At 46.7% G+C, this 142459-nt stretch overlaps 4 protein-coding genes, 1 non-coding gene and 1 pseudogene across 8 annotated transcripts; 2 read left to right on the forward strand and 4 right to left on the reverse strand.

Annotated features, from left to right (window-relative positions):
* Window positions 1-8197: 8197 nt before the first annotated feature.
* On the reverse strand, window positions 8198-31708 carry ENO1 (enolase 1). Of its 3 annotated transcripts, none has more exons than XM_028740755.2 (12): window positions 31571-31708; window positions 25321-25414; window positions 20474-20569; window positions 18477-18535; window positions 17659-17728; window positions 16382-16515; window positions 15095-15317; window positions 12565-12762; window positions 12150-12351; window positions 11046-11154; window positions 10054-10112; window positions 8198-8843 (listed from the first exon to the last, which is right to left on the reverse strand). In XM_028740755.2, exons 2-12 carry the CDS (start codon window positions 25403-25405, stop codon window positions 8774-8776), a joined length of 1305 nt encoding a protein of 434 aa, XP_028596588.1. In that variant the 5' UTR covers window positions 25406-25414; window positions 31571-31708; the 3' UTR covers window positions 8198-8773. The 3 variants fall into 3 exon arrangements, with proteins under 3 accessions (XP_028596588.1, XP_028596587.1, XP_028596586.1); XM_028740754.2 differs by having other exon boundaries at window positions 31496-31648; XM_028740753.2 differs by lacking the exons at window positions 18477-18535; window positions 31571-31708 and adding an exon at window positions 18824-18882.
* Window positions 31709-47216: 15508 nt separating this feature from the next.
* CA6 (carbonic anhydrase 6) lies at window positions 47217-69255 on the forward strand. The gene is made up of 10 exons (XM_028740752.2): window positions 47217-47344; window positions 47510-47652; window positions 51752-51931; window positions 58033-58181; window positions 60231-60326; window positions 61529-61595; window positions 61814-61971; window positions 64783-64906; window positions 65496-65594; window positions 67160-69255. Exons 2-10 carry the CDS (start codon window positions 47574-47576, stop codon window positions 67771-67773), a joined length of 1566 nt encoding a protein of 521 aa, XP_028596585.2. The 5' UTR covers window positions 47217-47344; window positions 47510-47573; the 3' UTR covers window positions 67774-69255.
* Window positions 69256-69505: 250 nt separating this feature from the next.
* On the reverse strand, window positions 69506-109279 carry LOC114602486 (solute carrier family 2, facilitated glucose transporter member 5-like). 2 transcript variants are annotated; one of them, XM_028740750.2, is made up of 12 exons: window positions 109092-109279; window positions 85763-85861; window positions 85163-85323; window positions 83948-84072; window positions 83642-83794; window positions 81715-81840; window positions 79392-79579; window positions 77929-78039; window positions 76765-76866; window positions 75960-76032; window positions 74344-74471; window positions 69506-73530 (listed from the first exon to the last, which is right to left on the reverse strand). In XM_028740750.2, the coding sequence occupies exons 1-12, from the start codon at window positions 109131-109133 to the stop codon at window positions 73294-73296; spliced, it is 1545 nt and encodes a 514-aa protein (XP_028596583.2). In that variant the 5' UTR covers window positions 109134-109279; the 3' UTR covers window positions 69506-73293. The 2 variants fall into 2 exon arrangements, with proteins under 2 accessions (XP_028596583.2, XP_028596582.2); XM_028740749.2 differs by lacking the exon at window positions 109092-109279 and adding an exon at window positions 90774-91229.
* On the reverse strand, window positions 75365-75434 carry TRNAA-UGC (transfer RNA alanine (anticodon UGC)). Its single transcript has one exon. It is a non-coding gene; the product is annotated as a tRNA-Ala (tRNA).
* Window positions 109280-109642: 363 nt separating the features above from the next.
* Window positions 109643-110057, forward strand: LOC114602952 (elongin-B pseudogene; annotated as a pseudogene).
* A 16065-nt stretch (window positions 110058-126122) lies between these two features.
* Window positions 126123-132744, reverse strand: LOC144328300 (solute carrier family 2, facilitated glucose transporter member 5-like). The gene is made up of 6 exons (XM_077930953.1): window positions 132363-132744; window positions 131106-131293; window positions 129954-130064; window positions 129061-129162; window positions 126494-126630; window positions 126123-126132 (listed from the first exon to the last, which is right to left on the reverse strand). Exons 2-6 carry the CDS (start codon window positions 131226-131228, stop codon window positions 126123-126125), a joined length of 483 nt encoding a protein of 160 aa, XP_077787079.1. The 5' UTR covers window positions 131229-131293; window positions 132363-132744.
* Between the last annotated feature and the right edge of the window lie 9715 nt (window positions 132745-142459).

The following is a 142459-nucleotide window of genomic DNA, read 5'->3' on the forward strand; positions in this document are numbered from 1 at the left end:
CTGGGAACGTCTGATAAGACAAAAGTGTATTCAGTTGTGGGCACTTGTCTTCTCTCAACAGGGATTTTATAAAGATAGATACATATTGCATTTCATTTTATATCGTGTATATTATAATATTTCAAAATCATAAAGCACCGTGGCAGAAAGGCGGTATATATGAGCAGCAAATAAATAAATACGATCAATGTTCCCAATAAGATACATGGGATATTTTGTCAGTGTGTTTTATTTTTTAAAAAATGCAACGTACAGGTATGAAAAATAAGTGAATGACAAAACATCTACCTCTGTTTTGTCATTCATTCATATAGATACATACTTCTTAAAGCGTCAAACAAACATTTGCCCTGGATCCCAGAAGGTTGCGATTAATCACTAAAGCAATATATTTATTACAGGGGCTAACCAAATAGATATATTAAATTTTTAAAGGCAGAAACTGAAACATTTGCCACAACCATTTGCTGTAGCTGTTTCGTTAGTCACTAGTGTGTGTGTGTGTGTGTGTGTGTGTGTGTGTGTTACTTTTAACTAGAAAAATATAGCTCCATATAGTCCAATATATGGAGGTTCTCTCTGTAAATATATGCCCATATGCACACCAATGTGAAATGCTCAATTAATAAAATACACATGGTACATGATGTAGGGGTAAATGTGTATTTTATTAATAGCATTTCTATGCCATCTTATAAATGCAAAGTATTCACATATATTAAAAAATGCATATCATAGGCATTCTTTTATTTACTAATAGAAATTTTACTTTATAAACTAAAAATGTTCACAGTTAATAAATACATATTATTCAAATTTTCTTATAAAAGGAGGATCGGATCAGGACCAGTACTATCATTAGGCAGAGTGAAGCAACCGCTTCAGGCAACAGATACTGTACCTGGGAACAGCAATGAAGGCTCTGTGGATGGCAGGAAATAGCTTGAAGCGGGTGTGATCTTTTACAAAATAAATAGAATGCATAGCTTCTCAGTCTTTTAGAATTTATTGAGGCTACAAATTAATGATCCTCAGCTTCAAATAAAATATAGGGTTAACCTTTTAGATCAAGCTCAGAGTAGACATTATTTATTATATTAATACTAATAGCATTAATTTGATGTGCTGCAAAGGTCTCCACACAATTTGCAACACATTTGAAATGTATTTTCTTAGGTTAAAGGGGCCAGGGTTCTTAGGAACCTGATAGTGGGTGATTACATCAAAAGGGACATGTGCAAAGCCTCCAGATGTCATGCCTCATCTACATAGCATGGGAAGGAGTCCATGATCACGTAGCACATTGGTACCAATGTGACCACTGCTCCATTTAGCTCAGTATTGTCTACACCTGAATAGTGGCAGCTGTCCAGGATTTCGAACAATGTTTTCTCCCAACGCTACCCAAAGATGGTGGGGAGTGAACCTGGAAACTTCAGCATGCAAAGCTGATTCTCTACCACCATGGTTAGGCAAACTAAGGCCCAGGGGCTGGATCCGGCTCAATCGCCTTCTGAATCCGGCCCGCGGACGGTCTGGGAATCAGTGTGTTTTTACATGAGTAGAATGTGTCCTTTTATTTAAAATGCATCTCTGGGTTATTTGTGGGGCATAGGAATTCCTTCTTCTTCCCCCCCCCCAAAAAATATAGTCCATCCCCCCACAAGGTCTGAGGGACAGTGGACCGGCCCCTTGCTGAAAAAGCTTGCTGACCCCTGCTCTACCACTGAGCCACAGAAGGCTAGTGTAAGCAATACTGAGCTAGATGGACCAATGTTCTGACTCAGTACAGTATAAGACAGATTTCTGTGTATATAACATTCTCCTCTGTAATCTAAACTCCTATTAACTACAGCCGTAACCTACTACGTACTTCTATATTAAGCTCACGTATATTTGAGAAGATGAACAGATAAGTAATAGCAGGTAAATTGCCGATTGCAGTTCCCCATTCAGCAGCCAAGAGGAACAATAAAGAAAACCAACTCATTCCCTTTTTCTTTCTTTTTTTTTTAAGAGCAACAAAAATTTATTCTGCAATCAGGAAATTGCAACTCAGCCTGCTATCATGATGGATGAGTCATGGCCTTTCCTCAGCTCGCTGTTAAAGCAGAATGAAAGGCTAATTAAACAGGCAAATGTCAATATGGTGATTAGCTTACCGTATAATATTCTGATTGGCTTTTACGGATGACCTTCCTCCACTCCCCTACGATTTGAATAGGTACGCCTCTCCCCCCCCCCCCTTTTATGTTGTATGTCTTAGGGACTGAAGATGACCAACATGCTACTTCCATATACATAACATATATGCAAGACTGCGAAGATGAATTCAGATTCCAGTGCAATAGCCTCCATTTTTAAATATGCCCATTTCCCCCTCCTGGCTTTGTACAAATACGCGTTAATGACCATCACACCCTAGGGACAGTTTGCAGAGTCCGTCCGACCTGTGATAACAATCCTTTTCTCCTCTGATTTATCTACACATTCAATAGGTATTTGGGTGAAGGGGGAGAAAGCAAATTGAGTCAGCAGCCAACCGGAAGATCTGTTTAGAATGGCTCCTTTTTCCGTGTGGCAGGCAGAAATGAAACACATCACTTCATCCCCGCATTTAATGGATAAAAGCACCATGGATTAATTTCCCTGTTTATCATGTAGCTATTGAAGACAGAAAAGTCCAGGAGGGGAGTGGCGGCTACATTAATATTTGTTTTGTTATGTATTTTAAAAATGTTTTTCTGCTCTGGACTTGTTGTGAAGAAAATGTCTTTACATAGCCCAGATCATTTTGGGGCATGTTTTTCAGTGATGGTGTTCCTGGCTTGGAATCTCCCTCCACACAGGTACTGCCTTCTACCTAGCCAGACCCATTGGTCCATCTAGCTCAGTATTGTTTACACTGACTGGCAGCCTCACTCCAGGGTTTCAGGCAGGGAATATTCCCAGCCATAGCTGAAGATGCCACGGATTGAAGCTGGGATTTTCTGCATGCAATGTAGATGCTCTACCATTGAGCTGTTAAGTTGTGGGTGAACATATCAGACGACACAGCGATTCTTCAGACAGCTCTTGTTTATTCACAGGCCAGAACAGAACTGAACTGAAGGGTTCCGCCAACCTGCTTATATAGAGCTCAACTATAAAGCAACAGTAACAACTTTCTGTAACTATCCAATCACTGAACGTCACTTTCAATTCCTTATTTGCATATGCGGACTTGAGTGAAAACTATCTACAGTATCCCCCTGCTGGCCCAGGGTGAGAACTTGAGTACATAACAGAGCTATGGTATTTCCTGCAAAAATAAAGTAGGCTTCTAGTCCTTTGTGTCTTTCAGTAAAGGGCTGGTTTAAATAGGAGCATACGAATCTGCCTTATACAAAGTCAGAACATTGGTCCAGACAGCTCAGTATTTTCTACACTGACTGACAGCAGCTTCTCCAATATTTCAAACAGGGAATATATTCTCAGCCTTAACAGGAGATGCTGGGGATTGAACCCAGGGCCTTCTGCAGTCAAAGCAAATGCTTTTAACTTTTTCCAGAAACAGAAAAAGACATTTTTTTTGTTCTGACAGCCTTTCCCAGCTGGGTAAAGGGCCTTTACCCAAAATGTTCACTTTTTAGTCTTGTTCTCAATGCATTTGTTGTTCTTAATTGTCATATGTAAAAATTGCCTTGAGACAGTGGTTTAGAAGGCAACTAATAAATCAATGAGAACAATAATATTGTCTGCACTGATAGGCAGCAGCTTTCCAGGGTTTCTGGAAAGGGTCTTTCTCACCTTCCATGGAAATTGAACCGGGAACATCCTCCTAGTCCTGATTAACTGCAATTGTAGACTGGGGAGTGAGCCGTGAGACTAGTTTCCCTCCTTTCTTGCAGAAGTGCCAAATGCTTTATTGCAAAAGTACCAATGAATGTTGAGAAGTAATGACCGTCCCTGGCAGTGTTTTGCCCCCAAAATGGTTGAAGTAGCAGAGCAGCTGTCCTCAACAGATGTGCCTCCTTTTTCCACAAGAGGGCAGAGTGGCTGAACATAATTGCAATGGTTCTCCCAAGTATTGAAACATCTTGCTGGAGAAAGGGATTTTTTAATACAGTATATATATAACAAAGGTAGATCTTAATTTAACCCTTGACTCATACAAAAGGGTGTGAACCCTCTCAGTTCTCACCTGGGAGCTTCCCTTTCTTCTCCCAGCACCCCCCCCCCCATACTGAGAAAGGAAGTTTTAAAGAAGGTTGATGTTCTTGCAACAAACCTTTTCCCAGGTGCAGCCATGGTTTATCTGCTACAGTCAACAAAGCAGCTAAGTTTGTTTTGGACACACTGGGGCTGCAGCCACCTAAGTCCTACTCAGAACTGACCCATTGGCAGTACTGGACCTAGGTTAATTAAACTATGGAACTCGCTTGCACAGGAGGCAGTGATGGCCACCAACTTAGATGCATTTAAAAGATAACTAGACAAATTCATAGAGGGCATAGCTATCAGTCACAATGACTATGTTCCCCCTCATTGCTGGGAATTGCAAGTGGCCCGGTCATTAGGCTTACGAGCACATTTGGGTTTTCAAGCCAGAGCCTCTCTGGTCGCTTTTCACCCCAAGACCATTCTCCTGAGCCAACGCCGAGTGCACACACTAAATTTTCCCCATGGGGTGCGGGTAAAATTCAGATCCATTAGTATTAATCTGTGCCTTGAAAAGCACATAGCTGTAAGAGGGGATATACCGTATGCATCACTCTTCCAACTTTCTATGTACTTTTCAAGGGAGAAAATTCTAACCATCCTCACCACGTCATGACCAAAAGGACATGGAGTGACCCTTCAGATGTGAAGGAAATAAGCAGCTATCTTCTCTTTAAAAGACATCTGAAGGCAGCCCTGTTTAGGGAGGTTTTTAATATTTCATGCTGTATTGTTTTTAACACTTGATTGGAAGCCGCCCAGAGTGGCTGGGGAAACTCAGCCAGATGGGCGGGGTATAAATAATAATTATTATTATTATTATTATTATTATTATTATTATTATTATTATTATTATTATTATTATTATATTATATTATATGGAGTAGGGGATCTCAACTCAAGAAGCTTCTATGGGCACCACCAGGGAGAGATCTCATGTGCCTCATTGCACCCACTGAATTTTTTCATTTGCAGGAAAACACTACTAAAAGCTGCTTGGTAAATTCACTTGGTCCTTGATCGCCAGTCCTCACCAAGGGGGTTGCAACAGCACTATGATCATGCAAATGTATCATAACACATTAAGAAATTGGTCCCCAAAGGCATATTTGGGTTAAAAGTGGGTCCTGGGTCTGTGAAGGTTTAAGATACTGTTTCAGTCACAAGTATTTCTGCACAGAGACCACCAGAGGGCACTAAGAATCCATCCAATTAACTTTTGCCTTAATTCACCGTGCCATAGTTTCATCAGCTGTGCAACTACCTATTTCTGTGTTTGCAATTTTATCTGCTGCAGCATTTAACTGACAGTATTGCTCACGGGCTGTCGTTTTAATATTTAAATGTCATTTGTGTCAAATTTATATTTAATGCACCTTGGGAGCATAATGCTGCAAGGTTGTTCAGAAACCTAAATAAAATTGTTGGGAACAGCAGCTGTGTTTTGCTAGAGATGTACAGTACCAGCATTTAGCTTTGGGGTGGATGTCTGCAAGCCAGGGCTTGGAGCTGCAGGCACACAGAAAAGGTCTGGGTCAGTGACTCTTCATAAAGCCTGTTTAACACAACCCAGTCAGTGCATAAAGTGAGGGACTGTTTTTGTTTTTTTAATGATGCTAAAACTGCAAGCCTGGCAATAAGAGCCATCAAGATGCAATTTTCCCCTCCCAGTGTGGGACTACCTAAAAAAAAGGCCTGCTATTCCTGCCCCCAACACATCTAAAGGTAAAGGTAAAGGGACCCCTGACCGTTAGGTCCAGTCACGGACTCTGGGGTTGCGGCGCTCATCTCGCTTTAGTGGCCGAGGGAGCCGGCGTACAGCTTCCGGGGCATGTGGCCAGCATGACTAAGCCGCTTCTGGCGATCCAGAGCAGTGCACGGAAACACTGTTTACCTTCCCACCGGAGCGGTACCTATTTATCTACTTGCACTTTGATGTGCTTTCGAACTGCTAGGTTGGCAGCAGGGACCGAGCAACGGGAGCTCACCCCAACGCTGGGATTGAACCGCCGACCTTCTGATCGGCAGGCCCTAGGCTCTGTGGTTTAGACCACAGCGCCACCCGCATCAAACACATCTAGTGGCTTCTAAATACTGTATTTCTCAAGACTAGGGCAGAGAGTCAAGACAATGAGATCCTGATGGCCAACTCAAACATGGTGGGACAAATCATCCATTTTTGAGAGCAGATATTAATTGCAAGTTTAAGCCATCCAACTTTCACTTAGCCTTTCATCTCAATCATCATTTAATTGGATTGTATCAAACATACTACCCAATGCATGCCAAGTGGCTGGAAGTTTTGTTGATGTATGACATGTACTATAATTTTATTGCTAAACAGCGTGACCTGGAGACAGAAGGGCAGTTACTAATGTTTTAAACTTTGAGAAAGTCAGTGCGGGAATGGGGCATTTGTGGGCTTCCAGATGATGGCCACTAGATGTGCTCGCTGGAGCCCCTACAACATACGGAAGGACAAATGGGAGCTACCTATGCCACCTTTTTGGAAGCAGGGGGGATAAAAACCAAGGATAATGAAGATCACTTCAAGTATAATCTTCTCCACTTCCTCACACACTTCGCAGATAGGGGTCAAAGCAAGTATGCCCCATAACAGCCTTGGGACCAGCTCAGCCTACAGGTTGTTAGTCAAGAAGTGGCAAATGGGCTGCTTGTTGAAGAATGAAGTGAGCTGTAGGCCACATTCACACCATACACTATGCCACTTTGAACAGTCATGGCTTCCCCCAAAGGATTCTGGGAGCTGTGGTTTGTTAGGGTGTCTCCTAATAACCCTCAGCACCCTGAACAATGACAGCTTCCAGAATTTTTGGGGGGCGAAGCCATGACTGTTTAAAGTGGTATCAATGTATTTGTTGTTGTTTAGTCGTTTAGTCGTGTCCGACTCTTCGTGACCCCATGGACCAGAGCACGCCAGGCACTTCTGTCTTCCACTGCCTCCCGCAGTCTGCTCAAACTCATGCTGGTAGCCTCGAGAACACTGTCCAACCATCTCGTCCTCTGTCGTCCCCTTCTCCTTGTGCCCTCCATCTTTCTCAACATCAGGGTCTTTTCCAGGGAGTCTTCTCTTCTCATGAGGTGGCCAAAGTATTGGAGCCTCAGCTTCACGATCAGTCCTTCCAGTGAGCACTCAGGGCTGATTTCCTTAAGAATGGAGAGGTTTCAAGAGTCTCCTCCAGCACCATAATTCAAAAGCATCAATTCTTCGGCAATCAGCCTTCTTTATGGTCCAGCTTTCACTTCCATACATCACTACTGGGAAAACCATAGCTTTTACTATACGGACCTTTGTTGGTAAGGTGATGTCTCTACTTTTTAAGAAGCTGTCTAAGTTTGTCATTGCTTTTCTCCCAAGAAGCAGGCATCTTTTAATTTCGTGGCTGCTGTCACCATCTGCAGTGATCATGGAGCCCAAGAAAGTAAAATCTCTCACTGCCTCCATTTCTTCCCCTTCCATTTGCCAGGAGATGATGGGGCCAGTTGCCAGGAGCTTCAGACCATATTTTGCGCTCTCCTCTTTCACCCTCATTAAAAGGTTCTTTAATTCCTCCTCCCTTTCTGCCATCGAGGTTGTGTCATCTGCGTATCTGAGGTTGTTGATATTTCTTCTGGCGATCTTAATTCCGGCTTGGGATTCATCCAGCCCAGCCTTTCGCATGATGAATTCTGCATATAAGTTAAATAAGCAGGGAGACAATATACAGCCTTGTCGTACTCCTTTCCCAATTTTGAACCAATCAGTTGTTCCATATCCAGTTCTAACTGTATCAATGTATGCGTGGTCCTAAACCATGTAAGAGGCCACAATTTCGCGATTGCATATAGCCACCATTTTCTCTTCTGATACTGCCAAGACTTCTCTCACACATGTAGACACAGCCATCTCTCTCTGAAGGCTGCTCTCCCCACTATCTCACACCTTAAAATTATCTGGTCCCCAGACACTTTTCCATTAAGAACACCACACCACACAGACATTTCTCTGTTTTTATTTACCTCACATGAGAACTACTATTTTCTGTTTTGCAGGTACCTCAGGCTGCACTGCAAGTTACACAGCTTCCACACACTAAGAGGGGTGGGGTGGGGGGCTTTTGGGATGGGGTGGGGAGGGAAGCGGAGGAGAAAGAAACACTTGTTACCCTCCGTCATGAATAGGGCTACCCCCAAAAAATATGGCAGCAGCTTTACAATTTTCATGCCAGCATCACCGGGACTCTTAAATCTTTCTCCTTAGTTTCATTATGATGAATGAAACACTCTCTAGGGAAGATCGGGGTGGGGTGTTGGGAGTTGTCTGTTCACAGAAAGCAGCCAAGCGCTTTAAGAAGCAACAGATCAGAGCTGGGGAGGCGAGAGAAGGAAGATGAAACACACTAGATGAATTGTAGCCTAGGATGAGAGGACCTGCAAAAAATTTGTCTTTCCCCCCTACACATCAGCTGCCCTTAGTTTCTTTATTTTGTTTCTAAATTTAGGTGACTAGTGCTTTCAACCGCAACTGGGGGGTCGGGGAAAGAGGGGAGCCTCATCGGAGCCAAAAGCGGGTTTAGTTGACGCGAGGGTTCCTGAAGTTTCTGCCGGCAAAGCGGGACTTGTTCCCCAGCTCCTCTTCAATCCTGAGGGAAAATGGCGGTGGAGGGAGTAAAAAAAAAGAAAGGAAAAAAAGACAAGCGTGAGGAGCAATAATTTCCAGGAGAAAGGATGTGTCCATAATCTGCTTTTTTAAAAGAAAAGATCTGTACTGATCAAGAGTCAAAAGTCTTGTGGCGCTTAGGCGACATTCACACCCTATTATTTCAAGAACTATGATATTACTTTAAAGCCAGGGGTGCCAACTTGAATAAAATATTGGGGGGGGGGGGGGAGGCAAGCCCCATCCTGCGTCATCGATCACAAGGTGTGGCGCACGAACATCAAATGAATGACAATATTCATCAACTTTGGGAGACCCCGAGCCCTCAAATATTTTTGGCGCCTAGGAGTTGGCTTCAGTGTGCTTTACGCTGTGATGGCTTCCCCCAAAGAATTATGGGAGCTTCAGTTTGTGGAGTTCAGAGTGCTGAGAGTAACTGGGGAAACCTCTGTCCCCCTGACAGAGCTACAATTGCCTCTGAAGAGGGATTGTGTGTTAAACCACTGGAAATTTGTAAATGTGAAGGGACATGGGGATCTCCTGACAATTCTCAGCACCCTAAACAAACTGCAACTCTAACAAGCATGTTGTTAAGATATTCCAGGTGGTGTTTTAATTTGTTTCCTTTCATAACATTTATATACTGCTTAATTGGAAACCACCACCCCAACTCTCTGTAAGTTTACAAAAGGAATAAAACACTTCAATTATCAATAAAAGTATCAATTATCAAAAATCCAGAAAAAAATCACAATTAAAACCTTCTTTAAAAACTAGCTGATTAAAAAACCTCCCAACATTCTACATGTCTGAAGAGGCTTCCCTAAGCAAAAATATTTTTAGCAGCCATCAAAAACAATATAGTAAAAAGCCCCTGCCTGGTGTCAACAGGCAGGGAGTTCTGAAGGTGTGGGTGCTGCCACACTAAAAGTTTGATTTCTTCCAAGTTAACACTCCAGTATTCGTTCCGAATTTCATTGTTTCAACCACTGTCAATATTCCTGCAATTTTTTTGTATTTTCTGTTCTGTAAAGCATTTCCGGACATGAAATTCAATTTCATGTGCACTGTATGAACACACAGTCTCCTGTGCAGCGCATGCCATAAAACAGGGCCAATAGATATGATCTACCTCCCTCAACACACATCAATATACATCTAAATAAGCCCAAATTCCTCAACTTAACCCTTACCTCAGAAGCTGGTTATATTTGGCTAGACGTTCAGACCGACAGGGAGCACCAGTCTTGATCTGTGGAGACAGAAATTAAGCAAGAAACAATAAACATGAAGCATAATAGAATTATCCCTCCCCGCTTCCAATCCTATCCTCCTGCCTACCTAATGAACATACAAGGCAGCAAATGAGGACCCCTCCTGCTCCCTTCCAACACTACAATTCCACGATTTTACAAATGGTGTGTTTTCTGTGGGTTGGGATTTTACATTAAGCTGCCTAGAGTTAACTTATCTCAATACTGTTGTGGTGGATACTGTTATGCTGGTGTAATTTTTTAAAGTACGTAAAATTTGACACAATTTTGTTGAATTTATTCAGTGTATATATTTATGGGTTTTAGCTATCCAAACCCTACCCAAAGTAGACACACTGAAATTAATGGATCTAGGTCAGCCATGCCCTTTAATGTCAATGGGTTTTCTCTGAGTATGGCCAACAAGGGTTACAACGTCCAACATTTTAAGCTGCGAGATCTTAAGAGATATTCAGCAGTCTAGAAATGGAAATGATTATACTAATACAGTCATACCTCAGGTTACAGATGCTTCAGGTTGTGTTTTTTTGGGTTACAGACCCGCCGAAACCCGGAAGTACTGGAACGGGTTACTTCTGGGTTTCGGCGGTTGCCGAAGCACTGAATCGCAACCCGTGCGTGAACAGACGCGCTGCTGCGGGTTGTGAACGTGCATCCCGCATGGATCACGTTCGCAACCCGAGTGTCCACTGTACTTAAAACAGACTTCTAAGCCTATGTAAGCCTGCCTTCTCTGCATGCCTAGACGTGTGGCTTCCCCAACTGTTGCTGAACTCCAATAATCCATGACCTTTGGCCAATGCCAGCTGGGACTTCATCCCATCATGTTCCGGAAGGGGCACAGGTTCCCCTTCCCACCTTGCCCTGCAACTGGAAAGCAAAAGCAGCCACCTCAGCAAGGAAACACTCACCTGTCCAGTGCACAGCCCAACCACCAGATCAGCAATGAAGGTGTCTTCAGTCTCCCCAGAGCGATGGCTCACCATCACGCCCCAGCCATTGGACTGGGCGAGCTTGCAGCTGCAACAGGAAGACAAGAGATGCAAGAAACTGATTCATTTTACAAGCAGGCTATTGAGACTACACACAAGAGCCAACTGAGTCGCTTCCCTCGCTTGGCACCAGCCACTTCAAGACTGCCTTATTTATGCGCATCTGCACTTCTGCCTTTAACAAGGGGTCTGAGCGAGTTCAGAGAAGACATGGAGCAGACAGGTAATAGCTTTATACCACTCCAGACTATTAGTCCATCATGTTAAGTATTGTCCACTTAGCAGCAGTTGCCCTTGACCCCCAACTGTTTGCAGATCTGCACATAGTCCCTTTCAGCTAGATCTACTATGTCTTGTGTATGCACAAGTGTTCCAATATCTTCTTTCAGAGTGACTTAAGTGGTTTTCCTGGAGGTTCCATTGTGTGTAACAGAACCAGCAAACCAAGCACCTTGTGTTTTCAGTGTTCCTTTGCTTTGGAGCATACAGATCAACTCCTCATCGGTGATCTTCCCATGTGCCTTCTCCAGAGTGACCCTAGCAGAGCCAATCCTTAGTGGATGATTCACCTTCCTTTGACTCCGATTGGCTCTAATCAGCACAAAGCGTGAGAAGACTCCCCGTTTTTTAATGCTGATGGGGAGGGCTCTGGGACAAACCACTACACCTGCTGAGCAAGCCTGTAAAGCATGGGTAGGCAACCTAAGACCCGTGGGCCAGCTGCGGCCCAATCACTTTCTCAATCCGGTCCGCAGATGGTCCGGGAATCAGCGTGTTTTTACATGAGTAGAATGTGTCCTTTTCTTTAAAATGAATCTCTGGGTTATTTGTGGGGCACAGGAATTTGTTCATATATTGTTTTCAAAATATAGTCCGGCCCACCACATGGTCTGAGGGACGGTGGACCGGCACACGGCTGAAAAAGGTTGCTGACCCCTGCTGTAAAGTATCTGTCCGCTCCTGCTCTCCACTTCCTGCTCAACCGCCATTTCCCCCCCTGCGAAAAGCAAGGGAAAGACTTACGCCTGGAGCGACTCTGTGACAGAGCCAATCTGGTTCACTTTCAGCAGCAGGCAGTTGCAGGACTTCTCTTCCACGGCTTTGGCAATGCGCTTCGGGTTGGTAACCGTCAGGTCATCACCAACAACCTGGATGCCTGCACTGGCGGTGAACTTCTTCCAAGCAGCCCAGTCGTCTTGGTCAAATGGGTCTTCAATGGAAACCACTGGCCATTGGGATGGGGGCAAGAGAAGGACAATGTTACTCAGGCGGGTGGTTTGCCAGTTACATACCCAGCAAATGTGTGGCCTTTCTCATGTGCTTGCACAGTCCTCCCTGTCACCGGTCAAGGTGACAATGGTTCTCCACCTACTTGTGCCTCCCACTCTGCCCACCAACAGCGTGTGGCCTTCAGAAGGAATATGGCCCTTGCACTCACATGGGTAATTCTTGACAAAACCCTTATAGAGGTCAGCCAGCTGGTCAGGAGTGATGTATCTGCTGGGATCATCAGGGGACTTGAAGTCCAGGTCGTATTTCCCATCGCGATAGAATTCGGAAGCCGCCACGTCCATCCCAATGACAATCTTGTCAGTGTAGCCAGCCTTGCTGATGGCAGTCTTGAGCAGTTCCAGAGCTGAGGAGGAGGACAGCAACAGAATTGGGGTTTTTTGAACAGAAAGGATCATCTGTTTGTATTCAGTTCATTTTATGACCCAAGTACTGCCTTTTTATCTCATGCATTGCTTTGAGTAAAGGGTACTAAAAACAAGACATAAGGTTACTTGTTCTGCACATACAGAAAATAAGACTTTTGAAATCATAAGCATTTGCTCTACAATGGGAAAGCTCTCATGAGTCCTTTCTCCACAAGCGTCATCAATGGCCAGAACACGACACCCAGTTTAGCACATCCAAAACAGGGCCTGATGAAAGATCCTTTGGTATTAGAGCAGGGGGTACATTGGCCCTACAGAGCATTTTGCTAGTGGCAAAGCAATCCCACACTATGGAACTCATTCCCACAGGAGGTGGTGATGGCCACCAACTTTTGATGGCTTGAAGACTGCTCTTGCAGGCTTCCGAAAGACATCTGGTTGGCCACTGTGAGGATAGGATGTTAGACTCAATGGACCAGTGGCCTGATTCAGCAGCCTCTTATGTTCTTAGGTCTCGGTGAAGTGGGGGAAAGAGAAGTGGGGAATCCTTCCAAAGCCCACTCAAGGTGGTTCCAGTTACACATCTCCCTGCTCTCCCCAGCAACAGCAAGTCTATTTCAGTCAGGGAAGACCCAGCTACTGAGGCCCTCAGCTGCCAACTTGGCTGGGAGAGGCAGGAAGTGCTACTTGTACCCCCAGAGGAGGCCCACAGCAGCCACCAGAGCCTGTCTTCCTGTACAGTAAATAGCCTGGAGTGACACAGCATGGCCGGGTGGTATTACAAATAAAACGTGGAAGCAGCCATCAGCGAGTTTTCCACATTGCTCGAAAGCAATTCTCGCCTACCTCCTGGGGGGATTCACGCTGCCTCAGCAGCTGTGTGACACCGGAGAGACAGAGAGAGAAGGGTCACAGAGTTCTGTTCCTCCTGGCTGCAGGGAGGTTCACTCAGTGCCAGCTGCCCTCACCGAGTATCAGGCCAGGAAAAGCCCACCTATTCCAGCTTCCTGCTCTCAGTGGCCAACCAGATGCCCTGCATTGCAGGGGCTGGACTAGATGACCCATAGGTGCCCTTCCAACCCTACAATTCTAGGATTCTATGCTGCAAAAGGAAGACCATAAGGAGGGCCTGAGTGTGTCAGCAACTCTCCCCACTTCCATTGGCCCCACCGGGTTCTAGTTATTATGAGGGAGAGAAAAAAATTATTTATCTAATTTCTTCGGGCTATGTGTAATTTCAACAACTCTTTCATGCCACCTATTTTGCTTGCCTTTTCTCTAAACAGAAAAGCTTCAATTCTGGAACCTTTCCTTGTCCAGAAAGATTTTATGCATCTGATCCTTCGCAAAGCAGCTATGCCCAAACGCAGAAATCCAGATGGATTTAACGCTAAAGTGCTTAACACTAGAGTGATCACTGCACATCATGCACTATGAGAAAAGCTTTTCTCTAGCCACTTTCTGAACGCTGTGCATAATTTTACAAACCACTATCATGTCTCCTCTTACTTGTCTTTTCTCCAGATTAAAGGTAAAGGGACCCCTGACCATTAGGTCCAGTCATGACCGACTCTGGGGTTGCGGCGCTCATCTCGCTCTATAGGCCGAGGGAGCCGGCTTTTGTCCGCAGACAGCTTCCGGGTCATGTGGCCAGCATGACTAAGCCGCTTCTGGTGAACCAGAGCAGCGCATGGAAACGCCGTTTACCTTCCCGCCACATTTATCTACTTGCACTTTGACGTGCTTTCGAACTGCTAGGAGCAGAAACCGAGCAACGGGAGCTTGCCCCGTCATGGGGATTCGAACCGCCGACCTTCTGATCGGCAAGTCCTAGGGTCTGTGGTTTAACCGACAGCGCCACCCGCGTTCCTCCATTTCTCCCGATTAAAAGGCCCCAAATGTTGTGGAACATTTCCTCATAGGGAAAGAAACATCTGTAGCCTGCACACTCTCCTTTTCTCTAACCAGTTGTGTGTGGGGCACCTTTGGCCCCTCCAGATGTTTCTGAACTACAGTTCTGAACTGGCCAATGGCCAGGGATGATGAGGGTTGTAGTTCAGCAATATCTGGAGGGACAAAGCTGCCCCACATCTGCTCTAAACCACAAATGCCTCCCCCCACTCAACCTCCCACCCTAAATGGGATACTGTCTTTCTTACCGCAATGACACCTGCAACCTTACCTTTTCTGTGAACTAGAAAGCCCCAGGTGTTTTAACCATCCTCCCAAGGAAGGACATAACTATAGGCTGTCAGCATGGGCTCTGCACACCAACTCAATAAGGTAGCGAAGAGCCGATCAATCCATTACCTTCTTTGTTCTCCAAGATGTTGGGTGCAAAGCCACCCTCGTCGCCCACGTTGGTAGCATCTTTCCCATACTTCTCCTTAATGACGTTCTTCAGGTTGTGGTACACCTCGGCGCCAATGCGCATGGCTTCCTTGAAGCTCTCAGCTCCAACAGGGAGGATCATGAACTCCTGCATGGCCAGCTTGTTACCAGCGTGGGAACCGCCATTGATCACATTGAAGGCCTGGAAGGTGGGCAAGACGAAAGGGGGAAAGAAAACCCAAGAGGTTAATGCTCCAGAAATGCAATCAGTCCCAACGGAAGCACCATTTACATTGCTCGTTTATTATCATCATTTTTATTTATTTATTTATATCCTGCTTTTCTCCCAAGATGGGATTCAAGGCGGCTTCCGACTTTTAAAAACATCATTATAAATTACAAAGTAAAAAAACACAAGCGAGTTAAAAAACCAATAATTAAAATACATCAAACACACATTTAGAACCAGCAATTAAAACATAGTTTGCTTTGACAGCTGCCCAGTGATCAACATCATCTGCACCTTAGTTTTTCATGGGCATGTCTGAACATGAAGGTGCCAGATGGGCAGGGTATAAATAATAAATTATTATATGATGATTATTATTATCATCATCATATATTCACACAATACGGGAGCCATCACAGAAATGGCTCCCTCTCGGGTTGCCACCAACTGTGCTTTTGATGTTTACAGTATCATACCACTCATGGCTTTCCCCTATAATTATAATAAATTGTTATTTGTACCTTGCTCTCCCTGGCCAGAGCCAGTCTCAGAGTGGCTAACATCATATAAATACAATATGCATGAAAACAATCAATCAATTAACTAAAAGAATCCAGTGGCTTGCTCAAGGTGCTGAGAGTCGTTTTCCTCCAATCCCCAGAGTGGTTCTATCCCCAACCCCTATTCCCAAGGAACTCTTGGGAATTGTAGCTGGGCAAGAGGAGTAGGGTTTTCCCGAACAATTTTCAGTACCCTTAGGAAACCAGTTCCCTGGATTATTTCAGAGGAAAGCCATCTGGGGCATCTGGTTAGCCACTGTGAGAAAAAGGATGCTGGATTAGATGGCCTGATCCAGCCGTCAGGTTCTTAACTAGATGAGAACCACTGAACTCTGAAAATCTAACATGTTTGCTGTTTTTCCACCCTTAATTCACAAAAGCCACTGCCCCTCCATATGGCTATGTAGGAGCAAGAGAGCTGTTTTGTCTGCACCAGATCTTGCCTCCTTTGCAGAATGGCAACAAAGGAAAACTTACAGGGACTGGCAGAATGACGTCCTGGTTCCCAGCCAGATCAGCAATGTGGCGGTACAAGGGGACCCCCTTCTCAGCAGCACCAGCCTTGCAGACAGCCAGGGAGACGCCCAGAATTGCATTTGCACCAAACTTGGCTAAGATAGTAAGAAAAAGAGGTTACTTGATTCTCCTGCAAGTTCCAAGATCTCAGAAGCCCACTCCACAGTGACTTGGAGCAGGGCCTTCAGTGTGGCTGCCCCATTCTGTGGAACAGCTTTTCTTTCAAGATACGCCCAGCACCCATGACAGGCACCCACTCTCTGCACTTTCTAGAAACAACTGGAAACACTTTTGTTCCAAGACGCTTTCCAAGCTGCTGTGTCTACTTGGCATAGTCTTTTATTTTAACCTGCTTTCTGGACTGTTTTTGTTGCATTGTATTTTATACATTGCCTTGAACCGCATATGTTGAGGGTGATTTAATAAATGCTATATTATTAAATAAAAATAATTAAAAAACAAAAAGTTAAACAACAACAAAACTACAACACTGCGAGAGAAAATGTATCATTTGTTTACATAATTTAAAATCAAGTCAATTTGGAACACTGTTTTATTTGAGGTATGCAATTGTGTTTGTTTTCATCCAGGTTTTAGGAAATTTTATTGAATGCTGTTCCTATTTTTTGATCATTTTAATGTAAACCTCTTGCAGATTTTCAATCATAGGAAAGTGCAAATAAACAAACACCTGGCTCAGTCCACTATGTTTTCCTTTCCTTACATTTAGTAGGAGATGGATGATTATAGTAAAACAATGCAAGAGGAATGTTTCCAAACCTAGACTCCTTTCTAGCAAAAGCACTTTCTCTCCAATAAAATGTGCATAGGAGCCCAGTGGAATCATAGGAAACAGCCTTGTGGTGCATCAGACCATTAAGTCCATCCATCTCAGCCTTGCCTACCCTGATGGGCAGCAGCTCTCCAGAGTTCCCAGAAAGGGAACATTCCTAGCCCTACCTGGAGATGTTGGCAATTGAATCTGGGGTTCTGCATCAAAGCTCCACCATTGAGCTATGGTTGTTCTCAACTCGGGTGTGGTTAGCTGCAGCATTTATGAAAGGATTGTGACTTCTTTTATTGTGCTATAAATCTTTCAGGCAGCAGAGAGGCTGAGAAGCACCTGAGGAGCACCTCTCAACCTCACTAGCACAACAGTTTACTTGCTCTTGGACCTAACCAAGAGCATTCATGGCTGCAAAATCACAAAGGTACACTTGTCCAACCATTCCACTTACACTTGTTCTCTGACCCGTCCATATCCAGCATCAGCTTGTCGATCTTCTCCTGCTCCACAACACTGATGTTCTGCAGGGAAGAGGAGAAGAGGTAAGGCAACCAAAACAATCCACTGGGGGGGGGGGACTTCATGTTTACATCCTGACTTAGTCATAACTAATCTCCCAGCGGACACTTGCCATTGGTCAGGGATAGATGAACAACACACCAAGGAGAGGCAACCCCTTCACTTCATTTTAGCACACTTCACCTCAATTAAGAATTGAAAATTGCCAACTGAATAGAAAAACATCCTAGGCAGCTCATGTGCTTTTTTAAAAAAACAGGTTGATTGGTAATGTCTGCAGATCAAGCTGCTCTTAAAGGACCCAATTAACAAACAGGGCGGCAACACTGAATTAAACCAAGTAAAACCCCTTTTGACTAAACAGATCCACACAGGACATCGGGGAAGACTGGGGTGGGGGCAGAGACGTTAAGCTGCCTTATGGGCCACCAACCTGAACACCCCCCCAAATTAGCTTGCAAGGAGGGAGAGCTGCAGAATAAATCTGGTGCACTGGGAAACATTCTTAAGGCAGGACTCTGGAACTGCAAGCAGTTTTCCATCCGTAACATTATTTCATGCCGTTTTAGAATTCCCACAGCGCTTCTCAAACATGCTTTCGTGTTCATGCATCCAAAAGGAGGCCATTCACTGATGACGGTAAGGAGCTTAGTATTATGCTGGCTTTCTCACCCATACAAAGAACGTTAAAGAGACTAGGAATGGCTACACTTGCACTAGAGGGGTTAGTGAAATAAGGAAGGCTCCTACCTTGTTAACCAGTGCAGGGGCAATTGTTTTATTGACGTGCTCAACAGCTTTTGAGACACCTGGAAGGAACAAGCAAATCAATCACTAATCCAATCCACCAAAGGCAAAAGCAGGCATTAGTAGAGGATCACTTGCCATTACAGCCCCAACCACCTAGCCCTCAAGACAAGATATATATTAAAGGGGTGCAGCACACTAGTCCTTTTTTTTAAAAAAACAGACACAATTATGTCACTGAGGGAATAGCCATCGTCTAGGAATGCCTGCCGGAAGGTTAGTCCCATAGACCATGCACAGAGGAGGAGCCTGCCTGGAGTCAGGCCAGGTTGCAAGCACACATCCTTTACCTGAGTACACAGTGCCGGCGCCAGGAATTCGTTAACATATTTAACTGCTCGGGAGACGCCTGGTGGGAACCGAGTGGACGAGGAGGGAAGAGAGAGATGGGAGAAAGGAGAAAGAAGGGAGAGAGAAAGATGAACACCCACAAGAGACCACAAAAGCAGCAGCAGCAGCAGCAGCATGCAAGGGAGGGGGGCAGGGATTCACAGCAAAAATGACCAGAGGACCCATAATCAGGAGTGGGGAGCAGGAAAGAGGAAGAGGCTTCAGGTCCATGCAAACCTGACAAAACCAGGAAGGCTTCATTTAACAGTAGCTCATGTCAGGCATCACCATCCACCTGTGGTCTGCGCCAACTATAGATTAAGCAGCTCAAACCTTAGCCAAAAGAGCAGCAGCCAAAGCATGGCTTACAGATGCTTCCCTGCTTTCTTTTCTTGTCCTTCCAGCTGAAGCTCCGGCTCCATGATGCAAACAGCCTCTGGAGACCGAGCAATGGCTGCAACCACGGGGTCTATGTGCCAGTTCAGACACTGAAATCAATGGACCCCTAAGCTACTCATGGTCATAATTTTCAATGGTTCTACTCTGAATAAAAGTTAGTTGAATGCAACCCAGTAATTTTAAATCAGTACTAGATTTATATATAATTACACCCACTGAATTATTATTATTTTTTTAATGTAACTTGCTTTTAACGTTTGCTTTTATTGGTGTATTGTTAAATAAATGTCTTGGATTATATTTTGTGAACCACTTGGAAGTGTTTGAGAAAGTGGAATATAACTTTAGTTAAATACACAATAAACAGCAATCCCTCCTGAAGCCTTATGGGCTGTTGTATCAGATGTTAGTCCTGGTCAGAACGGACATATTACGGCCATGAACTTAGGTTCATTTATTTAAATGGATCTACTTTGAGCAAAACGTAGCTGGACACAAACCCATTGCTTTTAAGTACATTTGCCAGCATTCATCCCAGAGGCACAAGACTGACCACTCTGTGGAAGCCTAGGGACACTTTCTGCATGAGCCAGCAGGTGACATGTTAACGCCCTTTTCAACTTTCTTCCATTTCTCTATTTGTGTATTTTTTAGATTACAAATTCGTTTGGGGACAGGGACCGGCTTAATTGAAGGCTGTGTTGCACATCAGCCTTGCCCAACCCAGTGCCCTCCAGATATTGCTGGATTTAAGCCACTCCCCTCCTGCACCTGCTACCTTTTCTCACCAAGGACAAGTGAGTGAATGTGTGGGGGCTCCTCCCTCAAAGCCAAGAATGACGGGAACAGCGGTCCAAATAACCTGGAGAGTTTAGGCACAGCTGGCAGCTTAAACTGTGTAAGGATTATAAACCAAGCCATTTCAGTCAGAACGTTGACACCTCTTTGCCACATCACCAAAACTATTTTTGCATGCAGGGAGGAAAGCAGCAAAGCTTGAATGGACTAATTTTGCAAGGCCACGGTAAAGGGTCCCTTATGCAATGCCCTTTGCAGAATCTCGGCCGTAGCTGGGAGACACAAACCAGGGGCGGGCGGCAAAAAGAGCAGTAGAAGGAGGATCTGTGGAACAGCACCCAGAAGCACCAAGTTGGGAGAGCAAAAGAGAAAAAACAACAACTAGTGCATTCACCACACCAGGAAAGCTTTACCTTTCCCCAGGAAACGAGTCTTGTCATTGTCGCGCAGTTCCAGGGCTTCATAGATCCCAGTCGAAGCTCCGCTTGGAACAGCAGCTCTGAAGAGACCTGGAGAAGAAGGAAAAAACAGTATTGGACATGGCAAGCTCTGGGACGACAGAGAAACATTTGCACAGAACCATCTCACAGTGGAGACTGGCAAGGCACATAGAGATGAAAGAGGAAGTGGGGGAAAGCGTCGCTCTGCCAACTTCCTCTTCGAGCTCCACTGTGACTACCTAAAACTACGATGGGGCAGGACAGCCCCTGGGGTTGGCTGCAGGCTAGTGGGCCCTTAGCTCCTGCCTGATAACTCAGCAGCAGATTAAAGGCAGGAAGACCTCAAGTCACGTGGGTGGAGGCTTTGTAGCTCAGCATTCCTCTCTGGACCTTTGCAGGCAGGTGGTGGTGTCCACCTGCCCATGGTGGGAGGGCGTGAAGCAAAGTGGGTGGGGCAAAGGATGCCAGTTTTACCTTTGTACTGTAGGCTGGCTTCCACACACCCAGTCTCCATTCTCTCTACCCCCCCAATAATTTTTATTAAATTTTATACAATTATAACACACTCTACAACAAAAAAGAGAAAAAAGAAGAAAAATGACAAAAAAGAAAAGAAAAAGATAACAGATAACAACCAACACATAAACCACAAAACCAATCTTAGTTATTTTTACATCTTTCTTGGGCAATTCCAAACCTGTTATTCCTAGAAGAAAGGCTTCTGGTTTCTTTATAAATGTATATTTCATTATTTTTTTCAATTCATTATAAATCTTTTCCCAGATGTCTTTCACCTTAGGACAGGTCCATCACATATGATAAAAAGTTCCTTCTCTTTTCTTTACATTTCCAACATAAGATTATCACAGTTATGATAATTTGATAATTATGATAATCTTTGCTAATTTAACAGGGGTCAAATACCATCTATCCATTGTTTTCATTATATTTTCCTTTAACATCGTACATGCGGTAAACTTGATCCCTTTCTTCCATAGCCTCTCCCAGTCCTCCATCATAATATTATGTCCCACATCTTTTGCCCACCCCTTCTCCATTCTCTGTTCAGGCAAGCAAGAGGCATCAAAGCTCAAGGACATATTTCAGCCATGCAAACACACTCAAGGAGTGTGAGAAGCAAAGCATGGCTTGGAGACAGTCTCGAGGGTCAGGCAGAGAGGACTGAAGGGCTGCATTTGGCCTCTGGGGCTGAGGTCCCCTGCCCCTGACATACGGTAGCTGTGCCTCAAAGGTTGATTGCCACTTTGATGAACACTCAGATATAGCTTTTTACAGATGGACAGTGTTCGTTCGTTCAGCCATTCATTCAGAGCAGGCCAGATCAGTGCACACCTTGAGTCCCTGGGAGAGGGTGGGATTCAAAGGGATTGAGCCTCTGTGTGTCTCCCGACCTGGCACCTGGCCACCTATTCTGTGCCTTCCTCTAACGCGGGCTGTGCTCACCCAATTATGCATCCTCCTTCCGTGTCCCTTTATTTACCTTCCCCCTTTATTTAGACACAGGCACACACAATGCTTTGTGGCTAGGTCTGGTGTCCCAACAGGAAGCAGCAACTATTTCTCTGTCGCCCTCCAGATGCCTCCTTCCTGTGTAGCCTAATGATAGCTCCTGTTTTGGAAGGATCTCATTTGGAATCCCTGACAGGGCTCGCTTGCAATTCTGCTATAATTGGGGTTGCCCTTTTTAAAAAGAAAAGAAAAGAAAGAAAAACTCCGCTCTGCCGCTTCTTGCGCTGAGAGGCCTCTGTCGGTTCACATCTCCCTCCCTTTCTCTCTGCTGGCCACTGTGCCTTTTGTTATTGCTGCTCCAAGGACACTTCCTTTGTGCAAAGCACAAACTGAGCACAGACAATAGCATTTGCAGGCTAGGCAGGGAGGGCGGCCTCCCTCTGGTCAAAATCAAGAGAGGGTCGCCCTAATGAGCCTCCGTTGGGCAGGGAGAGTTGGCATCTCAAGGCTGGAGAGCTCTGGCTTGTAAAAGAGAAAAATGGGCACAGCCAACATGGGGGCTTTATTCCCAAGCAACCACTAAGAAATGACATCTGCACTATAAATTTAAAGCAGTCATGGCATCTCCCATAGAATCCTGGAAAGTGATGTTTGGCGAGGGTGCTGAGAGTTGTTAGGAGGCCCCTATTCCCATCATGAGGGACGCGGGTGGCGCTGTGGGTTAAACCACAGAACCTAGGACTTGCTGATCAGAAGGTCGGCGGTTCGAATCCCCGCGATGGGGTAAGCTCCCGTTGCTCGGTCCCTGCTCCTGCCAACCTAGCAGTTTGAAAGCACGTCAAAGTGCAAGTAGATAAATAGGTACCGCTCCAGCGGGAAGGTAAACGGCGTTTCCGTGCGCTGCTCTGGTTTGCCAGAAGTGGCTTAAGTCATGCTGGCCACATGACCTGGAAGCTGTACGCCGGCTCCCTTGGCCAATAAAGCGAGATGAGCGCCACAACCCCAGAGTCCGCCATGACTGGACCTAATGGTCAGGGGTCTCTTTACCTTTTATTCCCCTCATAGAGCTACAACTCTCAGTGTGTTTTTAAAATCTGTCCTTCTTTCCAGGGAACTCTGGGAACTGTAGCTCCGTTGTGGCTGGTAGCCTTATCCTCTATGAATTTATTTAATCCTCTTTTAAAGCCATCCAAGGAGAGTAGATTCGGGGTCACCAACCATACAACATAAATAGAAAACTGCACACACATTTTATTTTTCCAAGGGATCTGGGAAAATGTCAGATGCAGTAAAATTCATCTGAACTTTGAAAAGCACATAGGAGATGAACTGAGGAAGTTGGAAGGAGGCATTCTTCCAACTTAGTTCCATGCACTTTTCAAGGGAGAAAAAAGAAACCACCTTCACGTCCTCCTGGACCAATGGGGCAGTGAATGGGAAGGGAGGGCTCAAAGGCTTTGTGGACGCCAGGGAAAGAACTCAAGAACACCATGGCACCCAAAGCTGTCCTGGATTCACTCTGCTAGCTAACACTTGGAGAAGAAAACATTCCCCTAAATTTCAAGGCCCAATGGATGGAGGCAAAAATTCTGGGAAAGCCCCAATTCACACTGCCAACTCACTGCCTTCACTGAAAAATGGCAAAACAAAAATCTGCAAGGAGAAAAGTAGCAACTGGGCAAAGGGCTACGTCTGAACATTTCACCCTTGCTGTGCTCATTTTCTGCTTGCAGGGAGGTGTGAGAAACGGGAAACCTCAGATGCAGGCCAAAATGGTACAGCCCTCTATCACTTTGTTCCGCCGCATGCCTAGACTCAGCCAATCGGAAAAGAGAACGCAAGTTATACCGGCCCCCACCGCACTCAGCCAACCCTCCAACCTGGCTCAGGACATTTATCCTTGAGCAGTTTCGAGGGACCATTCTCCCCCCCACTTCACACACACTCAACCGCCCTGCCTTCTCGGTTATCTTCAGTGTATCGGGTTGCCACAGAGGCCACCAAAAAGCAAGGCCAGAAGCAACTGGCTGCAGTCCACCAAGGACGGCTACAGTAAGATGTCATCTTACACTCTTAGCAGCTGGAAGTTTTATTTTTATCTTCAAGCTTTAAAATGCTGTTTGCTGGGCGGTGGAGATTTTGACACATTTGACTGTCCCGCCCCTCACCCTCCCTCCACACACATCAAATTTTCCTGCATGGGTTTCAAACTACGCCACAAAACCTTGCTGTATAACAGATGGTGGGGGAGAGAATGAAGGGGAAGAATGATCAATGGCTTGACTCAGAAATAAGGCAGCTCCTTATGTTCTCCAGAGTCAAACATGAAATGGAGGCGGAGACTTCCCCCACATCCCTCTTCTATGTCCCCTGAATGAACCATGGAGGTCAACCACAAATAATGTGTTTAGAGGAAAACAAGAGGCTCATTTTTCCAGTTTGGTGGCTTCAATAATAAATAATAATAAAATATTTATATCCCGCCCTCCGCAGCCGAAGCTGGGCTCAGAGCAGCTAACAACAGTAAAAGTAACACAGCTTACATAAAATCACAATCAATTAATTGAAATACATTCTAAAATCAATTCAGAATCAAATCAATTCAGAATCAAATTAATTCAGAATCAAATTAATGGCAACCATTGGGCTAGAGTTCTATGAGGATTACCAAAGGAGGGGGTCAGACTGTGACTTGGCCAAAGGCCTGGTGGAACAGCTCTGTCTTGCAGGCCCTGCGGAAAGATGTCGAGTCCCGCAGGGCCCTAGTCTCTTGTGACAGAGTGTTCCACCAGATCGGGGCCACAGCCGAAAAAGCCCTGGCTCTGGTTGAAGCCAGCCTAACCTCCCTGTGGCCCGGGAACTCCAAGATGTTTTTGTTTGAAGACCGTAAGGTTCTCTGTGGGACATACCAATCCAACATTTGTCAAGAACAGAAAGTGTATTCTTAAATAATCATACATAAAGGTATATAGGAATCTGCTTTACAGAGTAATGCCCATCGAGCTCAGTACTGTCTACACCAGGGTTTCCGCAAACCTGGGTCTCCAGCTGTTTTTGAACTACAACTCCCATCATCCCTAGCTAGCAGGACCAGTGGTCAGGAATGATGGGAAACCCTGGTTCTACACAGACCAGCAGTGGCTCTGTGGAGTTGTATCCCAGGCCTACCTGGAGATGCAAAGGATTGAACCTGGGACCTTCTGCATGCAAAGCAGGTGTTCTTCCACTGAGCTATGATGACCCTTCCCTGTAGAGAACCCTACTAGATCAGACCTAAAGTGCCATCTAACCAAGAACCCACTGCTAGAAGAGGTCTCAAGGGGGATAACAGCCATTCAGAGTTAGCTTACCTTTGCTGGTGTGCAGGTCTACCTCAACAGTGGGGTTCCCACGGGAGTCAAAGATTTCGCGAGCATAGACCTTGAGAATGGACATTTTGTTTGTCTGTGGAGGAGGAAGAGGGAGAAAACAGCATTTTTAAACTTTTTTTAAAAAACCCAAATACACAGCACAATGGTCACCAGTGTCCTTGGTGGCCCAAAATTCCCAAGCAACATAGGAAGCTGTCTTTTAATAAATAATAATAATAATAATAATTTCTTATTTATACCCCGCCCATCTGGCTGGGCTTCCCCAGCCACTCTTACACATAGTTAGACCATTGTTCCACCCAAGGCCACACCGGCACTATTTAAAGCACTATGAGGCCGGCTTAAACAGTTACTAAACATTCTTTAAACAACAAATTTTGGGATCTGTAGCTTGTTCATGGGTGTTGAGTTGTTAGGAGGTGCCAGAGCTAGTTTCCGAAATGGTTTGAGAATCAGCCCCTCTCACCCAGGGAACTCTGGGAATTGTGGCGCTGTGAGGTGATACCTCTCAGCACCCTTAAACAAACTCCCAGAATTCCTCAGGGGAAGCAGTATCATAGTGCTTTAAATGTATGGTGTGAATATGACGTAACGCATGTCTATACAAACATTATGTACTATCTCTTAACAGGTAAATAAAAGAATTGATAGGTTTTTTAAAAAAGAATATGACCCAATGCAAAACTTTCTGCACATGAAAAACTGCGGCCTGCCCCCAAGTCAGTGTGGTGTCGCCGTTAATGCTGGACTAACATTCAACTGAGCTATATGGTTGCCTGCCTACTGCCAGTGTTATTATTCATTAGAAGGTCAATTCCTTTCAAAGAAGAATGAGAATATGGGAAGACTTGAATTTTGTGGAAACTGGGGGTTTGTTTGTTTTTAATGGAGCATGCAGGTCTGGAATCAGTTGCAGAAGCTGTTCGGGGCAATACAGTCTCTGCATCATCTACACTCCCTCTAAGGCTAATGCTCTTTGCATGAGAATTAGGTTGAGGACCATTACTGCAGCCTGTGGCAGTGAGTTCCAGAGTTTAACTATGCGCTGTTGTGAAGAAGTACTTTCTTCCATCTGCCCAGAGTCTCCCAACATTCAGCTTCATTGGACGACAACACTGGGCTCCAGTAATATGAGCGAGGAGAAAACCATCTCTGTGTTAGATTTCTTCAGGCTGTGTGAGATTTTAAACGCCTCTATCATTTCCTCTCCCACACTCACTCACCTTTTCTCTAAACTGAAAAAATCCCAAGCACTATAATAATCCTTTCATCGTATGGGAGTTGCACCAATCCCTTGATCAGACAGCCTTGATATATTTGATCTTTTGCAAACCAGCTATCCCCCGAGGCAAAAAGCCAGATAGATCCTTGCAAAGTCGGTGTTTAATACTAAGCCGATACTCTCCACTTTCTCTTTTGAAAAGTATCTGGATTTTTTTTTTTTTTGCAGGAAGCCTCTTATATGCAAAAGCTACTGCCTAATAACTTGCCTCGTTGTTTTTTTAAAAAGAAGCAGAAGCAGCTAATGCAAAAGGTTATTTAGTCTTCTGCCCAGCAGAGGATACTCACTGCATGCTGACTCAGCTGCCTAACCAGGCTACGAAGATGAGGCGGCATTAATATTGCTCAGAAGTCCTTGAACAAGTGACCTCCCTCTAAGCCCCGCCCCTTCCTGCACAGCCTGGCGTAGATCATTGCAGCACTGCAGCTATTCAGAACTGCATCCAGCTAGTTCTCTGTTTAACCCTCTGTCTGCAGTCTTCCCATTCTGCCTCTCTGGACCTGGGCTGGTGGGTATTTAAAGACTGGAACGGAGAAAGTAGATGCACCCATTATCTACCAAGAAGTCTGGACCGCTTAAATTTTTTTTAAAAAAAAAAAAGATTAAAAAGTCACAACAGTTGCAGCACTAACTCTGCAAATATCCCACAATCGCTGGGTTGCGTTCTTAGGCATAGAATGCAGTGTCCTCCAGAGGACCTCAGCTTTCATAGGGGCTGGGGGATCAAGTCGCTAGTCCTCAATAGCATAAGGACAGGTGGCAAAGCTTCTGCACTTTGGACAGGCGTGCAGAAGCTACTCCTGCTGGAATTCCCTCATCTGTACACCTATTAAAGGGGCAGGAGCCCTAGATTTCCCTTTTCCCCACCTCACTACTCTTACTGACTACAGAAACTCTGGAACCTGTGAAGAATGAAGGGGGAAGGGCCATAGCTCAGTGGTAGCGCATTTGCTTTGCATGTCAAAGAGAACCCTTATCTGAAATCCTAGAGAGGTGCTGCCAGCCCGTGTAGACAAAACTCAGCTAGGTGGACCAGTGGGTTGACTCCCTGCGTTTCTAACAGGTAGGAGGCAAGCAGGATTTGGGAAGCATCACAGCTCAAGTAACAGAACATGCAGAAGGGTCCTGGGTTCAATATCTCCAAGGGAGGCTGGAAGTGTCTGAAAACCTGGAGAGCCACTGAGCCAGTGGTCTGATTCAGTACAAGGCAGCTTCCTATGGTGTCCTTGCCACACCCAAAGGAAATACTTTTGAGACGAACATGCATCAACCTGCACAATTAATACAAGTCACACAAATCAGAGCTCCCCCACCACCACCACTGCCCCAAAGCACACACAGCTCTGCCCTTAGCAAGAGGACGAATTGACCAAACAGAGTAGATGGAAATTATTAAGCTCCAATCCATCCTAGCTAACACAGCCAATAATAGCCAGGTATGATCGACGCCAACATCACCTTGAGGGCAGCAGGTTCCCCATTCCTAACTGAGGCCCCTGATAAGTTTCATGGCACATGGTTCAAGCCACATAAAATGGACTCTTCCATTTGTGTCTGAATCTGCTGGTTTGGAACTCAGCGAGCATCATTTCCTGCCTGCCTCGAGATGTCTAATTCTGCCCTATGACTCAGCATTTCATGTAACTGAATTAAAAAAAAAAAAGAAGAGGAGGAGACTGAGCTCAGGAATGAGGATGGCTCAATGTCTGTCCTTCTCCACCCTATCCAGCCACATGTCCCTAGATTCCTCAAGGAAACCAGATTTGACCTCCACACGGTGTGCCCTTTGGAACACTATTGACCTTTTTTTGCCAAAGCTGCCGATTAGAATCCAGAAGGAAAACTAGGCTTGGGTTTAATTCGTTTTTTAAAAAACCAGATGTTTCAAGGACTTTCCACCTCTTCCTCTCCTCTAATCCCCTACTTTTCATCTGGCTTGCTTCCATGCTTCTCCCTCTACCTGGAAAAAGCCTTATTAATCCATTCAAGATGCCACCCTGAACTGAGGCCTTTCTTCATGTTCCCACTCCACAAGAGGTCTTGAGGGTGGCAACACAAGAACAGGCCTACTCTGTGGTGGCTCCGTTTGTGGAATGCTCTCCCTAGGAAGGCTTCACCTGGCACCTCCGTTACATATTTAAGAGTCTGGCTGGCAAAAAGGTTTCTCTTCAGCCAGAGCTTTGGCTGATTAACATTCTATGGCCTTTTAAATGTATTTGTGGGAGAGTGGTTATTGGTTTAAGTTTTATTATATATTTTGTGTTCCTATTTTGTATTTTTTTGTAGTGAACCGCCCTGTGATCTTCCAGTGAAGTGTGGTATACAAAACTATTATTATTATTATTATTATTATTATTATTATTATTATTATTATTATTATTGGAGTTCTCTGTGAGCTAAGCGCTTTTGGAAGCTTCTGTGCAAAGCCTGCAAAGGAGCTTTGGGCAGGGCTGTGTTACTCTTCCATGCTGTTATGAAACAGTCACCACTTAGAAGAACTAAGCAGTAAGGAACAGCATCCCCCAAACTCTGCTTTATTCACTTTAGTTTTCAAAATGCAAGAGATGCACCTTTCTGGGAGATATTTAAGAATGGGGAACACGTCATGCTTGGGTATAGGAAGATTTTAAAAACGAAGGTGCCCTAGGCAGCTGATGTAAGAATCTAACATTCAATATTTGGGAAAGGAGAGATGAAGGACTGCTGCTTTTGCAAGAGAGGGTCAAAGCAGAGATGGGACTGTGCAACATCCACTATTAATCATTACAGGTTTCGTCATTAGATAACAGAAGAGTCTTGCAGCAATCCTAGGCTGCAATGCTAACCATGTCCACTCAGAGGTAAGTGCAGTTAGGATTGCAGCCTAAGTTCAAGTCCACACAATACATTTAAAGCATATAATTTCCCCCAAAGAATCGTGGGAATTGTAGTTGGTTAAAGGAACTGTAGCTCTGGTGGCTGACCTATAGCTCCCAGGATTCTTTTGAGGGAAGCAATGCACTCCAAAGGCAGTTCTGTTAAGTTCTGCTCAGAGTAGACCCATTTAAATGAAAGGAGCCATATAGTCATGGCCACCAACTTCAGTGGGTCTACTCTGAGTAGGACTAGCACCAGATACAACCAATGGGGCCTTAGAAGGAAGTGTAATTGACTTCAGGCATGTCTTCCAGACATCACAAAGCTGTTGCACTTGCAGCAAAACCAAGACATCTCTCCCTCTGGAAATGGTTAAATAAGCTTCTTAGAAACTCAAAGGACTGCTCCCAGGAGGAAGACTGCATCAATAACCAATCCCTGCACCAAGGGAAAGTCCATCTGGTGCAATTGATCCATGACGCAGATCCTCCTACTCATTGTAGTTAAGGAGGAAGAGGAGGGGCAGTTAAGTTGGGTGTGAGTCATAAGGCTTAAAAAAAAAAGCCTTCCTTCCTTCCTTCGGTTTTTAGCACATGGCTGCAACATTCTGTGTAACCCAGCAACTGCCACCCTCATAAATCCATGCTCAGCTTTGCACGGCAGAATGTGGCATGCAAGGCATGATAGCCTAGAGACATGAAGCCTGCTGCCACACATGTCTCCTAACCCAGCTGCCTCCTCCCAGTCTTGGAATTCTACAGGATGGTATTTTAGTTACGTTCACATTTTTATGTAACCAGGGAACTTCACAGACAGGGTTACCGAATTTGAGGGCCTGTGTTATGCGGCTGGTCCCTAGGAAGGCATCAAAGTTCTAAGAGCAGGAGGAGGAGGAAGTGTTTGGTAGTGTGTTAGGTAAGGCACTCCTTTTTCCTTCCTGCTCAAGAAAGGTTAAAGAAACACACCAGTGGGCTTCTAAGTGCTCCTTGCAGTGTTTCACATAGGCCTGATTGAGTGAAAGCGAGGCCAGCAAGGTGGATAGGGAGGAGAGAGATAAGGAGCTGGTCACAGCATGGTGCACGCTGTAGAATCATGCTCTGGCCATACCTCTCTCACCCCCAGACCACGCAAAGCACTGCAGGTAACAAGTTTCCATCCTGGTTTGCCATAAAACTAGCCCCATCTTCAAGTCTCTATTACTTTTGGAGGGTGGCGGCTAGTTTTATGGGCCTCTAAAGTACTTTGAGAGGGCTTTCCTAGCTTCCTTTCCCTGGGAGGGTCAATCACGCCAGGATTAACCCTTTGTGGGAGGAAGTAGGAAGGTGAGGAAAAAGGATACCCAAGATCATCCCTTGCACAGCTACTCTGCCACTTACACTTCTAGAGGTTGCATGCACACACACACACCCCACAATAAACCCCAGCAACCTTAAACTACAGTTCCAATGTTTCTTTTCTTTTTTTAGGGAGGGGGGTGTACTTGAAATGTATGGCCTCTCTTCCACACCCCATTTCCTCTAAGAGGCTGATACCGTTTACCTGTAACCACACACTTTACAGTCAGTTACAGAATCCAGGCCCTTATGGGGCTAGTCCGCAGGAAGGAAGGCACCCACCTCACACTGGACCTATACGAGCCAGCGATTTTTATCTGATCTTGAAACTGCTTTGATTTCAAGAGAAAGATGAGGCCTATAATGGGACTTAACCGGAGGACCTTGGTAACCTTCCTAGTGAAATGATATTAACTTCGGACAATGATTTTTTTTTGGGGGGGGGGGGATGCCCGAGCTCGGTCCTTTGTTCGCCCTGCGAAAGTAAGTCCTGACTTCACAGAACCAGTTGGAACGCCCCCCCCCCCCCGTATATTTGCAATGGAGACTCCCTCCCCTCTTTCCTTTTCTGCAAAGGCTTCCCCGTTGCAACATTTTTGCAAGCGTATCCTTCTTCCCTAAAGCAACAAGCTTTCTCCCTGCTAAGGAGAGATTTTAGGTTCCCCCCACCACCACCACTTACCTGTGACTAAGCTGGAGCGCTAACAGCACCTGCAAAATAATAACAATACTAGCAGTATAGAATAATTTTCCTTACAAAAAAATAACGACAACAGACGGCTAATTGGAACCAGCACCGCTCTCAGCTCGCGCTTCCGGGCAACTGGGGAAGATCCGCCCGGCTCGCGCTGAACTATAGTCCCGTCCATGCAGATTAGGGGCACCCTTCCCGGCTTCTCATTGGCTGGCCTGGCCCCTTTGCCTCTTCCTGATTTGTCGGGAGGGGCTTCTCGCCAGCTCAGCCTCCTGGCGCGTGCGCTACGTGCCCAAGCGGGCCCTTTTGCTGAGGCTGCTCGCCTCCATAGATGGCTCTTTTTCTTTTTTTTTAAGTGATGGAAAATCCCCATTTTGCTAAGCGCAGAAAAGGGGGGTGTTCTGAAGCAGAACATCCTCGTGGTTCTCCTCCCCGCCCTCCATGCAACAGTTGCAAAGCGGCACAATTCGCCGGTAGCCCTAATAAAAGCTAGGATTTATTATTTTCTCTCTGTCTCCAAAATTTTATGCTACATAAAGCAAATTTTGTATATACATATACACACATCGAAATTTAAAACCGGATAAATCATTTTTATCATTCAAAATGTAATATACTGAAATCAAACTTTTAAAGACAAAAATGTTAGCTTTTTTTTTAATTACATAAACCACATTTTTTGATATCTGCATCAGTTAGAAAGCAAGGAATTCTTTCATTTATTTAGGTCCAAACTTTGCAACATGCATCCCAACAGTAAAGTTTTTGTCTCTCAGCCTAGCTTACCTCACAGGTTTTTTGTGAGGAGAAAAGGGGGGGAAGCAGGGAAAGAACCTTTGAAAAAAACAAAAATTATCACTAAATTAATTTTTCAGGTTTCATGCATGTGGGCACAGATGCTCAAGCCTATTAACTGGATTACAAAAGGTGGCCATTATACAAGAACGTCTCCATCAGTCTCAAGTCCTTTCATTGGTTGGTTCAAGTTTATCTGAGCATGTGCAGAGTTCCTTTGTTAAAAAAAGGAACATTCTCTGCATGTGCTCAGAGGCAAGATTTAAACTACCTTAATCATATGTCCCACAACAATAAACAAGATCTGATTAATCTAATGATATACAGTGGTACCTCAGGTTACATACGCTTCAGGTTACATACGCTTCAGGTTACAGACTCCGCTAACCCAGAAATATTACCTCGGGTTAAGAACTTTGCTTCAGGATGAGAACAGAAATCGTGCTCTGGTGGCGTGGCGGCAGTAGGAGGCACCATTAGCTAAAGTGGTGCTTCAGGTTAAGAACAGTTTAAAGTTAAGAATGGACCTCCGGAATGGATTAAGTACTTAACCCGAGGTACCACTGTACTTATCTCGGTACAATCCTTATACATGCATCATCAGAAATAAGACCATTCTAGTTAAGAAGAGCCCTGCTAGGCCAACTAGAGCCGAACAAATTAGTAGTAGTAGTAGTAGTAATAATAATAATAATAATAATAATAATAATAATAATAATAGGGTGGGGGTGGGGCAAATGGCTCTCTGGAATCTCCTCAGGCCTCACTCCCTGTCACAGGCCACAGCTTCTCTGAGTGCTTTTGTCTGGAAGGAAAGCTGGAAAGTGCCTCTTTGCTTTCCTGAAAGCAGTATGGAGAGACATAGTGTTGTGGGAACATCTGACTTTTGCATGCTGGCTGGCTGGCATAGGTAAGATATATTTTGCTGGTGGCCCCACCCTTCTGGCAACATTGCCCACAAGAGAATGCGGCCCTGGAGCTGAATATGGCTCCCCATGCCCTGAACTATGAGAACAATAATAAGAGCCCTGCTGGATGGGGTCAAAGGACCATTGAGTTCAGAATCATGTTTCCCAGGCGCTGTGGTCTAAACCACAGAGCCTAGGGCTTGCCGATCAGAAGGTCAGCGGTTCGAATCCCCATGACGGGGTGATCTCCCATTGCTTGGTCCCAGTTCCTGCCGACCTAGCAGTTTGAAAGCACGTCAAAGTGCAAGTAGATAAATAGGTACCACTCTGGTGGGAAGGTAAACGGCGTTTCCGTGCGCTGCTCTGCTTCGCCAGAAGCGGCTTAGTCATGCTGGCCACATGACCCAGAAAAACTGTCTGCGGACAAACGCTGGCTCCCTCGGCCAGTAAAGCGAGATGAGCTCCACAACCCCAGAGTCGTTTGCAACTGAACTGCCAGGGGTCCTTTACCTTTTTTTTACCTTTACCTCCAGCAGACCCTTCAAGCAGGGCATGAGAAGCAACAGATTTGATGACTGGGCCAAGGTGAGCTTCATGGCTGAGCAGGGATTTGAACTCTGGTCTCCAGTGTCACAGCCCAACACTCTAACCACTAGGCCACACAAATTGCAGATAAGATAGTGGGAGAGACTTCCTCTGTAGGCAGCAGTTGCAAACAGGTGGGTTCTGCATGTTTCACAGACATAACTCTGTAACTTATACAGCCCATTCAGAGCACATTTGCATAAATTATCCTAGGAAACCTTACAACCGTGCTGTAGGGTACGCCTCTATTATATGATATTTTATTACTCGCGCACTCGCTCCTTCCCTCCTAATATTGCGATTAAGTACAGAGATGAGGGCTAAGGGACCAGTTGCTTACTTCCTGCCATCCTAGCAGTTTGAAAGCACATCAAAGTGCAAGTAGATAAATAGGTACCACTCTGGTGGGAAGGTAAACGGGAAGCCTGATGTCCTCCAGATGTTGTTGAACTACAGCTCCCATCATCCCTGAGCCTTGCCCATGCTGTTTGGGGTCTGATTATATTGAGTATATCCAGCAACATCTGGAGGGCCACAGCTTCCCCATCCCCAAACTAGACAGTCATCTGCCTTTCCCCCCAACAGAGCTACGCTTCCCAGGGTTCCCGGATTGATCGCTAAAAGCACTTTGAGAATTGTAGCTCTATGAGGGGATTGGGGCCGCCTAACAACTCTCAGCACCCTTAACAAATTACAGATCCCAGAATTCTTTGGGGGAAGTCAAGACTGTTTAAAGTGGAATACAGTGGTGCCCCGCAAGACGAATGCCTCGCAAGACGAAAAACTCGCTAGACGAAAGGGTTTTCCGTTTTTCGAGCTGCTTCGCAAGACGAATTTCCCTATGGGCTTGCTTCGCAAGACGAAAAAAATTCTGGGTTTGAATTTCTGTGTGCTGGGTGGCTGGGGGAACAGTTGGGGAGGGGTTTGCAAGAATCTGGAAGCTTGTGTGGTTTTTTCCTGCATTTTTATGATTTTCTGTGACCATTGGGCCACTCTGCTGTTTTTTTAAAAAAATTCTGGATTTGAATTTCTGTGTGCTGGGTGGCTGGGGGAACAGTTGGGGAGGGGTTTGCAAGAATCTGGAAGCTTGTGTGGTTTTTTTCTGCATTTTTATGATTTTCTGTGACCATTGGGCCACTCTGCTGTTTTTTAAAAAAATTTCTAGGTTTGAATTTTGAAATGCTCTTTACAGTATGTGTGACTTTAAAGAGCACTTAATAAACTCTTGTACCAAATTTGGCTTTGTTTGGACTTTTTTTGATCATAGGAACGCATTAATTGATTTTCAATGCATTCCTATGGGAAACCGTGCTTCGCAAGACGAAAAATTCGCTAGACGAAAAAACTCGTGGAACGAATTAATTTCGTCTTGCGAGGCACCACTGTAGGAATGCTTTAGATGAATAGAGTGAATGAGGCCTTAGGATCATTCAAAGTGTTGGTGTTGACCTTTAAAGCCCTAAACGGCCTTGGCCCAGTATACCTGAAGGAGCGTCTCCACCTGCATTGTTCTGCCCGGACGCTGAGGTCCAGCACCGAGGGCCTTGTGGCGGTTCCCTCATTGCGAGAAGCAAAGCTACAGGGAACCAGGCAGAGGGCCTTCTCAGTAGTGGCGCCCGCCCTGTGGAACGCATTCCCATCAGATGTCAAAGAGATAAACAACTACATATTAGTGTATTTTTTGTCTTTGTGGAAGCCACCCAGTGTGGCTGGGGAGGCCCAGCCAGATGAGCAGGGTACAAATAAAAAATTATTATTATTATTATTATTATTATTATTATTATTATTATTAGGATCAGAGCTGGAATAGATTTTGGTGATCCTCTACAAGCTCTACTCAGTACAGGAATTACAATGCACATCGCAACCATCTACACAGCAAATTTTAATTTTTACATGCCTTTTCCCCTCTTCTTCTTCTTATAAGACTTAAGTATTTCTGGATTAGGGCACATTTCACTCAAGAAACCCCTTGCTTATCAAACTTTAAATAAATGCACACAGAGAGTTATTGTCTGGGATGCTGTTTTCCATTAAGGCGCACCTTTTCTGGTGGAGATGTTGACCCCAGCCCCTTCAAACACTGCGAACCCCCACCAGCTCTTCCTTCTGCAAAAGCAGATGCCCGTGCTGTCTTTCTGTTCACTTAACGCCTCCTGTTCCCACCTCGCCCCCATCGTGAGAAAGAATTCGGTTGTTTTCAAAGCGAGCGTGCAAAGCGCCCGATTCCATCGGCAGCACATCCAGATTCTCACGGAAAAGCAAACCGCATAGTTATCCCAGAGGTGGGAAGCAAAGAAATAATATTTTTTCAAATGCCTACAGAGCAGAAAATCAGTGAATGACCAGTGATATCCCCCTCTCCCTGCCGTAGAAGCCTTATCTCCCCAGTCTATGGCTCCTGCCAAACTGTACAATACTATGTTATTAATTTAAAAAAGAAAAGAAAAAGAAATAAGCTGATGCAAGGAAAAATAATACCAACACCTGAATTATGCCAGGATTTTCAGCACGGATGCCTCCCTGATAGAGGCTCCAGCTACAGTATAGTACAGTACTGTAACTTTGTCCTGGGCACACAATCTGTTGAATGTAATAATTCAGAGCGCGTGAGTCCAGGGGATTGTTTGGTTCATTGCAGGAGCCATGAAAGCTTCTGTCACTATAAATGTGTTTGTGTTTAAGATGGTACAAGATGGGGCTTGAGGAGGGGGCTGTATGGTTGACAGCTGCAGTGAACTACCTGCTGCACCTCTGGATTAATTACTTCCCTGATTGTAAGTCTTCCCTTGAAAAACTGGGACTTTCCGTAGTTATTTGGTGGGTATATAAATGCACTCTGCACATGCTCAGGAACACCTCTGGAGGCTGAATGTGAGGAGTAGGGGAAATAAACTTGTGGAACTCAGGAATGTGCCTGATTTGGAAGTAGCAATGGACAAACCTGGCAGGAATAGGTGCCTCCCAATTACTTTCATCACACTTAGCAAACTACAACTCCCAGAATTCTTTGGGGGAAGCCATAACTGTTCACCGCAGTATCATAGTGCTGTATGGCAAAAATGTGGCTTTTAGAAGGAGGAAACCGGGAGGCCTCTGTGGTCTGGTTGTAGGTAAGAGGGCAGGCAGGTGGGGCCTGACATTTGGCAGTGGTGGGGCAGTGCCCCACTTGCCCTGATGCACCACCCTCCACTGTTACTGCAACGTAATCTGGTAGTGTTGAATGAGCAAAGCTCATGGACTGGAATATAATGGTAAATAAGGGACAAAGAAAGGAGATGGGGAGGTTTAATAGTAGAACCCAACTGCCTCTTGTGATGTCACAAGCAGATCTACATATGGCGGAGAGAATTTTCACAGCGATCATGGATGGAATGGGGGCAAAGGTACCCAGATCTCTAAGGCCAGGACCGTTTTCAGATCTCATAGCAATTACATCACTGCGCATCGGTCAGGTGAGTTAAACTGCATGTATGTGAAAGACTATGAACATACCGACCCGTTTCTCAATCCGTGTGGAATTGTGCATCGTAATTAATTATTTTGCTGAATTTTCCCTTCATGCATAAGGACACAATTTTACAGATCTTTCCAATAAATGAAGCATCTAGATCAGGGTTTCCCAAAGTTTTGACCCCTTTGTGGCGCGGGAGGGTGGTGTGGATGGGGCTGTGCAGGAGGTGAATACAGACCTAGAGATTCTTTTAGAGGCGAAGCCATGTGTTTTAAAAGTCCTTTAAATGTACTGTATCGAGTCAATGTGACTTAAAATCAGGCCTCATTGTTCTTTCTTCACAGGCAGAGGTCACCCTTTCCCCACACTTCTTCATAACTCTCCTCGCTTTCTCCTTGTGAGGAACTAGGCTTGAGGGCCCATCCTATGACAGGAGCGTCATATTTGATTGTTCAGATGTGTGCCCCATTCATTTATAAAGTGGGAGGTTGAGTGGTCCAGGGTCTATTTTACACACCAAAAAGGAATGGGTGTGACCTGAGGGGAGCTAAACTCTCCCTTTCTCCATATTCCAAGCACTTTTCTTCACAGTCTGCTTCATTTCCATCCAGGGCGGGTGTGGTGCGTATACCAGCAGTGATGATGAAATGTGATGAAGTAATGTAATTGTCTCACCTAAGCTCACCTCGGAAGTTTGTGGCGGGGAGGATTTGAACTCGCAACTTCCTGGTTCATGTTAGCCATAGTGTCTCACCAACTCTAACTGTAGACTGTCTTGTTTAATAATTATATTTCGAAATCAAGTCCGATCCACAGAGTGGAGAGAATATACAGTGGTACCTCGGGTTAAGTACTTAATTCGTTCCAGAGGTCCGTTCTTAACCTGAAACTGTTCTTAACCTGAAGCACCACTTTAGCTAATGGGGCCTCCTGCTGCTGCTGCCGCGCTGCTGCTGCGCGATTTCGATTTCTGTTCTCATCCTGAAGCAAAGTTCTTAACCCGAGGTACTATTTCTGGGTTAGTGGAGTCTGTAACCTGAAGCATCTGTAACCCGAGGTACCACTGTATTTCATTCAAGAGGCATGAAGTGTCTCTTCAGTATTGTCATTCAGGGCCTGGTTTTTACAATTTTGAAGCTCCGCAGTGCAGAAAGAATCCTGACACCCTTTCCTCACACTTCCTGACACCTCTCCTTGCTTTTTTCCTTCTGAGGAACTGGGCCCAAGAGCTAAATAACGAAAGGAATGCTCGTATCTGACTGTTCAGATGTGTCCCATTTATTTACAAAGTGGGGTGTTGGGCAGGCGGGGGACGGGGGTCTATCCGTTACTCCCAAAAGGTGTAAAAAAACCCCCAAACTTCTTTGAGGGAAAGAATGGGCTTTAAAAGCATAGTGTCAAAGGGACCGATTCACACTGAGCTGTTCCTGAGGTACATCTTGATTGCACAACAATTCAATTTTTCAATGCGTTATTTTGCTGTCGTTAATAACTCTTTGGGCTTTTATAAGCTAAAGGAAGGCAGGCTATCGCAGAGAAAACCAATGCATAATACAGTAGCTGCAACGTTTTGCTTGCAAACCACACAGGTTATTGGGATCACCTGATGTCACTGATGTCAGGTGACTGAGGGGTGGGCAGCACCGCTCACCTGTAAAACTTGGCTTGTGGAAGTGGATAGATAAGGCTCCAGCAGCCGCAGCAATAGGATAAATGGACAGGGCAGTGATACTTGAGGTGAGGACTGGGGCCTGGCAGCTTTGTCCCTATGCTCCCTATGGTCAGGGATGATGGGAACTGTAGTCCCAAAACAGCTGGAGGGCCAAGTTTAGCCACCACTGGTCTACACAGACTGGCAGCAGCTCTCTGGGGGTTCAGACAGGGACATTCCCAGTCCTACTTGGAGATGCCAGGCACTGAACCTGGAACCTTCTGCATGCAAACAGATGCTTTACCGCTGAGCTATGGACCTTCCCATACCCTACTCTTCCCCCCGCCCCACACCATCACAAGTTAGCCTATCTGCAAATAGACAACTGCTAAGCCTCTACAAATTATTATTTATAATTCCTTGCTTGATTGCTGTTGGTGGCACAGAAGAACATCTGCTCTTCCACCTTCTCCTTCTCCTCACGTTGGTATTGTAAAATTGCATTCTCTCATCATCCCCCTCAGCCAGACAAAAAAAACCAAACAAACCCCAAAGTGTCTGGCTAGCATTCTAGAAGATGGAAAAATGCCCCATAAGGCCTATGTTATTGTGGGCATGCATGAAGAACTCTCTACCCAACGAAAGCAGCATTGTGTTTGACCACTGGATGTCACAACTCCTCAATGCACAACGCAGCTGAAAAGCCAGAGGAATCAAGCCGAGTGTGGGAGCGGTTCTACGCAAGCGTTTCCAGAAAGAGAAGGGGGGGAAATGTTGTTTTTTCTCCCTGCCATAGAATCGTGGAATTGGAAGGGACCCCGAGGGTCATCTAGTCCAACCCCCTGCAATGCAGGAATCTCAACTTAAGCGTCCATGACAGGTGGCCATCCAACCTTTGCTTACAAAAAAAGGAAGAAGAGTTCACCTATTGTGGGAGACAATTTCACTGTCAAACTGCTGTTACTGTCAGAATGTTCTTCCTGATGTTTAGTCGGAATCTCCTTTCTGGTAACTTGAATCCAGAGCAGAAGAAAAACAAGTTTGCTCCATCCTCTGTGTAACATTGACATCCTCCTGTCTTTCATCATCATCACTTTTAATTTGTATACCGTTTTTCTATCTTACAATACTCAAGGCGGTTTACAAGCTGAAGAAACAATACTCAAGGCGGTTTACAAGCTGAAGAAACAAAGAGTGTACACCTTATAACGAACTAATGCAATACAAAAAATGTGATGATAAAACATAGCTTTAAAATAAGCAATCTACATCAAATAAAGTAACATTCAACATTCATTAAGGTAAAGCTAAAGGTACCCCTGCCCGTACGGGCCAGTCTTGACAGACTCTAGGGTTGTGCGCTCATCTCACTCTAGAGGCCGGGAGCCAGCGCTGTCCGCAGACACTTCCGGGTAACGTGGCCAGCGTGACGAAGCTGCTCTGGAGAACTGGCACCAGAGCAGCACACGGAAACGCCGTTTACCTTCCCGCTATGAAGCGGTACCTATTTATCTACTTGCACTTAAGGGTGCTTTCGAACTGCTAGGTGGGCAGGAGCTGGGACCGAAGACGGGAGCTCACCCCGCCGCGGGGATTCGAACCGCCGACCATGCGATCAGCAAGTCCTAGGCGCTGAGGTTTTACCCACAGTGCCACCCGCGTCCCTCATTCATTAGAATAATATAGAATAACAATATCAGCATATAAAAGTTAAACAGAAATCCACTCTTAACAATTACAATAAATAATTTCTAATCAGTAAACAACAGCATGCCACTGTGCATAAAATAATACAGTACAAATTGATAAGCAGAGACTGGAGGGTGGGGCAAGGCAGGTGGAAGAAGGCCTTGCCTGATGAAGTCTCTCCCCTCACCCCTCTTTGGAGACAATGGAGCAGTGCACTTTTGGGGAGGAGGTCAAGCTGTTGGAAGGTTGCAGCGCCTGCTGTGGCTGTAGAGACCGATGCGGGAGAGACATGTTTTGTTGCAGCTGGGGCAGATGAAGGCGTCCAGTTGTGCTGCTGCAGATGCAACACGGCGTGCCTTCTCTCTGCACTCTTCCCAGTGGTCATTTCTCCTCTGGTCACTGCTATGGATACACAAATTGCCTGCCTGTCTCCAGGCACTGTGGTTGACTGCAAGGGATTCCCACGTGGCAGGGTTGGTGTTGCCAGTATTCATGTTACTTCTGCAAACATATTTGAAGCACAGAGTTGGTCTGCCCATTGGCCTGGTGCCAGAAGCCAGCTCTCTATAGAGTACATCCTTGGGGATCCTGCCACCTTCCATTCTGTGGATGTGACCAAGACATCATAGACGTTGCTGAGACAGGAGTGAGAATGTGCTGGGAATGTGGGATTGGGAGAGCACCTCTTTGTTTGGAATTGTGTCCTGCCCTGTGATACCACAAATCTTCCTGACCAACAGCACATGTGGAAGATGTTGGGGCATTGCTCCTAATGGTTGTAAGTTGCCTACGACTTACTTCCACAAAGCAGTGTGCTAAACACAGGCCTGGTAGACCTTCGCCATGGTATTGAACATTAGCATCACATTCTCCCACACCCTTTTGGAGAGGCGAGCTGTTGCCGTAGCTGCCTTGCCAATACGCTTGTGCAGCTCACCATTGATGGAGAAGTTGCTGGTTATGGTGGAACCCAGGTAGACAAAATTGTCTAGAAGAAGAAGAAGAAGAAGAAGAAGAAGAAGAAGAAGAAGAAGAAGAAGAGGAGGAGGAGTTTGGATTTGATACCCCGCCTTTCACTCCCTTTAAGGAGTCTCAAAGCGGCTCACATTCTCCTTTCCCTTCCTCCCCCACAACAAACACTCTGTGAGGTGAGTGGGGCTGAGAGACTTCAAAGAAGTGTGACTGGCCCAAGGTCACCCAGCAGCTGCATGTGGAGGAGCGGAGAAGTGAACCTGGTTCCCCAGATTACGAGACTACCACTCTTAACCACTATACCACACTGGCTCTCACGTCTACCACCTCAAGTGTGTGGTCACACTTTTTTTTTTTAAATGAAAGTAAATATTTTATTATTGGTCACAGAATACACCGTTGAGTCTAGAAGGTAAGAGCCAATCTGCATTCAGTTGAAGCAAACTCACTACGAGTCGCAGTATGGCAGCTTGTATTCTTCTGGTCCATCAAGCTTCAGTGATACTTCCTCCAGCGATCATACTTTATACGATCGAAGCTCCAGATGTAGCTGAAAACCACATAGGCAGTTAGCATCATGCCCATGCCACCGATACCTGCTTTCTTCACATAACTGCCCTACTTCTACATCCAGCACATCTTTTACTGGAACGGGTCGGTCTGCCATCTTGAAGCTGCCGCAGTGTCTCCCTGCTCCTCCGCTCGCAAAGGCTGCCAGGAGAAGCTTGCGTGTGTGGGGGCTCCGTGGTCACGCTTTTTAAAATAAGTTAAGTTGGCAAGCCCAGTCCCAGCTGACCAAGGTGCAACAACAAACTAGACCTTAGGGGGAGGGACTCCGTAGCACAATGATCTACCGTACATGCAGAAGATCCCAGTTTGAAACACTTGCATCTAAATTTAAAAGGATCTGGTAGCTAGGGATGAGGACGATATGTAACAGAGACTCTGGCAATCCACCACCAGCCAAAATAGATGCAACTTGGGCAAGATGGAGAAAGTCTTTGTTGTAAATGCCTGTGCAAGCCTGAGAGGTAAACAGAACTCTTGGCACAGTGATAAGGTACCCAGCTGCCAAAGGATTCTGTGGGACCTGGAATGCTGTACAGATTCTTACACTTCATATTGGAGTCCAGGGCCTGAGATTGGATAGGACAGCTGGGCTAAGGCTAGCTACTGAGTCAAGACTGAGACGAGATTTGAATTCAGGGTTTGAGGGCTCATCATCTTGCAGTGTTCACTGATGCATTTTGAATAGGGCATATGGAGCTCAGGGAGGAGGGAAACAGATAATGCTTTACTAGTTAAACTGAATGCAAACAGCACATCCTACAAGGATAAATAAAAAGAGAGGTTTTGCCTTTCTGTGTGACCACTCCCATTCCCACCATGGCAGCATTACACAAAACCTGATGCTCGCTTGGGAACTCACTGCCTGCAAATGCTTATTTTTTTTAAAAAAAGCTTCCCGCCATCTCATTCATTATTATTCCGCATGGTGCATGCAAGATCAGATGGTGTTATTCCTTCCCGGCTTCCCCCACCTCCCCTTCCCTGGAGGAGTCATTGGTTTTGACATCTGCATTGGTCTGTGCAACGGCAGAGCTAATCAAACATGGCCCAACGGTGCCTTGCGTAATCCTTGTATATCCAGGGCTAGGTAAATAGTCATTGAGGGAGCGGGTGGCGCTGTGGTCTAAACCACTGAGCCTCTTGGGCTTGCTGATTGGAAGGTCGGTGGTTCAAATCTGTGCGACGGGGTGAGCTCCCGTTGCTTTGTCCCAGCTTCTGCCAACCTAGCAGTTCTCATGCACACTAGTGCATGTAGATAAATAGGTACAGTGGTACCTCAGGTGAAGTACTTAATTCGTTCTGGAGGTCTGTACTTAACCTGAAACTCTTCTTAACCTGAAGCACCACTTTAGCTAATGCGGCCTCCCACTGCCGCTGCGCTGGGTGAGCCCGATTTCTGTTCTCATCCTGAAGCAAAGTTCTTAACCTGAAGCACTATTTCTGGGCTAGCGGAGTCTGTAACCTGAAGCGTATGTAATATGAGGTACCACTGTACTGCTGCGGTGGGAAGGTAAACGGCATTTCCGTGCATTCTGGCTTCCGTCATGGTGTCCCTTTGCACCAGAAGTGGTTTAGTCATGCTGGCCACATGACCCAGAAAGCTGTCTGTGGACAAACGCCGGCTCCCTCGGCCTATAGAGCGAGACGAGCGCTGCAACCCCATAGTAGCCTTTGACTGGGCTTAACCGTCCAGGGGTTCTTCACCTTACTTTTACCTTAAATAGTCATTGAAATTAGCTGAGAGAAAGCAACTCAGCCATTTATACCAGCATCACCTGCAAGGGATTCCACCGCAGAGCATCACCTCTGCACCAGTGTCTCCATTCTGCTTCTTTTGCAAGCCTGAAATGATTGTGTTCAAAAGTCTCCTTGCCCTTGCTCAGAGGTTGAGAATGTAGAGTTTAGATTCACTGGGGGGGGGGATGTGACATCAGAACCCCAAACATTCATTTAAACTGGGCTGTTGGTAGAGGGGTGTCACTAACCTTTTCGGGCCAGTGAAAATATATTGAATTTTGAGAGAGTGCCATGGGCATACACTCATGGTTGCTTCTTTCCCTCCACCTCCCCAGACCTGCATCACAATTCAACCACCCCCAAAGGACATGTATGCTTGTGTGCACATAAAGAGAAATATGCTTTGTTTTTCCATGGAGTCAGAGTAAAAAATCAGATCTAGTAGAATTAAAGCAGCTCCTCGTGAATGCTTGTGGGTGGCAACCTTCCACACCTGGCCAGCAAATCCACCATTAAATTATTATATTATTTATTTAGTGCATTTCTTACCTACAGTTAATTAAAGCAAGGCAGTCCCTGCCTGCAGGCTTACAATCTAAACCCCCACCACAACACACAAGGGAAAAGGGACACGGAGGGAAGAGGAAAGCAAACTCAGGCACCAATTCTTTAAAAAGTTGTTCCGATAATGACCAGCTGACACAGTTCAGAGCTAAGAGGTTCCTGATACAGCTGGTCTGTTGGCAAAGCTGATGGAATGAGCCCTCTAATTTGTTAAAAATCACATTGGTAGACTGTACAGTTGAAATCACAGATCTGGTGTTTGCCAGCGCTGCAAAAACATTGATCCTAGGTATGGATCCTTGTGAAAGAGACCAAAGGTTTTCTCTTTTGTTTGTTTTTAAGACAGCAACGAATTTAAGAGCAAGGTATTTCTCAGCACACGCAAAGCGTTTTCCTGTTGCAATGGGGTCCACAGCTTCTGTTTTAAATCAATAAAGGGACAGCTAGTGCAATAATTAGCACTGGGCTAAATTCAGGGAAAACTGGGTTTTGATCCCCACTCAGTTACAAAGCTTACGGAGTGACCTTCGACCAGGTGTCACCTCTCTCACCCTATCCCGCCTCGCAAGGTTGTTTTGAAGGTAAATGGTGGGAATGAGGATGCCTTGGCTCAGCCTTTCTCAACCTGTGGGTCCCCAGATGTTGTTGAACTACAACTCCCATCACCTTTAGCTAGCAAGGCCAGAGCTCAGGGATGATGGGAGTTGTAGTCCAACAACATCTGGGGACCCACAGGTTGAGAACCGCTGCTTGGTTAGTGTAGTCAACCTGGTGCCCTCCAGATGTAGAGTACAGGGTGTTATGTACTGAAGTTCTCACCCTGGGCCAGCAGGGGGATACTGTAGATAATTATGCAAATGAAGGATCGAAAGTGACGTTCAGTGATTGGATAGTTTTAGAAATTTGCTACAGTAACGTTGTACTGGAGCTCTATATAAGCAGGCTGACTGAGCCCTTCAGCTCAGTTCTGTTCTGGCCTCTGAATAAACAAGAGCTGTTTGAAGAATTGCTGTGTCGTCTGATATATTCACCCACAACTTAACACAGCTTATGAAGGACTGGGGGGAAACAAGACACAGCATCCAAACTAGACCCCTCTCCCCAAAAAGTGAGAGGAAAATCTGACCCAGGATGATCTGGAGCCAACCTGACCTGATCTGGACCTTGAACCAAACTTCCGCAGTCTCCTCCACCCTCCTTGCCACCAGATCTCCCCATCCTGCTTTGATAGGTCCAAATAACTCCAGTGCCTCAACTCATTCCAGCCAAATCCTGAGTCGACCTGAATCAGCCGGATTCATTCTGGGGTCAGGGATTCGGATGGAGCCTGGGCACAGGCCTGGGCACTGCCTCCTCAGTAGCATATTATTCTGGGATGGTGTTCTTGCACTCCCAGGTCTGGGAGCCCAAGCTGGTACTCCAAACTTGCTACATTCTGGTGCCGAGTCTGACATTTTCTCCTTGGGGCTCCATCTGTGTGCCTGAAGTCTTGTTTATGAAATTTGCATCGCGCCTGAGGCCCTGAACGGCCTCCCGCCCGGATGCTGACCAAACACAAACCGGCTTTCCTTCACTATGGTGGCGACACCACGTGCCCTTATACCAGGGGTCAGCAAGGTTTACTGGCCATGGGCTGGAGCACTCCCACGGAAATTGTCCGTGGGCCAGACTGGTGCAGCACGACGCCAGAGATCGTGTCTGCACATGTCTGCAGCGTTGGCAATCGCTTCTGCGCATGCCCAGACACCGAAAATCGCACCTGCACAGAAGCGATTTTTGGCACCTGGACATGCGCAGACACGATTTCCAGTATCTGCATGTACGCAGACGTGATTTTTGGCGAGTCCGCACACTGTGCTGCGCTGGTTTAGTGCGGCGCGCAGGGGACTCGCCAAGCGGGCAGCTCGGTTCGGGGCGGCTCGTGGGCCGGTAAAATGGTCTTTGTGGGCCGCATCCTGCCCATGGACCACACGTTGCCGACCCCTGCTTTATACTATAGACCCAGTGCATTAGTAGGGAGACTATTCCAGCTCGAGGGTCACATTCCCTTCTGTGAAAACTCCCAGGGGCCACATGCTAGGGGTGGGAGGGGCTGGATGCAAAGGTGGCCAGAGCAACAAATGTAAATGTAAACTTTATTTTTATACAGTAGACTATTTTCTACACCCACCCACCCCCACCCCCTCTGTCCTCCGTTCAGGCAAATGAGGCATAATCAGAGTTCAAGGGCACTTTGCAGCTAGGCAAAAACACTCAAGCTTGGAGTGAATTGGACAATGTTGCATTTGGGGGGCGGGGGGAGATACCTATGACTCCCTGTTTGCATGTTGATTCCGTAGTTTGGGGGTGGCGGTGCAAAACGTAGGGTTCACAGTACAAAAGGGTGCAAAAATATTGCAAAACTTTGGCACCACTTTGGAGTCAATCGGATAATGCTGGGGTTGGGGGGTGTTATACCTATGGCCCCAACTTATTCAGTTTTTTGGGGGACTGTGTATGCAAAACGTGGGGGTTTTGGTGCGAAACGGCTGCAAAGCTTTGGCACCAGTTTGGAGGGGATCCCACCCAGATTTTGGGGAATAAAGCTCAGAGCCAGGCCGGTGGAGGGTCCGCTCTGGGAAGTGGGTGTGTTTTGTGTATCCTGAGGTCCAGGCAGAGAGTCTTGGAGGGCTGCCTTTGGCCCCCAGGCTGAAGGTTCCCTACCCCCCTCCCTGCCCTAATGCATGCTGGGAAGCATTAAACATTAATGCTTCCAGGACGCTGCTGTACAGAAGGCCAATAACGCTGGCTCCCGAGAGGGGAGACCGCGAGCTTTGCAAAAGTACAGAACGTTACATTGCCTTGGTGCCATTGACCTTGTGCTCTTTGCTGTTTTGCTATCCCATTAGAGTGCCTGGCAGCTCTTCTCCCAGGTGGGTCAATAAGATATCATTAGGAGATGTAAGCTTGGGGGGAGGGAATACCCCAGCAGGTTGATGATATCTGTTCTTGTTTTGGCAGGGAGCAGGGAAAGGAGGGGCGGGAGGGGGGAAAGGCTGGCTTTAAAGTAAATTGTTATTTACCGGTACTCTTTCCAGAATAAATAAGAGAAGAAGACGGGCTGGTTCCTCGCTGGCAACTGCTTTCAGACTTGGGAGAGCCATGAGGACTAGCGGCTGGGTGTTCCCCCTGTTCCTTTTTCAGCTAAGCTCTTCTCACGTCCTGCACTGGACCTACAAAGGTAATAAGGAGACAGGATTGGGATGGGGTGCGAGGAGAAGGGGGGTAGGCGCTGTGTTTAACATTCTCCCTTCTGTTGATGGAAACCTGCAGGGTTAGATTGAAACTGAGCTCTAAGCTAGGCATATTTGCTCAGACATAAATCCAATTGGCTTCCAGCAAGATTTCCTTCCGAGCAAATAGGATCAGGATTGCAGCATCAACGGCGTAGCCCTACGCATGTAGGCTTAAAAATAATGCCAAGTCTGCGCATGTGACGGAATGATGGGGTTGAAAGGCAGTGTGGCATAGTGGCTTGTGTGTCAGGCGAGAGATTGGGGAAATGCAAGCATATATTTAAAGCACATTTCCTCTCCCCCAAGAATCCCGGGAACTGTAGTTTATTCCTCATAGAACTGCTGTTGTTAGCTCTCACAACAAACTACATATCCCAGAGTTCTTTGGTGGAAATGCGCTTTATAGTGTGCACATGGTGACAGATTCAAATCCCCCTTTTGAGCTCTGAAGTGGTGACTTGGAGAAATTTACAACATCTCAGCTAGCTGGACTCACAGAGTTGTTGCAAGGATTTATTTACTTTTAAGTTCCCTGGGGGAAACATAGGGTATCAAAGGACTAAATATAAATTGAGGTGGTTGTGTGGGTTGTACCATTACAGTGGGAGATATACAAGTTGTTGTTGTTGTTGTTAATGTTGTTCTGTGTAAAGGAAAATTCCATTCCTGCAGAAAAATATTTATTTGTGGGGAAGGGTAGTGCAACCCCCTTAATACAACGAAGCAAGAACTTAACACCTCTTATGCTATGTTAGGGTTGCCATATTTCAAAAAGTGAGAATCCAGACACAAGAGTTGTTGAGTTTTTTTGAACTATTTTTAAAGGAAATTTGCCCCCAAAACACCACTTCCGACCAGTGTTCAAAACTCCCATTGTTCTAGGTGCATTTTGCGACAGGGAATTTCATTGGCATGAGCATTTTCTGAGCTCTGGCCGCAGTGCTGCGCCTAAGATTTCAGATTAAAACCGCAGAGTGGAAGGAAAGGAGGACCTTTTTCTGCCTCCCCACTTCCAGCTACTCTCTGAAGACTGAAGAACAGACTCTCTTAAGAATATTAGGGGGTGGGCAGGGGGAGGACTAGACCATGTGAAAAATGAACACAATATTTTAGCTGCAGTTCATTCATTTTCAGCTTTGTATTGTTATTTTAAAAAGTGTGCCTAGACATTCCGTTGTTGCGCCCATAACCTAGGTTTAAGGTGCCATTTGGCTCCTAGCTTTCATATCTCAGTTTCTAACACTGCTTCCGACATGGGTTGCCATACACCTGGGTTTTCCTGGGCATGTTTACAGATTTTCAGAAATTCTGCCCAGACTCTATTTCTGATGGACGAATCCCGGATATGTCCTGGAAATTCTGGGTGTATGGCAGCCCTAGCTATGTACATTATCTATATCTATATCTATATCTATATCTATATCTATATCTATATCTATATCTATATCTATATCTATATCTATATCTATATCTATATCTATATCTATATCTATCTAAGCAATTACAGTGGTACCTTGGGATGTGAACGGGATCCTTTCCGGAGCCCTGTTTGCATCCCAAACAGAACGCAAGATGCGACGGCATGTCTGCGCATGTGTGGGTCGCGTTTCGCCGCATCCACGCATGCGCGTGACGTCATTTTGAGCGTTTGCGCATGTGCAAGCGGCGAAACCCAGAAGTAATGCGCTTCTCGAACACACTCAACCCAAAGCACATTCAACTCGAGGTATGACTGCATCAGCAATGCAGATATATTGTCAGAAAACAGTAGGGAGAATCTACCCCTGGATTACAAGCTGCTCCCCACAAAACAGGACCAGAGGAAGTGGAGTCAGACCAGACCACTGGTCCACCGAGCTCAGTAGCACTTACACAGACTGGCAGTAATGCTGCAAGACTGCGCACAGGGATCTTTCCCTTCCCTTCCTGGAGATGTCAGGGGTTGAACCTGGAACCTGTCTGCAGGCAAAGCAGATTCTCTAACTGCTCAGTTCCAGACTCCAGTCCTCCATTCATATGACCAAATCGATCTAGGATTGGAATGAGCAGTTGGCTCAGGCTCAACTAGGGAGCATTATGGCTGACCTGGGCACTAACGGGAGCTCTCTTCACTGTGACTCTCAACTCAGGGATAGCCATCCTGGTGCCCTCCAGATGTTGCAGACTACAACTCCCATCATCCTGACGTTTGGCCCTGGGGGGTAGGAGTTGAGGGGAGTTGCAGTCAAACATCATCTGGAAAGCCGCAGGTTCCCATCCCTGTTTTGAACAGTCTTAATAGCAGCCAGGAGGGACGTGGGTGGCGCTGTGGGTTAAACCACAGAGCCTAGGGCTTGCCGATCAGAAGGTTGGCGGTTCGAATCCCCACAACGGGGTGAGCTCCCGTTGCTCGGTCCCTGCTCCTTCCTACCTAGCAGTTCGAAAGCATGTCAAAGTGCAAGTAGATAAATAGGTACCGCTCTGGCGGGAAGGTAAACGGCGTTTCCGTGCGCTGCTCTGGTTCGCCAGAAGCGGCTTAGTCATGCTGGCCACATGACCCGGAAGCTGTACTCCAGCTCCCTCGGCCAATAAAGCGAGATGAGCGCCGCAACCCCAGAGTTGGTCATGACTGGACCTAATGGTCAGGGGTCCCTTTACCTTTACCTTAATAGCAGCCAGAACAGCCACTTATGCAGAGACACATCAGGGAGCTTCTTTTCTGGAAGGTGCTCCCAGGAGCCTTGAGTCCAGGCATGGGGAAGCTGTGTCTCCCCGCCCCCATATTGCTGGACTACAGCCTCCACCATCCTTCTCCATTAGTCATTCTTTCGGAGGCTGCTGCAAAAAGGCCAACGCGTCTGTTTTCTGCCTCGTCTCCGCCGCACTTTCCTTTGGAAAGCGGTGAGTGTGGCGGAACGGATCGATGCCTCTGACCGCCAACAAGAGAACTGACAAAGATGAGAGGAAAGGTTCCCGTATCGATTGCAAACAAAGCAGGGAGGTTTGAGAGGCAACCTTGAGGCCCCTACCAGGCCGTAAGGGCTAAATATACTGATAAGAGAGACATAGGGAGAGAGAGAGAGAGAGAGGAAAGAGCCTTGTCTATTTGCATGAGTTGCTTTGAAGATTTGGACATTAGAAGAATATTGGAGCTTTTACAGGCAAGCCCCACCACACTACCTAAACAGGCTGTTGTTTTCAAGCTGCGGTTGGCTGCCCTGCCCTGACTTGCTGTGATGTCATGGAATGTATTTTATTAATTAAACCACAGCAGCACCAACGTCTTTAGAGTGTTTATACACCAACTTCAGGGAATAGCACCCCGAGAAAGTTGCAGGCAGCAAGAGGAGATTCACTTGGATGTGTCTGAGTGGTCAGAGCATAAGAGCACAACTTCTTAGGGAAGCATTTAGTGCATAAAGCATTGCTTCACACCATAGATTTAAAGCACATTTAAACCACATGGCTCCCCCCCTAAAAATTAATGGGAACTGTAGTTTACTTGTCACAGAGCTGCAATTCCCAGAACACTTGACAAACTACAGTTCCCATGTTGTTGTTTTTGAAGGGGGGAAGCCATGTGCTTTAAATATACAGTGGTACCTCGGGTTACATACGCTTCAGGTTACAGACTCCACTAACCCAGAAATATTACAGGAGGCCCATTAGCTAAAGTGGTGCTTCAGGTTAAGAACAGTTTCAGGTTAAGAACGGACCTCCGGAACGAATTAAGTTCTTAACCTGAGGTACCACTGTATGGTGTACTTTCAGCCTAATATTTAACAGGAGGGAATTCCAAAAGGCTGGAGCCACCACACAGAAGGCCCTATTCCTATGGACCTCCTGCAGGTGGCCCTCTCTTGTAGAGTGCAAGTGATCAATTGGGTATATAAGAGGAGAGACATGATAGTTCAGGTATCCTGGTCTCAAGCTGCCTAGGGCTGTGTGCCTCAGAAGCTGCGCCTTGAACTTCTACCTAAGACAATTTCTTCATTGCAAGCTCAGTCTGACAGCCTCTCCTCTTTCTCTTCCTCTCTTCCCTCTTCTCTGACGTTGCTTCTGAAGGGGAACTGGATGAAGTCCACTGGGGAAATCACTTCCCAGACTGCCTCGGGAAGCGTCAGTCCCCCATTGACATTCGGAAGAGGTCTGTCCAATACTCTCCGGAACTAGAACCGCTGGAGCTCCACGGCTATGCTGGGCCCCTGCAAGGAACCTTCACCATGACTAACAACGGGCATTCAGGTGAATATGAGCAACAGGTAAAAAAGGTGAATGGCTGTGGGGAAGGGAGGACCATGGCTCAGTGGGTTAGCATGCAAGGTGTCCCCGGTTCAATCCCCAATGGCATCTCCAGGTACAGCTGGGAATGTCCCCTGCCTGAAACCCTGGCCAGCTGCTGCCAGTCAGTGTAGACCATACTGAGCTAGATGGAGCAAGTGTCTGACTTGGTATAAGGCAGCTCCCTGTGTTCCTGGGAATGTGTTTACTTGCCATGTCAAGTCCCAATTCACTTCCCAAATGCAGAATAACAATTCAAGACAAGGGTTATTTTTCTAGATAAGCAAGCCCTTAAGGCTGCTAAATCAGCCCGTCGGTTGATAATAACAAGACATTTCAACAGTTCTTATTCTTTTAGAAGGGGCATATTATTATGAGACTGTAAAGTAACTGAGTATCATTATCCTTTGTATTACTTAGGCTTAGCTTGCCTAAGACCATGAAAACATAGCATTTCCCAATCTCTTATTTAACCATGGTTATGAGATCAGGAGAACTCTGGAAGCTTGTAGCCTCCCGCAGCCTCTTTCTCCTCTTCTCTGCCATGCAAATGCTACACTCCCTTCCCATGTTTAGCTTCAAACCCATTTGAAAACTAGATGACCCTTGAAACCATGGTTATCTTTAATCCCATTTAAAACCAGGGTTAGATTGAAACTAATCTGAAACCAAAGCTACCTTTAAATCCATTTGAAACCAGGGCTTTAAATCTGTAAAGGTTAGAAGCCGGATATAAGTGCCAAACAGCCCCTGTTTTAAGCATGGTGTGAATTTTGGTGTGATACGTAACATCAACCCTGCAATGTCTTTCAAATACCTAGTGATGGTTGAAGTCAGAGTTGTTGGTTTTTTTACATTTTCAGCTGACTGTCATTCACAAAAGCTTCTTTTTTTAATTGAACGAGCTGCCTCTCCTGATCTCGTTTATTTCAACTTCTTGCTTTGTCATCTCTTTCTTTTTCTTTTTCTAAAAAAAAATCTATTCTGCTAATTTTGTGCTGATTTTCTCAAACTAGAGGCGGGCGATCCAGTCAGCACCATGTACACAATCGAGAATGTAGGAGTTGTTTGCATTTGTTCATGAGACATTAAAAAATAAAAGGACAAAAGAACAGCTTCCAAAGTTATATGCTGGCTAATCCTTCCCGTGCACTATGGGGATATTTCTAGAATTTATTTCTGACAATGCATAACATGTTGAGCAGTGGGGCTGATAGATAAACTCACTGTGTGTGGGTTTTTTATATACCAGTATAATGTGAATTTGAAAAGCAGGGGGAATGTAGGAACACAGGAAGCTGCCTTATCCCATGTCAGACCATTGGTCGATCTTGCTCAGTGTTGTCCACACTGACTGGCAGCAGCTCTTCAGGGGCTCACACAGGGGACATTCCTAGTGCTACCTGGAGATGCTTGGGAATCCTGGGAACTGTAGTTCCCAGGGGTTATTCCTTCAAATGGCTATTGTAGTGGTTAGCAGCATACTACTCCTAAAAGCCTGGAGGTTCTATTCAGCTGTGGGCAATAGCTACCAAGACTGCATAGCCACCATACCTTTAAAGCACATGGTTTCTTCCAAAGAATTGTGGGAACGGTGTTTCCGTGTGCTGCTCTGGTTTGCCAGAAGTGGCTTAGCCATGCTGGCCACATGACCCGGAAGCTGTCTGCGGACAAACGCCGGCTCCCTTGGCCTATAGAGCAGCAGCTCTTCACTTAACGGTCTTAATGGACTTAACGGTCAGGGGTACCTTTACCTTTAAGTTAGGCAACATTTATACCATACCTTTAAAGCACTGTGATACCAATAATTCTGGGAGTTCTAGTTTGCTAAGGGTGATGTTAGGAGGAGAGGACCCCTACTGACCTCTCAGAGTGACAGTTCCCTGGGAAGAGGGGGTCCTTTGTTAAACCACTCTGGGAACTGTTGCTCTGTGAGGGGAACAGGGGGGTCTCAGGAGCCCTTAGAAAACTACAGTTCCCAGGGTTCTTGGAGGGAAGCCACAGCTATTTAAAGTGGTATTATGCTCCAGTTCTCTCTATATCCCTGTTGTGTAGTGCTTAGGGTGTCAGACTAGGACCTGGGAGACCAGGGTTCAAATCTCCGCTCTGTCATGAAACTTGGGTAAGTCATTGCCTCCCAGCCTAACCTACCTCACAGGGTTGCTGTGTGGGTGAAACGAGGAGGAGGGGGGGTCATGTGCTCCTTGTTGAGAAAGGTGAGGCAGGAATGCAATCAGAAGCAAAAACAAGAAACCATGGATGGCTGACAGATTCGGGGGGGGGGGGGGGAGCAGTGGAGCATTGAGACAAACTGTCTCCAGGGAAAGGAATCTCTAATTGTATCCCCCCAAGAGATCATTGTTGAGGCTGCCTGCTTATTATACACGGCGGTGTATGACCAGCCTCTCATTAGGGGGTTTCAGCACAGCAGTATTATCAGCCTTTGCTCTCTGAACATTAGTTGTTGCTTTTTTGTGAACTGCTGTTTTTGTCGAGTTCCCTTCCCCTGGACCCCTTCCGTCTCTTTAAGTGCTCTGTATTTTGCATCCAGGCTCATTAACAGCACCATTGTTGCTGGTCAGCCTGAACCAGTTTTTGTCAGGAGCTCATTGGCTGCCCAGGGCTTTGGCAAAACCCTGGCAATTTCCTTCGGCGTGGCAGAAGAATAGCCCCTCAGTCACAGAACCATAGAACTGCTGAGTTGGTAGGAACCCAACGGGTCACCCAGTCCAAACCCCTTCAGTTTATTTTTTTGGGTATTTATCCTTCACTCTCTGTGCATGCACAGGGGGGAATGAAGACACTGCTTCTCATGCTGGCCTCTGCAATCTCCATGCCATCCTTCTCTGCTTTGTTGTGGTATAGTCGTTTAGTCGTGTCCGACTCTTCATGACCCCATGGACCAGAGCATGCCAGGCATGCCTGTCTTCCACTGCCTCCCGCAGTTTGGTCAAACTCATGTTCGTAGCTTTGATAACACTGTCCAACCATCTTGTCTTCTGTCGTCCCCTTCTCCTTGTGCCCTCAACCTTTTCCAGGAAGTCTTCTCTTCTCATGAGGTGGCCAAAGTATTGGAGCCTCAGCTTCAGGATCTGTCCTTCCAGTGAGCACTCAGGCCTGATTTCCTTCAGAATGGATACGTTTGATCTTCTTGCAGTCCATGGGACTCTCAAAAGTCTCCTCCAGCACCATAATTCAAAAGCACCAATTATTTGGCGATCTGTCTTCTTTATGGTCCAGCTCTCACTTCCATACATCACTACTGGGAAAACCATAGCTTTAACTATTCAGACCTTTGTCGGCAAGGTGATGTCTCTGCTTTTTAAGATGCTGTTCCTGGGCACTTTTGAGTCCCAGGAACTGGTATTACTGCCTGCAACAGAGGAGACAGAACATTGCCATCATGACTAGCAGCTGTTGAGAGCCTTATGCCCAATGAATTCATCCAATCCCCCTCTTAAGCCATTGAAGGAGAGCAAGATTACTTAGATTAGAACATGGGTAGGCAAACTAAGGCCTGGGGGCCAGATCTGGCCCAGTCACCTTCAAAATCCAGCCCATGGACGGTCCGGGAATCAGCGTGTTTTTACATGAGTAGAATGTGTCCTTTTATTTAAAACGCATCTCTGGGTTATTTGTGGGGCCTGCCTGGTGTTTTTACATGAGTAGAATGTGTGCTTTATTTAAAATGCATCTCTGGGTTATTTGTGGGGATTAGGAATTTTTCATTATTATTTTTTCCAAAGTATAGTCTGGCCCCCACAAGGTCTGAGGGACAGTGGACCGGCCCCCTGCTGAAAAAGTTGGCTGACCTGACCCCTGACTTAGAACATTAGAAGAACCCTGCTGGGTCAGGTCAAAGGCTCATCTACTCCGGCATCCTGTTCTGACAGAGCCAGCCAAGCCAAAATTGTTCTTTGCCAGCCACTGGTACACAGAGACACCTGCCTCTGACAGTGGAGGGAGGCTGTACAGTCTTCCCTTATTCGTTTGTTTGCATTCCTAACCACAAAAAGAAGTCAAGTTTGCTCTTTCCAATGTGTATTTGCTGGGGTGTAAAAAAACCAAAACAAAAACGCGGTCCTGGTTGTCCGTGGACCTTCCTCCCAGTTTGTCCCAATGACCTTCTTTGCAATTCTGTTTTGCTCTCCCCCCCCTTTCCCCTCCCCATGTTGACCAGGCTGCTCAGAAAAAGTAAACAGGGAACAACCCCAATTATGAAACCACGGTTCAATGCATGATTACACAATTAAACCATTTTTTTTTTGTTTGTATATCATTATGCCACTTGCTGCAGGCTGTGTTTGTGGGTGTATTTTTTATTTTAACTTCGGTTTTTGTTTTGATCCCATCCCTCACAAAGGGTATAATCTGCAGAAAGAAACATGTTTTCGGTTGGCTTCCCCTCGGGTGAGCTCCTGAACAAAAGCATTCATCTCCTTCTGAATTCCAAAGCAGGAGGGGAATCAGATCCGGCTCATGTTCCTTGCAAAGGAATGAAATGTTCTATTCACAGTTTGGCAGGGGATTTTATAGAAAGGAGGAAGAGTCAATTGTTTCCTGGTTTCTCTCCCCCCCCCCCCACTTTCTGTCCTTCATTCCGGATTAGATCTATGGCTCCTAAAGTAACGACCAAGTTAATATTGTTCTAAATAACAATAATTGCATTTGTTAGTTGTTTGGGACCAGTTTACCTGTGAGATATTGCCTAACCCCATGTATGCACTCTCGACATCTTCCATCTACAGAAATGGCACTGTTACAGGTGCGACAGAATATTCATTCCACATTTGTGAGAAATTGATCTTTTAGTGTCACAGCACTTACACTTTGGAACTCCCTGCCTCATGATATCAGACAGGCACTTTCACTGTGCTCTTTTAATTGCCTGCTGAACATATATTATTTTTCAGAGAAGCCTGCCCAGAAATGTAGAACATTCACGGGTGTCTTAATCATGTTTTCAGCTCGTTGTTTGTTTTAATTCTTTTTGAAATGTTTTAAATAGTTGCTTTTGACTGTTTTATTTACTGACCACTTGACTGTTTTATTCTTTTTGTTAACCCGGTTGAAGTTGCTTTTTACAGTATATAAATTTTACAAGATAAATAAGTAAGAAAAAGAAATGTCCCAAAGCAGCTGAATTAAAAAATAAGATACAAGCAAATAAACTCGACCAAAAGCCAAATGTAAAAGGATATACATTATAAAATTCCTAAAATAAGAAAGAGAAGCTAAAAGATGGGCTACTTTAACCACTAAAAGCCTGGGTAAATGAAAATTCCTAGGCTGGCATCTAAAAACTGAGGATGATGTTTCCAAACCTGTTTCTATCCTGCATTACAGACATGCAAATGCAGCCTCAAAACCTGAAAGGAAAATTATTACTCCTAGGTGGTTGTTGGTGTGTGCGTTTTTTAAAATACCAGTGTATCTTGGATTCATCAAGGAGGCATGTTTTAAAATCTAAGAGGCTCAAAGCAGGTTGTTTTCTGGCTCTCACTCCTTCTGCTTCTGCCATTGCCTGAGCAGCTGTGATGGCATGGAACATTCACAAACATTCTAACAGTTCTGGGGAGAACTGGCCAGCAAGGGAACCTTTACAAGTGCAACTTTTTAAAAGGAAAAGAAAAGTTACCAAGGGTTAACACTGCAACATTATTTTACAGTGGTACCTCAGGTTACATACGCTTCAGGTTACATACGCTTCAGATTACAGACTCTGCTAACCCAGAAATAGTGCTTCAGGTTAAGAACTTTGCTTCAGGATGAGAACAGAAATCGTGCTCTGGCGGCGCAGCGGCAGCAGGAGGCCCCATTAGCTAAAGTGGTGCTTCAGGTTAAGAACAGTTTCAGGTTAAGAACAGACCTCCGGAACAAATTAAGTACTTAACCCGGGGTACCACTTACATTGCTCTTGCACGTTGTGAACGAGGAACAAAATCAAACAGAGGAACAATCAATCAATCAATCAATCAATCAATACCCATGCGGTTATTACAGCCTTGCTGTAACAGAGTTGTTTTCCACCTGACCTCACTTCCTGCTTTCACTCTGCCTCCCAGTCCAGATAGACCTTCCTTCAACCATGACCATCACCAAAGGGCTACCTGGGACCTTCACGGCTGTCCAGTTCCATTTCCATTGGGGAGGAATGGATCTTGAGACCAGTGGCTCGGAACACACAGTAGATGGGATGAGGTACATTGCCGAGGTACATTTAATTGCTTGTTTGGTTATTACCACCCCTTTATATCCCAGCTTTCCTTTCAGGGAGCTCAAGTGTGGTGTAGTGGTTAAGAGCGGTGGACTCGTAATCTGGGGAACCGGGTTCGCGTCTCCGCTTCTCCACATGCAGCTGCTGACTGACTTTGGGCCAGTCACACTTCTCTGAAGTCTCTCAGCCCCACTCACCTCACAGAGTGTTTGTTGTGGGGGAGGAAGGGAAAGGAGATTGTTAGCCGCTTTGAGACTCCTTCGGGTAGTGATAAAGCGGGATGTCAAATCCAAACTCTTCTTCTTCTTCTTCTTCTTCTTCTTCTTCTTCTTCTTCTTCTTCAAGGTGGTACGCTAGGTTCTCCAGTGGGCTTTAAGTCTGAGCCGAGACTTGAATCCTCGTCTCCCAAGTCGTAGTCTGACACTCTTAACCACAACACTGAGCTGGCAGAAGCTCCTAGCTTTGGAAAGACACCCTTCTGGGCAGCTTTTAGAGGGCTACAAGCTGGCGCTGGGCATGGCCAGAGGCGAAAATGGGCAGACAAGCTTTTCCTCTATCTGAGCTGTGTTCTGGTCATGGGTGGGGGTTGCCTATTCTGACACATGCCTGTTTGAGCACTCGGTTCGAAGGCACGAGATCGAATCCTGCCATTATAATGTCTTTAGCTTCTTCAGGAAAAAATGTTGAGGGGTTGTTTTCCTTTGCCTCCATGCAGAGGAAAAAGGGGGGGAAAACCAAACGCCCACACTCACAAACCCATAGGAAAAGCAGAAGGTACTTTATACCAGGTCAAGACCAGTTGAGGCTGGTATTGCCAACTGACTGGTAGCAACTCTCTAGCAGTGTGGGATTTGAGCACGTGGTAAATAAGCCAGAGCATAGGGCCTCAGATCACGAGGGGCCTCCAAATACAAAAAAATTAAAAATCACCAAATGTTATGGTTGTGCTGCAGACCGCAAACCAGCGATCTAAGGCCACGCCCATGCATACATTTAAAGCACTCTTATGCCACATGCAACAATCATGGTTTCCCCCAAATAATTATGGGAGCTGTAGTTTTTTGAGAATTGTAGCTCTGTGAGGGGCCATAATTATTATTTATTTATTTTAAGCGCTATGGGCCCTTTTAAATTTGACTTCTGTTAGGGCCTCAACATGTCTTCATCTGGCCTGCTCTTCAAGTGTCAGGAACAGAAAGTTTCCCATCACTTCCTATTACTGGAATAAATTGAAGGGAGAACTGCAGCCTCTGAATTAACAATTCTTCAAGAGGTTTAGCACCATCACCTTTGGTTTTAATCAGGAGAATAGGCTGCTTTGTTGTGCTTGTTAATCGCTCTGCAACTGCCAAGATGTCTGTGTTATCAGGGAAACCTTTTGTGGGTGTGAATGGCCTGTTAAGAGTGCAATTAGCACAGACACACCTTTTATGCAATTCTTTTCCTTCTGACCCCCATTGATTACAATTGCTACCAGCCATGGATCAGGCATCCAATAGAGTGGATTATTGTCCAGGAAACCTCATGCAATCATAAATTGGTCAGTCTGTAAAGAGGCAGGAAAAAGCTTTGGTTTTCCTGCAGGAGAATAACACAGCTACCCTTTTGTAATTGTTGCTTAAAAACAAAATCAAACTAGAGAGACACAAAGGTATAATGATTCTGGTTTCACAGACAAACTATAGGATTGAAGAATGGCTTGGAACAACTTTATTTCTCCATAGACCATCAGGATCAAATGTAGAAATATATATATTTTTTAAAAATGTCCAGTAGCACCTCGTGCATGCACACGGAAGCTCATACCAAGAACAAACTTAGTTGGTCTCTAAGGTGCTACTGGACATTTTAAATATATTTTTATATTTTAATATATTTTAATATATATATATTTAATATATTTCTCCTGCGTCAGACCAACACGGACCAACACGGCTACCTACCTGAATCTAGGATCAAATGTGTATGTGCAAGGCATGTTCTCTACCTCTCAGCAAATGGCCTTGCCTGGCTTTTTAACCACTGCCATCCTTATCCTTTCCCCAGCTGCATATCGTCCATTACAACTCAGCCAAGTATGCAAGCATTGAGCAAGCGAAGGTTCAACAGGATGGCTTGGCAGTTCTGGCTTTTCTCTTCGCGGTAGGTGGCTAATTCAGGTTGAATCTATCTATTTAAATTGAAGATGCATTTGGGGAAAGTTTCAGATTCCCGAAAGTTAGTTGCCCAGGTTCTGAGATCTAGAATTGGCGGAAAGTTTCTTCGTTTTTCTTCTTCTGGCGAGAATGCTTTGCACGCTGTTGCAAACAATTTGGATTTTAAAGAGAGAGAAACCACGAGGGGGCGCCAAACAAAAAGAAACTGCAAAATGCAAAAGAATGTTATCTCTGTGGCTTTTCCCTGTGTCAAAATGTCGTGGTAAAGCAGGCATCCCCAACCTGCGGCCCTCCAGATGTTTTGGCCTACAACTCCCATGATCCCTAGCTAACAGGACCAGTGGTCAGGGATGATGGGAACTGTAGTCCAAAGCATCTGGAGGGCCGAAGGTTGGGGATGCTTGTGGTAAAGCATATTATCAATGAGTGGAGAGAGAGAGAAAACATAGAAAGCTGCCCTATGTTGATCCATCTAGCTGAATATTGCCCACTCAGACTGTCAGTGGCTCTCCAGGATTTAAGGCAGGTGATATTCCCAGTCATATCTGGAGTATTGAATTTAGGGCCTTCTGCATGCAAAGCCGATGCTATAACCACTGAGCTATAATAATAATAATAATAATAATAATTAATTAAATAAATAATAATTAATAATTTTATTTATACCCCGCCCTCCCTGGCCAAGTCCGGGTTCAGGGTGGCTGACACTGAATATAAATACAGTAAAAACATTAAAATGCAGCCTCGTTTTAGTGGTAGCCTATAGATCGTGAAGATCGTGAAGCTGAGGCTCCAATACTTTGGCCACCTCATGAGAAGAGAAGACTCCCTGGAAAAGACCCTGATGTTGGGAAAGATTGAAGGCACAAGGAGAAGTGGATGACAGAGGATGAGATGGTTGGACAGTGTTCTTGAAGCTACCAACATGAGTTTGACCAAACTGCAGGAAGCAGTGGAAGACAGAAGTGCCTGGTGTGCTCTGGTCCATGGGGTCATGGGGGGGAAACGTCAAATATTCACCAGGGCCAACTATCCATGCTGGTCCTACATGGGCCGTCAAAAAGAGCCAAGGGGAAATTTATATACAAATCCTATATAAGGGGTTCCATCAAAAAAATATAGACATTTCCCACATTCCTTTCCCATTTAAACATGACCCATTTAAAATACCACCCTTCTTTCTTGCAGGATGGCAACCTAGAAAACACTTACTATAGCGACTTCATTGCCAACTTGGCCAAAATCAAGTATGCAGGTATGTTTCCCTTTAAACCTTGGCATCGTATTTCTTGGTCAGGCAAGATGAAGGTGGTTGTTTTTGATTCTTTACCACCCTGGTTTTGAGCAGTGGGATATCGCTGCAGTGCTAGCTAGCTGCTGAAAGCTGTCACCCAGTATTTGATCTGCTTTGGATATTGCATAAAATTCCTAAGCTTTTATGTGTGTATGTGTGTGTATTATTTTTTTTTTTAGGGCAGTCAACTACACTCAACACTCTGGATCTCCTGTCCATGCTTCCAGAAAACCTTGCCAATTTCTATAGATACCAGGGCTCTCTGACCACACCTCCCTGCACAGAGAACGTGATTTGGACTATATTTGATTCACCCATCAAGCTGTCTCACACGCAGGTAAGAATGGTCTGCATTGGTCTGTCTGTTCCTTTTGTTGTTGTTGAATTTATCAGTCGCTTTTCAGAATTACCGCATTTTTCGCTCTGTAAGGCGCACCTGACCATAAGGCGCACCTAATTTTAGAGGGGGAATTCAAGAAAAGAAATATTATTTAAAGGGAGCACTGAGCAGAGCCTGTAAGCATCCCAGGCTCTGCTCAGCACTCCCTTTCACGAGCCGCGTAGTGTGTGTGTGTGTGGCTCTTGGGGGCTTTTCCCGAGGAGGGAGAAGGGCAGCCTGTCACTGACGGGGGAAGCCCGGGTTCCGCCCCCCCAGCCCCAGGGATCACACATTCGCTCCATAAGATGCACAGACATTTCCCCTTAGTTTTTAAGAGGGAAAAAAGTGTGTCTTGTGGAGCGAAAAATACGGTAAATCCCCGAAGCGATTTACAGCAAGGTTAGGGACATGGGTGGCGCTGTGGGTAAAACCTCAGTCCCTAGGACTTGCCGATCGTATGGTCGGCGGTTCGAATCCCCGCGGCCAGGTGAGCTCCCATCGTTCAGTCCCAGCTCCTGCCTACCTAGCAGTTCGAAAGCACTCTTAAGTGCAAGTAGATAAATAGGGACCGCTTTATAGCGGGAAGGTAACGGCGTTTCCGTGTGCGGCGCTGGTGCTGGCTCGCCAGCTGCAGCTTCGTCACGCTGGCCACGTGACCCGGAAGTGTCTTCGGACGGCGCCGACTCACGGCCTCTAGAGCGAGATGAGCACGCAACCCTAGAGTCGGACACGACTGGCCCGTACGGGCAGGGGTACCTATAATACAGTAATATAAATGTATAAAGCATATTAAAACCGTAGGCTATGTAAACAGCATACATTTAAAGCACATTTATGCCACATTGTGCCCTCCAAAGAGTTTTGGGAATTATAGGTGGTTAAAGATGCTGGGGATTTTATCACTGAGATGGAGCAAACTACATGGTCCGAGCCCCATGTTGGGCAAAATATTCTTGCATTTCAGGGGGTTGGACCTGATGACCCTTAGGGTCCCTTCCAGCTCTATGATTCCACATTTCCCAAGATTCTTTGGGGGAAGCCACATGCTTCAAAAGGATGGTGTGTACTCAGCTAGAACATCAATTCACTGGGGCAACCAAAACACCTGGGAAAACAAGAATCTATCGTATTATACACCCTCGTGTATAAGACACCCCTGTTTTGTGCTACTCCAAATTAAAAAAATGGGGGGAGATTGCCCAGAGTTGCGAGTTGCTGAACTTTTTTTTTTGGGGGGGGGGGGGAGGGAGGCAGAGTTGTTGAGATTTTTTTAAGGGGGGAATGCTGAAAATCACTCACCCAATTGACCTACCTGCCACTTGCGTGCGTCGCGAAAGCCACCTTTAGTCTGTCCCCTAACTGGCAGAAGCTGCCAATTGCCCACCCAATTCCTGCAGCGACAGCCAATCAACACCAGCCCTTGATGCAACCACCAATAACATGCCCAATAGCCACTGACAATCTCCGGCTTGCGGCAGCAACCAATCCCATGCCCCCCCTATGCATTATCCGCGTATAAGACGACCCCAAATTTTTAACATAACTTTTTAATAAGAAACATCGTCTTATACACGGGAAAGTATGGTATTTGCCTGGCATGGGAATGCTGTCAAAATAGATGTTGGTGTCAGGAGCTTGTCCTACTCTCGAGTAGGACCCTGGCAGAGACACATGCCTGACTGGCATGTTCCCTTGCTCCTGGTTGATTGTTCGTGAGCTTCAAAAGCTTTCTTTTGCCCGAACATCACAGCGACCGATGCCAACAGACATTGGCACACTTAGGGATCCGCAGAGTCTTCGCAGCTTGCATAACAGACCTCAGCAACTCAGCATTTTGGCTAATCTACTTTATTTACATATAAACACACACGGAGCACTGCAACATGGCTCTCTCTCTCTCTTGCATCAGACAGCAAAGAGAAAAAACAAAGGACAATAGTCCCACTTCATGGAACACAGTAACACAAACATCCTGTTTCCGTCACTTCCCACTCTGTGGAGTCAAAACATACACCGTCATGTGATAGACAAAAATCCCATGACTGCAATCATGGAGCGGGAATTCTAACAGTCGAGTGGACTTTCCTGGGATAACCATCCCACAGGGAGCTATTCCACCCTCTGGAGTTAACGCACAAGGCCCAGATTATCTCAAGGCCCAGGCAAGTTCATATGAGGAAAGATGTTCCTTTAGGTAAAGGGGTCCCAATTATTATTTATTACTCTATATGAGTAGATTAGTGAGCCCCAGCAAACAGCTTGCTCCATCTCCTACTTCAAAACCAAGCAATGTTAAAGACGAACCAGCAAAGATGCTGCAGCAGAATGTTAAACTATACCACACAGGGAGCCAGTGTGGTCTAGTGGTTAAGAGCGGTGGACTCGTAATCTGGTGAATCGGGTTCAGTTCCCCGCTCCTCTACATGCAGCTGCTGGGTGACCTTGGGCTAGTCACACTTCTCTGAAGTCTCTCAGCCCCACTCACCTCACAGAGTGTTTGTTGTGGGGGAGGAAGGGAAAAAGGAGAATGTCAGCCGCTTTGAGACTCCTTCGGGTAGTGATAAAGCGGGATATCAAATCCAAACACTTAAATGTTGCAGCCTGTCTACCTCCTGTTCCCAAGAGGAATGGCTCTAGGTCAGGTCTTCAGCAAGCCTTGGAATAGGAAGGAGCCTTGCAGTTCTGTTTCCAAAGGTAGGACAGAGGTGGAATGTCAAGGAGGAGGAGATTCCTGTTTTTCTTGAACATATTGCTTGGCTTTTTTGGTAGGTTAAGCTGCTGGAGAACGCCTTATTGGACTGGGAGAACAATACCCTGAGGAACGATTACCGCCACGTCCAGCCCCTCAATGACCGGATAGTCCAATCGTCTTTCCAAGCCAAGGTTACCAAAGGTACAATTGAGTAGCTTAAGGCCAGCAGGGAGGCAGGCGACAGGAGTGGAGGACCCTAGGCCTTAGAAGCATGAGAAGAGCCTGCTGGATCAGGCCAAAGGCTCATATAGCAGCACCCTGTTCTCACAGTGGCCAGTCACGTGCCCCAGTGGCAAGCACCCAAGCAGGACCCGACCACAAGAGCCTTCTCCCCTAGCATAAGCCTGCCTTATGTTACTGCAGAAAGCACTGCTGAGACTACAGCCGTACCTTGGAAGTCGAATGGAATCCGTTCCGGAAATCTGTTGGACTTCCAAAACCTTCAGAAAGCAAAGTGTGGCTTCCGATTGGCTGCAGGAAGATCCCCGTCGGATGTTTGGCTTCCAAAAATAGTGCGCAAACCGGAACAGTCACTTCCGGGTTTGCGGCGTCTGGGAGCCAAAAACGTCTGAGAACTAAGCTGTTCATAGAATAAGAATAATAATTATTATTTATACTCCGCCCTCCCCAGCCAAGACCGGGCTCAGGGCGGCTAACAACCAAGGTACAACTGTATATAAAAATAAGAAGAGGATTAAGCCTAACTATCATTATCTTTCCATCGCTCCAGAAATGTGTCACCCGTCAACTGTCTCTTCCACCCTTGATGAAATACGGACTCAGCTGCAGGCGATGAAGAAGCATGTTCTGGCTATCATGGGGAAACCTGGTAAGAGAATAAAACTTCTTCTTTCCCTCCCCACGCCCTGATTATTTATGGCACGTTTTCTGTTCTCCAAGGAGCCCAGGGCGCCAAACAGATTTACAAACAAAACCATAGCAAACACATTCTAAAACAGGTTAAAACACTTAAAAATGATAACAATTGAAAACATCTTAAAAAAAAAACCCCAGTTGCGATTAAAAACATTCTTCTATCCAGTGATCTTTGGGTCGCCGGGAATTGCATCCATCAGCTACTAAATGCCTGGGTGGACAGGAATGTTTTCTTTTTTTTAAAAAAAATTTTTTTTATTCAGTTTTACAATATACACTTGAATTTAAACATTAATAATTATAAGCATATAGGATTCCCTGAACCCTTAGATTTCCCTCCACCCCTCCATGGTTTCCATTGTCAAACTTTTTCTACTGCATCTTATAGTTTCTCCATTTATCTTAAAAATCCATTTCTACTTTAGTTTTTCATATATCACAAGTGTTGCTATAATCCTGCCAAAGTTTTTAGTTGTTTACAGTGTTCTCTTAAATAACTTATAAATTTTTCCCATTCCTTGATAAAGTTTCTATCTTCCTGGTTTCTGATTTTCCTGGTCACTTTTGCCATTTTGGCGTAATCCATCATCTTTATCAGCCATTCGTCCCTGGTGGGGACTTTATCTTCTTTCCATTTCTAGGCCAGTAGTACCCACGCTGCTGTCGTTGCGTACATAAATAGTCTTTTCTACTCCTTTGGTATTCCTGCATCTAGAATTCCTAATAGAATAGCTTCTGATTTTTCCACAAACATTATTTTAATAAAAAAAAATTCAACTCATTATATATCATATCCCAGAATGCTTTGGTTATCCTGCACATCCACCACATGTGGTAGAACGTGCCTTCCTTCTCCTTCCAACATACATTTGAAGCAGTTCTATACATTTTTGCTAATTTAAAAAGGTAAAGGACCCCTGACATTAAGTTGCGGCGCTCATCTCACTTTACTGGCCGAGGGAGCCGACGTTTGTCTGCAGACAGTTTTTCCGGGTCATGTGGCCAGCATGACTAAACCGCTTCTGGCGACACCAGAGCAGCGCACAGAAGCGCCGTTTACCTTCCCGCCGGAGTGGTACCTATTTATCTACTTGCATTTTTGGCGTGCTTTTGAACTGCCAGGTTGGCAGGAGCAGGGACCAAGCAACGGGAGCTCACCCCGTGGCGGGGATTTGAACCGCCAACCTTCTGATCAGCAAGCCCAAGAGACTCAGTGGTTTAGACCACAGCGCCACCCGCGTCCCTTTTGCTAATTTAGCAGGTGTTAAATACCAGCGATACATCATTTTCATATAATTTTCCTTCAATGTATAGCATGCTGTAAATTTTAGGACAGGAATGTTTTCAAATTCCTCCTGAATTCATCCAGCTGGTCACATCTCCTTAAACAAAGGGCAGTGGGTTATAGTTCTGCTGGAAGAGGACCATCCTATCGCAGAACGAGCAGTTCCAATAGGTTGTCCCAAGTGTCTGTTCAAACCCAGCCCACACCTGAGAGGTTCTGATTGGTTCTTCCAGGTCACATCCCGGTCCACACCCAAGCCCTTTACTTCTCCCGCGACAACACGGCCAGCTACGCCGAGGTGCGCCCCCTGCAGGCCATGATGCTCAAAACCTTCACGCTTTGCTTCTGGGCCCAGAACCTGAACGAAGGGCGGCAAACGGTCTTCTTCTACTCCACCCCGGAGAGGGACAACGAGTTGGTGGTCACCGTGGGCATCGGCGTGGGCGTGTCCATTGGGGGCACCTCGGTGCAGTTCGACTTGCACCGCAAGTCTGAGGAGTGGGTCCACCACTGCGTCACCTGGGCCTCCGACTCGGGCACCGTCAACCTGTGGGTCAACGGAGCCAAGGGCACGGTCAAGAACGTCCAGAGAGGCTACGTGATCCAGAGCGGCGGGAAGGCGCTCCTTGGGAAATACAAGAACCCTGTGATGGACATCTTCGCCAACCCGTTTTCTGGATGGATGAGCCACGTCAACCTCTGGAGCAGCCTCCTGGACAACGACGACGTCCAGGAGCTCACTTTGTGCAAACATGACAACCAGAAGGGGGATATCATATCTTGGGGCGAAACACCCATGACCTTGTGGGGGGGAGTTGTGGTGGATGCTGACACCAGCTGCGGGTGATTCTCGCTGATCAGGCATGAATCCGTGCTGAGAGGTTAAAAAAACAACAACCCTGTTTGGTTGGGACGCAAATGTAGTCTTTACTCCCCACCTATCCTTCAAGATATCCAGATTATAGACTGATTCTCCTTCCACGCTGAGAGCTTCTCTAGGTCTTCTAAGGACTGGGCCAGATCCTTGAGGGGAGAGGAGGGGATATTCTCGTTGCAGGAAAATCTCGCCATGCGATGAAGAGAATGCCCCGTAATTCTTTCATGTTTATTACCGATTATGTCAGCATGGAATGGAAATGAACACAAACTGCAGGAGAGGGCGAGAGGCGGAGAGAAAAAAACCTCATTCTGGTTGTACTCAATTTTGTCTTGTTGTTTGGTGGCCTGTTTGTGAGATCATGTAGAATTGTCTGTGTTTCAGATACTTCTCCCTGCATAGCATGATAATCCTTGTAGCGAGGGACCCTGGGAGAAGTAAAGGTAAACCACCTGTTTGTGCCACACAGAGTCCTCCTTAGCAAGGCAGTGATGAGAGATAGTCAAAGCCTTAGATTAGCTGGCAGGTTTAGCCCTGTGTGGCTAATGTGAGGGGTGGGAAGGAGACCCCCACCCTCTTCCCATCCCCATCAAGTTTGGGTCACATCCTCACCATTCATTGAATGCTGCCCTTACGCCACTCTCTTCCCCCAGAGAATCTTTGGAGCTGTAGTTTAAGGGTGCTGGGAACTATAGCTCTGCAAGGGGTTTCCTAACTCTCGGCACCCTTCACAAACTACTGTTCCCAGGATTACTTTGGGGGAAGCCATGCCTTGTTAAAAAGCAGTGTAAGAGTGTGTTAAATGTATAGTGTGTGATGACTACCTATCTGCCTAAACATTTTTCATGATTCAGAGACATCCTAGATCCTTGCTTGCCCTGTTGTCTTAAGTCCCGAAAACATATCCTCCAGGAGACAGGCTTTCATATCTGCATGGGTGTCATTGATGCCACATCTGTACTTCATAGGATCCTGATGTGTGTGTGTGTGTGTGTGTGTGTATTGGTGACATTGTTTCAAAATACGCAACTGAATCTTATTTCATGCATGGATAGACATATATACTTCCTGATATATGGTTACTGCCATTTTGTTTCGGAAGGGAAGATAAGCCTGCAGGCGTGATCCTGAGAAAAACCACATTTGAATTTAAATCAGAGAGGTTTGCAGACCTCCAAGCATTGATTGGATAAATCATCTGGGTGTGATCTGAGTGCTGAGCTTAGGTTTATGAAAACAAGAGGACACAGGCCTCTCTTTGAAGCAAAATTATTTGAACCCCTTAGGGCTCAACCTCAATCAACTCCACCTGGGAAACTGGAAAGGGGATTAAATCAATGCTGTGTGCATTTCATGGCAAAACAAACATGTTTGGGGTTTTTTGTTTTCTTCTTTGGCACGTAGAGGCAGTACAACCATGTTATAATGATAATAAAGTATGCACCAGTTAAACCTGGCTTGTCATTCCTGAGTTTTAGCAACACTAAACATCCTTGTGTTTTTTCCAGGCTTTATAAGATGGCTTTTATTTTTTATTTTTTGCTCTATTTACAAAAATAGACAATGATCTTTTGTACAAAATGTATCCCCCTTCCAGGGAGATGAAAAATAGCAATCAACCAGCAAACAACACACACAATATCCACTCTTTTTACAAAATTGTCTTTTTAAACACTCTTCCCCTTTGTTCATAGACAAATACTGTTTTGTGGGGCAGGTGAGAAACTCATCATATGCCTTGAAACCAAGGATGCTTCCAGACTGTCACTATTTTCAAGAGGGATTCAATCATATACTGGCAAATTCAGGTTGCACCATTATAGTTGCTTGGGAGTGTCTGTAGAACAAATCCACTTCTCTTTTTGCAGTAAGGAAAGTGATGGAGGATATGAGCTGGAAACTGTGGATTAATACTTGCTGTGATGCAGCTTCATTTAACCTCTTGCAAATGTATTGAAATGGATGCTTAATAATAGGCAATCTGGAGGCACTTGAAGATCAATCATATCTTGTGATTAAACTTGTGTGTCTTGTTATATGAAGTCCAAACAAGCAACAATTAAAAATGGATGGGAGGGGGCAGACAGTGAGTAAACAGAAACCCATAATAAAACTGGGAGATTTAGGTTGAAGCTCAAAACTTACTGGGCAGCAAGATCAACTGAACATGCTGGGACTCAAAATTCTTGAAAAACAAGCATTTGGTTGCATTGCCTATTCCTTAGGACAGCTTGGGTCAATTATGAGAGCCCACCTTGATCGTTGAGACCAGCTGAGCATCCCAATTAATGGAGTGTGCGGCTGAGACCATAGCTGCATCTGCTTTGCATGGTTCAATCCCAGGCAGCTCCAGATAAGACTGGGAACCCCAGAGAGCCATAGCTCATTGGTAAAGCATCTGCCTTGCACACAGAAGGTCCCAGGTTCAATCCCCCAGCATCTCCTAGTAAAGCTGAGAATATATCCCTGCCTGAAACCCGAGAGTCACTGCCAGTCAGTGTAGGCAGCACTGAGCTAGATGGACCAACAATTTGCCTTGTTTTAAAGCAATTAATCCTTTGTTCTGGGTTGTTTTTTTTTAAAAAAAATCTTTAGTACTGGGCCAGGAAAAGGGACCCACTCAGGCAAGCCTAATTCACACACAGGTGGTTAACCTGGCTCTGCCACTTCAGGTTGCATGTGGAAAGCTAGCATGTCAAGGGCAAGGCTAGGTGAACACTATTCTGATCTGAGTTTTCTATGTGAAAGGGGTTTTGGTTTGTTTCCATATATACACACCACCCAGGAGAAACAAGCCTGTTCGGTGTGAGAGAAATTGTTAGTTCTGTTGATACAAAAACCTTCTGTTTATCAGTTCTCTCCCATTTCCTTCCTTGGCCCAGAGGTGGCTGGTTCCCGTTGGAACTGGTAGGGTGTAAGACAGGGAGCTCACCAGCAGATGGAGCCAGAGTAAATGACAGACAGAGCCGTCTGACTGTAGTTTTGTCCCCATCCTCCTCCATTCGGTTCTATAAGGGCAATACTGAAACTAAAGGGAAAGAAGCTACACTTTCTGTTGAGTAATAAAGCAGGCAGGTGGAGTGTGGCTTAGGAATGAACCAGCCTCCACTGACTTGGCCAGTATCCCTTGGCTGAGATAACCCACTGCTGGGCGTAGAGCAGCAAAACACAGATTTAAACCAGAATGTGTGCTAAAGGTAAAGGACCCCTGACAGTTAAGTCCAGTCACGAACAACTCTGGGGTTGCGGCGCTCATCTCACTTTACAGGCCGAGGGAGCTAGCATTTGTCCACTCCGCAGACAGTTTTTCCGGGTCATGTGGACAGCATAACTAAGCCACTTCTGGCGCAACCAGAGCAGCGCGTGGAAACACTGTTTACCTTACCTTACCTTTTTATCTACTTGCACTTTGACGTGCCTTCGAATTGCTAGATTGGCAGGAGCTGGGACCGAGCAACGGGAGCTCACCCCATCGCGGGGATTCAAACCGCCGACCTTCTGATTGGCAAGCCCTAGGCTCAAGTGGTTTAGACCACAGCGCCACCTGCGTCCCTTAGAATGTGTGTTATACATCCCTTAATCCTAAAAACCTGCTTTCCCCTCTAAAATAACCCCAGTTCAATACTAAAATAACAATAATTTTAAAAATTCAAATGTGTATTGTATTCCTCACTTCATCCACAAGCAAGGACACCCGTTCACCACTTTTTAAAGCACATGGTAAATTGTGCTTAAAATTAAATTGCAAATTTTTATGATTGTTTCTAGGTGGTAAGAAAAATGTCTACTTTCAGGAAAAGCAGAGAGCAAAATCTTAAGCTGGTCAGATGGAAGGCATTCAAGGGATAATGCCTTCTAGACTTATTTGCCTCTTCAGCTAAGGCTGAATCAAAATTAGAGCTCCATTTGTGCTTTAATGACAATCAAAATGATTAAAATTAGTGTTTTAGTTATAACCATTATAGCCTGGCAATTGATACCAATGCAGCAGGGGAAGAGCTGAGGTTAAAAACTGTGTTGTAACAGACTCCTTTCACTTCCTTAACGAGCAGAGATAGGTGCCAAAACATCTTGACCCCGCTGTAAACACATGCACACTCTCCAGCAAGGAATTCAGAATTATTCTGGGTCCACTGTGTCATTTGAGACCTCGTTAGGAACCCCATCAAGTTGGGCGTGGGGGCTTTTTAAGGCTAGAAATGCCAGTGCAGGCATTGGACAGATATAGAGTTTCACTTTTTTCCATTGGCAGGGCTTCCTGCAATGAAACAGGGACTCTGTCACATGCCCACCCCCATGCAGAGTTAAAATAAGGGCTGCAGCAGATGAAAGGCCTCTGGGTTTGTGTTGCAGTAGGGCTGGTTTTGGGGTGGGTAGGTTTGGCGAAGCCCTTTTTGGCTGGGTCAGGTCTTTACCTGCCTGCACCTGACGTCCTACCAGATCTCAGGATTGTATCCAACCGAATTATGCTCAGTGCAGACCCACTGGAATGCATGAATCTAAGGTAGTCATGTTCATTCTCTTTGATGGGTCTACTAGGAACCCTCCAATAAGACGGCCTGTGGGTATGGCTTGGCTGAAATGGTCTTGTGGGTCAATGGCGGAGGGGCTGGGGGGCACAATTATGTCCCCCACTGCTGTGATACGGGGTGTCAAAGCCTCAGCCAAAGTCCCTGATTTCCACATAACATGGAAAATTGTTAAACACAATTGAATGCTCTTGAGGCCCCTTCCAGCTCTGTGAAACTTTCCCGTGCAGCCTCGCCTGATTATTCTTCGTATCTTTTACAAGGTGCTGAATTTTGGCACGTCCTCCGCCTTTGGCAAAGAGGAATTGGATGCTAGGTGTCTAAAATCAGATTATCTTGAGTCATCTCCGAGTACATCCCCAGGCGTGTGCTTCAGTTTATGGGAGGTGAAGGAAGAAGAATTGTCTGTTCACCTTACCCCAGTGTAAGCAGCATGGCTTCGTGAGAAGGAAAGGCTTCCCCCTGTGCTGAAATGCAGAGAGGAAACGCTACATTTCTAAGAGGATTTTGGGTCCAGCCATACAGTGAATCTCAGGTCAGACGGATTCACAGCAGCCTAACAACCAAACACACATCTGCCTGCAGATCACTTTGCCAACGTCCTCCAAACTCAGTTACCATCTTTGGAAACACTTCCAAATTAGGAAGAAGTTCCCCATCTTGGTTCTTCAGAAATATGTCTTCAACAGGTGAATTATAGGCAAGGCATCCAGAAATGGCAAAGTCTTTGATGCTAGAGAAAGGGCAGTATCTTTTTTGGGGGGTTGCTGGTGGGAGTTTTTGTCCATGTGAGAAGGATGTAGCAAGGAGGGTACTGCAGGGCACAGCTACACGGGTTTATTTACACCTCGCCCACGACAATGCGGGGAGGGAGAGGAAATTCGAAGGATGGCATCTGCCACCAAGACGGCTGGAGGAGAGTTGGGCTTCAGCCACTCCTAGGCGAGGGACCAGAGGCGTCTTAAAGGGCGCTGTTCCTCTGCGCCTCGGCTTTTTTGCTGTAAGGCTGTGAGATAGCGGCGAAATCCTTCAGCTCCTCTTTGTCCGCCTCTTCTTCCGTGCCGTTCCTCTTTGCCATAATCTGGTTGATTTCCATGAAGGTTTTGTTCTTGGTTTCGGGGACTACCAGGAAGATGTAAATGACGGTGAGCAAGCAGATGCCGCAGAAAATGAGGAAGGAATAGGCCCCGAGTCCTTGCTATATAGAGGAAAAATAAGTGAGAACAAGAGAGAGAGAGATGAGATGAGTTACTGGAAACTGATTTTGTTTTTCATACTCTTTACTCCAGAAGAACCATCACCAGGTTCAAAATGCATTGGGATGTTGGCTCGATTTAGGACCACGCTGAGTTGTATGCAGTGTTTGTCTTGCTCAGAGTAGTCCCATTCACATTAATGGACACAACAAACTTGGGTCTATTCATTTCAATGGGTCTACATTGAGTTGACAACCCTCTATTGAAGAGAAGCAAATCTCTGTCGTGTAACCCCTCCCAGCAGTGGCCCCTGGAAGGTTGCACAGAAAGGAACATGGCCCCCGAGCTGCAAAATATTCCCTTCCCCTCTTGTAACCCAAAGCAGAAAAACTTTACCATTTGATTCTGCTAGGGTGGGCCTTGGCAAATGTCTAGCATTGTCAAAGGCTAGCACTCGCCATGAACAATCCCACAGGAAGCATTTAGGGACTTGGAGTAGGGAATTTCGACAGCATGGCTGGGATGCCTAGAGTGGCAACCCCAGGGCAATTTGCATAGAAAAGAGTTGGCCTGCACTGCAGCGCCACCACACTAGATGGCCAAAGGGCGGTATTACAGCTTCCAAGCCATCAGGGATCCAGTGATAAGAAGGAGCCAGGAGGGTCCCAATCTGCTCCTAACAAAAGTGGAGGCCTCTGGGCTGGCTAAATCAGAGTAATGCTCTGAAGGCTGCCCCAAAGAGAAACATATTCTGTGCCCCTGTATAAAACTGAATCGCCTTAAGCAGAAATGTTATGAATCCGCAATTTCCTTACATCCATGTATTGGAAGACCAGACCCACTGTGAAGTTTGAAAGCCAGTGAACAGAGCCTCCAACCATGAATGCAGCTGGGCGAGACGACTGGAGGAACATCTCAATTATCATCACACTCGGAATCGGGCCTGGGAGAAGGGAGAAAGGGATGATTATTTATTATCGTGTGTAAGGACGTAAGAAAGGCCTGCTGGATCAAGCCAGTGGCCCAGGTGGTCCAGCATCCTGTTCTTACAGTGGCCAACCTGTGGGAAACCCGCAAGCAGGATTCAAACACAAGAGACCTCTCCCCTCCCATGGTCTCCAGCAGCTGGTATTCAGAAACTTGACTGCCTCCAGCTGTAGAGGCAGGGCATAGTCATCATGGCTAGTAGCCATCGATAGCTATCTCCTCCAGGAATTTGTCTCAAAGCCATCCAAGTTGGTGGCCATCACTGCCTCCTTTGGAAGGGAGCTCCATAGTTTAACAATGTGAAGAAGGATTTCCTTTTATCTGTCTTGAATCATCCAAAATTCAATTCCCTTAGTTGTCTTGGTGGCCCTTTTCTGAACCTTTTCCAACTCTACAATATCCTTTTTGAGGCGAGGTTGCTCCATAGATTTGTACAAGGGCGTTACGATATTGCTTTACATTCGTGAATTGCTTCCAATGAAGCACTTCAAAGCAATTCCACAATAAATGAGCTGCCTTTTACTGAATCGGACCATTGGTCCACCTAGCTCAGAACTGTCTACACCAACGGTGTCCAAACTTTTTCAAAGAAGGCCAGTTTTGATGAAGTGAAGGGCCGTGAGGGCTGACCAAAGGACCAACCAAAATTGTTGTCCTTTTTTTAGGGTTGAAGTTGTTGAGCTTTTACCCCAGGATATAAACTGCCACAGGGGCATGATTAAACTGACCGGCGGGCCGGATTAGGCCCCCAAAAAGGACTTTGGACATGCCTGGTCTACACTGACTGGCAGCAGCTCTCCAGGGCTTCAGGAAGAGGTCTCTCCCAGCCCTGCCTGGAGATGATGATGATGACTCTGCCGGGGATTGAACCTGGGACCTTCTGCATGCAAAGCAGATGCTCTACCACTAAGCTACAGCCCTTCCCTTGAGATACAGGGGCATAGGAAGCTGCCTTATACAGAGTCAGACCACTACTGCATCTAGCTCAGTGTTATCTACACTGTCTGGCAGGAGCTCTTGGGGTTTCCAGACAGGAGTTTCCCCCAGCCTGAGGTGCAAAGGATCGAATGAGCAAGGGAAATGATTATTAAAGATAATGATTCACACCAGCAATGATACTACAATGGTGCCCCGCAAGACGAATGCCTCACAAGACGAAAAACTCGCTAGACGAAAGAGTTTTCCGTTTTTTGAGTCGTTCCGCAAGACGAATTTCCCTATGGGCTTGCTTTGCAAGACGAAACGTCTTGCGAGTTCTTGCGAGTTTGTTTCCTTTTTCTTAAAGCCGCTAAGCCGTTAATAGCCGCTAAGCCGCTAATAGCCGTGCTTCGCAAGACGAAAAAACCGCAAGACGAAGAGACTCGCGGAACGGATTAATTTCGTCTTGCGAGGCACCACTGTATAGAGATGTAAGGAAACCATTCATTTTTCTGAGCATACTTACTGGCTCCGATAGCGTGTCCGATGACATAGGCGATAACGCAGGCTATACTCAAGTAGGGCATCCCGTTGATGTGCTGTTGAGGAATGGGGTTGCTGTTTAGAGCCATTTCTCAGTTTCCCTGTTGAGGCGTCAACAGTGAAACAAGAAGGGCGATCGAACACCAGCGAAGGTTGGTGCCTGTTGGGCGGAAGGCAAGGAGCCCGACAGTAGGGGGAGCCAGAGCTCAACGAATGGCTGACCCAAGAAGCAGAGCTAACTAGGCAGAGCTAACTACTTGTCCCCACATCCTCCTCTTTCCTACTGATTTCTAGAAAGGCAAGACTGGGACTAGGGAGCAGGAAGGTGACAGGCACGGCCAACCTTTTTGGCTGACGGGTGGAGTACAAACGCTCTAGATAATAATACACAGGACCTCAATATCTTAAGGCTTGCCTCTATGCATACAAACTGACCCGGATCCTGTGTTTGTCATCTGAGGCCCTTCTTTATGTCCCCAATCCCATAGAGGTTCAGAGGCTGGCAACAAGAGAACGGGCCTTTTCTGTGGTGGCTCCCAACTTTGGAACTCTCTCCTCAGAGAGGCTTGCCTGGTGCCATCATTGCATGTCTTTAGGCGCCAGGCAAAAACATTCCTCTTTACCCAGGCCTATGGCTATTAAATAATCTATGGCCTGTGAAAGGGTAGAGGAGAGGACTGTTATTATGCTTCATGGTGGTTGGTACTTGAATGTTTTACATGCAGAAAATCTTGGTGAGGACAGCTGCCCCTTGCCCCTGCCCAGGCAAAGATGCTCACTAAACGCACCTTGAGGTTCAGAGCCACCGTTAGCACAGCACAGGCGACACAGCAGATCCCAAAACCGGCCAGAAGCAGAATTCTCCGCCCCAGGGACTCGATGATAAAGACCTAGAAGATAGGGAGGAAGAGAGAAGCCTGTAAATTCGTATGCAAGGGATTCATTCAGGGGCCTTTCGGTGGTGGCACCACAACTATGGAATTCTTACACCAGGAGATTCAAGACAAGCTCCCTACATTCTCATTTTTTGAGTCCAACAGGGCTTTTCATGTTGGATCCCTGCAGTTTTCACACACTGCTATTTTACAAACTACTTCATGCAGCTGTAGGGAGTATTGATCCTCTTAACTGCTGCTAGCAGTGAACACTATTAGTTCATATGTACATATTTTACTACTTTAAATGGGTTTGTTTTTATTTATTTAATCCTAAAAGTGAATTTGAAATGAAATGATTTATTTCATAAAATTTTGACTGTAAAAATCCTCAAAGCAGAACAAAACAATAAAATTATTGGCAAGAACGATGAAAACAACTATTTAAAATGTTTAAAAAATCAAAACCAGCAAAAAACCTAAAAAACACACCAGCGTTTTAGATATCTGGGTAAGCGTGACAAAACAAAAATGTTTTTAACAGGTGCGAAAAAGACCCCAGTGAAGGCACATACATAATTATCAATAGCCAGGGAGTTGCAATGTGAGGTGCTAATAAACAATTTTTCACTACTTATTTTTCAACCTGTTCTTTAAGTGATCATTTTAGTAGCATGACTATAACAAAAGCAGCTTAATTCCCCACTACAGGAATATTTACTATTTTGCTTAGATAAAAGGAAAGTATTAAAATGTTAAATGCATGCATGCATGCATGCATTAATTAATTAATTAATTAATAAGGTTAAATTAAAAGCTTATCAGAGGAGCAGTTTGAAGGAGCTGTTTGTTGGCTGCCACCTTGAAACCCCTTTCTTGATAATATTAATATTTCTTGCTTCCAGGTTGTTACTATCAATATAAACTTTGTTAAATAAATAAAATAATAATAATAAAAAGCTTCGCCACCCCACACAGGTCGAGCACCTAACCCAGCTCTGGTGCATAATAATAATAATAATAATAATAATAATAATAATAATAATAATAATAAAAAATCAACATGGTAAGCCGTACCGCTAACAACGTCATCACGACATTGACGGCCCCTGTCCCCACGGTCACGAACTGCACGTCGTTTTCCTCCACACCTGAGCTCCTATATATACTGTCAGCATAGTAGTAGACCTGGGGTTGGATGAAAGACAAACAAGCAACCGAACTTCAGTCATGCCCACAAGCAGGAAAGCATTGAACGTCAGAAGAGTGCCGAGATGGATCGGCCCAATGGAATCACAGAATGGTAAGAGTCGGAATGGGACCCCCAGGTCCAGTCAAACCCCCTGCAATGCAGGAATAGTCCGGCGTCCTGTTCTCACCGTAGCTGAACACGTGGCTGTGGAAAACCCGCAAGCAGGACTTGAGCAGAAGAAGAGCTCTCTGCTCTCCTCCAGTTTTCAGCAACTGCTATTCAGAGGCATCACTGCTAGCCTTAACCTCTGTAAATTTGTCCGATTCTCTTGCAAGAAGCGAATGGTGAGTAAGAACATAGGTAGAGCCCTCCTGGATCAAACCAAAGGAGCATCTAGTCCAGCACCCTGGGGCCAACTGGATGCCCCTATGGGAATAATAATAATAATAATAATAATAATAATAATAATAATAATAATAATAATAATAATAAAATAAATTTATTTATACCTGCCCTTCCCCTGTTCAAAAACCGGGCTCAGGGCGGCTAACAACAAATTTAAAACACTTAATTGTAAAAGCAGCATAACATACAGTATAAAATACAGGCTGTGCCTGATCCAACAGGCTCCTTATGTTCTTAAGCATCCATCGTTAGGCATGATGGGAATCCGGATGCTAGGCTTAGATAGGCCTCTTTGGTCTGTTCTGGCAAGGTACCGTATTTTTTGCTCTATAGGACGCACCAGATGATAGGATGCACCTAGTTTGGCAGGGAGGAAACAAGAAAAGAAAAATTCTGAATCCCAGAAGCCAGAACAGCAAGAGGGATCTGGCTTCTGGGATAGCCTCTTGCTGTTCTGGCTTCTGGGATAGCCGCTTCGCGGGGCTATCCAAAGGCCAGAATAGCTAGAGGGAGCGCTGCGCAGCTCTCCCGGCTTCAGCAAAAGGAACCCGAAGCCTTTGGAGTGCAGTGCGAGGTCCCGCTGCGCTCCAAAGGCTTCAGTGCGCACCGACCCCTCTCGCTCTCCAGGCTTCAGCGAAAGCAACGCAAAGCCTCTGAAGTGCAGAGGGAGCACTCCCTCTGCGCTTTGGTGGCTTCGCGTTGCTTTCGCTGAAGCCAAGGAGCCCGCATTCGCTCCATAGAACGCACAAACATTTCCCCTTAATTTTTGGAGGGGGAAAAGTGTGTCCTATAGAGCGAAAAATACGGTACCTCTGCAAAGGAAGAAGCGGGATGCATAGCCCAGAGTCAGGAGACACGGCAAAGTTGCTTTTAGATCCCCTTCTAGTGAGGCCCATCACACCCAACTATGGTCAAGTGTTACTTGGGATGCTGGTTTACTTACTGCGTTAATCCCGGAGAGCTGCTGCCCCGCCATCATCACGATGATGGAGATGAGCTGCCAGCGGAGGCCTCGGTAGGTGAAGAGGGTCAGCACGGACATCCGCCCCTCGGCTTTCTCCGCCTGGTCCTCCAGGCGCATCTCCTCCATCTCCTCCTCTACGTCATCCCAGCCCCTCAGCTTCTTCAGGGCTGGATGGGAAGAAGGAAGGAAGGAAAGTCACCAAGGTGGCAGGAACCTGGCAGAAAAGACTGGAGGTGCTTTGCCTGCAGCCCACGCCACTCACAAGGTTTTTCATTCATGAACAACAGCAGTTCCTAAACTTTCATGGGTCCTTGGTTCCATAGACCCAACCCCAGTGCCATCCTGCCCAGCTGCTCTATAAAAGGCATTACAGTGGTACCTCGGGTTACATACGCTTCAGGTTACAGACTCCGCTAACCCAGAAAAATTACCTCGGGTTAAGAACTTTGCTTCAGGATGAGAACAGAAATCATGCTCTGGCGGCGCAGCAGCAGCAGGAGGCCCCATTAGCTAAAGTGGTGCTTCAGGTTAAGAACAGTTTCAGGTTAAGAATGGACCTCCGGAACGAATTAAGTACTTAACCCGAGGTACCACTGTATTCAGAATAGCGGTCTGCACAACCCACTAAGGAAGACAGTAACACAATAACATTTAAAACAGTAACGATCAATAAAACAGTAACGATCAATAAAATATTTGAGGGAGTCGGGCACCCCCGAAGTTGACAGGCGTTGACATTCAAATGATGTGCGTGAACCACGTCTTGTGATTATGTAGGGCAGGGCTTACCTGCCCCCTCTCCAATATTTTATCCAAGTTGGCACCCCTGGTAATGATTAATCGCACATTTATTCACATTCCAATTAAAACTAGTTCAATTAATTCAACAAAAATAGATGGACTTGATCCAGCAATTCAAAGACTGTTAGTAAGTTACACCTCCAGCACCCTCCAGGGAATCCCACTTCTCCCCTGGGGCAGGGGGGTAATGCCCCCTTTGGAAAACCACTGTCAATCCATTCTCTAGAAGTTTTGGACTACAACTCCCATCACCCCCTGCAGGCATCGACAGGAGCTGGAGTTCAGCGTCATTGGGAGGGCCCATAGGTATTCAGATGCTGTGTCACACCTGAGCTCAGGCCACAGGAGATAGCTTTGGTTTGACCAGCAAGAAGCTGCCCCTTAAGTTATGAGTTTGGACTTTTTACAGATATCCTACCATCTCGGAGACAGGATAACCGAGCAAGGAGTTGTTTGTATGCCTCCATAGCAGTTTGCAGGTAGTAAAATACACACTTGTTAGATGCAGTTTCATATTGCTCTTCTCTACCCAGCCTCCCTCCCAGTGGTGGACTTTTGTTGTCGTTTAGTCGTGTCCGACTCTCCGTGACCCCATGGACCAGAGCACGCCAGGCACTCCTGTCTTCCACTGCCTCCCGCAGCTTGGTCAAACTCATGTTCGTAGCTTCGAGAACACTGTCCAACCATCTTGTCCTCTGTCGTCCCCTTCTCCTTGTGCCTTCCATCTTTCCCAACATCAGGGTCTTTTCCAGGGAGTCGAGTCTTCTCATGAGGTGGCCAAAGTATTGGAGCCTCAGCTTCACGATCTGTCCTTCCAGTGAGCACTCAGGGCTGATTTCCGTCAGAATGGATAGATTTGATCTTTTTGCCATCCATGGGACTCTCAAGAGTCTCCTCCAGCACCATAATTCTAAAGCATCAATTCTTCGGCAATCAGCTTTCTTTATGGTCCAGCTCTCACTTCCATCACTACTGGGGAAACCATATCTTTAACTATATAGACCTTTGTTGGCAAGGTGATGTCTCTGCTTTTTAAGATGCTGTCTAGGTTTGTCATTGCTTTTCTCCCAAGAAGCAGGCGTCCTTTACTTTCACGACTGCTTTACGTATAAGCTAAACAAGCTATAGCTTAGGGCCCCACTCTCTTGGGGGCGCCAAAAAAAATTTAAAGGAAAAAAACAACTGGATGTGCATTTCCAAAATATAAGACAAAAAACAAATAGAATAAAACCTACATACAGCAACAGTGTTTTGTCTGGTTTGCTCATTTCTCTATATAGGGTGCCTACATTCTGCATGGACTGGTTGCATGGCAACATGCGCAAATGGCTTTAGATATCTATTAGGTCCATAAATTACCATATAGCACATATCCAACACAAAAAACAGCGGCAATTTTTTTGTTGGCAAAGGACAGCTGGAAATATAAAGGTCCCCATTACCTTCAGTAGCTTAAGACCTCCCTCCATTTTAGACTGTATCTTCTAAGTAGGTGTTTTACCTGCTTTGGCACTCGCTTCATCTCCCTTCTGGATCAGCAGGTACCTGGGACTTTCAGGGAAAAAGGGAAGCAGGAAAAGCTGCAGTACTGCAGGGATCCCAGTTAGACCCAACAGAATTGGCCAGCCTGCAACATGAGAAAAAAGAGAAATGTTGCTATGCCTGCAACAGAATAAGACACATGAGGAGAGCTTGCTGGATCAGGTAAAAAGGTAAAAAAACAAACAAACAAAGGACCCCCGGACAGTTAAGTCCAGTCAAAGGTGACTATGAGGTTGTGGCACTCATCTCGCTTTCAGGCCGAGGGAACCAGCGTTTGTCCACAGACAGCTTTCCGGGTCCTGTGGCCAGCAGGACTAAACCGCTTCTGGCTCAATGGGACACCGTGACAGAAACCAGAGTGCACGGAAACGCCGTTTACCTTCCCCCTGCAGCGGTACCTATTTATCTACTTGCACTGGTGTGCTTTTGAACTGCTAGGTTGGCAGGAGCTGGGAAAGAGCAACGGCAGCTCATCCCGCTGCGTGGATTCGAACCGCCGACCTTCTGATCGGCAAGCCCAAGAGGCTCAGTGGTTTAGACCACAGCACCACCCGCACCATCCTGTCCTCACAGCAGCCAAACCAGATGCCCATTATGGGAAGCCCTCTTGCGATTCCCAGTAACTAGAATTCAGAAGCATTACTGCTTTGGGCAAGTGGAGGAAGAGCATAGCCACTGTGGCTATTAGCAGTCTAGAGACTTGACCTCCTGAAATGTGTCAAATCCTCTCTTAAAGCCATCCTGATTGGTGGTCACTGCTGCCTTCTGCAGAAGCCAGTTCCACAGTTTAACTACGTGCTGTGCAAGTCAGTCATCTATTTTTATTTCCATTTATTTATTAGATTTCTATACCACCCTTCGTCATAATATCTCAGGGTAGTTCACAAGATAATAATAGCAGCCTGTTGGACACAGGAAGCTCTCTTACACTGAGTCAGGTCAGAGGTCCATTGAGGTCAGTATTGTCTACACTGACAGGCAGTAACTCCAGGGCTTTGGGCATTTAGAGGCATGCTGCTTGTGTTGGTGGAGGCAGAAGGCAAGTTATTGTGTCTAGTAGCTGTGTGCAGCTTTGCCCTCCACAAATTTATTCAATCCCCCCACATTCTGCAACTATTTTCACTCTACTTTTCCTCCACCCTCCCTATCCCTTTCCTCTTTTGTGTCATGTCTTTTAGATTGCAATTCTGGGAACTCATAGCTGTGAACTTACAGATTTGAAAATAAGGGACCAGCAGCCTCGAAAATAAGGGATCAGCAGCCAAAATAAGGGATTTTCAGGGCACAGGTATGCTCAACTTCTGAGCCCCTCCGAGCCAAAGGCAGAAAGCCCAGCCAGCAGCCAAACGAAGCCTTAAGCGTGGTTCCCACAGCGCAGCAACCCGGCAAAGGGGATGCAGCAAGGAAAACCACCGTCACCTCTCTGCTGGGAAGCGCTGAGCAAAGGAGAGTCCCCAGGCAATGCGGCCGATTTGATCGGCTCAGGGCATGCAAGCTCCACCCCCTGTCGTTCTGAGACTCCTTATTGGGTGAGCAACGCAGCCAAGCAACACAGTTGGAGCCTCCCTCCTCCCTGGCCAGCAGGGAGGGAGGGAGAGGAGCTGCTTCCTTTGAAACCCGGGAAATTTAAGGGACATCATCAATAAGGGACAGCAGCGGGACACGGCGCTGGGATAAGGGAGTTTCCTGCCAAATTAGGGACGGTTGACAGCTATGTGGGAACTAGGTAGCTTGTCTTGTTCTTGTTTTTTTTTTAAAGCAAGCAATTCTGGGAGCCTCTTTGGCTGAAGAGCAGAGGGTTTTTTTTGTTTTTGTTTTTAAAAGCCCCTCTAAACAGATAAATAAAACGCTATCAGAGCAGGAAATTTGACGCATTCCTCATTTACCTTCTGTGCTTCCGAGGATCATCCGCATGCCCAGAATCTGAGCAGCAAGGATCCCGATGGTGATGAAAAGCTGCGGGACCACTCCCACGGCCCCCCTTAGGTTTTTGGGAGACAGCTCTCCAAGGTACATGGGGACAACGTTGGAAGACAAGCCTGGTTGAAAAGACAGCAAGACAAATGCTGGGAATGGCAACAAAAGGGTGCAGCGTATCCGAACCCACCCCAGAGGAACGGTCTGGATAGAGGTCCCAGAAAGGCAGGCCTTCTTAAGAAGGTAACTTAAGACAGGTGCTCTACTGTGCTCACCTGCACAGATGCCAATGATGATCCGACAGACGATGATCACTTCAAAAGTCTTTGCCACCTTGGAGGCTCCCATGAGAATTGCAGGGATGATGGAGAAGACATTGTTGATCAGTAAGGTGCCCTTTCTGGAAAGGAAGGGAGGGAGGGAGGTGTGGGATAACCAATCTCATATAACCAACATGCTTAAGTTAATGGTTAATGCCATAGTAGAGTAAGCTGTCCTGCCACGCTTAGCCTAGGTCACTTCCCCTCACCTTGAGAGGAAATACCGTATTTCTCGCTCTACAAGACGCACTTCCCCCTCCTAAAAAGTAAGGGGAAATGTGTGTGCGTCTTATGGAGCGAATGCAGGCTGCGCAGCTATCGCTGAAGCCAGGAGAGCTAGAGGGATCGGTGCGCACCAATCCCTCTTGCTCAGGAGGAGATGCGCACCAATCCCTCTTGCTCTCCTGGCTTCAGGGATAGCCGCGCCAAGCCTCTTCAGGGCAACGGGAGGAACGCTCCCCCTGCCCTGAAGAGGCGTGGCACGACTATCCCAGAAGCCAGAACAGCAAGAGGGATCGCTGCTTTCACTGCGCAGCAATCCCTCTTGCTGTTCTGACTTCGCTTCGCTGGAGAGGCGCTGCACAGCTTTCCCTCTCTGCGCAGCGCCCCTTCAGCGAAGCAGGAAGAGAAACAGAGCCCCTTCCATTTCTCCTCCCGCTTTGCTGGAGAGGCGCTGTGCAGAGAAGGAGAGAATATTTTTTTCTTGTTCTCCTCTAAAACTAGGTGCATCTTATGGCCGGGTGCGTCTTATAGAGCGAAAATGCAGTGAGGTAAGCAAGCCTTTGTTCTTCCCCAGTCTACCTGAGAAGCTCAGCTTGGGAAGAGGTTTGAGCTGGTTGCTCCAGCTCAACCGCATGGCTCTCACAAGCCACTCTTGAATTCCTATACCAATATTTGGAACTTTTACAGCAGAGTCCGACAACAAGAATCTGGTGCAGTCCCCAGGTCCCCATACAATCAATCATAATAAAAAGTCAGAGACGGCACTCATGCAGAGACAGGAGCAGGAGAGAGACTCCTTTCTGGCTGGTTATCCCAGGAGTCATGGGAAATTGTAAACCCTTTAGGGCAACAACGTCTAGAAGGCCCTATCCTGGCTGCCCTTGCTTTGCACCCCCCTCTGCATCACACCACAACCAGCAATGTGAGCCAGAACCATGCTTTTCTTACCTGCCGCATTTGTTCACCATGGGGCCAACCAAAAGCGACCCAAAGAAGCCTCCAAGCGGGAAGAAGGACACTGTGATCGACCAGAGGGCTGTCATCATGTCCTTGCTCATGTACTCCCCATTCCTTTCATAGTAGGTTTCGTTGTAAAAAGCTTTCATGAACTGGAAGAAGAGAGGTATCACAGGTTCATTAACAATGCCCTCTTCTAAGTAAGACAGGAACAGGGAACCTGCAGATTTCCGGATGTTGTGGGACTACAGAACCCATCATCCATGAGGACTGGTCGCTCTGGACGATGGGTATTGGAGTGCAACAACCTCTGGGAGGCCACAGCTTCCCCTTTACCTGATGTAAACCGTGTCAACGTTCACCATTTCTGGTTGATGGTGCTCAAAGTTCTTTCAGCAAAGAACGTCTTTATATTATCATTAATATTTTCCAGTCCTAAGGTCACAGGGTGGGTGGGTTACAACATTGTAAAATGCAGCATTAAATCAGCACGTTTATTGCGCTGGCCCATCTGCATGAGGAGAAAGGGATCTCTGGGCTCCGGTGATGCAAAGTGGAAAAGGTGTGAGTGAGCACAGAGACTCTACCTACCAGTTCTGGAGAGTTTATCACGGAGACGTTGTAGCCGTACTGGAAAGATGAACCAAAGGCAGCCACAAAGGTCACCAAGCTGAGGACGAGGGTCATTCTCTGCAGGCAAGAAGAGGTGAGAGTGGTTGGAGGGTGAACCAGCTTCCTAAAACCAGCCCAGGAAGTGTCCTTCCTTATCCCAAACGTGCAAAGAGCAAGGAACCACATGTGGCCCTCCTCGCCTCTCTTATCTGGCCCTCGGAACTCTTCCCAAGCCACGCCCCCTTTGCCGGCTCTGATTCGCACCCCAAGACCACACCCCCAGGTGGAAATGTGTCCTTGAACTCTGATCATGCTTCTTGCTTAGATGGAGGACAGTGTTTGCAGGGACTAGCCTTGTACGCAAAAGGTTAAAAAAAAGGTCATTCATTGCCCCACCCACTTTTGTCTCTGGCCACACCCACCACTGGCATTTGGCCCTCGGAAGGCTGCCCAGAAGGGAATGCGGCCCTCGGTCCAGGAGAGTTTCTGTCCCACATTGAAGGCAAAGCTGTATTAAATAATCATTTACCCTGCAAGAACCTATTTAATCCTGTTTGAAAAACCAGGAAAGTATGGCTTAGGTTAGGAAAAAGCTAGAGGAACACCGTTGCCCTGACATCTGTTACCAACTGTTCAAAACAGCACAGTGCTGTGATGAGAAATGGCAGCTTAACTTTTCATGTAAGGGTCCAAAAGGATGGATCTGCAGTCCCATGTGGAGTTAATAGAATTATAGAGTTGGAAGGGACCCAAAGGCTCAACGGCCTGCAAAGCTGGAAAATATCTACCCATCCATACTCAGCCATGACACTCTCTCAGTGACCTTGGGCCAGGCATGATCTCTTAGCCTGGCTTACCTTACAAGACCAGCTCCCTTTTTCTTTGAGCCATTACAGTGGTACCTCAGGTTATATACGCTTCAGGTTACAGACTCCGCTAACCCAGAAATAGTGCTTCAGGTTAAGAACTTTGCTTCAGGATGAGAACAGAAATCAGGCTCCAGCGGCGCAGCAGCAGCAGGAGGCCCCATTAGCTAAAGTGGTGCTTCAGGTTAAGAACAGCTTCAGGTTAAGAACAAATCTCCGGAACAAATTAAGTACTTAACCCGAGGTACCACTGTATTAGGATTATTCATTTCATTCATTCATTGCTTTCTCTTTTTAAAAAGCCCCAGAGTGACATGCAGATCCAAACTCACCAACATTTAAAAAGCAAAGACATGGAGAAAATATTGGATGGGTTTTTCCATCACTCCCTCCCACCCCCCACCCCAAGAAAAAAAGTCCTGTATTTCTGGCTGAACAATTTCGGAAGAACGGATGACCTTTCCATGCACGTTCTGAAAGATCCTTCCACATCACAAGGTACCAGCCTATAAACAACGTGGCGTTTCTGGCCAAGGTTGCAGCTGGGGGCTTTTTAAAACACTGCCAGGGCATAAAGAGTTTCGTTCCCTGTCTTCCAGGAAGGCGGATCATATTTTCCATTGAGGACCCAGGCCTTCCCAATGACCACAGTTGACCTTTTTGCTCTCTCTGCTCCTCCCCCCTTCCTGCCCCCCCCCCTTGTTTGACATATTCTGGCACCCACCCAAGCACCCCGGAGGCAGATTTATTGCTGGTGTGTCGCCTCCCTAATTGCAACAGTTAGATGGTTGCAGCATTTGGGAATTTTTTCAGTTCAGGGAGAGTTTTTTCTCCCTCTCTCATAACACTAGAATTCGTGGGGCTCCAATGAAGCTGAATGTTGGAAGATTCAAAACACATAAAAGAAAAGTGCTTCTTTGTGCAGCACAAGGTTTGTTGCGGAAATTACGGGGGGTGGGGCGCATCTTTAAAGTTGTTAAATGTTACAAATATTATGCATAAATGTATCATTTCGACTTGACAGCTCAGGGAAGTTACCAAGCTTTAAAAGTCATATAAAATCAACTCCTTTGCCAGTTTCCTTCATTCCACCGCTTCGTTGGCCAAGGACTTGGAAACCATAGGTGGTGGCAGACTATGCAAACCAAAGTCCTATTGTCCCTTTGTAGTAGGTGCTCAGAATGTACTTCCCAATACATAACCTGTATCCACCTGTTGCCCCAACATATTCCTCCTATGTTAATCATGTATAACCCTCCCCTTTTCTGATGTAGCAATGATGTAGTGATGATGCTTAATGAACTGTATGCTGGGATAAGATAGAAACTTTTAAAAGTCCTTGTCACCCCATCCTCGGGGTTCAAAATTCCTCTTTGAACCTGTTGCGCAATAAACTTTGGTCTACAGCTATTTGCTCCGGCTGGTGGCTGGACTCCTTCCTTTGTTCCGCAGGGACCGGCAGGCTCTGGGTGACTGAGCAGCCTTGTACCTAGATTTTTCCGTAACATGTCCCTCCCACAGCAAGCAATGATAGCTATCAACTTGGGACAGCCCTCAAGTGCTCAGGCCCGCTTGAGGGTTCCCCAAAGGCAACTGGCGAGAGCAGGATGTTGGACTATATGGGCTATTGGCCTGATCCTGCAGGGCTCCTCTTATATTCTTAAGTGAGACCCAACACCAATTCCTAGGTACTGTAACTGGTTCCATTGTGGAATGGCTCTCACCAAAAAGAGGTTTCTGTCAGTTTTCAAATGCAATCAGCCTTCCGCCACTGATTTGACTGATTTGCTCTCAGGAGAGAACATACATAGGCACACCACGCATTTAAAGTACATGATTCCTCCCCCCCAAAAAAAAACCAATTCTGGGATCTGTAGTTTGTTAAGGGTGCTGGGAACTATAGTTCCAAGGGGGGGGTGAACTACAGTTCCCAGCATTCTTAAGGGGGAACAATGTGCTTTAAAAATTCGGTGTATGCACAGCCTTAGGCCACATTCACACTGTACATTTAAAGCAGTATCATACCACTTTAAACGGGGAATAACAACTCTCAGCACCTTGAACAAACTGCAGCCCCCAGGTTTCTATGGGGGAAGCCATGACTGTTTAAATGGTACCGTAGCATTATAAATGAATGGTGTGAACGTGGTTTTACTCTCTTGAATTATGGAGTCTTTCAGTCATTCTGGTTCAGCTGATGTTAAAGTACTTTGAACTTCTAGCTCTCAGTGACTTCCAGTGACTGGTCTACTGTCCATAGAGCAATTATCTTCAGTTGCAACTTGTGTCCTTCCTGACCATTGGCTCTGCTGGTTGGGGCAGTAGTTTGTTAAGGGCGCTGTGAGCTACAGTTCCCAGGATACTGTGAGGAAGTCATGCTCTTTAAAATGTACAGTGTGAAGGCAGCCTTGCAAGTCTTTGTCATCTTCTACGCAAAAGACCTCCAGGTATTTTGAAAAGGTATGGGGCTGATGCCAACTTTAGCACAGAATAAATACTTCTTTCTTATGTGACGTGCACAGCTGGCTTGCCATTTCTGCTTCTCTCATGGGGAAATTACGTACCACGGCATGCAAAAGTGCAACATTTATTCTTGGTAGAATGGGACACTTCCCCCATGCTATGACTCTGAGCATGTGCAGAATGCATTACCAAATTGGTACATCCAACCTCTACAGGCTTGGGGTGGTTCGAGCATCCAGGCCAGAAAGCGCGACTGCCTAAAATCAGGCTCTGGAAAGTCTGCCTTTAAGAGCTAAATACTAGGAACTCAGTACATGCTCAGAGGCACTCGCTTCACTACTACTTCACATGTTTTAGGCTGGGCATTCTGGCATTGACAAACAGCTCCTGGGTCTCAAGCTCATATTTATGGGTCTGTAGGGTTGGCTCAAATGGGATGCAGGTGGCGCTGTGGGTTAAACCACAGAGCCTAGGGCTTGCTGATCAGAAGGTTGGTGGTTCGACTCGGTCCCTGCTCCTGCCAACCTAGCAGTTCAAAAGCACACCAAAGTGCAAGTAGATAAATAGGTACCACTCTGGCAGGAAGGTAAACGACATTTCCGTGCGCTGCTCTGGTTCACCAGAAGCAGCTTAGTCATGCTGGCCACATGACCCGGAAGCTGTACGCCGGCTCCCTCGGCCAATAAAGCAAGATGAGCGCCGCAACCCGAGAGTCGGCCAAGACTGGACCTAATGGTCAGGGGTCCCTTTACCTTTACCTAGGGTTGGCTCAAGATGTCTCTGCCCTCTCCGCGGACCAACAATGCATTCTCTGAGGGCTGTGACCCAAACCATGCATCACCAGTCAGCAGTGAAGAGATTCAAAGCGCACCTGTGGAACAGCCTGCTGCTTCATGGATGCGTGCATGCAGTAATAAAAACCCTGCCAGCCCAGGGTTGGGTTGTTTGCAAGTCACACCACCCTTGCACCTTTGGCAATTAGCAGGGCAGATTATCTCCCCTTGTTTCCCTGCAGTGATATTGGGCATGCACAGGCTCCTTGCTTGGAGCAAAAAAAGAATGTTGCAGACCAAGGAAAAACTGCACAGTGCTTAAAAGACTACAGAAAACGGAATCTCAGTCATCGGATGCTGATTGCCAGCATGCCAAAATGTTGCCCAATCAATATTGTGCAAAGATGTCTGTAGGATTGGAACCCAGGTGCCTCAGATTCTCAACATCCTAACTCCATTGCCTATTTTTCTAAAAAATAAAATAAAAATAAAATGCCAATATTTTTCAGTGCACAACCACCTACTCTTCTGACAAGGTGTCTTTCTGGACCTTTATGTCATGGGGCTGGTCCAAGGTTTTGTGACCAGGGGACCTTCGCCAAACCCTCAGCCTTTTTCTGTCTTGCAGTGACCCTGCCACTCCCCCCTCCCACCAACACACCCTGAGAAAAAATCCTTAAAAACAGGCCTGTCTCCAAGATCCAGCAGCAAACAGACTGTGGTCTGAGTCCACACCCTCCAACATTCCGCATGAAAATTGGGATATTCTGTTGTAAAACAAGAGGTTCTGTGTTTCAATTGGCAAAATTCTACTGTGTTTTGCCCGTTTACCCCTCGACCCACATGCCCACAGAAGGAAACAGCGTCGTCTGCCAGCCAGACACTCACCCCCTTCCTGCCTTCGCATGGCATGCCGCCCGTATATTGATTTTCAGTCTTCATTTTAAACGCTCCTGCTGTCAGTTCTCTGCTCTGAGTTGCTGCTCTGTTTGCAGCGAATGCCCCAAATGGAAAGAAGGCAGATAGATATATAGAGCGAGCGAGATCTTCAGTATATGCACATACATGCACCTTGAGTGGAGCAGGGAACACCCAGCAATATTCTTTATAGCCCAACAGTGGGTGAAGTTTGCCCTCTGAACTTCCTCGAGATGGGCATGGCTGTCTCGTGCTGTCCTTGTGGATCGGCTTCTCTTTGCTCCTTTCAAGGTTCTGGGTTTGCAAACAGTCTTAAGGAGGGCGTGCGCTGCGAGCCAGGATCAGTGGCAGAGCACATGCTCCCGCAGGCAGGCGTTCCCACGTCCCATTATACAAAGCAGCCCCGAGTTGGCAGGAGTTGTGGAAGGGGCGTGGAAGAGGCGCATGCACACGCTGCCTGATCGGCTCAGAGAGAGCCGCTGTCTGTCAGAGTTGAGGGTGCTGGTTGTGAGTCGGCAGAATCTGGCCCTCTCCCGATCTGCGCTCTCCTCTTGGAAAGGGTTGCTTTGCTGCTGCTGCTGCTGCTGGAAAGCAGAGGAGGCTGCCAAGACCGTCTCTCCTTGCAAAGGGGCGGATTGAGCAATAACGAACGAAATTCATTCCAGCAGCGCATTGGAGCTCCGTCACACCACTTGTGTGGTCAGAGAGAAACATTTTGCTGGAGACAAATGCTTGGTTTCTACACACCGACGAAGCCTGTTTGGGGCTGATCTGTCTCTGGTGAATCACTGTCTGCAATTTTGTCTTTTTTGGGGAGATGTTGTGGATGTCTCTTATAAGAAAACTTTTTCAAGCATGCACACAAACGCCCCAGAGTTTCAGAGTTCTTTCCCCAGGGCTCTAGAAGTTATAATGGGAAAACCCCATCTGGAAAAGTTAAATATCCCCCTTTAAGGCTTTCAAAGTGGATTAGAGAAATTCAAGGATGGGAGATCTATCAGGCTGTATACACTTCTCTGGCGATCACTCGTAGCCGCAGTGGCGTAGCGTGGGGGGTGCAGGGGGGCCCGGCCGCACTGGGCGCAACATCTGGGGTTAGGGCAAATCCACGGGTTAGGGGGCGCAAATTACTTGCCTTGCCCCGGGTGCTGACAACCCACGCTACGCCGCTGCGTAGCCGAGTAAGATTGTCTTCCATAAACACGGTTTAACAATGAGTCTGTAAGTGACTGTGGAGGCCAGTTCTGGATCCACACATCCTTCCACAGTGGGGACATTGGTTCCTGGGCAGGAGTTGATCATGGTGTGGATTTGCCAAGCATGCCTTCCTCTTAGCACGTTTCTTCCTTGCGTTCTGAGTTCGAGTGTCTTCAAAGTCTATGACACCTTTGGTAAAGGCTGTTCTCCAACTGGAGCGCTTGCAGGCCAGTGTTTCCCAGTTGTCGATGTTTATACTACATTTTTTTAGATTTGCCTTGAGAGTTGTCTTTAAACCTCTTTTGTTGACCACCAGCATTACACTTTCCATGTTTAAGTTCGGAATAGAGTAGTTGCTTTGTTGAAAGCACATGGCTTCCCCTCAAAGTATCATGAGAACTGTAGTCTGTGAAGGGTGCTGGGAATTGTAGCTCTGTGATGAGTAAACTACAGTTCCCAGGAAAGCCTATGCTTTAAATGTGCTTTCAACATATGGTGTGTATGGTGTGTATATACAGTTAAAGCCATGGTTTTCCCAGTAGTGATGTATGGAAGTGAGAGCTGGACCATAAAGAAAGCTGATCGCCGAAGAATTGATGCTTTTGAATTGTGGTGCTGGAGGAGACTCTTGAGAGTCCCATGGACTGCAAGAAGATCAAACCTATCCATTCTTAAGGAAATCAGCCCTGAGCTCACTGGAAGGACAGATCCTGAAGCTGAGGCTCCAATACTTTGGCCACCTCATGAGAAGAGAAGACTCCCTGGAAAAGACCCTGATGTTGGGGAAAATGGAGGGCACAAGGAGAAGGGGGTGACAGAGGATGAGATGGTTGGACAGTGTTCTTGAAGCTACGAACATGAGTTTGACCAAACTGCGGGAGGCAGTGGAAGACAGGAGTGCCTGGCATGATCTGGTCCATGGGGTCACGAAGAGTCGGACACGACTAAACGACTAAACAACTAAACAACAACAACAGCTGTAGTCCACAGCTACCGGTAAGTAGAACCTCCAGGCTCAGGAGCAGTATGCTGCAGAACACTAGGCTGGCCGTTTGAAGGGCATTTGAGTCCTCACTTTGAAGGAGCCCTGTTTGAAAGCCTGTCCTGTTAGAATAACTCTAAGAAGGGTTATTTCTTCTTACACTGGTGAAAGTCCATAACTTGGTGGCAGAGCATCTGCGCTGCATGCAAAAGGTCGCAGGTTCAATTCCTGGCATCTCAAGGCAGGACTGAGAGAGAACCCTACCTGAAACCCTGGAGTGCTGCTGCCAGTCAGTGTAGACAATACTGAGCCAATGATCTAAGTCAGTATAAGGCAGCATTCTAGGTTTTCTAGGTGTGTGTGTGTGTGGTGAGTTTTGCTCAGTAGTTGGCACATGGACTGAGCAGGCACACAGATCATTTGGTGACACTCTCCGCCCTGCTCTGGTGAGATGCGTTATATTTCTATTTAAATTGCAGCAATTCTTTCCAAATGTACAACTACACATCTAGACAAGCATGCGCAAATTTTATGGACATGTGTGTCTTCTTTTGCAACGTTCTCCCCACCACCACCACTTGAAGACCAGTTGCAGTTGTTGGAGAGCAACATGGGAGACTCTCTTTCGCATTCTGCTTCTGGCTGACATCTGACTCTCCACTGCTGGAAACAGGAGGCTGGGACAGATGGGCCCAACGGGATTCCTTCTTACACATTCACTGAGGAATGCCTGATGCTGCTTTCAAAGGAACTCCAGTGTTCCCTGGAACACACTTCTAAATCTTGGGCTCAGGGAAGCCTCCATCAACCCGACGCCCTCCAAACCTTTTTGGATTTCCAAGTATCACCTACTGGGTTGGGGTCCATGGCCCAATTGTAGGACTACAATTGTAGGCCCAATTGTAGTGGGTCAAAATTAAGGGAGAGAAGAATAACAGAGACCTCATTGTGGGAGTTTACTGTAGATCCCCAAGCCAAACGGAGGGCATAGATGATGCCTTCCTGGAACAGATGGCCAAGCATGCAAAAGGAAGGGAGATAGTAGTAATGGGGGACTTCAATTACCCGGATATTTGTTGGATGTCAAACTCAGCCAAGAGCATAAGGTCAAACAGATTCCTCACTGGCCTTGCAGACAACTTCATTGTCCAGAAAGTGGGAGAAGCAACAAGAGGAACAGCCATTTTAGATCTGGTCCTAACCAATGTTGAGGACCTGGTTAGTGGGGTAGAAGTGGAAGGATCATTAGGCGCGAGTGATCATGCTCTTCTGAAGTTTACTATACAGCGGAAAGGAGCAGCCAAGCATACTAGGACTCAATTTCTTGACTTTAAGAAAGCCAACTTCATAAAACTTAGGGAAGTGCTGGGTGAGATCCCATGGACAGTAATACTAAAAGGAAAGGGAGTTCATGATGGCTGGGAGTTTGTTAAGAGGGAGATAGTAAAAGCACAACTTCAGGCAATACCAATGAGACGGAAACATGGAAGGTGCCTAAAGAAGCCAGGGTGGCTATCTAAAGAACTTTTAACTGAGTTAAGATTAAAAAAGGATGTGTACAAAAAATGGAAAGGGGGGGAAACCACCAAAGAGGAATTCAAACAAATAGCCAGCACGTGTAGACACAAAGTCAGAAAAGCTAAAGCACAGAATGAACTCAGGCTTGCTAGAGAGGTTAAAAGCAACAAAAAAGGCTTTTATGGGTATGTTCGTAGCAAAAGGAAGAACAAAGAAACAGTGGGGTCACTCAGAGGAGAAGATGGTGAAATGCAAACAGGGGACACAGAAAGGGCTGAACTCCTCAATGCCTTCTTTGCCTCAGTCTTCTCCGATAAAGAAAACAATGCCCGACCTGAAGAATTTGGAGCAAATGATTCAGCAGAGGAAACACAGCCCAGAATAACTAAGGAGATAGTACAAGAATACTTGGCTAGTCTAGATGTATTCAAGTCTCCAGGGCCAGACGAACTGCATCCAAGAGTATTAAAAGAACTGGCAGGTGTGATTTCAGAACCACTGGCAGTCATCTTTGAGAACTCCTGGAGAACAGGCGAAGTCCCGGCAGACTGGAGGAGGGCAAATGTTGTCCCTATTTTCAAAAAGGGGGAAAGAGAAGACCCAAATAATTATCGCCCAGTCAGTCTGACATCAATACCAGGGAAGATTCTGGAGCAGATCATTAAGCAAACAGTCTGTGAGCACCTAGAAAGGAATGCTGTGATCACCAATAGTCAGCATGGATTTCTGAAAAAAAAGTCATGTCAGACTAACCTGATCTCGTTTTTTGACAGAATTACAAGCCTGGTAGATGAAGGGAACGCAGTGGATGTAGTCTACCTTGATTTCAGCAAGGCATTTGACAAGGTGCCCCATGATATTCTTGTAAAGAAGCTGGTAAAATGCGGTCTTGACTATGCTACCACTCAGTGGATTTGTAACTGGCTGACTGACTGAACCCAAAGGGTGCTCATCAATGGTTCCTCTTCATCCTGGAGAAGAGTGACTAGTGGGGTGCCACAGGGTTCTGTCTTGGGCCCGGTCTTATTCAACATCTTTATCAACGACTTGGATGATGGACTCAAGGGCATCCTGATCAAATTTGCAGATGACACCAAACTGGGAGGGGTGGCTAACACCCCAGAGGACAGGATCACACTTCAAAACGACCTTGACAGATTAGAGAACTGGGCCAAAACAAACAAGATGAACTTTAACAGGGAGAAATGTAAAGTATTGCACTTGGGCAAAAAAAAACGAGAGGCACAAATACAAGATGGGGGACACCTGGCTTGAGAGCAGTACATGTGAAAAGGATCTAGGAGTCTTGGTTGACCACAAACTTGACATGAGCCAACAGTGTGACGCAGCAGCTAAAAAAGCCAATGCAATTCTGGGCTGCATCAATAGGAGTATAGCATCTAGATCAAGGGAAGTAATAGTGCCACTGTATTCTGCTCTGGTCAGACCTCACCTGGAGTACTGTGTCCAGTTCTGGGCACCACAGTTCAAGAAGGACACTGACAAACTGGAACGTGTCCAGAGGAGGGCAATCAAAATGGTCAAAGGCCTGGAAATGATGCCTTATGAGGAACGGCTAAGGGAGCTGGGCATGTTTAGCCTGGAGAAGAGGAGGTTAAGGGGTGATATGATAGCCATGTTCAAATATATAAAAGGATGTCACATAGAGGAGGGAGAAAGGTTGTTTTCTGCTGCTCCAGAGAAGCGGACATGGAGCAATGGATCCAAACTACAAGAAAGAAGATTCCACCTAAACATTAGGAAGAACTTCCTGACAGTAAGAGCTGTTCGACAGTGGAATTTGCTGCCAAGGAGTGTGGTGGAGTCTCCGTCTTTGGAGGTCTTTAAGCAGAGGCTTGACAACCATATGCCAGGAGTGCTCTGATGGTGTTTCCTGCTTGGCAGGGGGTTGGACTCGATGGCCCTTGTGGTCTCTTCCAACTCTATGATTCTATGATTCCTTGATCTCCGAAGGCTGCCGGGTCAGGGAAGACTGGCTTAGAGCCATGATGCGGAGCTTGTGGTCCTCCCAACTACAACTTCCATCAGACCCAGCCAGCATGGCAAAGGATATGGGAATGATGGGAGTTGTAGTCCAGTCGCATCTGGAAGGGAATGTCCATCCATTCCAATGGGTCTGCTCAGCATAGATCTAACATTGGCTATAACCCCCAAAACATACTAAAGGTTGCATGCAACTAAATTTTACTCAGGTTAGACCCACTGGAATCAATAGACCTAAATTAGTCGCGACCATTGATTTCAGTGGGCCTGCTCTTGAGTAGGCCATGCATTGGATATAACCCTAAGCCCATGTTTATACTTGTTATATGAATTTTTAGGTCATATATATATATAATGTTCATAAATGTACCAAGCAAACACATATAAACCACATGTCTGAAACCCATAGGAAAAGTCCTAAAGCCATTTTGACTCTTTCAGTCACCTCAAATATTTCTCTACAGGTCGAAGGAAATGCAGAAACCTCCCCATTGTCTCTGTCCTCACAAATCCTGCCTTAAGGACACGTTTAAGGTGTGAATAGGGTGAGCCTGTGACCTGCCTCAGGAATTAAGTATTATCATTACAAAAGAATGGCCAGGCTCCCCAGGTAATCCAGTCAAGTGACCATTAACAGGCAACCTGGCAGACAGGGTAAAAAGAAAGCACTCAGATTTCTGTCGTAGACCGCCTTTTCTGTGATGGAGGTATGATGTATCTGGTCTTGGGCTACTCCCCTTCTGTGATATATGTATGATGTTTCTGGGGGTGGTCTTGGACTCCAGGGCAGGCAATTTAAAATGTCTATAGTAGGGCTTGCACGCATGGCTCTGGGTCCTCCTCCTCTCTCCTGCGTGTGGGGGAGAACCCTGTTGCAACAGTTAATAAAAGATCAGGCTTACTAGCTGCTTTGCTTCTCAATATTCTTTGGTTGGTCTGCTATTTTCTCCTACCCACAGAGAACCTACTAAAGGACTCTATATGGGCTCTTGGGTACGCCATATGGGAAAAGGAGCAGGTTTTTTTTTACTTATATCAGTTGCATGCAACTAAATTTTACTCAGACGCACCGGAATCAATAGACCTAAATTAGTCACGGCCATCAATTTCAATTGAGTAGGACATGCATTGGATACAATCCCAAGCCCATGTTTATACTATAGCTACAAATCAAGCCAAGCATATTTTACAAGCCCAGCAGTTCATCAGATCAGTGCACCCTGACCAACACACAGTCTTCCGATGGCATGAGTGTCAAGACAACCTGCAGGTTCTTATCTGCTGCTGCCTTCATCCGCCTTCACAGCCGTAGTAACATACCGCTTGTTATCTTCTGCCTGATCTGCCGTTGAGGACTTCTTCCATCATTTGTCTATCTCCTATCTCCTCCCCTTTGACCTTACCGCCTTGGGTGACCCTGCTGGGAGTACCAGACTCCCGACGGCTTCGCTCACAAGGGTCATAGGAACATGCAAGCCCACTCACCATGACATGGTGATGATCCAGCGAGTTACAGTTTACAGTGGTACCTCGGGTTAAGTACTTAATTCGTTCCAGATGTACTTAACCTAGAACTGTTCTTAACCTGAAGCACCACTTTAGCTAATGGAGCCTCCTGCTGCTGCAGCGCCGCCAGAGCCCAATTTCTGTTCTTATCCCGAAGCACTATTTCTGGGTTAGCAGAGTGTGTAACCTGAAGCGTATGTAACCTGAAGTGTATGTAACTCGAGGTACCACTGTATTTTACAAGCCCATCAGTTTATCCAACTTTGGGGTAAACTCCATCTCAATCAAGTTCAATAGTTTTATGAGCCGGAATTGTACCCTATGCCTTCTGTGTAGAACCTATATAAAAAGAGCCAACTGGATGAGGCCAGTGGCCCATCTAGTCCAGCCTCCTGTTCTCAGTGTGACCAAGCAAGACCTGAATGCAAGAACACTTGTTTCCCTTCCTGTGGTTTCCAGAAACTGTGACTCACAAGCATTTCTGCCTCTGACTATGGAGGTAGAACATAGGCATTATGGCTAGTACCTCAGAAGGGAGCAGGGAAAAAAAGCCATCCACGTTAGTGGCCATCACTGCCTCTTGTGGCAGTGAGTTCCACAGTTGAACTGTGCTCTGCATGAAAATGCAACAGCTTTTATTTGTCCTGAATCTTCCAGCTGGAACAACAGGATCAGGATGCTAGACCTGAGGCAGTAGGCTTTTTAATGTTCTTAGCTTGGTGATAAGTGCTGAGATGATCTTTTAATGCGTGCGGAGGGGAAGTGAACCATTCACAAGGAAGAGTGAGAGACAGCACAGATATGCTGGCGTTAGAGGCAGCTAATTGACACCTATATTCCGATCAACATCCTTAGTCTGATTTAAACCCACAAGTGGCTGTGCTGCACTTCCTGGTGGATTGCAATTTGACTGCTTCATAGAATCCTGTTATCTTATTCCTTTGAACTTCCGTCCTTTAAAAACTAGGCTTGTGTGATGATGGGGGTGAAAAAGGAAAAAAGAAGAAAAAAGTACAGAATAATCTTGCCATCTCTTTTCACATTTGCTTCTTTTTTGCCTCAAAGCCAGGAAGTGTGATAGGGAGGAAAAACCTACCCTATTAGCACAAAGGATTACAAGAGGCCAATAAATTCTTTTGCTTTGTAGCCAGCTCCCTTCTCTCCTCTGAATTTAATTACTTTATAATACATTCCAGGCTAGTATATGACTTTCCAGCTCTGAATCATGGAACCACCACTAATTCTTGTGGTATTGTGTTGCAGCTTAAATCTGCCCTGTATCACCAGTTATGGCTTTTTTCTTTTCTTTCTTCTTTGCTCTGGAAACAGATTCCCAACACTTAAAGAAACAGTTCATCTATCAAAAGTAGTATGATGACAGGCAGAAATTAAATTGTAGTTCTGTTTCCCAGCAATGGAAAAAGCTGCATCGGTTGGGCAATCCACCTGGTGGATTTGCAATTCCCCTGAAGGAGCAGATTCATAGCTGGGAGTTATACCTTGATCTCTATTTGTCGCTGGCGCCTCAGGTAGCCTTTGTGGTCCAAAGCGCCTTTTACCGGTTTCAGCAGGTGAACCAGCAACCCCCTTTCCTGGATGGAGGCATCTTGGCTACATGGACCCGTGCATTAGGAACCTGCAAACTGGACTGAGCAACAGCCGCAGCTTCCTCCATCGCTGGGAAATAGCCCTGCTGCCGAATTTCCCCCTGTCATATCACACCTGTGCTAAATCAACTGTACGAGCTGCCTATCTGCTACAGAATGTACTTGAAACCCATCACTGATTCTGTGATTCTTCTGGCTAAGATTCTTAAATAAAGGGCCAAAACTCCAAGAGAAAAGTTGCACATGTGAAAAGCTTTCGCTGAAGCCAGAAGAGCAAGAGGGATCGCTGCGCAGCTTTCCCTCTCCACACAGCGCCCCATCAGCAAAGCGGGAAACGGAGCACCTTCTGTTTCTCCTCCCGCTTTGCTGGAGAGGCGCTGAGCAGAGAGGGAGAGAACTTTTTTTTTCTTGTTCTCCTCCTCTAAAACTAGGTGCGTCTTATGGTCTGGTGCGTCTTATAGAGCGAAAAATACGGTAGTTTGTTTCAGTAGCAAACATCTAAACATAGCTAAGCCCGCCCTGACATAATGAATGCCACCTTTTCTTTCTCGTCTGTAAAATACTGGAGGAAAAGACCTCTTGTGTTTTCCCAGTGCCCTGCCATATTTATTTTACAGTATCTCCAAAAGGCTCAAGAAAGGAGCGACCCTATGTGTTAAAACAACCGTAATGCTAACATAATATTTAGATAGGGTTGCCTTTCATTCTTTTGTGTTCTTCCGTGTTTGCCGAAGGCAATGGATTTTCTTTTTCTTTTTTAATTTTCCTGGCATAATGTTTGCTCAGCTACTTTCTGGAGCCAAGTCAAGCCAAGTTCTTATGTAAAAAGGTCATGTGATCCATTCAGAGAGCGGTAGAATGCATCCCTCTCTCTCCCCACTTTCAAAGGTGCTATGTAAATATCTGCAGAATAATCACCAGGGTAGGGCCCTGTGTATTTCTCAGCTGCATCAAGCAAGGTTCGACAAAAAAATCAATACCTTTTGAATTTTAATCACACACACACAAACACATCAGTAGGGACGAATATAAGTTTCTGCACTTAGGCAGGAATAACCAGCTGCACCAATATAAGATGGGGGATAATTGGCTTGCCAGTAGCACATGTGAAATGGATTTAGGGGTCTTAGTAGACAGCAAACTTAACACAAGTTAGCAGTGTGATGCAGCAGCAAAAAAGCCTAATGCTATTTTAGGCTGAATCAATAGAAGTACACTGTTTCGAACAATGAAAGTTATAAGGTAAAGGTAACGGTACCCCTGACCATTAGGTCCAGTTGCAGATGACTCTGAGGTTGCACGTTCATCTCGCTCTATAGGCCAAGGGAGCCAGCGTTTGTCCACAGACAGCTTCTGGCTCATGTGGCCAGTATGACTAAGCCACCTCTGGCGAACCAGAGCAGTGCACAGAAACACCGTTTACCTTCCCGCCGGAGCGGTACCTATTTATCTACTTGCACTGGTGTGCTTTCAAACTGCTAGGTGGGCAGGAGCTAGGACCGAACAACAGGAGCTCACCCCATCGCGGGGATTTGAACCACCAACCTTCCAATCGGCAAGCCCTAGGCTCATAGTACCACTCTATTCTGCCTTGGCCAGACCACACCTGAAGTACTGTGTCCAGTTTTGGGTGCCACAATTTAAGAAGGATATTGACAAGCTGGAATGTGAGTAGAGGAGGGCAAACCAGGATGATGTAGGGTTTGGAAACCAAGCCTTATGTGGAATGGTTGGGGGTGTTGGGTATGTTTAGCCTGGGAAAGAGGAGACTGAGCAGAGATATGATAGTCATCTTCAGATACCTGAAGGGCTGTCACACGTAAGATGAAGCAAGCTTGTTTTCTCTTGCTCTGGAGTGTAGGACTTGAACCAATGACTTCAGGTTACAAGAAAGGAGATTCCGACTAAACACCAGAAAGAACTTTCTGACGGCAAGGGCTGTTCGACAGTGGAACACTCTACCCCGGAAGGTGGTGGACTCTCCTTCCTTGGAGGTTTCTAAGCAGAGGTTAGGTGGCCATCTGTCATGGATGCTTGAGTTGAGATTCCTGCATTGAAGAGGGTTGGACTAGATGACCCTCCGGGTCCCTTCCAATTCTGCAGTTCTATGATTCTGTGAATGAAGTTCCTAGCCCTTAAGGTAGGGTTGCCAGATGTCCCCAGATTCGCAAATCGGCCCCTGGACAAATTCCGTCCCCGGAATGTCCCCAGATTTGCAATTCTGTCCCCGGGAAACATGGCAGCGGCAGCCTCAGCAGCCCGGAGCCAGCCTGGTAGCACAGTTGGCTCTGGCTGGCTTCAGGAGCTGCTGGCTGCAATGGTGCCCGCCATTTTTCCTCGCCGGAAGTCCCCATATGATGTGTCTTGTGTGATCTCCTGTCCCCTTCCCAGTCTTAGAGCAGGAAGGAAGGAAGGAAGGAAGGAAGGAAGAAAGGAAGGAAGGAAGGAAGGAAGGAAGGAAGGAAGGAAGGAAGGAAGGAAGGAAGGAAGGAAGAAAGAAAGAAAGAAAGAAAGAAAGAAAGAAAGAAAGAAAGAAAGAAAGAAAGAAAGAAAGAAAAGGGTTTATTTGGACTATTAACTCACCGTTGAAACACTATTATGAGGGCTGGTGATACACAAGATTAGATACACACAGGATCACGAGTTCTTCTAAAGAAAACATGAAATAGTTGGCTGAGCGAGCAAGATCAGATGGGCTTTGAAGGGCTGCCTATCACTACACAACTCCAGTAATAACACTGGAGGGCAGCAATCAGAGGGAGACTTTACACTGTCGCTTTGATATGGGTTGCTCCCTGTGGACTGCGTGGCAAAGATCATGCAGGGAAGGCCAGTCGTTTCTGGATGAAGCCTGCAATATAGCTGCCAAAGACGGAAACACTTTCGTTTTTGCACAATCTCCCCTGCGACAATTTAACGGGCAGGCAATTGTATATTGACTTCCAACGAAGAGGCCTAGACCAATTCAAGGAGGTTCAAGCTGTCCATGGCTACTAGCCATGATGGCTGCTTCCCTGCCTCCAGTGTTGGAGGCAGTATTGCTCTGCTATCCTTTGGACCACATTGGCAAGGCTGAGAGGGAGATCTTGCTGTCTGGGCAGCCCAGGGCCTTCATACACACTGCCCAGGCTTGCGCCTCAGGAAAGTTCCTTCAACGCTGCTGACAGTGGTTTAACTCAGTGTTTCCCAACCTTTTTCCGAACGTGGCCCCCTTCCAACCTGGTTTCCTTCCTGTGCCCCCCCCCCCATGGACGTAGCCAAGTAAGTAAAAATTAATACAGTGGTACCTCGGGTTAGAGGGACGCGGGTGGCGCTGTGCATTAAACCACAGAGCCTAGGACTTGCTGATCAGAAGGTCGGCGGTTCAAATCCCCGCAATGAGGTGAGCTCCCGTTGCTCAGTCCCTGCTCCTGCCAACCTAGCAGTTCGAAAGCACGTCAAAGCGCAAGTAGATAAATAGGTACCGCTCCAGCGGGAAGGTAAACGGCATTTCCGTGCACTGCTCTGGTTGGCCAGAAGCGGCTGAGTCCTGCTGGCCACATGACCCGGAAGCTGTACGCCGGCTCCCTTGGCCAGTAAAGCAAGATGAGCACCACAACCCCAGTCGGCCACGACTGGACCTTTACCTACCTCAGTTTAAGAACTTAATTCGTTCCAGAGGTCCGTTCTTAACCTGAAACTGTTCTTAACCCAAAGCACCACTTTAGCTAATGGGGACTCCTGCTGCTGCCGCTCCACCGCCGCACAATTTCTGTTCTCATCTTGAAGCAAAGTTCTTAACCCAAGGTACTATTTCTGGGTTAGTGGAGTCTGTAACCTGAAGCATATATAACCCAAGGTCCCACTGTACAAATCTGAGATTCTGCCCCTCTAACAAAAAACCTGGCTATGCTCATACCCCCCCCCATCCTACCATTAGAAAGGTAGCTATTTAAATGTTTTGTTTGTAAAGAGAACATGTTTTATTAATAGTTTTTAAAAATAATTTATACATAAATTACATAATGAGATATTGTTGAAGCAGAAAGAAATGTAGAATCATGGAGCTGAAAGGGACCCTGAGGGTCATCTAGTCCAACCCCCTGCAATATAGGAAACTCAGCTAAAGCATCCATGACAGACGGCCACCCAACCTCTGCTTAGAAACCTCAAAGGAAGGAAAGTCCATGCAATGCAGGAATCAAATACCTACTGGCCCGCTCTGCTGTATTGGCTGAACCAGGGGTCAGCAACCTTTTCCAGCCATGGGCCACAGTCCCTCAGACCATATGGTGGCAGTGGCGTAGCGTGGGGGGTGCAGGGGGGGCTGGCCGCACCGGGCGCAACATCTGGGGGTTAGGGGGCGCAAATCCACGGGTTAGCGGGTGCAAATCCACAGGTTAGGGGGCGCAAATTACTTGCCTTACCCCGGGTGCTGACAACCCACGCTACGCCACTGTATGGTGGGCCAGACTAAATTTTTTGGGGGGGGGAATGAACGAATTCCTATGCCCCACAAATAACCCAGAGATGCATTTTAAATAAAAGGACACATTCTATTCATGTAAAAACACGCTGATTCCCGGACCATCCGCGGGCTGGATTGAGAAGGCGATTGGGCTGCATCTGGCCCCTGGGCCTTAGTTTGCCTACCCCTGGGAACATTTGAATTCAGGGTGCTCAGCAGGGTTATATAGCAACTCTTCTTATCTTTCAAACCTATATATCACAACAGCTACCAGTTCCCTTCCGCTCCACTTGAGCCATAAATCTCTGAACTTCAGATCTGCCTGCTTGTAAATCTCACAGCCTTGCCCCTGAGCAGCGCTCCTCAGGCCGCCAGTGCAATTAGAAATCAATTGCCGGTTGTAAATTGGGAGCTAATGGAAACGCAGGCAGGTACCCAGGGAAAAACATGACAGGTAATCAGAGTCCCTAATTAACTCGGTATCTCCAGGACAACGAGTTCTTATTTCACACTAATCACGGACCTCGCTTGTTTTTTCTTCTTGGGTCCACTCAGGTGAATGTGCAGCCACTGAATGAAGCACAGGTGAGGAGCCTTAGGCCCCGGGGGCCAAATATGGCTCTTTTATCTGGCCCTCAGGAGTTTTCCCAGGCCACACACCCCTCAGTTCCTGGACCAGGAAAATGTGGCCGTAGTAGTTCATGCATTGGTCACCTTCAGGATTGGATTACTGCAATATGCTCTGTGTGGGGCTTCTGCTGTGCTTGACCCAGGAGCTGAACTTAGTGCAAAACGCTGCAGCGCAGTTGCTGGCAAGAGCAAGGCCTCCCTTCTGGCTCAATATTTTAGCTCAGTGAAGTTTCCCTTAAACAGAAAATAAGTGAGTGAGTGTGTGTGTGTGTGTGTGTGTGGTTCAGCTTCACCTCTTGTGACCCTAGGTGCTTCCCGTTCCTGCTCTTCGGCTGCTTTCTCCTTCACTGTTGACATTTCCATTGCAATTTCTTGGGCCTGCAACTTTGCTTGTGCAATCCTGCAAAGCACTAGAGGCATAAGGATAGGAGTCCAGAGAGAACAGGAATCCTGACAATGCTTTGCCAAGGAAACTTGAGCAGAAAACAGCATATAATTTGAGATGAAAAGGACCAGAGGTTTTGTCTTTCTTACACCAGGCCTTGTACACAGCAGGGAGACATTCAAACAAACACACAGAGGAAAGAAACTCCCTCAGAACAACACAGCCAATCAGGATTCATGCTACCTCAGCAAACATCATGCCAGTCTGGCTAATTGCTAAGCTACACCTCAAGCACCTTTCTTGATGGATAATAACAGGATTAACCTTTAAGTACGTAACACATTGAATGATTTCTGCTGTTGTCCTTCCAAAAAAAACAACAACCATGTGAGGTAAGTCAGTCTAACTGACTGAGTGGGGATTTGAACCCTGGTCTCCCATGTCATAGTCTAACACTCTAACCACTGCACCACACTGAAAAAACAATGAAAACGTAGCTACCTAGATTTTTTTTCTTTTTTGCAAATTAGGTTTAAAATCCAGATGCCAGCTCTGGAAAGAGTGGGAAAGATTTTCTGGGTTTGCCCTCTCTCACAGGGTTTATTTATACAATAAGGATTTTTATTTTTATTTAATATAACATTTCTGTGGCATCAAAAAGTGATATAAGAATGCTAAAAATAATTGTTGGAAGGATGCCCAGGCTTTGTTTAAAGAATAAGCGCCTGACATGTGCTAGGTTGCTTACACTCTTAGGACTCCCTGGGTGTGGGGCAGGATTATGCCCTCCTTCCTGCTCTTAATTAGGGTGGGTAGGGGGGCACCACAGGAGTGCAGCTGCGAATGGAAACAGGAGACGAAATATTTATTCTGTCTTTTTAACCTTTTTTTATAATGCCCAACTACCAAGTCTTCAGGGCAGCTAAAAAAAAAAAAAGCTAATAGACACAGCTTTATAATGGTCAGCTATGTAGTGCTGGCATCTGAAACCAAGACTCCTTGGCACTTAATAATGCTGAAGTATGGGGAGCATGGGGACATGAAGGCGCCAGTTGTGGGTGGCATTGTGGAAAGGGAAGAGCTTTAATGATGCCCAAATGCATTGCATTTCAGAATAAACCCTTCTGCAAGGACAGCTCCCAGCCTGGTATAAAACAAAAGATTCTATACCAGGTTGGGGAGGAGCTGTGGCTCAGCGCTTCGAGCTTCTGCTTTGCACGCAGAAAGCCTTGGGTTCAATCCCTGGTGTCTCCAGGAAGGGCTGGGAAAGACCCACGCCTGAAATCATTGCGAGTAGGCTGAGACAACCCTGAGCTAGAATGGAGCAATGGTCTGACTCAGTACAGTTGTACCTTGGATCTCAAATGCCTTGCAAGTCGAATGTTTTGGGTCCCGAACGCCACAAACCTGGAAGTGAGTGTTCCGGTTTGCGAACGTTCTTTGGAACCTGAACGTTCAATGTGGCTTCCACGGCTTCTGATTGGCTGCAGGAGCTTCCTACAGCCAATCAGGAGCTTCCTACAGCCAATCAGAAGCCATGCCTTGGTTTCTGAACGTTTTGGAAGTCAATCGGGCTTCCGGAATGGATTCTGTTTGACTTCTGAGGTACCACTGTATAAGGGAAAGGATGTTTTTCAAAGTTATATTGTGTGCACAGCCATAGTCATGACCATTATTTTCAGGCCACCTGGCGGGAATTCTTTAGCTGCGATTCCTGCATTGCAGGGGCTTCATAGGTGTCAACTTTTTGCTTTTCTTGTGAGGAATCCTATTCAGAATAAGGTAATTTCCCTTAAAAAAGAGAAAACATTGACAGCTATGAGGGGCTTGGACTAGATGACTCTTGGGGTCCCTTTCTAACTCTACAATTCAAAGAAAACTCGTAAACAACTGAGCGATGCTGATCTAGCCAAGGGCAAATCCTGCTCTCCATATTGTCCCTAGCTAATAATTTCCCCCCCTAAAATTCAGTCTTAGCATTCCATTCCAGTGTAATCTCACTGTATACAAGTTGTACAAGTGACAATAAAGTATTTCAATTCCTGGGAAACTTCTGATTCTATCTCAGCCTGGGGACTTTTGCCTGGAGGGAGGAGATCCAGCCTGTCTTCCAGAGGCTTTGATGATGCAGATTCTGACTGTGGCAACTCTCCCACCTAGCCAACAGAAATCTGTCTTCAGAATAGCAACGCATTTTTAGACCGCCTTCCCCAGGCAGACGCTGCATTAGTGAGCACTGGAGGTCAGATGTTTTACCTATCTTTCAGTTTCTAACGGCCTTTGCGACACTTTAGTGCAACTGGCTAGACGGGACTCTTCTGGTGCTGATGAAACTAAGGCAAAGGAAGCCCACACCCAGAAGGACTCAGAAATACTAAGGCCTCAGGCTTCAATCCACTGGTTTTTGCATAGTGGGGCTAACCTATTTGCACCACATCTCAATCCGGAATTGTTTGGGTTCATTCTCAACATGCTGCTTTCAATCTAGGCTGAGTCTAGGTCCTGCCTCTGCAAATCTCCAGTAAGCAACCAGTGCCTGACCCCCTTTCAAGGCTGCATCCCATTTTAAAATCAGCCCAGACCCTCCAACATTTCTCTGATGGAAATATATTCAAAAAAAATATAATTTTACTGTTTATACCCCACACATCTTACTGGGTTTCCCCGGCCACTCTGGGCAACTTCCAACATAAAATCATAATAAAGCATTAAACATTTTAAAAAACCCACTTACCTATATAGGATTGCCTTCAGACAGCTCGGGAGGTCAGATAACTCCATACCCTCGAACATTTCTCCAATGAAAATAGGGAGACCTTACCATACCCTCAAACCTTTCTCCAATCAAAATAAGGACATCCTAAGGAAAAGTGGGACATTCTGGGATCAAATCAGAAACTGGGACTGCTTCTCTAAATCAGGGATGTCCCTGGAAAATAGGGACACTTGGAGGGTCTGTCAACCCCACCCAGAAATTATCTTTCTCCTTCAAATTCGAACTACACAACTGAATCTGAACCGTTTCTCGCATCAGCCCTTAGCAGCAGGTTATCACCCTCTCTAGGGACGCGGGTGGCGCTGTGGGTAAAAGCCTCAGCGCCTATGACTTGCCGATCGGAAGGCCGGCGGTTCGAATCCCCGTGGCGGGGTGCGCTCCCGCTGCTCGGTCCCAGCGCCTGCCAACCTAGCAGTTCGAAAGCACATCAGAGTGCAAGTAAATAAATAGGGACCGCTTTATAGCGGGAAGGTAAACGGCGTTTCCGTGTGCGACTCTGGCTCACCAGAGCAGCGATGTCACACTGGCCACGTGACCCGGAAGTGTCTCTGGACAGCGCTAGCCCACGGCCTCTTGAGTGAGATGGGCGCACAACCCCAGAGTCTGTCAAGACTGGCCCGTACGGGCAGGGGTACCTTTACCTTTACCTTTTATCACCCTCTCTAGGCTGTGATGCATACAGTTGTACCTCAGGTTAAGTACTTAATTCGTTCTGGAGGTCCGTACTTAACCTGAAACTGTTCTTAACCTGAAGCACCACTTTAGCTAATGGGGCCTCCTGCTGCTGCCGTGCCACCGGAGCACGATTTCTGTTCTCATCCTGAAGCAAAGTTCTTAACCTGAAGCACTATTTCTGGGTTAGCGGAGTCTGCAGCCTGAAGCATATGTAACCCGAGGTACCACTGTATTGCACTCCAAAGGCTGGAGAGTTATTCCCAGCTATCAAGGAACAATGACATTTCTTTGTAAACCTTGCCCCGCATCTAGCAGCACTTTATAGGCAAAGCCGTAGTGACAGACCCATTTAAAATAATTCCGATGGTCCAGACTTTTATGATAGTTTTTCAATATGGTGGGTGGGATACAAATCTCTCCTTCAGCTCAGGATTTTAAACAGAGGTTGGGTGGTCATCTGTTGAGGATTTTTTAGCTGTCATCGCACTGCAGGGGGTTGGATTACCCTTGGGCGTCCCAATTCTGCAATTCTATGATTTTACGAAACCCTCCGCAACTTACCCCTTCCTTGCCTGTGAGCGTTGCCTCGGAGCCCTTCTCCATTTTCACGCTCGAGGAACGGAGAACCGCAACGGGCCTGAGAGCTTTTGCGTTCGGGATGAGAAAGAAAATGCTGAAACGAAGGGTTGTGCTATGTCTCTTTCTTGCACTTTGACTCTGTCCAAGACCCCAATTGCTTAACAGGCTTGTTCTGCCCTCTTGGACCTTAGAGTTGCCTGTTCTCCAGCCTCCAGGAGGCAGATCTTTTGCCAGCGTAATACTCCACAGTTTCTCAGCTCTTAGAAAATAAAGAGCGAGGGCTGGACTTGGCAGCTTGGATAGCTTCGCTTCCACAGCTCCTTGTCAAGGGAGGTTTTGATGTTGCACAACAGAGGAAGATCATGACCTTAGCACACCCCACGCAGCAGGGAGATGTTCCTGAGATACATGAGCAGCAAAGGAGGGCTGGCAATTATTACCTGGCTTAATTTCTGCTTCCCTAGTTCTTTTTGTCTGGTGCCAGCAAGAAGGAGAATGTGGAAGAAAATGAGCAGATGGGTGGATATCAAAACATGGATGCAGACGACTGGGAGTTCTGCTGCTTTTTCCTCTCTGGGGGGTCTGGGCTGAGGTTAGACGTCTTTTTAATGATCCGACGTCACAAGACGACCATCTTCACAGATGCCAAGGAGTCCAGTGTATGAGCTGAAAAGAATTGTTGAGGGGATACTTAAGAGACCCCCAGAAGAACAAAGGCTATACAAGCATGACCAGCTGTTGGATGACAGCAAAACCCTCGGAGACTGTGGCTTCACCAGCCAGACAGCACAACCTCAGGCCCCAGCAACAGTTGGCTTGGCCTTCAGAGCCTCTGAAGATGCCTTTGAGCCCCTCCACATTGATCCCTTCTCCAGGCCCCCAGAGCTCCCAGATGTGATGAAGCCCCAGGACTCTGGTAGTAGCGCCAACGAGCAAGCGGTGCAGTGAGAGGCCAGAGGGAGACGGAGCGAGCTGCAAAACCCGTGGCACCCCCTTCCCCACCACCCACTCCCTTCCTCAACCCTCCAGCGTGGAGAGAGACATGGCACTGTCCTACTCCTCCAATCCAGATCCCCCTTTTACTCCACCCCTCTCCATACAAGACCACACCTCCTTCCAAGCCCCTCCCCACTCATCAAACAGAGCAATGTTTTCATTTTTGGTTTTGGAAACAATAAAAGTTCAGCTGGTAAAAAAAAATATGGATGCAGATAAACTAGGCTGTGGGTAACATCTCAACCTCCTGCACAAGCATTCACCACCTGAGCCGCTGCTGCTGCTGTGTGTGTGTTTCAGGCCAGAGTTGCATCATCTGTCATTTTTCGGGGTTGGCAGCTAGGCACTGTTGAGCCAAATCCGGCTGAAGGCAGACTCCCAGCTGGCTCACTACCTACAACAAAAAAACCCTGACGAACAATAAATAAATTAGTATTATTGTTTATTGTTTATACCTCGCCCATCTGACTGGGTTCCCCCAGCCACTCCGAGCGGCTTCCTTGTCAGCACGTGTAGAATGACTGGTGGTGTTGACATTTTTAAGTTTGACTGTAGTGGTGGTTAGTGCCTATTATTTTCATTATGACAGTCATACCTTGGTTGCCGAACGCCCAGGGGCGCCGACTTATAAAAAATATTGGGGGGGCCCATACCGGGGTCCTGGCCCGGGAAGTTTTCTAAGTGAATGATCAACGGGAGGTTGTCTCGCCTCGGCTTTCCCCCTTCTGGCCAGCGGCGGCGGATTCTCCCTTCCCGAGAAAGGGGGCGGCGCTGGCGGGCCGGGAGGGGCGAGGGCGGGCCGGGCGGGCGGGCCATGGGCAGCCGCGCCAGCGTGAGCGAGGAGCGCCTCGGGGTTTCGCCGGCACTGCGAGCAGGCAGGAGCGGGGGGCGCCGGGGGGGCGCCGGGGGCCGCGATGGCGGCGGAGCGCGAGAGGCGGTGGCGCGGCGAGGGCCGGGCGGCAGCATCCCGGGCGGAGGCCGTGGAGGAGCGAGGCGAGGGCAGGCAGCCCCCGACCCCCGAGGGGACTCCTGCCTGCCCGGCCGCGGCGCAGCTCCCCGGGCAGCCTAGATCTCGCCGCCGCTTCGCCGCCTCCGCCCGCTTTCGCGGGGAAGCAGTGCGCGAAACTAATAATTTTCTTAAATTATTGGGGGGTGGAGCCCCCCCAAACAAATTTTTGAGGGGGCTCGGGCCCCCTCAGGCCCCATGGAGTCGGCGCCTATGCGAACGCCTTGGAACTCGTATGTTTCAGCTCCCAAATGATCGAAAACCGGAAGAGAGTATTCTGGTTTTTGAATGATTTTCGGAAGCTGAATATCTGGCGCAGCTTCTGTGGCTTCCGATTGGCTGCAGGACGCTCCTGCAACCAATCAGAAGCCACGCCTTGGTTTCAAACAGTTCTGGGAGTTGAACAGACTCCCAGAACGCATTCTGTTCGAGAACCAAGTATGACTGTATTGAGAGCATTTTACCCAGCTCTTCACCCAAAAAACTCCCAGGGTGGCATACATGGCATCAATTAAAATGAGACAGCCCCCGCCCACAGGTTTACAATCAAAAAAGTAAATAAATTTTTTTAAAAAATGACTTAAACCAGGTAGCATCTATCAACCACTTATTTTTAAAAATATAATTTTTATTAAAGATTTCCTTACGTTACAAAAGTACGTGCATTGTCTCTTTTTTCAGGCTGTGTTTTCTAGAATCAGTTACATTTGTTGTGAGACATTAGTGTTATATGCAGTATTAAGGTTGGGAAGAAAGAGAGGGTCTGGTGGTGCTGGTGGTAAAACATGTATTATTTCCCTTAGTGTATGTGTGGGGTTTAGTGTCGGCATCACTTGGGTAGGTTCTCTTTCTATTTGCCCTTTATATTTCCTTGGTACTGAGAGAGGTTGGCAACCGTAGCTCAAAGCGTTAATTCCACAGAGATGATTTGCTGCTCTTACACATATGACCTTCGATCAGCCACCCTGTTTTCTGGTCCTCTGGCTCCCTCTTGAAGCCACAGAGCTCAAGAGGTGGCTTTCAAAAGTCACCTTTTCCTTTAACTGGTATAGGCTATTTGAGGAAGAGAGAGAATTTTGTAAAGCAAGCCTGCACCCTAAAAAGCACTAAAGAGGACTGTTGTTGTTTAAACAAAAAAAATTCCTTCCAGTAGCACCTTAAAGACCAACTAAGTTAGTTCTTGGTATGAGCTTTCGTGTGCATGCACACTTCTTCAGATACACTGAAACAGAAGTTGCCAGATCCTTCTATATAGTGAGAAGGTGGGGAGGGGTATTACTCAGAAGGGGGGTGGGAATGGGTGATTGGCAGATAGCTGTGATGAGCCTGTTGACGACTCTTAACGACTGCAATAGGTCTTACAGGAAAAAGCAAGGGGTGAGAAGGTGAAAAATGGCTTTGTCATGTATAATGAGATAAGAATCCAATGTCTTTGTTCAGACCAGGTCTCTCCATGGTTTTAAGTTTGGTAATAAGTTGCAATTCAGCAGCTTCTCTTTCCAGTCTATTTCTGAAATTCCTTTGTAGTAAAACAGCTACTTTGAGATCTTGTATAGAATGTCCTGGGAGATTGAAGTGTTCTCCTACTGGTTTCTCTGTCTTGTGATTCTTGATGTCAGATTTATGTCTGTTTATTCTTTGGCGTAAGGTTTGGCCTGTTTGTCCAATATAGAGAGCTGAAGGACACTGTTGGCATTTGATGGCATACACAATGTTAGACGATGAGCAATTAAATAGTCCTGAGATGGTATGTGTGATGTTGTTGGGGCCAGTAATGGTGTTGTCCGGGTGTATGTGGCCTAACCCACAATAATACTACAACCAGACTTAACACGGACACTGGCACCAGAGCCTGCAATAAACCCAGATGCCAACTTTGCTGCCACATACACCCGGACAACACCATCAAATGCCAACAGTGTCCATAATTCAAAAGCATCAATTCTTCAGTGATCAGCCTTCTTTATGGTCCAGCTCTCACTTCCATTAAAAAACATTAACTTATAACAAGACAAAAAGAGGACTGATCAGCAATAAATGATGATAATGATAATATTGCTCACCCTTCACCAGTAGGTCCCAGGGCAGGCTACAACAAATTAAAATCAGATTTTTATCATTAGATTTGTGGACATCCAGTGATGATGAATGTTGGAAGATGGGCAGGGTATAAACAATTATTATTATTATTATTATTATTATTATTATTATTATTATTATTATTCAGGGACAGATAAAAAAAGGACTTCTTCATGCAGCACATAGTTAAACTCCCGCAGTGATGGCCACCAACTTGGATGACTTTAATCTTCAAATTCATGGTGCAGAAGGCTATTGATGGCTAACAGCCACAATGTCTGTGCTCTGTAATGAAATGTTTCTGAGCACCAGTTGCTGGAAGCTGTAGGAGGGCAGAGTTTTCTTGTGCTTGAATTTCCCACAAGCATCTGCCTCCCCCCAGTGAGAACAGGATGCGGGACTTAAATGGACCATTGGACTGATCCACTCCCCACCCCACCCCCGTTTCTCTCCTACTATAGACAGTGTTTGCCAAAAGCAATGGATAACTGGACTTTTCATTCTGAAATCCAGGCTTAATTATGTGGGTTGTGAATTGGATTATACGCTTGATTAAGGTTTGCCAGCTTAGACGGCTTTTGAAAACAATCCATGGAGAATAAGTCTTATCAGTGTGTATGAGCCATATAGAAAGACAAAATAACCCAATAGCACTAAAGGCTGTTGGCGACAGAGAGGGGGAAAAGTTTGTCACCATGCTGTGTTTGTGGGGGTTCGTAGGCTGTCTACTACCGGAGAGAGACTGTGAAATGAGATGGCTGGGTGAATTTCCCCAACGTATAAATGCCTTTTCATATGCTACCTTCTATAATAGGTACATTTTAATGCACACTTTATATGCATTTTTGCACAATGCACAACTGCATTGTGGAAATCGCCAATATCAAAGGATGGCTGTGCTCCGTTTGTGAATTGTTTCTGAAAGTTGGGCGTTTTGTCTTTAAATGTGAACGGAATCAAATTTCTCCCCTTCATCCCTAGCCTTGGGACAAGTTATTCTTTTCTTATTTGACTCCTGCATTGTGGTTCGCACTTTGCAAACCACTTCAACGAGCAACGCTTTAACGTGACCTTTTTTTGGATAATGTTTGCCGAGACACTTTGAAAGATGGGCGCTCAGGGTAATAACAAACAGGCCCCACGCTTAACTGTGAACCTACAAAGAAGTTGCTGCTCGGAGGCCACAGCTCACGGGTAGAGCTCATAGTTCTCATGGGGACAATCTGTAGGTGGAAGAGGAATCTGCAGACCTCAGCTTCCTGAGCAGACTCACGGGATCTACCGTATTTTTTGCTCTATAAGACTCACTTTTTCCCTCCTAAAAAGTAAGGGAAAACGTGTGTGCGTCTTATGGAGAGAATGCAGGCTGTGCAGCTATCCCAGAAGCCAGAACAGCAAGAGGGATTGCTGCTTTCACTGGCTTCTGAGATTCAGAATATTTTTCTTCTTGTTTTCCTCCTCCAAAAACTAGGTGCGTCTTGTGGTCTGGTGCGTCTTATAGAGTGAAAAATACGGTAATCTGGAGCCACTTCAAGGCACTCAAGTGAATGTTTAAAGCCCTAAATGACTCCAGCCCCAAATATCTGAAAGACCACCTCCATCCTCTTAGTGGTTTCTCTGCCCTCAGATGCTCACGTACAGGGCCGTCTTTACCTGGGGGTGCAAGGGGTGCAGGGCACCCGGGCGCCAATTTCTGGGGGGCGCCAGGTGCCCGCTGCTGAAGCTGCCTAAGTTCTTAACCATCTACCTGTTATGAAATAATAAATAATTTTGATCAAGTAAGAAAAACAAAATACATACAGTGGTACCTCAGGTTAAGTACTTAATTTGTTCCAGAGGTCCGTACTTAACCTCAAACTGTTCTTAACCTGAAGCACCACTTTAGCTAATGGGGCCTCCCGCTGCTGCCACGCTGCCGGAGCCCGATTTCTGTTCTCTCGATTTCTGCCATGCACATGAAATTAACTCTTACATCAAAATATTATGTTACATATTGTATTGAGCTGCTATGCGGCAGTGGGGTCAGCAGCACCTTTGACACGACTGATGTTTCTCCTAAGTAGGTGCCTAAACAATACTTATAAGTTTAAGTGTGGTGGTATTATATACTGAAGTATAAGCGTATGGTAAATAAATGAGCACATAAAAAAGTTTGTTTCTTTTTCCTCCTTTCTTTCGTAAATAAGAGATAAGGCGTGGTGTCTGACATAAGCATAATCAAAGTTAATTTGGGGGCTAAACTAAATTTGGGGGCCCTGGGCGGATCTTTGCACCCTGGCGGCGCATATGCTAAAGACTTGGCTGCTCATGTAAGGTAGGGCGACAGCCTTCTTTGTGTCCAGTGGCGTACCATGGGTTGATGGTGCCCAGGTGTGTGTAGGCAGGCCGAGGTGCGTGGGAGCATGAGGGGGGCATGCCAGGGTGAGGCACGGAGGCTTGGGTGGTTCATAAAAAACTTTTTTTAAAAAATGCCTGCTTCAAAGGTCTTACCTTACTACACTAGGGATTATATAGCTATATCTGAAATTTCATGCATGTCAGTTAATATCTTGACCCTGCTCCCCTGAATTGAAATTTCAGCCTTCACGACATAGGAAAGCGGCCAAGTAAACAGCTGTTTTCACGCAGCCAGTCAGTCCCTTCTCCCTCCTGGGGAAAAGCCCGCAAGAGCCATGTGGAGGGTGTGTGTGGCTCTTGGGGGCTTTTCCCCCTGCCTCCCGCTTGCACACACATTTCTTACTTTTTAGGAGGGAAAGAGTGTGTCTTATGGAGCGAAAAATACGGTAATCCCTAGTGTCGTAAGATAAGACCTTTGGAGCAGGCATTTTTAAATTTTTTTTTTTAATGAACTGCCCTAATGGAGGCTGAACAGAGCCTGCTGCACCATCCCAGCCCTCACCGCCGACGCCACTGGAGCGACTGAGCCGCAATGGTCTGACCGGAGAATGTGACTGCTCTTTCCCCGCCTGCCTCTCGCCCTCCCCATCCAGGTGGAGCCTCTCACCTCTTTTCAGTGGCTGGCAGCAGCAGGGCCCACACTCCCTCCCTCTCAGCAGCCCAGGGCGTTCCTTTGCTGGTCACAAGAAGAAAGAGGCGCCACTACCACCCCAGCCCTGAAGGCTGAGCCCGGATGCACCTTGCCTTGCCCCCCAATGGCTCAGGCCTTGATGAAAGAGCCTGTTGTGGACGCACCTGGTTGCCCCACCTCATGTCCCCCCAGAAATCTATGCCCGGAGCCATGGCCTCCCACCCACCCCACGCTACCCCACTTTTTTGTGTCATCCGCTAAGATGTGGAATTCCCTCCCCACAGCGATGTGTCTGGCATTATGCAGTTTCTATCAAATGTGGAAGACGCACCTCTCTACCTGGGCTTTTGACCCTTGAGGTGTGTATTTCTCGGACCCCACCTAAGTTTGGAGCCCACACTTTAGGGTGGAGGGTGGGCAATGAATTAACCGAGGCAAAACCTCAATACTGGCGTGTCAACGGTGCTGAGACAGCTGAAGGACAACCGTAGAGATTCCCTTGGGATCATGGCTCGGTTATAAATGTTTATAATCAAATTCTACACGGGGTTTTGCCCCTCCCCCAACGCCCGCCTGGTGTTTCTCCTCGGCATTCGCTCCATCTTGGTGATTTGCCTTTGGGCCACGTAGATGGGCAGTTGCTTCCTGATTTCCAGAAAAGTCTGGTGCGTGGTTTCTGGGATCATCTTTAAGATGAAAAAGAAGGTGGCAGCACATATCGGACAGCAGATGAGGAAGCTGAAGAATCCGATGAATTTCTGGAAAGGAACAGGAGCAGCAACACACACACAGAGAGAGAAACAGGGCTCAGCAACATGAGTCAAAAAACTGAGTTTTAAATGTGTTATAAACATGCAACACCAGATGGCGCTGTAGAGCAGGAAAATTTTCTATGCGATTTTACATAGAGGTTTTTTTTTTTGTTATAAAGATTTAATTTTTATGACTTATCTATAGTGGGGGGTTTTCCCCTGTGTGTAGATCCGCCCACAGAAAGGCATAAGCTTATTAATTTAGCGCATTATATTTCCCAGTGCTTTCCTTCAAGGAACTCAAGGCTGGGTTATCTCGTAGAATCATAGAATTGTAAAGTTGGAAGAGACCCCCTGGCAAGGGTGTTCTGGTATCACCCCCTGCTACAATGCAGAAGTCACAGCCAGAGAATCCTCTGAGATAGTTGGTTCCACTGTCGACAGTTCTGCCTGATGTTTACCTGGGAAATTCTTTCTTGCCATTTGAATTCATTGGTTTGGGCCCTGCCCTCTGGAGCAGCGGGGGTGGGGAGCTTGCTCCAGTGGCGTAGCGTGGGTTGTCAGCACCCGGGGCAAGGCAAGTAATTTGCGCCCCCTAACCCGTGGATTTGCGCCCCCTAACCTGTGGATTTGCCCTAACCCCAGATGTTGCGCCCGGTGCGGCCGGCCCCCCCTGCACCCCCCACGCTACGCCACTGGCTTGCTCTGCATTCTATGTGGCAGCCCTTCAGATATTTGAAGATAGCTACCAGATGACACTTGAGTCCAACTCTACAATTCTCTATCAGTGCCCTTATCCAGGCTAAACATATCCAACTCCTTCAACTGTTCCTCAAAAGGCTGGGTTTCCATCTCTCTCTCTCTAGTAACACCCCAGAAGGGAAGTATTGGGACCAGGTAAGGGTAGGCATGGAATGTGCATTCTTCATCCTACCTAAGGTGGGAAAGGTCTATGGCCATAGGCGTAGGCAGGATTTAGGGGCGGGGAGAACACCTACCTGTCATCATCCTCTGTCTGGCTCTGTCTAGCAGATTCAGAATGAAATGTCTCAACAGCAGTTGTTTTAAATTCCTTTCTTTTGACCCCAAGTGCTCGGAAAAAATCTGCCAATATCTTTCTACAATTTACACTTTTACTTAAGTATTTTTATTTAATTACTTGATTTTGGGGGGAGGGGAGGGGAGCTGCCCCCCCCCCCCGGCTATGCCCATGGCTGTGGCTCGGGGGTAGGAGGCCTCACATTCAATCCCTGGAAAGCCCTTCTCTGAAACCTTGGAGAGCCACTGCCAGTCCGTGTAGACACTACTGAGCTAGATAGACCAAAGGTCTGGCTTGATATGAGGCAGCTTCTTATGTTCTTATTCAACCCTTTACCTAGAATTAGGAGGACTAGAATCTTACGTTTTGTTTTGTTTTTTTACAGGAAATACCATAGCTCAGTGTGACAGAGCATCCGCCTTGCATGTAGAAGGTGCTCAGTTCAATCCCCGACAACTCCAAGTAGGACTGAGAAAGACTCCCTATCTGAAACCCTAGAGAGCCTCTGGCAGTCAGTGTAGACAGTCCTTAGCTAGATGGACTAGTGAGGGACAAGGCAGCTTCCTAGGTCCTCAACATCCTTCTGCATGCCAAGCAGATGCTCTACTGCTGAGCTACAGCCCTTCTCTGTAGAAGGTTCAGAACACCCACGGACCACCAGAATCACTCACCTGGATATTGAGGAAGGTCACAATGCTGAAGAAGTTTAGGAACCAATGCACAAAACCCCCGACCACATAGGCTGAGGACCGAGACGACTGAAGGAAAATCTCTGCTATTATCAGGTTGGGAAGAGCACCTGCGTAGAGAAAAGAGTTCACTGCTCGTTGGGAGAAGAGAACTTTTTAAAAAGTGGTTTAATCTTGCCTCTGTCTTTACTGTATTGTTTAGCAACTGCTTAACTGTTTATATATTTTATTTTCTCATTGTTGTCGTTATTTATTGGCTTTATATACTGCCCTCCATGACAAGATCTCAGGGCGGTTCACAGGATAAAATACAAGGTAAAAAGGCAAGTAAATAGTTAAAAAAAAAAAAAACCAATAACGCACACACATCCCATATATTGAGGTATTTTGTTGGGGCCATTTGTTGTTATATATTTTTCAACCACAAAGTAGATTTTTAAAAAGTTTTGAAGTTGGGCCATACTTTGATGCTTATTTTCTACACCACTTTGTGAAGTCTCCCCCCCCCCTGAAAAGCAGATTAGAAATCTTTCAAACAATCATTAATAGTATAAAATCATTGCCCTCAAATTGGCATTCCATTTTTTTAATGGGTTTTTCATGTAAAGTGCTACAAACTACTTTTATTCAGAGATTTTCTGAACATACCTGTCAGAGCTGGCTCCTGGTCCCAGCTCACAGAGGACCAACGCTAGCCGGCAGTAATGTACAAACGTCTTTATTGAAGTACAGTTTCCATTTCCAAACCGGAGCGCCCCAGCTCTACGTCTAGAGGCTAGACCGGCGAAGCTCCATCTGAGTCTCCGCCCCCTGTACACCAGTTTAAGACTCTAACCTTACTCCACCTCTTCCGTCTCTCCTTTCTCCTCTGGGTCCTTCTACCCCCCGGGGTCCCTTCCGTCCTGGACTCTTCTGACGCTGACGCTGACCCCCCTGAGTCTCCTCCCTCCTTTCGGCGGGCTTTAGGACCTGGCTCCCTATCCGGGCTGCCCACTGCGCCTCCCTCTTGTACATTTGAACTTGGCGCGCGCGCCCAGTCTCCGACCTTCCTTTTGACTGTTTCCTCGCTCTCCGATGGAGGTGTGGCCAATCCTGACTCATGTCCTCCCGCTGGCGGTGCGCCGCCTGATCCCGATGCCTGGGACTCCTCCCCCCTACTGCGCTCTGGTGGAGAAGCTGGTCCTGATTTCCAACTGCTGCTCTCTGAGTCCCCTCTTGCCCCTTCTTCCTGGGGTGTCCCCCTAGGCACCCCCCTTGCTCTGACCATGGGAGCCCCTTTCTGTGAATCCTCCGAGTCGCTGGAGAGACTCAGAGACCTCGGACGGCTGTCATCGCTAACATTTCCTTCAGATTCCTCCCCCTCGGTCTCTATTTCCTCCCTCTCCTGTGCCTCTGCTCCTGAGCCCCTGACATCCATCCCCCCCTCGAAGCCCCCCCTTCCCCCCTCCCCTCCTTCCGGTGTGGGTACTGGGTGCTCCGTCATTGTGGGGGTGAGTGCCGGATACAGTTCGTCCCCCTTGTCGTACATCCAGCCGGATAAGTCCGGCTCGTCCTCCGTGCTCTCGCCGACATCGATCTCCTCTGCCTCCATCTCTCTGCCTCCGTGCTCGAACCCAACGTCCTCCCCCAACACGTCCATGTCCGTCTCTCCCCCGTTCTCATCTGAGGGTGTCGCCTGCCAAGGACCCCCCAGCCACTTCCTGCGCCACTGCTCCTCTGGTTGATCGTCCCACCAATAAGAGCGGTCTGAGGCCGACCCCGAGGGTGATCCCTCCGGAGAGCGTGTGTCTGGTGCCGGTTCCTCGTCCGAGGCGAACCCCTGGAACGTGCTGGCTGAAAGTGTGGGTGTGAAAAGCCAGTCGTCGAAATACTCGGCTGGCATGGGTCTGTGTTGGAAAAGGGCATGAAACTCGTCTTTGAGCAGAGGTTCCTCCAAAGCATAGTCCGGCACCCAACTGTTGGCGCTGGCCGGGGTACCTTCTCTGGTGAGAAGATATTCTACTCCCTCTTCCCCCCATCTCGAGTCTAAAATCTCTGTGACCTCGTTGATGGGCTCCCCCCTTGGCGACCCCCCCTTGTGGGCGTCTCCCTGAGCGGGTCTGGTGCCGTGCCTGGCTCCTGAAATCTGTGAGGTGCTTTGTAGGGCGTGAGCACTGATCTATGGAAAACTGGGTGCATTCTGGATCCTTCCGGAAGTGTCAACCGGAAGGCCACTGGATTGACCTGTGCCTCGACTTGGTAAGGCCCTAGCTGCTTATGTCCGAGCTTCTTCTTCGCTAACGATCTGGCCGGCACTGCCTGGGCTGCTAACCAAACCCAGTCTCCCACCTGTATGTCTTCCCCAACCCTTCTGTGTCTGTCAGCCTGCAGTTTGTATGCGTGCTTTGCTAGTTCTAACTGCCTCCGAAGCTGTTCGTGGACCTCCTGCAACTCTGATGCTAAGGCTTCCGCTGCCTGTGGCTCCCCCTCCCCCACTCTCTCTAATCCCGGGAAAGTTCTGGGATGCCTCCCGTTGTTGGCGAAGAACGGTGTCACTCCCGTGGACACGTGCTTCGTGTTGTTGTAGGCGAACTCGGCGAGCGGCAGGTAGTCCACCCATGTTGCGGGCTGCTGATTTGCGTAGCATCTCAGGTACTGCTGCATGATGGCGTTGACCCGCTCCGCTTGTCCGTTGGTCTGCGGGTGTCTCGCCGACGCTAGGTTGATCTTGACGTTCAGGAAGCCCATCAGCTTCTGCCAGAAGTTTGAGATGAACTGTCGCCCCCGGTCGGACAGGATAGACCGTGGTAGACCGTGAACCCTGAACACGTGGTCTATGAACAGTTTGGCGGTCTGTTCGGCCGTGGCCACCTTTGCGCACGGAATGAAGTGGGCCATTTTGGTGAACATGTCCACCACCACTAGCACTGCTGTCTTGCCCCTCGAGCTGGGCAGATCCGTGACAAAGTCCAGGGCCACCCTCTCCCACGGTTCGAGCGGTGTCTGCAGCGGTTCCAGCAGTCCCGCCGGCGGTTTGTGCACTGACTTGGCCCTCTGGCAGGTGTCGCACCTCGAGACGTAATCCGCGACTTCCCCCCGCATCTTGGGCCACCAAAAATCTCTGGCTACTAATTCTACAGTCTTCTCTTTGCCAAAGTGCCCGGCGGTGGGAGCGTCATGTAACTGCTGCAGTACCCTTGCGCGGAGGTCGTCTCCCGGTACGTAGAGTGCCCCCTTGCGGATGAGTAATCCGTCGCGTATCTGGAACTCGTCGTCCTTCGCCTTGCCCCTGTGCACCTCCTCCATCTTGGCTTGTGCGAAGGGGTCCTCCTGCAGTGCGCGACGTACGGCTTCCAGGTCCACGGTTGCCGAAGCGCACGCCCACGCTTCCGGTGCGAAAATGTGCTTAGCCGCCGACGGTGCCGCCTCCTCGAGGTATTGCGGCTTCCTGGACAGTGCATCCGCCATGACGTTGTTGTCGCCTGGGATGTACTCTATCCTGAAGTCGAAGTCCGCGAAGAATTCCGCCCATCGTATGTGCCTCTGGTTCAGGAACCTTGCCGTGCGCCAGTACTCCAGGTTCTTGTGGTCCGTGCGGACCTGCACTGTGTGTTTGGCTCCGATAAGGAAGTGCCGCCATGCCTTGAACGCTGCATGAATGGCTAGCAACTCCCTGTCCCAGATGGTGTAGTTCTGCTCTGACTTGCTGAGCTTCCTGGAGTAGAAGGCGCACGGTCTCCAGTCCCCATGCGGGTCTTGTTGCAACAGGACAGCTCCCACGGCCCTGTCTGAGGCGTCTGTCTCCACCCTCATCGGTCTGCTGGGATTCACATGCAGTAGCTGCTCTTCGGACGCGAAGAGACGCTTGAGTTTCTGAAAGGACTGCTCCGCTTGCTCCGTCCAGATGAATTTCTTCTTCTTGGAGCTGAGCGTGTCAGTGATGGCCGCCGTCTGCATAGCGAACCCCTTGATGAACTTGCGGTAAAAGTTGGCAAAGCCGACAAACCGCTGGACTTCCTTCCGATTGCGTGGGCTCTTCCAGTCCAATACTGAGCGAACCTTGGCGCTGTCCATGGCGAGCCCCTTGTCCGACAATTTGTAGCCCAGGAAATCCACCTCCGTCATGTCGAACTGGCACTTCTCCAGCTTGGCGTACAGTCTGTGCTCCTGCAGTCTCTGCAGAACTTCCCTGACATCCCTCTCATGAGCCTCTCGCGATGCTGAAAATATCAGGATGTCGTCCAGGAAGCAGACGCACTTCTTGTAGAGGAGTCCCGCCAACACGTGATGCATGAAGGCTTGAAAGCAGTGGGAGCCATTTTGTAATCCGAAGGGCATAACTCTGTATTCATAGGTGCCCAGTGGCGTGAACATGGCCGTTTTCCACTCGTCGCCCTCCCGTATGCGAATCAGGTTGTACGCCCCTCGCAGGTCCAACTTGGTGAAAACGCGTCCTTTCCTCACAGTCGCGAGCAGGTCGTCTATCCTGGGCATGGGGAAGGCTGAGGGCTTGGTCTTCGAGTTCAAAATTCTATAGTCCACCACCAGCCTTTTTTGGGGCGTGTCCTTTTTCTTCACAAAGAATACGGGACTGCCCCCCACTGCTTTCGACTCCCGGATGAAACCGCGCTTTAAATTGTGATCTATGAACTGCCTGAGTTCCTGCAGTTTGTCTTCAGACATGGAATACAGTTTCCCGGTCGGCAGCGTCGCCCCCGGCAGGAGGTCAATCTTGCAGTCATAGGACCTGTGGGGAGGTAGCTTGTCCGCTTCCTTCTCGCAGAAAACCTCCAAAAACTCTGCGTACTTGAGTGGCACTGCTTGCAGCGTGCCCAATTGTAACTGCGGGTCATCCTCTTCCCCTTCAGGGCTAGGTATAATGCAATGTTCCGCACAGTAGGAGGAGCCGAAAGTCAGTTGGCGTTGGTACCAAGCCAATGCTGGGCTGTGCCTGTGCAGCCAACTCATGCCCAATACTACAGGCGTGTCCGACAATTGGGTGACATTGAAGCTGATGACTTCCCGGTGATTCCCAATTTGCATCACCATCGGCGGCGTTTGCTGCACCACCTGCCCCCCTAGCAACTCCCTGCCATCCACCGTGACAACCTTCAGGGGCAGCGTGGCTGGCAGTAGCGCTATGTTGTGTTGTTGAATGAACTCCAGTCCTATAAAGTCTGCGTTACTGCCAGAGTCAATAGTAATAGGCACTTCCATAGTTAGTCCATTGGGTAGCTGGAGCGATGCGGTGAGTTGCACCACTGGTTTGGGCGGGAGGGGGTCTGTGGGCTGCAAAATTTCTGGGGACTGCTTCACTGACTCGTCTGGCTGGGCCCCAGTGCCTCTGTTTCCAGCCAGACTCTGTCGTTTCCCTGCTGTGGTTCTCTCTGCTGATTTGCTTCCGTTACTGTTGCGGAGGCTGCAGTGTGTCTGTGGAGCCTCTGGGGACACTCTTTCGCCATGTGCTGCGGATTGTCGCAGATGTAACACTTCCTGTTCCCTCTAGGCGGCTTCGCTTTGACTGCTCCCGGTGTTAGGGCTCTGGTTGCTGACTGAGCCCTGGCGCCTCCAATCTCCATCGGTTCCTCTCCCCCTCCCTGCGGAGGTGTGGATTGCGCACGCGCTGCATCCCTGGGAAAGAGGGGAGGTGCTCTCGCTGGCGTGCGTCCCCAACGCCCTTCATCTTTGCTCCATGGACGTTCTTCCAGACGCACCCCAAGTGTCAGCGCCCGCTGGACGATTTCCTGAGTGCTCTTTGGTCTCTCCCCCCTTGCAATTTCATCTTTAACATTTGCATTCAAGCCTTCCCAAAAAAGGTCTCTGACTGGAGCAGAATGTTTTTCCCAACCCAGCGCGTTGACCAATGCAAAAAAGCGAGAATGATACTGCCTTACAGTGGCTCTTCCTTGTTTCAAACCATGTATGTCTTTTCTGGCGATATCAATGTCTATATTAGATAAAAAACACGAATCCATCGCTTTAATGAATGCATCCGCACTTTGGAGCGCCGGATCCTTATCTCTCCACAGATTACGCAGCCACGCTTTAGCGTCTCCATGCAAATGAGAGAAGATAAACCCCACCTTCTCTTGCTCATCTCTAAAGTCTTTATCCAGCAGTTGCAGCGCAAACAGCACGTCTGCTCGGAAGTTGGGGTACTGCTGTAAATTCCCATCGAAATGAGATACAAGGCTGCCTCCTCTCTTCCCCAGCCCAATCCCCTCTGATTTGGGTCCCGGTTGCCCCTGCTTAGTAGGCACTTCCAACCTGGCTTGGAGATCCCTGCAGGCGGCAGCCGCTTCGTCTTCCCTCTTCCTGGATGCGATTACCTCCGCGTTGAGTTGTGTCACTGCATTTTGCAGAGCTGCTATCTGCTGTTCTGTAGTCATCTTGCCTGACTTTTGTGAGCTCGCGAAGCACCAATCTTCGCCCCTCGCTGCGTAACCTCACGCTGCGAGGTTTTTGGTGCAAAATGAGATGGAGCTTACTGTCAGAGCTGGCTCCTGGTCCCAGCTCACAGAGGACCAACGCTAGCCGGCAGTAATGTACAAACGTCTTTATTGAAGTACAGTTTCCATTTCCAAACCGGAGCGCCCCAGCTCTACGTCTAGAGGCTAGACCGGCGAAGCTCCATCTGAGTCTCCGCCCCCTGTACACCAGTTTAAGACTCTAACCTTACTCCACCTCTTCCGTCTCTCCTTTCTCCTCTGGGTCCTTCTACCCCCCGGGGTCCCTTCCGTCCTGGACTCTTCTGACGCTGACGCTGACCCCCCTGAGTCTCCTCCCTCCTTTCGGCAGGCTTTAGGACCTGGCTCCCTATCCGGGCTGCCCACTGCGCCTCCCTCTTGTACATTTGAACTTGGCACGCGCGCCCAGTCTCCGACCTTCCTTTTGACCGTTTCCTCGCTCTCCGATGGAGGTGTGGCCAATCCTGACTCATGTCCTCCCGCTGGCGGTGTGCCGCCTGATCCCGATGCCTGGGACTCCTCCCCCCTACTGCGCTCTGGTGGAGAAGCTGGTCCTGATTTCCAACTGCTGCTCTCTGAGTCCCCTCTTGCCCCTTCTTCCTGGGGTGTCCCCCTAGGCACCCCCCTTGCTCTGACCATGGGAGCCCCTTTCTGTGAATCCTCCGAGTCGCTGGAGAGACTCAGAGACCTCGGACGGCTGTCATCGCTAACATTTCCTTCAGATTCCTCCCCCTCGGTCTCTATTTCCTCCCTCTCCTGTGCCTCTGCTCCTGAGCCCCTGACAATACCATTAACAAACATCAACAGAAAACAGGATCGTGGCACCTCTGCGGTTCATTATGAAGCCCAGTAGATCAGTGTTCTTCAGTCTTGGAAACCCATCCACTATTATTTTGATTATTCTTTTGTACCCTGCTCTTTCCACAGAACCTGGGACTCAAGGGATCTTACGAAACTGTAATCCCATATTTAATTCCATTACATTAAACTGTAACAGGATTAAAACAAACAAGCCCAAAATCTGTTAAATTGCAGATAATAAAAACACTAAAAACACCACAGCCCTTTCCTTAAAAACAACAACAAAACAGTCAGTTCCCAAAGGCCTGCCAGAATAAAACAGTCTTCACTTGCCAGTGGAAGGACAAGGAGGGAGTCAGCCTAACCTCACTGGAAAGGGAAGAGTTGCTGGGATCATTAGGGCTGCGCTGTTTTGTAAGAGTTTTTGCTGGCACTGTGTTTTTTATATTGCTGATCTACACCTGACTCTGGCTCCTGACACACTGTGGTGGAAGGGGCTGAGGATAAATAAAGGCTTTGGATGCCTGACCACCCTTGACCCTTGAAACCTTTTGCTCTTCACATCCTGCGCCTCCTCCAAGGAACTCTGCGTATCACCTGAGCACTTACTGGGTCCGACGGCATGTCCCATGAGGAAAATATTGATGAGGAGCGCGTTGACGTAAGACATCCACAAGGCATCTCCCTGTTGGAGAGAGTTGTGAGAGCGTGTCAAGCTTGCTAGGTTTGGGCAAAGCGCTTTTGATGTAATCACTGATATTATTATTATTATAAAAAAAATATTAGATTTTCCACAATTATAACAAAAACCACAAAGCAGAATGACACACAAAAACAGAAAAAAAGAAAACTACATCAATGAATGAAAGAAGAAAAAAAGGAACAATAAACAGATAAACAATAACATCAAACTTAATTCTTTACAAATCCAACCTTTTAAACATCTTGGTTGACTTCCTCTAGTCCCTCCCTTCTAAGTTTCCTTGTAGTTAAAAGTAACAGCTTTCCAATATCATTATTAAACTAAAACAATTTCCAATTATAGTCCGTCTTATTCACTTTTCTTAATATTCTAAATCCCATTTATTTAATTATAACTTAGTTTAATCCTAGGCCTATTTGTTTCTTTCAAGTAATTTCTAATTTTTTTATATTACAATATTTGTTCAAATAGTCCTTAAATTTCCTCCAGTCCTCTTGAAACTCCTCTTCTTTCTGGTCGTGGATTCTTCCAGTCAGGTCAGCTAGCTCTGAAAAGTCCATCATCTTCATCTGCCGTAATCGCTGATATTATTGGTCAAACAGACACTGTTTACTCATGAGAGATCACTTCCCATTGGGAAGACTCCAGAGGACAGCGACACTGAGTTGCGCCCACAATTGGGGTGGGGGCACCGCATGTGCATGATGTCACACGCACGATGCCCCCCGCCCCAAAGTGGCCAGGTCAACTTGGCCTGCGAACATGCTTCACCCTGCCACATTCCTGGTGATTCTCAAAAGGATGCGGTACAGCCAAGCATCTTCGTCCTGGCACGTCCTCTTGAAGATTGCTGCAGGGTTTGGGGGAGGCCTGGCCCCCTTCTTGAAAATGTGCCAGTGCCAGAGGAGCATCTCTGATGGGATAGCAAGGGAAAGATCTGGTCCTTTTTAAAGCACCTTGTGCTGCACAGAAGGGTTGTTAGAATCTTCGGTCCTGTATACCTGAAGGAGCGTCTCCACCCCCATCATTCAGCCCAGACACTGAGGTCCAGCACCGAGGGCCTTCGGGCGGTTCCCTCATTGCAAGAAGTGAGGTTACAGGGAACCAGACAGAGGGCCTTCTCGGTAGTGGTGCCCACCCTGTGGAACACCCTCCCTTCAGATGTGAAGGAAATAAGCAGCTATCTTCTCTTTAAAAGACATCTGAAGGCAGCCCTGTTCAGGGAAGTTTTTAATATTTAATGCTGTACTGTTTTTAACACTTGATTGGGAGCCGCCCAGAGTGGCTGGGGAAACTCAGCCAGATGGGTGGGGTATAAATAATAAATTATTATTATTATTATCCATACCAAATATGACCATTTTGATAAGGTATGGTCCCCACATATCAACTGTGTAAATAGGAGCGATGCTAATTCGAGGCCTCGATCACTCACACTCATTTATAGAGAGCTGCGACCTATTCCAAGGCCATATCAGCCTTGCTCCACACACCTTCCTTCACTGTGTTTTAGCCCAGCTGGAAATGTGCTCTTTGAACTCTGATCATGCCTCTTGCATGCCGGGAAGGAGGTGAGAGAAGGGGTTTGGGAAGGTGTGTGCAGAAACCAGCCTACTCTACCAAGGCAAATGATGTGAGTTCATTGCTCAGCCTACTTTTTCTTCCAGCCCCACCCACCACCGGCATGCAGTTCTTGGTCTGCAAAAGGTCCCAGACTTAGCTCAACTGTTTAGGTGACATGTAGAATGCCAGCACGTTTTAAATTTTTAAATAAAGGTTTAAAGATACAGTCGTACCTTGGAAATCGAAAACCAAATTGCAGCTTCTGATTTGCTGCAGGAATCTCCTGCAGTCAATCAGAAGCCGTGGAAGCCCCATCAGACGTTCAGGTTCCAAAAGAATGTTCGCAAACCGGAACACTCACTTCCAGGTTTGTGGCATTCAGGAGCCAAAACGTTCAGGTTCCAGGGTGTCCGGGATTCAAGGTACGACTGTAGTGGTTATAAACTGTTTAAATAATTTCATTGTTTTATTCCTATTGTGAAACTCTGAGGGCTTTTTTAATTTAATGAACAAGTGGTATATAAATTTTGTGAAATAAATATGCAGATGACAGCTTCATCTGTCTGGGGGCAGGTGGATTGCAGAGGTGGGGAAACCCAACATGCAGTATGCACCAGGTGCCTCCTCTCTGGTGTGCACAGCAATGTGAAAACACAACTTGAAACGCAGCAGAAGAGAAGCGATGTGGCTGCATTTCAAAGTGTTAATGCGTACACAGCGAGAGAGCCATCCAAAGGAGTGATGCTCTTTCAGTTGCTAGCGTGCACATAGCCAAGGAGCAATCGACGGAGTAACGCTTGGCTTTCGAGGACATCGGTGCTTGAAGAGTTCGGAAAAAAACCAACCAACCTGAAGTTCAAAGTTCATGGTTAATACGACGCAGAGGATGGTGCACATGCCAAAACCAAGGAGCAGCAGGAACTTTCGCCCCATTGAGTCAATGTAAAATATCTAGAGAATGTAACAGCAAGGGAAAAGAAAGCATGTGAAAAAGGAAGGACGCAGCACGCAGTCTCAGCTTAACCAACCTTGCAGGGTTCTTAGTAAGTTTAAAATGGGGGTGAGAGAGAGGGCTCAGAAACAAACGGGTGGGTCTTTTACCACCTCACCTTGATAGAGAACAGGGAGCCAAGTGGGGCTGTGTGTATTGAGAGTATGTATGAACTTTGGCTGGTGCCGGAAGCTGGACATACAGAAGAACACACTGCTCTATACTAGCCTTGGTGATCTCCCCGGGAACCTCACGAGGAGGCAAGATCTGTTGGAGTGTCAATGCTGTGAGCCCCTCCCTCCAAGTCTCAGGCCAGGTAGGGCCAGGAAAGGCTGAAAGCCTGGAGAGCTGCTGCCAGTCAGTGTGGACAATACAGAGTTAGATGCACAAAGTATCTGACTTGGTATAAGGTGCCTTCCTGTACAGTGGTACCTCAACCCGAGGTACTTAATTCGTTCCTGAAGCACCACTTTAGCTAATGGGGCCTCCTGCTGCTGCTGTGCCACCGGAGCACAATTTCTGTTCTCATCCTGAAGCAAAGTTCTTAACCTGAAGCACTATTTCTGGGTTAGCGGAGTCTGTAACCTGAAGCGTATGTAACCTGAAGCGTATGTAACCCGAGGTACACTGTATTCCTAAGTGCTGGCACAAAACTGCTGCTAAAGTTTGCAGCGCAGGAACATCCTTTGGAGCAGACTGAGCTTTGAGACTTTAAGGGGCAGAAAAAAAGGCGAAAGTAAGGCAGGCTTACCCCGACAAAGACTGAAATGATGATGGCAACGCTTGATGCTAAACGGATGTATGGGAGATTATTTAGGTCAGTTCCTGTAGACAGGTAGATTCTCTCTGTATAAAAGTATACCTGAAATGAGACCAAAACAACTGAGACTTTTAGCTTACTGGGCGATGGTCCTGTGGCTGACTCAGGGTTTGGAGGCACTGTCTACAAAATGAAGCCTAAGATCCTTTCTCTCCAACTCCAAACTAGGGATGGGAAAATCCAGCTCTTCACATTTCTTCTGCACAGACAAGAACTGTTTGCAGTTGCCAACATACATAGGCAGGCAATCCTCTGAATCTCTGGCTATATGGGAATCAAAGGTCACTGCAGTCGTGCCCACAAGGGGTGGGTGTACCTATCAGTACCCCTTGTGGTGCCTGTGAACGCTCTTGGTAAATATCTTCTCAAAAATCTACAATCTGCTTGAGATTGTTTCCTCTTTGTGCTCATAAAAACACCCCTGTTCCCACAGTGGCCACCCAGATGCCAACAGGAAACCCACAAGCCAAGCACAAGCATCAAAGAGCTTCTGTCTCGGAGAGAGCTGCTGATGTAGGTGCCTTCCTCGCCGCCTCTGTTGGTGGGGCAGCTGTTGTAACAGCATCCACACACCATCTGGGGGGTGATGCCCCCTTTTCTGCTCTTTTGGATGTGGCAGCCATTTTGTTTCATGTCTCCTCCCTGCCCAGCAGCCATTTTGTGACTGATGCCCACGGCACTCCCTCAACATTCCAAACATGGCCACTGGGCCCCCAAAAGGCTGACGGAGCTTGGATGCAAAACAAGCTCCGCCCATACTGCTTGTGACCCTAAATGCAGCGCTGCCTGTGCCACGAATTTGCCCAATCCTCTTTTAAAGCCACCCGAGCTGGTGGCCATCGCGGCCTCCTGTGTGGGGCCGCAGTTCCATAGTTTAACTATAAAGAAGTCCTTCCTTTCCTCCGTCCTGAATCTTCCAACGCTCAGCTTCATTGGAAGTGCCCTGGAACGCCAACTCTCAACACCCGCAGCCATTGGCCGTCCTTGCTGGGGTTGATGGGAGTTGTAGTCCAGCCACACCTGGACGGCCAAAGGCCCCAGTTCCCCTCCCTTCTAACCGCTTGTGGATATTGCCTTCCTTACTGCGTTGACTCCAGAGAGCTGTTGGCCACACATCAAGATAATGACTGAGATGACTTGCCACCGCAGGCTTGGGAAGCACAGCAGCTTAAGTGAGTTCATGCTCTTCTCTGTCTTCTCAGCCATCTTCTCCTGCTGCAGCTCTTCTATCTCCTCCTGCACGTCCTCATTGTGCCTCAGCTTCTGCAAGGCTGGAAAGAAGCAGCAATGGAAAAAGCCTTTGAATAGCAGGGGCCGGGGCTGGTGGGGAGAGTTTCTTGCAGTACCAAACACAAGAGGTGTAGTGGAAGGGGGGCAAAGACCAGTTACAAATTCTGCAGCGGGTTCCTGGTCTCCAGCATCCCAGAGACACCCAGCCAGCTTTTTGGCCATTGAGAAGATGTTCCGCCTCACCCGTTGTGATGCTTGGAGCCAATCTAAGTGAAGACAGGTGAGTCAGCCACTGAGGACTGGCTCCTAGGGTCACTCTGGAGAAAGACACCAAGGAGGAGCTGTTCTGCATGCGCCAAAGGTAAGCGTTTGGGAGCACTGCAAACATAAGCTGCTTCCGTTTCAAGAGAATGGTGTTCTAGTTCTATTACCTGTCAATCAATCGATCGATTGATTGATTGATGGGTGTTCTGCTACATTCAATGGAGCTTCACAGAAAACACTGTGGGAATGTTAAAGATAGTAGGAAAGGATATATTGAATAAATATTATCCTTCCTTCACTCAGGCTAGTGAAGTGGTGTAGCAGAGCAAATTCCCCTCAATATAGCTGGACGCTAGTTTGCAGATTCTTTTGAATCTCTTAGTTAAGTTTATTCCCGCTTAAAAGAATAAAGACACAAGGGTCTTTCTGAGTAAAGTAACAAAAAGTTTACTCACATTTCAGTTCACAATTTGATCCCAGAAAGGCAGGCTTTACTTAGCGGTTACACAACCAACTGTGAGTTCATCTCATATGGAGACTGAACTCGTGTGCTGCTGGCTGAGAGCTTGCTTTTGAGTGATAGCTGATCCACAGCCATTTGATGTACCTTTGGGGATTATTAATTTGCTGGTGAAGATCCATCATTGAAACAGTTCATTATCCTGAAAGAACTGTTCTGTCTGCTGCACCCTATTGCGACATTTGGCGCACCCATCACCTCACGTTTGTAGTGTTGTGCCCGTAGCACCACCGTGCTCCAACTCACTTCCAACTATATTTTGGATAGGATATTGACTGTGGAAAGGCATTCTGCCTCTATTTCAGTGATCCTTGACAGTGACTTACCAATCCTACCATTCCTGGTTATGGAACATTTATCCGATTCTTATTAGTTTGTGACTCCATGCACATATTATATGTCTTCTGTTTATAGTGTTATAAAAAATATTGTCAGTATATTATTAGCCAACGTGTTGCTTGTTGTTGTTCAGAGCTGGCTGAGTGCCAGTAGACAGCAAAAATTACCGTATTTTTCCGTGTATAAGACTAGGTTTCTTCCCTTAAAAATAATGTCCAAAATTTGGGGGCGTCTTATACACGGATAGATCTTTCCCATTTTCTTAAATCAGAGTCCCCAAAAATAGGGGGCGTCTTATAGGCGGAAAAATACGGTACATTAATAAGAGAACAAAATGGCTGCAGGAGAGCAGCATGGCAGCAAGAGAGCAGCAAGTGAAGCAAGTAATTAAGACTGAGAAAATAGCTGCATGACTCGGCTCTTTTATGGAGTCAGCCAGAGCCACGCCCATCTCCCAGGTCACATGCAGGGGGAGGATGCTCCAGAGCAGTGGAACAGGAAGTTACACTGGATGTCCCCTGCCTGTGCCCACTCTAGGGAAAGAAGGAATGTTGCATTTGACTGCACCAATGGATTACATCTCACAAACACAACTGAGGTCACCTTGAAAGAAGAAACTGGAGCCCTCCACAAGAGGGGAGCCACCACTGAAAAGGCTTGCCGGGAAGGGTTAGGTGAGATCCCTGCCTGAAACCCCAGAGAGCTGCTGCCAGTCCGTGTAAACAATACTGAGCTAGATGGACCAATGTTATGATTCAGTATAATGATTTCAGCTGTTCTCTCTCTGAGAACCAAGAATGACAGATTTGGAGTGTTGCCTATGAGGCCATCCAGACTCACCCCACCAAACATACAAAACCATGTTTCATCCAGAAAAAGCACTAGGCGCTATCAGTTGTATTCTCAGATTGTCTTCTCAGGTAAACACTAATAAGACTTTGAATGTTCTTATCCCTCACCCTCCAATATGTAAGTGGTTCATGTATGTGGTTACCTAGCATGGCCTTTTCTTCATCATTTTTCTGAATCAGTAGATACCTGGGGCTTTCGGGGAAGGAAGGAACGGCAATGGTCTGAAATAATGCCAGTATTCCAGGGACACTTGTCAGTATTGGCCAATCTGCGCAAGAAGGAGCAATTAATTTTATTTATTACATTTACACCCCACCTTTCCTCGAAGGAGTTCAAGGTGGCGTATGTGGTTCTCTTCCTCCCCATCTTATCCTCACAACAACCCTGTGAGGGAGGTTAGGCTGAGAGACTGGGAATGGCCCAATGTCTGAGCCAGGATTTGAACCCTGGCCTCCCAGGTCCTAGCCCGGCACTCTAACAACCATGCCACCCTGGCTCTTGAAAGGTATCAGCTCAGATGGCACATCAGAATTGCCCAATGCTAATGGAGGGAATCAATGGTCTTCCTGGGTCAGTGGGCACCTTTGGGGAAGTGCCATTGGTGCTAGCCATTGGCTGTCATGAGGGAAAGTGTGGCATGACACAAAATGGCTGCCATGGGGGTATAATACAAAATGGCTGCCGCGGGGATGTGGGGAAATGACTGTTGTGGGGGCATGGTGTTATGGTGGCCACGTTTAAAAGAAAATAAAGCAAAGAGACATAACCATGGGGGTGCCCCACATCAACAGGCAGGGGGAGGCACCTATATCAGCCATCTCTATGCTTGCTCACAGAGCGAAGGTCTCTGTACAGTGGTACCTTGGTTCTCAAACACCTTGGTACTCAAAACAACTAAGAACCCAAACACTGCAAACCCGGAAGTAAGCGTTCCAGTTTGCGAACTTTTTTTGGAAGCCGAATCTCCTCTGTTTTAAGTGTTACACTGGTTTGAGTGCCACACTTCCGTTTTGAGTGGTACGCTGAGGTCTGTTTGTTTTTGCTATTTATTTTGCGTTTTTGTTTTTGCGGCTCTTTTTTTGTTTTTGTGACTGTGTGGAACCCAGTTCAGCTACTGATTGATTGTGTGCCTGCAGTACATTGTTTATTGCTTTCATTTTATGGATCAATGGTCTCGTTAGATAGTAAAATTCATTGTTAAATTGCTGTTTTAGGAGTTGTTTTTAAAAGTCTGGAACGGATCAATTCGTTTTGCATTACTTTCTATGGGAAAGCACGCCTTGGTTTTGGAACGCTTTGGTTTTGGAATGCACTTCCGGAATAGATTAAGTTTGAGAACCAAGCTACCACTGTACTTCTCCTCTGTTCAGAACTGATGGGTCGCTGGCTGTCCGATCCTGGGATCCAAGTGGGCACATGTAAGACTTTTTGTGGGCACTATAGGTGGTACTGGTGGGGGTTCACTGGTGCTTGTGAGCACCACATGGAACTGGAGGGGTCGTGTAACTGTCTTCCTCAGAAGGTGGCGAGCTCTTCTTCATTGGGAGTTGAGTCATCTGTTTCCAGCATTGCAGCATGTTGGACTAAATGACCCTTGGCAATACCTTCCATCTCTACAATTCTACCATGACCTTTGGGCTAAGAGGTGCTCCTCTCTGATTTACCTTCTTCGTTCCCCAGCATTTCAGGAAAAGAGAGTATCTGAGCCAGGAGGACACCTACAGCTAGAAAGAAGTGAGGCAGCATGCCAATGGCTCCCCTCATGTTCAGTGGGGAGATCTCTATGAGGTACAATGGGACCACGATGGAGAAGATGCCTGGTTAGGGGATAAATCAAGGCATTATTCACAGTAGGCATGTGACAGCCATAGAAGCATACAAACATCTCCCACTTACCCAACCAGTCATTGTGTTCTGCAAGAGAGGGCATCCTGCAGATGCCATCCTACCAGGAGGTCCATTCCACGTGATGGCCAGAATCAGGCCTTTAGTTTGGCGGCACGTAGCCTCTGGAACTCCCTCCCACTGCGTATCAGGCAGGTGCCTTCCCTATTGCCTTTTTGGCACCCGCTATTTCAGCAGCTGGTATCTGTCTTGGATCCAAATCTGGCCGATGTGTGTGCATTTGATCTTTCTAAACGGTCTTTTAAAAAATATTTATAATTGCTATCATTATTGTTAGCTACATCCCTGCTAGTGGGCCAGGTTTGGCCCATGGGCTGGAGGCTCCCCAAAGCAGTGTATACCTGAAGGAGTGTCTCCACCCCCATCGTTCAGCCCGGACACTGAGATCCAGCACCGAGGGCCTTCTGGCGGTTCCCTCATTGCGAGAAGTGAGGTTACAGGGAACCAGACAGAGGTCCTTCTCGGTAGTGGCGCCCACTCTGTAGAACACCCTCCCTTCAGATGTGAAGGAAATAAGCAGCTATCCTATCTTTAAAAGACATCTGAAGGCAGCCCCGTTCAGGGAAGTTTTTAATATTTAACGCTGTATTGTTTTTAACACTTGATTGGGAGCCGCCCAGAGTGACTGGGGAAACTCAGCCAGATGGGCGGGGTATAAATAAATTATTATTATTATTATTATTATTATTATTATTATTATTATTATTATGGAGGTGGTAGTGGTGGGGAGGTTCTTCTTTTGATATGTGCACAGGACGTCTTTGAATTGCAAGCACTGGTTCCTTCCCAACTCAGATTTCAGAACAGGGAATTTTCTCTTAACCCCACACCCTTGCTAAATCCAGGAAGTAGCCCGACTCACCTATGGTTATTCCAACGATGAAGCGTGAAAGCATCGTGAACAGGAAGGCTTGCACCACAGTGGCGCAAACCATAAACATAGAGGACACCATGGAGCAGAAGCAATTGATCAGCAAGGCACCTTTCCTGGAAAGAGTGGGGAAAGGAAGGGAATGACTGGGCCAATGAACATGTGGAATGATTGGAAGAGTTCCCCGCATCCTTTGGGGGAAGCAAGATCTGCCAGGAGGAGCAGTTTGGGAGGTCATGCGTCTCAGCGGGCTGATTTCTGGCTTTGCCGGCGTTAAATCTCTAATCCCGGCTCAGTCAAAGATACACCTGCGTAACTTGTTCATCCAAGGACATGGTGGGCGCAGGACCAGAGAGGGGAGGGGAATTAGTTGGGATCATAAAGCCGTATAACCTGGCAACCCGGCTACTTATTTTCAAGACTTATTTAATTCTGATTATATATTTAGCTTAACTTTATACCAAAAGGGATCCCAGGGAGGCTTAGTAAAACCAAAGCAAGGCAGCCAGTCCCTATCTGCAGGCTTACAATCCAAAAAGACCCCTCCCACAACAACAACAAAAGTCACGGAAGGAAAAGGGATATGGAGGGAATAGGAAAATCAAAATAAAAACTTGGGCACTTTCTAATCAGTGGTTCCTGTAATCCAAAGAATCCTGGGAATGGTAGCTTGTTAAGGGTGCCAGGAAGTGTAGCACTGTGAAAGGTACACTGCAGTCTTCGGGTTTCTTTGGGGAAAGCCTTGTGCTTCGAATACATGGTATGTACGCAGCCCTATTAGCATGGAGAAAGTCCACAGAATAAGGGAAACCATTAAGCAGAGGCTGGATACTTCTTTCCTTTCCTTTGATGCGGTGTCTGATCCACACCAGCCATCTCAATGGCAATATGTCTTTTGCAAGATTCCTTGCATTTCTGATTAAAATCTAAGGGCAGTCATTGGCTGAGTTTTGCTCAGAGATGACCCAATGAAATCGGGGGGGGGGGGGGGGCGGCTCGCTCAGGCTGGCTCATTCATTTGAATGGGTCTGCTTTGTCGAATGCCACCCAAACGATAGCATTACTTTGGCTGGCTGAATATCCTTTGTTAAAATGCGGGATGCCTTTTTACAGGGTGAACCTCCTCAGCCAGAAGTTAAATCGAGCCTCAGCTGGGGAGAGAGGGCTCAGCAGAAGCCCCACTCCCCTGCCCACCTGCCCCACGTCCAAAGTTAGGACTGGAAGTTCATTAATCACCAGGTCATCTATATATACCTTCCATATTCATCCACCATGACTCCTGCGATGAGTGCTCCAGTAAGGCCTCCAATAGGGAACAAACTGATGGCAAGGCCTAGCATGAAGAGCAGATACTGCTGCTCTCCTGGATTCTTCGCAGCATTACCCATGTCTTCCATGAGCTAAGAGAGGAAATCATATCATGGGCAGGGTTAGTGTATCCACAACACATCCTAATCAGAAGGAACTGGCACCCTTCCAGGTGCCACATAATACTCATATGTAGAACTTCTCTCTATTAGAGTGGCAGCATTTGCACTTTGGAACTCCCTGCCTCTTGATATCAAGCAGGCGCCTTCACTGTATTCTTTTCGGCGACTGCTAAAAACGTTTTCTTTTGAGAAAGCCTATACAGACACATAGGGCATTGGTGTCTGTTTGAATTCGGTTTTCAGCTTACCGCTGATTTTAATTTTCATTGTTTTAAATAGTTGATTTCAACTTTGTAAAAAAAAACCCCACACCCAAGCATTTCATTGTTTTCTTCTTTCTGTAAACGGTTCTTCCTCCAGCCTTTTCCACCAACGGCATCTACCAATGGTTGCTCAGAAGGGAATGTGAGCCTTGGCTGAAGAAAGATCCTCCACACCTGTTTTAAAGTCCCACTAGACACTTTCGAGTTTTTGCTGCAAGAGACCAAGGCTCCATCGTCACCAAATGATTTATTTGTTAAGGATGCTGAGAGTTGTTAGGAGACCCCTATGGCTCTACGCTGAGTAAAACTTGGTGAGAAGCCTATCTTATTTTAACTAATACATATGCATTTATCTGCACTAATATACACATTTTATTTTTTGTACACAGTGGTACCTCAGGTTAAGAACTTAATTCGTTCTGGAGGGCCGTTCTTAACATGAAACTGTTCTTAACCTGAAGCACCACTTTAGCTAATGGGGCCTCCTCCTGCTGCTGCTGTGCCACTGCCGCACGATTTCTGTTCTCATCCTGAAGCAAAGTTCTTAACCCGAGGTACTATTTATGGGTTAGCGGAGTCTGTAACCTGAAGCGTATGTAACCCGAGGTACCACTGTACACTAACTGAAGCATTGCACCACAAAATTCTGAGAAGAATTTTGACGGGTGTTCCAGTTGGCAACTTGTTTTGGAAAGTGTGTTCTATGTAGATGTGCCCTTAAAACACAAACTATTTCAGATTTCTCTCCACCCCTAGATACAACCTGAAAATATCTCTGATGACTTTAGCTGTGATTCCTGGATCGCAGGGGGCTCAACAAGATGACCGTTGGGGGTCTCTTCCTACTCTACTGTTCCATGATTCGCTGACTCCCCGAAGCTTAGTCAGAAGCCCCTGTTGTAAGAAACCGCCTGTACTGCAGGGTCATCTTACCAGCACTGGGGAATAGATCACCCAGAGGATGTAACCATATTGGATAGATCCCAAGCTGGTGACCAGCACTGTTCGGAGAAGCGAATTTGTCACCTCCTACAGGAAATCAAAGCAGCAGATAAGAGCAGCTGTCAGGCAAAGCGTTCATCAATGCAGAAGAAGAAGAAGAAGAAGAAGAAGAAGAAGAAGAAGAAGAAGAAGAAGAAGAAGAAGAGTTTGGATTTGATATCCCACCTTTCACTCCCCTTCAGGAGTCTCAAAGCGGCTAACAATCTCCTTTCCCTTCCTCCCCCACAACAAACACTCTGTGAGGTGAGTGGAGCTGAGAGACTTCAAAGAAGTGTGACTGGCCCAAGGTCACCCAGCAGCTGCATGTGGAGGAGTGGAGACGCGAACCCAGTTCCCCAGATTACGAGACCACCGCTCTTAACCACTACACCACACTGGCTCTCTTAAGGTAAAAGGACCCCTGACCGTTAGGTCCAGTTGTGACCGACTCTGGGGTTGCGGCGCTCATCTTGCTTTATTGGCCGAGGGAGCCGGCGTACAGCTTCCGGGTCAGCGCATGGAAACACCGTTTACCTTCCCGCCAGAGTGGTACCTATTTATCTACTTGCACTTTGACGTGCTTTTGAACTGCTAGGTTGGCAGGAGCAGGGACCGAGCAATGGGAGCTCACCCCGTCACGGGGATTCAAACCGCCAACCTTCTGATCGGCAAGCCCTAGGCTCTGTGGTTTAACCCACAGCGCCACCCGTGTCCCCATCAATGCATAGGACATAGTTAATGAAAGACAAATGGCTTGGATCTTAAGGCAGTGTGGGCAGAGTTCTGCTCATAGGAGGAGTGTTTATGGTGCAAGGTGATATAACCTGTGGCCCTCCAGGTATTGCTGGACTCCATTTCCCATCAGCCCCAAGCCAGCATGGTCAGTAGTCAGGGCTAGTGGGAGCTGCGGTCCAGCAGTATCTAGAAGGCCCACAGATCCCCCTATTGCTGGACTAAAGGCTTCTGGGAGCTGGCAGCACCATTTATAAAAGAATGTAGCAGGACCTGAGTGCAAAAGCAGAACGCTCCCCAGTATTCTGGTTGTGCAATGTCACTTGTTTGATGTGGGAGGGTTGAATTTTTAAAATGGCCTCTTAGGTCAAATTGGACGGTTAGAGCATGGTGGGGATAATGCCAAGTCTGCAAGTTCAATCCCCATGTGGGACAGCTGCATATTCCTGCATTGCAGGGAGTTGGCCATGTCCAAACTCACCCATTTGCGGACTATGGGCTTTGGTTCCGGCACTGCCTTGCTATCAATGCTTCTTCCGGTAGTTTTCATAATTGAGTCTCAGCTGTGGGGGAAAGAAGAGGGACATTTTGTCAGGCGGTTATTATCTCTTGCAACTTCTTTAAGAACATAAGAATAGCTAAAGCTGGCATAGGCAAACTCCGGCCCTCCCATCATCCCTGACCACTGGTCCTGTTAGCTAGGGATGATGGGAATTGTTGTTCCAAAACATCTGGAGGGCCGGAGTTTGCCTATGCCTGACTAAATGGGCCATGGACAGCTCCTCCTGACAGCCTGTTTACTGGGCATCCCTCCTGATTTGTTTTTGCAGGGGTTTGATTATGCCTATGTACACACCACACATTTAAACCCTATGGCTTCCGCCAAAGGATAATGGGAACTATAGTTTGCCCCTTACTGACCTACAGTTCCCCAAACCCTTTACAAGCTACAGTCCCCTTTAAATGCATGCCAATCACCAGTCTTTGCGGAGAGTTCACTTTGATTTATCAATTTTTTAATTGCATTTATATACCACCTTTCTCCTATATATATTTGTGTGTGTGTGTGTATCTTTTTCCATTTCCCATCAAACAAAAAAGATATTGTTTTACATCAAATTTCAAAACCCCATTTCTTCCTCCCTCCTCCCTTTCTGTGGTTTCTTATATTTATAGTATCTTTACTGCAACTCCCAGTTTAAGCCTAATTATTAGTTAACCCATATATTTGAAATTAGTTTTATCACGCTGCACGTCTTTACGTTAAACCTGCTAATGATTGTATCTGTTTGCAATAGTTTATAAAATATTCAATAAATGTTTTCCACTCTAAATCAAAGACTCTGTCGTATTGATTTCTTACTCTTCCGGTGAGTTTCTAAGAGAGTCTGTGTACTGGTCCAGTAAACACTTCCGCTGCGCCACCAGCAACAGCTCTCTTTGCAGAGCATTAATTAAGTCCAGTGCAGAGATTCTTGTTGCAGTACAAGCTTCAAAATCTCAGCAGCAAGGAAATAACGACACAGGGAAGCCTATCTTTCCAAAGACAGGTTTATTGCAGAAAGATAACAGAAACACCTCCGGAGTTTTCAGACATTTTTGCTTCATGCCCCCACAGGCAGAGAAAACAAACACTCTTTATATACTGAGCAACTTAACAACTTAACGAGCTTGACTACTTAAAGTCACATGACATTGCTAACTTGCCAGCGTCTTAGGTTTCACACCCTAACACCCCCTCTCGCTGGCAATACAAAAACAATTTTTTTTTAAAAAAAAATTTTTTATTGGTTTTCCAAACACAAAATAAAAACAAGCAATACACAATACACAGACATACAAACATATAAACATGTATAACTTCATAATCTTATTTTCATACACCTTACTTCCCGGACTTCCCCATACCTCCCCTTTTCTGCATCCTTGTTTTACATTTCTTTAGCAACTCCTCCAATTAACTAATTATTCAATTCAATTTCTTTTAAGTTCTTCTTTAACTTATTGATTACAGCTGCAATTCTCTATTTGCCAACTCCTTGACATCTTAACACTCCTCAATTTTACAACAATTTTTAAGATATATTTTAAATTTCTTCCAGTCTTCTTCCACTGTCTCTTTCCCCTGGTCACGGATTCTGCCAGTCATCTCCGCCAGTCCCATATAGTCAATCACCCAAAACCAAAATTACTTCAGACCCATTTCTTCACAAAAGTTTTCATGCCGCTGAAACCCAAGCGGTTTTGTAAAACCATCAGCTTGATTTTCATGACTGGGACAGTAATTTAATTTAACAATTCCTGCTTTTACTGTTTGACAAACATTTTGAAAGCGGATATCCAAATGTTTTGTACGACCTTTAAACTGCCCATTTTGTGCTAACTTAAGACACGGTTGATTATCACCCCATACAGTGATTGGAGTGATGGCCTTTTCATACATCTCTTGTGCCAAGCATTTGTAAAATTCTAGATCTCTGCATAACTCAGATAAGGCACAGAACTCAGCTTCTGTTGACGACAAAGCAATCAGGTTCTGTTTCTTGGATCTCCACCCAATCAGAGAGTTACCAAATTTTATTACACAGCCAGACACTGATTTTCTATCTTTTAAATTTGCCCAATCACTATCTGCTCAACAAGTAATCTGTGCTTGTCCTTCCGAAGATAATTCAAGGCAAAAATCTTTGGTGTATTGTAAATATCTTAACACTCTTTGAATTCCTTTCCATGCATTTACACTAGGTTTTGAAGCTTCTCTGCTGAGTAAGTTAACAGCGTAAGCAATATCTGGTCTACTCCATTGCGAAAGATGAAGTAAGCTTCCCAGTGCTGACTGAAAGATTTCAGCACGCTTGAATTCAGCACTATCCTTGAACTCATTGTCTTTTACAAAACCCATTTCCATTGGTGTTCTAACACCTGCACACTCCGTCATGCCATACTTTTTCAACATTTGCAATATCTTGCATTTTTTATTCAGTAGAAAACTGCCATTTTTGGTCCTATCTATCTGAACACCAAGATAGACCTTCACATCACCAAGATTC

This window comes from Podarcis muralis, chromosome 7 (genome assembly GCF_964188315.1).
Source record: "Podarcis muralis chromosome 7, rPodMur119.hap1.1, whole genome shotgun sequence".
Lineage (NCBI taxonomy): Eukaryota > Metazoa > Chordata > Lepidosauria > Squamata > Lacertidae > Podarcis > Podarcis muralis.

Excerpts from the sequence above, each read along its gene's own strand:
- ENO1 (XM_028740755.2), bottom strand. The coding sequence starts at position 25,405 with ATGTCCATTCTCAAGGTCTATGCTCGCGAAATCTTTGACTCCCGTGGG. Across the intron at positions 18,536-20,473 it reads GACTCGTTTCCTGGGGAAAG|GTGTCTCAAAAGCTGTTGAG; the intron begins GTAAAGCTTTCC and ends TGTTCCTTCCAG. Across the intron at positions 12,763-15,094 it reads CATCTTGGAGAACAAAGAAG|CTCTGGAACTGCTCAAGACT; the intron begins GTAATGGATTGA and ends CCTCCTCCTCAG.
- CA6 (XM_028740752.2), top strand. The coding sequence starts at position 47,574 with ATGAGGACTAGCGGCTGGGTGTTCCCCCTGTTCCTTTTTCAGCTAAGC. Across the intron at positions 60,327-61,528 it reads TTCTGGCTTTTCTCTTCGCG|GATGGCAACCTAGAAAACAC; the intron begins GTAGGTGGCTAA and ends TCTTTCTTGCAG. Across the intron at positions 61,596-61,813 it reads GGCCAAAATCAAGTATGCAG|GGCAGTCAACTACACTCAAC; the intron begins GTATGTTTCCCT and ends TTTTTTTTTTAG.
- LOC114602486 (XM_028740749.2), bottom strand. The coding sequence starts at position 90,827 with ATGAAGACTGAAAATCAATATACGGGCGGCATGCCATGCGAAGGCAGG. Across the intron at positions 74,472-75,959 it reads CGGACACGCTATCGGAGCCA|GCCCGATTCCGAGTGTGATG; the intron begins GTAAGTATGCTC and ends CCCTTCTCCCAG. Across the intron at positions 73,531-74,343 it reads TGGTCTTCCAATACATGGAT|CAAGGACTCGGGGCCTATTC; the intron begins GTAAGGAAATTG and ends TCCTCTATATAG.
- LOC144328300 (XM_077930953.1), bottom strand. The coding sequence starts at position 131,228 with ATGGCTGAGAAGACAGAGAAGAGCATGAACTCACTTAAGCTGCTGTGC. Across the intron at positions 130,065-131,105 it reads AGCTCTCTGGAGTCAACGCA|GTATACTTTTATACAGAGAG; the intron begins GTAAGGAAGGCA and ends GTCTCATTTCAG. Across the intron at positions 129,163-129,953 it reads TCATTTCAGTCTTTGTCGGG|ATATTTTACATTGACTCAAT; the intron begins GTAAGCCTGCCT and ends TACATTCTCTAG.